Below are 141,855 nucleotides of genomic sequence, written 5' to 3' on the forward strand. Positions count from 1 at the left end.
AGCTGGGAAGGAAAATCTCATCGGGGTTGAATAAGGATTTTGGCACTGTGATTGAGTGCCAGCTGAATGGATCTGAGCAGAATAAATCTGATCTTGAAATCCAAGGGTCTGGGGCTTAAAATTCATTGGGTAGTTTCAAAAGGTGTAGCTTGGAAATACTATTGGTAGTAATTTTATCACAACCTCTTAAAAGCAATCTGCGTATAAAGGTTTCAGGTACAAGTGTTGGCCCTAAGTCAGTAACCCAGCCTTCAGAAATTGCTGGTTTTATTGCAGATTAAACTGTAGATTGGGCTGTTTAGATTTGTAATGGAAAAATATTAGCCAACGTACTTTCTTCCCCTCCACCCTCTATCATCAGGGCATATATCAAATTGCACTATCTGGCAGGGAGTTCCAAATGTTATTTGAGAAGAGAGAGGAATGCAAGCGATGTCAGCAGAAAACAGCTGAGTAGCGGTTAAATTTCTTTGGCCTGAACCTGCTCCACAGGGAAAAAGGAACGCAACAACTGGACTTGGTTCATTTCACCCCAGCACAAACCATCCTTTGGAAACAGATGATGTTTGTGAGCAACTTCTCTACAGAAGCTGGGGTTTTGTGATGGTGCTAGGTGGACAAATCCGGCTTTGCTGTGGATGTGGCAGGTCAAGCTCAATGGGGCCAGCACTGGCTGTGCTCCCTCAGTGAAGGCACTGGACCTCACGGGGCACCGGCTATTACTGTTCCCTCAGGCGGCTGGAGCCTGTTACTTTAGAGGGGCAGCTTTAGGTTGCATCTCCGAGGCCTGTTAAACTTTTCATCTACGTTGGCTTTAAAGATAAAAGTCTTAAGAGCTGGCTCAAGTGAACTTGCCCAGTGCTGCAAAAGAGCAGTGGAGGTGCGTGCAAGCATACTGTTAGCTGAGAAGCTGGACTGAGTTAAATGGTACCCTTAATCCCCTCGATACTGGCAGAGTCAAGTTAAAAGGTCTTCCCCACTTGGGGTGAAGGCTTTGCACGTGTAGATGCCAGTTCACTTAAGGGCAACACTGCCTCTGCAATGAGAGAGGCCTCTTCTCTGCTGGCATTTGCTTTATTGCTGAGGGAAGAAGTCACTTCTGCAGCGTCTCACATCACAAGCTGGGGACGTGTGTTGAATTTTTGGTCCATGGAGGCCTTTAAAATAAACAACAATGGAGCCAGCAAACGGCTAGAAACAGAATGGCTGAACAGGAGAAGAAAACTACAGTAAATATAGCCCTTGTTTTTCTTCTGCCAGTCAGTCTACAGCGTCATCTGGTTTCTTTGCCTTGCACTCCCTATTTTAGCTGGATTTTGCCTGGTTAATCACATAGCAGAGATCCACATTTGTCTTCTCATCCTCACAGCTGTTGCAAGCAACAGGAGATTGCAGTCCCCTGACATGATACTCCTTGGGATTTGGAGTTCTTCTTCATATCTTTCTTGTCTGACAGGGGTTTAGGGTTCCTTCCCTTGCTGTGTTGTTTATTTTTGCCCATCTCCTGCTTCTGGACCACTCTGATGGGACAGCTTGGTCTCCTCTAGGATGAAAACCCAAGAAAGCAAGGGAACAGGAGCTGGCTTTTCTCTGATCCCCTCCCCAGCTTTGTTATGGCTCCCGGAGGGAGATTTTCACCAACAGCTACACAACAGTCCTACTTAGATACCCGAGTCAGATTTTATTTTTCCTAGCCCCTGATCTTCAGGGTTGCCTCTAGCCTAAACCAGTGTTTGTGTTTCACAAACGTTTTGTATTGAAATATTTTCCAGGTGAAGTGCACAAAGTGCATCAGGTACTTGGGCCTAATTCCCACTGACTTCAGTAGGAGGTATGCAACTATCGTTGCAGAAAGTGTGGACAGGTGTTAAGATCACTTTTGGGAGTTTTTATAACTGGATGCAAGAGGAGCAAAACAGGCCAAAGGAAGACATGGTTCCTGCAATCCTACTTCTATTGCAGTCAAAGGAAGGTCCTCCATTAATTTCAATAGAAGAAAAAAATAAAGTATAAATATGGAAATCAGAGAAAATGAGAGAATTTGCCCATGAGTTCATTGGGGTTTTTTTGAGGGATACAGAAAAATTTCATAAACTGAGCAAATATTCCTGATAGTAGAGATCTTCATTCTACACTAGAAATAGTATGGCTGGATATTTTTGCATGTAAAATTAAATTTTTCAAAACGTTGTATGAATAGTTTTTCATAAGTGATTGCACGAATGACACTGATGTATTGAAACAGTATATTCAAGATCCTAAACAACATTCTATTTAATGCTCTGAATCTTTTGTCTTTGTATGTGTTTCCTTTCTTCCTGAAGTTGTCGATGCGCTAGTTATATTGCCTAGTACAGCCTTCTAAAACAGATATTTTTATTTGCATGTAAATTGGTAGGAGGCAGCTTGCCTGTAAATACTGTGCTAATCATTACAGGTTCCATGGTTCATCAGGACTCTGATGCCTAATTGGCTGTGGGATTGCCTATAACTCTCGGTAGCCTGATTCAGAGCAATAGGAATTGTTGAATCTACATAATAAAGCAAGTGTGATGAAAGGTGAGTGCACACCTACTTTATATGTGTGTTATCATTCTCATCAAGGTCAAGGCATTTTTTTATCCTTCTAGATATACATATTCATAGAGCCTGTGCACAACTAATGAGTCGGAAGATTAAATGGTTGTGGATTAAGAACAAACCCTACTGTTCTCCTAATTAGATTGAAAGTTACTTAGTTCATCTGATTAGAATTCTGAATTCCAACCAGCTAACGCATCGGCACAGTGCTCCTCAGCTACTTTCAAAATCTGAGTTGAAGAGTCACTGGAACAGATTAACAGTGTGTTTCATCCTTTCCCCCCAAATCTCAGAGGCCAGTGCCACCTCCAAAGGATGACTGGAATCTCCCCTGAATTTCCACAGGGGGAGATTGACCCAGGGCTGTGCTGCCAGGGTTAGCTAGCACACTAGATCTGAGGCCAGGATCAGATTTTTTTTTAATATTCTAGCAGGGACATTACTTCTTCTGGACCCTGGTAACAGGCGTATTACCTAAGATACTGAGATAAGTCCTTGCTCTTGTAACTGCCATGCAGTAAAATGTCTGCCTTTTCAACACATACTAAGGTATATAATTAGTAGCCATGACTCAGGGGAGTCCTTGCCCTAAGCTCCAAGCGTCACTGCTCTTCCCCTAAACTTGGAAGCAGTTGTACTAGTCCCAGGGCTTGGAAAGGGCTGCAGCATCACCAGGCTTAGAAAACCTTGGGAGACAAATGGCCAGGTCTGACAATAGGCGTGAGTCAGTCGCTTTGCAGTTAGGTGATTTGATTTCCTGTTGCTCTGCTGTCTGGGATGCTTGTTTAGGGGAACAAATCCTTATTAATGCTTTATCTATAACATCCTTGCTTCCACCGAAAGGATCCCTCTGTGCATTATTTTCCTGACTTGTGCTGTGTATCACTTCCTCCTGCTCCCCAGCCGCGCAGCTGCTCCTGCTCCAGCTGCCTGCGCGAGGAGGTTTGGCAGAGCTCCTTAATGAATGCCGCTCCAAGATGCTTGGCTTAACTTCATGGCACCCATGAACATTTGTCCTTTCCCTCTAATATTCTGCATTGCAGGAGTGTTCAGTATTTGGGCTTTAGATCCTTCCTGGTTTTATTCAGGTGTAGAAAAGAAGAGAAGGGAGGGTAAAAGAGGATCTATTTAAATATAATGGAAAAAGGTAATGATTTGGAGCTACGTTGTCTTTTTTTTTTTTTTTCTTTGTGCATGCATTTACTTTAGGTTTTCTGTTTGAAGAGTGGGAAGGGACCACAGGGTCTGACCTGTGTATTTAACGAAAAGAGAGCACTGAATGAGAGCATTTCAAGAAGTTTTCACAGGTGTATTACAATAGCGTAAGATTCCTGTTTCCTTAATGAAAATGGGAGCAATGTGTATCTTTCCACAACAGATATGAAACAAAGAGAACTAAGAAATGTGTTGGCATTCAAAAGAGGAGGAAAGTAACGCTGTTCCTGTCACTGTTAGAAGGTTAAAATCCTGCCTGGCAGCCTATAAACTATTTAAACGATCCTACAGAAATTCCACTTACTGAATCATCTTTGGGATTTATAGCTAAATCCTTCACCCCAATTGAAGACCCAATGTACTCGCAGCCCTGCCGGAAAATACACCTTAATGAGGGGAAATTGTAAAACTGGACTGAAAAAAAAAAAAAAGCCCTCTTCAGCGAAGAGAGGTCCTTGCTGCAGTCCTCGCCTCACATGGCCATTGAGATTATGGCAGCTGTGCTGCTGTGATCATATGTGACCTAGATTTTCCTCACAGTAGTCCTGTGCTTTCCTGATCTTGTGTAGGCCTGAATGAATTGAATAGAAACATTGAAACATTTCTGGATGCTTTCAGAGAGCAAGGATACCTTTTTCTTTTTCTCTCTCTCTTTTTCTTCAAACCACAGCATCTGTTCCCCTTGTGGTTTTCTCTCTTTGCTCTCACACAGTGGTTGTGAAACAGGACTGGGCTGGTGTAGCTTTAATTTGGGTAATGGTGGATGGGGAAATCAGGGCAGGTGTGATTCCTCCTTGGTGTACTGCGACACAGCAGAGTGTGAAACTCGAGTCCGTGGATTTTAGCACTGTGTGTGTACAAAGGAGGATGGGAGGGCTGCTGGGAAGATCGAGGGGTGAGACTTAACAGCCTCAGGAAACCCTGAGTTTCTGCACGGGTCTGTCCCTGTCTGTCCCGTGCTGTTAGGTACCATTTACATTGAGCTCTTCTGCCTGGGCTCAGAAACTACCCTAGTGCAAGCTCCCAATTCTCTGTGGGAGAAAAGTTGGAGAGACTGAGCTCCTGAGCGCATGCCCAAGCTCTTCTTAATGCTGTTTGGTTGGATTGGGTGCGGGTGGGAATAGGCTCGTTACAATACAGCACCCAGCAGAAAGTCTGAGACCATCGCTGACTGCCTTGTATGGAGGCTGCTGGTCCTTGGACCCACTCCCTTCCTGAACCTAGCTTTTACTTCTCACTTCCCAGCTATGGCACCAATTATCTGTGCACATGAACAAAAATTACTCCATTTGGAGGGTCTTGGTTAAGGTGCTTGGAGGAAACTAGACAGATCTGGTTTGATTTCCCTGGGGGGGACAGCAAGGTCTTGCAGCAAAAAAGGCTGAAGCAATGTGTAGGGCAGCCTGCTAATATTTCCTTCCTTCCTTCCATGCAGGTCCTGCCGAGTCTGTTGAAAATTCAGTTTTCTAGTACTGGATGCAAATTTTTTTAAACTTAAACCAAGTAACTAGCACGTACAGTCAGAGTCCGGTGGAGACTTTTAGATGCTGTTCTGTTAGGAACAAAAATAAAGACTTATTCTCTGCCTCAGTTCATATGTAAAATAAATTGCAATGATCCCATCATCTGCTTTGCAGAAAGCTGTGAGGATGACTTCTCTTTAGTGCTGTCTTCAGTTACAGAGCTGTTCTGACAGTGGCGAGTGAGTGTTACAGGTGGTGGGTGGGGGTTCCTTCCGAAATTTTATATAACTCCAATATTATCTGTTCTTGTGATTGACTTGACACATGAATTCAAAACAGTTGGAGCTTCTCTCCCACTCTGGTATAGCAAACTGGATGTGAAAATGACACTTCCCCCCGGGAGCTGATAGTTTGCTGTTCGGTGCATGGTGTTGTGTTCCTTTGTTCGCTGAATATGGCACTTGGCAAGTGGTTTTTGCCACTTCAAGGTTGTCAGTTCTGTCTGCTGAAGGCCAAGATAAAGCTTCACAAAAAGCCTTTCACTCCAAACAAACCTTCTCTGTAATGTACTGACTTGACGACAAAGGAACCAGGACCTTAGAGGTGGTTTGGATTTTTTTCCACCCCAAAGTGAGCGCTCTTCCCTTGGCATGCTTTTATTTTGATGTGGTATTTCCTACCCTGCTGTAAACACCAGGGTGGTTTTTGTCTTGTGACTCGGCAGTGCTTTGCCATGACATTCCTTTCATAACACGTTGCTGATAGCACTAGATGTGCTGCTGGCTGCTTCCAAGGTTTATCAGAGGGTTTGTACCAAGAGCACTAAGATAATCCCATGAGGGGATGCATTAGCAATAAGAAACCTGTATGAAGCACTGTTGTGATACATTTGTGACAAAGCAGTATAAAATACATGGAAACAAATCTGTGGTCCTCTAGAAAGCTGTGATTTTTCAAAACAGCATAATGAAGCAACGTGTAGAGAGTATCCTGGTCCATAATGGCATTGTTTCACCCGTAAAGAGACCCCAGTTACTTAGTGACAGCATAGTGCCAAGGGTGCCAAGCTGGGCAGCAGCATCTGTCCTTCTGAAGCCCAGTGTAGAATGCACATTGGTCATTGTAAGTGCAAGTAATGGAAATGTGAGAAGTGTTCATACCCATGAAACTCACTTGGCTCTTGTTTCTAGTTGAAGAACACGGACTGATTTTGTCACAGGGTTCACAAAGGTGTCTGCAGACTTCGGAGATTTTCAACAGCCGTGACCTGATCCACCTTACTGGAATTTGCAGCTTTTTCTGTTGAGGTGATGCCTCACCATTTTTCACTGAGTTTTGTTTTGTTGTATTATTCCTTACACACCAACAGCACAAGGAATTGGACATGAATTCAGAATTGCTGTGCTTTTGAATCATATGTAACTGTCTGGCTATTTGCAATTAATAAATTGATAATTTGGCTTGTTTTTACTGGTTCCTGTAATATGGAACACAAATCACAAGCCACCCAAAGATATGGGATTCTATTCTGCGCACCATGCTTTTTCCCTGTAATTTGCCAGTTGTCTGAATGCTCAGCTCCTAATGAGGGAGGGAGGATGATAATACATACAGGGACATGGCGAAAGCCATAATCCATGTACAAACAGGAATGAAAGGACACAGGAGAGGTCCCTTCAGTACAAAAGTTTCAGGACTGTTACAGCTTCCAGCTGCCAGAACAGCCTCTAGGGCAGAGGGATAAATACCTAAATGTAGGAAGACAGCAGTAGTAGGCAATGAATCTGCAAAACTGAAGATAAAATACATGCAGTCCAACTGCAGATCCAATTATACTCGATGTAGGTTGTTTTAGGGACTTTGCAGAAACGAGGGTTTGACTTCACAAGATGAAATGAGAAATTTAACAGGGATGAAGAAAGGCGTTGCCACGCTATTCATAACACTCCTTGTTAGAAGCTGCCAGCTTCTTCCTGCATAAAATGAAGGAAGCTACAGGTGATGGAAAAATAAATTGGTCCCTGTGGGCACAGTGAGTTTGACTATACGTGTGCATTAGAGATGAGGTTGATGTGCTATGAACTGCAGGTGAAATGGTAACAGTGGTACGTGGAAACTTGGTAAGTGTCAGTGATGCTGGAGAGCTGCTCAGAAATGGTCAGGGCATAATGCCACATTTTGTTCAGGCTGAGGCTAAAATAAATCCCTCCAAGAACACAGAAGTTGCTTGTTGGAAGACTAAGTGGCAGATTGTGTGAATGCTTCTGAATTTTCTGCCCCTTCTCACAGTTGTACCTTGCAATGTGGAGCTTGCCAAAGGTACAGGAGAACATTGTGGTACAATGAGGAATTGGGTGTAGCTTCCTACAGGCCAAGCCAGTTCCTCATCACTGGCTCATCTCCTTGTACGCACTTTTGAAGCACTGAGTTGTACGTGGTACTGAAAAATGTCTGCAGCTTTTATAACCCCCCATACAGCTTTGGCTTCAGTCTGAAGCACAGTTACGTGGGCAGGGAGAAAATGTTCTCTGAATGAATCCATCATAAACATAGCGCCTGTCCTGTAATAGCTGGGATTGAAGAATAACAAGCTAATAAACCACAGTCTTTTATTTCTTCCCTTCTTGTAGCTCGCATGCTGAAGGCTTCTGAAAAGTGCCTCTGTCTCTCAGCCACAAGCTAGTAGCAGAGACGACCTTACAGCCTGCATTAGTCAGATGTGCTGAAGAAGAAATATTTGCTGGGTTTGCCTGGAAGTTCACAGCTGGGCAAAATTAAATTTTAAATCTAATTGGGTAGAGCCAAAGTATTTCAGTAGCTTTGTCTTGTCTAGAATAGGACTTTCTAGACCAGGATGCCTCTGACGGTACCGCTGAGGCTCTCCAGTCTCACGAAGGCTTTCTGGTCCGTAGTTATCCCTGGATATTTAGCATCATGTAACATCACAGAGCTACTGCCATGCCCATGTGGCCATAGAGAGCAACTGTGACTGGGCTATGGGTACTGTACTTGTGTGGTTTTGTCTGGACTTGTACGAGGGGAGTGAATGGCGACAGACAGAGGGAGTACACTTGTCTGGAGGACCTAGGTTTGCCTTCCAAGATATGGAAGTCCAAGCAAAATATGAGAGATCTGAAAGCTGCTTTCATCTCTGGCTGTGCTGCCCAGAAAGAACTGAGCGTGGCCAGATGTTGTTCGCACCGCAAGTTTCCCAGCGAGCTCAAGGTGAAAGATACAGCGTTCCCCAATCCTGCCCCACCAGCAGTGTGCACGATAAGCCCAGCCCTGCATTTCATACATATATAAATATATATACATATATATATTTACATATAGAAAATAGAAAGTGGTCTTGCTATCGAAGAGAACTTAGCACCTCTGTTCTCCAGCCTTTCAGATGGTGTCTTTTTATCTTTCTTTTGGCCAGTTTTGAGTTGACAGTTTTACATCCAAAAGGTTTTTTTGTGGTCCGTGGAGAGTTTTGTGAAGCTTCTCTCAGCTCTATTACAAACGTGAAAGTTCTCTCTCACGATTCAGGTGCACAAAGCTAATGACTAAATGGCAGAGGAGAATCAGCCTTAGGGATTAATTTTGTGCCTTCTTTTGAGCTACAGCACAGGATGCTCTTCTTTAGTAACAGGACTCTAAGCTAACCTGGTGTAGTCTGTGCTCCTTCTGATGACAGTCTGAAGGCTCAAACAAGTTTAGGGAGTAAAATGTCCCCTTCCAAGGGGGCTCAAGGTATATTCATGGTGCTAGAAATCACCTAGATGCTAAAGCAGCGCTTGAATTATAACAAGAAAGACTAGAATTTTTGATCTGGGTATTCAGGTTCATATCAAAATCAAACAGGCCCCATTTCAACTGAGGAAAGAAGACTTTCCATGGCAGCCTGAAGGCTAATGAAACCACAAGAATTGCTGTCCTTTTCTCCAGACTGATTTGGTTTTGTTGTTTATTATATTAATCATGTGTTCTACACCCCTGAATTAATGCCAAATTGACTATGCAATGAATTGCTGTTCCATTCACGAGATCCATGGTTGTGTCACATTTTGGCAGTACCAGTCTCTTCTTCCTTGGCCTCTGAACTCCTGCCTGGCTTTCCCCAGTCTTTGTAAAATCATCGCTTGTCCTGCTGGCCATATCCAACAGCTTATCCGATCCCGAAGGAGATGACACATTCCCTTCAAGTTACACAGTTCTTCCATCTCTGTTCTATTCTCCTTCTCTTTTCCTCCTCGCCATCTTTGCTCTGCACAAATTATACCCAGAATTGAGCAGTAGGTGTTGCACAGAGGAGAGATCACACAGGGCATATCTACCAAGTTGTTGCTTCTCCCACAAGTTGCCTCTTTCACTGTCACTTTTCTCCCCAAGCTCTGTAGCCTAAACTCTCCCTGGCCTCCACAGACTGAGGACAGAGATAGCAGGAAAATGCTGCCTCAGATTAGTTTTTCTCTCCAGTCCTTTTCATGTGTTTCCACACTTTCTCTCTCTCGTTTATTGCATGCGGGGACAAAGATTTTTTGATACTGTGCAGATAATACGATGGTGAAATACAACATGTGGTAAGTGGACCACCTGTAATCTTGTTTTACAGCTCTTTTTCTTATGCTTACATCTTGAATGTGAGATTTGGATTTACACATTTTCCTTCCTCTGCAGCACAGCCACCTGGTACAAAGCATTGGCTTTATTGTATGTACCAAGTCCTAGAAAGTTGCTTAGATCTTTATTTCTGAGTTTGGCACAAATAATGTGGCGTGAGCATTTTCAATGCTTTTCTCATAATAAGGGTAGAACTTTTCCCTGGAACACTACAGTCATTTTTAGAAAAGAATTGAGAGCAGTGAGAGTGAGTGACAGCCCTCAAACCTTTTATATTAACTGACAAGAAAGGATGCCATTTGCTTCCTTTGCAAATAAAATGTATAAAATAGTAGTAACGATACCTGAAAATATCACACAAAATGTGGTAGTAAAAGGCAGTCCTGGTACCTGTTGAGAATGGACATTGTTCTTATTCAGTCTCAGTGATGGTGAGAAACTTACCTTCCAGACCTGACTACACATCAGGCTATTTTGAGGAGATAGTCTCTTTACATTGCTTGACTGTACAAGGCTTTAAAAAAAAAAAATATATTAAAAATAGGCAAAAAGATTACTAAAGACTGTGCACGCAAATGAAAGCTCCTCCAATCTTTGAAAAATCTTCCTTGATATTATATAAGAAATACATAACTGTGCCTATTTTTACCATAATTCACTTTCATTTGATGACATTCAATAGTAAGATTTATTATTACCCACATGGAAAATATCCTGCCTGGGGGTGGTTGAAATAGATCCTGCAGACAAGTCATCAATCAGCTCATGTTTATCTCTTCAGAGATCAGTGGTATCAGTGACAGGAACAATTTCAACCAATCCAAGAGTATTTGCTGATAATAAAAGGAAATGTTCATGTGGATTTATACTGCATTTCTCACCAGAGTTCACACAACATTTTTGCAGGAGGGCTGATTTATTGAGCCTCCTTTAAAGATGAGGCATGGAGGGCTCAGAGGTGCCCGAGCTCCCTGCTCAGGCAGGGGCAGTAGCCCTTACCCTGACCCATGCTCTGGCCATTGCTCTCATTCTGGGAGAGGGTCTAACTTCCCTTGTAGAGGGTGGCATGCAGAGGGCTTCAAGGTAATACTGCTCTCCCTGTCCCCATTGCTAACAAGTTCAGCTAAAAGGATTTAAGACTAATGCAGACAAAAAGATCTTTTACCTCAGATGAATAGCATGCAAATGATTGTTTTACATTTCCAAGAAGTGAATTGTAGCTTCTAACCTAACTCCGCTATAATTTTAAAGCAGAAGGTCGTATATTTGTGTCCCTGATAGAGATGTTTTTTCAAAATTTTATGACAACATTCAGAATATTTATAGGTATTGACTGCAGGGTTCAGGACAAAGATCTGTTGTCCTTGAGGCAAAATAACGACCCTGACTTTACCTAGTATTTGCCTCTCAGTGTAGTCAGTCTGGAACTAAGACTGCAATTGTTATTTAACCCGTGTATGACAGAAGTTTTTTCTCACTCACTTATGCTTTCTTTTCTTTGTAAAATTCAGTATTTATACTTACTGAAACAAAGAGCACTTTGAATCGCAACTTGAAGTGTATGTTTTTTAAAAAGTTATAAAGGAGTCTTTTTTTATTTGATTTTTATGTTTTTGTCTAAGGAAATTTACTGGAACATTCATTTCTGTTTGAGAGGAAGCTTGCTCTATGTGGACAATAAAGATGTTAAGATCAGGATGAATGTCTATGGGAGATAATAATAGTGAATAAAAAAATGCACCAGTCCAGTACTCATATTTTCCAAGAACTGCAAGAACTCAGTTCTGGGTTGTGTTTTAAATCTAAGCCCCATTGTTCCTGACTGGGTTCTGAGTCTGTCAGAAAGACTTCTTCTTTGTTCCTTTGAGCAGCTTCGATCTGAAGCATTTGGACCGGTTTCATATTTTAAGCAGTATTATTAAGATGTACATGCATTTTCATTATTCCAGCTTTAGAATGTAAATCAAAGCATCTTTTTACTATTTCCTGTTGAACACGAGCAGAGGAGGTTGACACCGGCAAAAGTAATTTGACCTATGAAGAGCCTGTGTGTGGGATGGCCAGCAGTTATCAATGGTACGTGATATGTGCCATTAATATATTGCTCCTCTTATGCCAGGGAACATGCCTTGTGAGGCAACACAGCACTAGCGAGAGCTTCACCTCAGGCATCCTGATAGCCTGGTGTATGTGTCGTGGCGATGCCGACTGTACGGGCTGACATGATTTGTTCTCCCCAGAGATACAAGGTGGGTGAGAACACTTTTTTTCCTGTTGACGCTGTTGCGCTGGGTAGCAATAATCACACACTTGCAGTGTCAGGACCATAATTTAGTTGTGCCCTTTTACAGGTGAATACCCTAGGTTGACGGTACAGAGTTATTTTGCTTCCTTTCTTTACTTTCTCAGTCAATATGGGTTTTTTTTAACAAAGCAAATGGTAATTCAGCCGTGAAGCACTGAGGGTGACCCACCCTCTGACGCTTTGGTATTCACCCTGGCCACTTGCAGGAGCCTGGGAAGCTGCTTCCCATTCACAGACAGGATTTTTAGTGGGTAAAGTTACTCTCCTTTGTAAGAAAAGTTATTTGGAAATGCTGTCGCTCACCCTTGTTAAACTTCTTCCCTCTCAAAATGGCCCAGCCCAGCACCCACCTTTGCCTCTGTGGCTGTACTTTTTCTCCAGTGTCACATCATGTGTGAAACAGCCTTTCATACCAAGAACTACAAGGGTCCTAGATTCCTGTGTCACACTGCATTTGTAAGCCTCACTCTGCTATTGACAGATTGCTGGTCTGTGAGACGGCTGTGACAATACAGCCTGGCAAATATTAGCCTGAAAAATACTCAGGAGCTTGTTGCCATCAGCAAACCTGGGGTCCCCAGGAGGTTATTGTCAGCAGTGTGCAGGGCAAAGCCATCCAGTACGATCGTGTTAGTGCTAGCACAGAGCATGAACTCCTGAGAAGGGACTTGGCACTGACTTATGCTCAAGGGCAATTGTTGGAGCAGCTTGTGAACAGGCAGCTTGCCAGCTAGACGGGCATAGCTGTGGACAGCTAATAGACCATGTGTGTGTGCTGGGAAGGCAAGATGCACAGCTGGGAAATGGGAAAGAGATTTCTATAAACTTCTGCTCTGAGGGGTAAGAGTACATTCAGGCGATGCCAATCCATGGAGGAGTAAAGAAATTATTTCTGGCAGCTAAGACAGGTTCTTGGTCCGGCTGAATCTGACAGAATGCTGTGGGGGAGAACTGGAGATGTCATGGTTAATGAGTACGGAAATTTTATCAGTAGCTCGGCCATCTAGGTTTTAAGTGTTGTCAATCTATAACATGCAATACTTCAGTCTAACGTTTTCTGGTTGCCTAGTTTAAGGCATAAAAGCAGGCAGCCTTTCTGTAATGAGTCAGTATCTATAGACAGCAAGCTGTTGATAGCAAAGCAGAAACCCTGGCTTCTCATCTCAACAAGTTAAGTTTAAATTAATCCAAAAAAGATGGAGGGCAGGAGAGGAAAAGGGGTTGTTTTCTTTTGTTTTCACATCTTTGACTCACCTGACAAACTGAATTCCCTGTGATTTTTCTGTCTCCCTGCTAGGCCTGCAGGAACATTGTCTTAATTCCCGTCTTCTCAGCTGTGTGCACTCCAGCTCATGAGCTATGCAGTGACCCTCTTGCCCAGCTCATCTTTGCATCCTGGAGTGTATTTAGAATCTGCACCATGAATGCTGGGATAAGGCAAAACCTAATTACTGTAAACACATTGCCACCCAGCATTTCAGTCCAGTACAGGAAAATTACCAAAACTCCAAGAGAAAGGTGTTGTGTATCTTTTTGCTGGGGTATGGAAAGGATCCTCTTCAAGTCTAATGAGTCTGTGGCTGTTGCAGACATCGAAGTGGGCCTTGCTGTCTCCAAAAGAGACAGAAAGTGACTCTGGGAAGGCAGAGTGTGGAATCTGACACTGCTGTGTAATTGAGGAAAAAGAGGCCATATGCATTATTTATGAGCAGAAGGCTGGGCTTAATGTTAACAAGTGAGAATAAAGTGGCTACAGAACACCGACTTTCTGCTCTTCCCTGTAAGAAAGGCTTTTAAATTGCTTGCATTTTAGTGCAGGAGGGAGACAGCTGTTATTTCTACTGTGCCTTATTTCGTGTGCGTGGTGGTGTACAAGATTGAGGGAGAGGCAGGGGTTGCCCCGAGGAGTGCACTCTCTGTTCACTCAAGCTATGGCAAAGAAGTGTCATGCATGCTGTCCTGTAACTAGCTAATCCCAGCCAGCTCCAGGCAAAAGATTTCACTGCAAGAGAGAAGCAAGCAGAACTGCTACCTGTTTGGCATCTCCATTGGGCAGGGGTAGTTCTAAAAAGCTGAGGAATTTTCTCTGAATCACTCTCTGCACCAGATATCCTCTCCTTGCAACCACTGTCCAGCTTTGGGGCTGGATGAGCTGATATGGTGGCTTTTGTTGTCTTATGGATCCCCCACCAGCAGGGTCTGTCCTGTCTGGTGCTGGGGTACGCACTGGAACTGGCACGTGCAGTCCAGCTCAGGCTGTTGTGAAGTCCCACTGAAAAGTTGCACAAATGTGCTGGACTTTTGTTTTTTAGATGTTTTCTGACTATTTTCTAGAGGAACCAAGCCTAGCTAGCTAACATCAAGTTTTGCTATTTAATGATTGCAACGTGTGATTATTGCCAGCAAAAGATACTGTGTTCCGAAGAGCACGGGCTGCTGAGCTGCCTCTTTTCTTGGGAAAACACAGTGTGGGCTGAGGCAGGGCAAGTCCCTCCCTGTGGAGAGATCACCTTACCTACTGAGCAAATCTTGCAGTTACTGTCTGCATGGCGGTCACACCTAGAGGCCCCAAGCAGAGCTTGAACTCTCGCTGGACCTCTTTCCAGATAAGCACTTCCATTAAAGACCCCACCACAAAGGGGTAAGGGCTTTCCCTCCCACTCCACCCAGTAGATGTAAATGATGCTGCTGGTGGCTGCAATCTGTAGCCCTGCTTGGGTTGGAGTCTGTGGTTGGCATGTTTGTGTTGCAAATCTGGCACCCTGCACTAATCCACAAGTTTGTATGTATTTCCAAAAGTTGCATCCTGTTATTTTCTGGAGGTCTCAAAAGGTAAAAAAAACACCCTCCACTTTCTTCCATTTGTAAACGCCACTGGCTTCTCCTGTTACCATTTCTGCATTACAGCTGTTTGTCCCTCCTATGGCACAAAATCCAGGTGATTTTTTGCTTCCTGTGATCCTGAGCAGCCGGAACTTTGCTTCTGGGAAGAAAACTAGCCCAGTGGGGTAAGATGAGAATAACTAGGCCTCTGTAAAAGTCAGGAAGCGAAAAGTGAACACTATTGCACTGGAACTGATGAGGGTAAAAGTACTCTGTTCCTTGATTTCTAACAGTGGCTCATTGATTCTTCTCTTGGTTCAATCAGCAGTTACAGCTTCTCCTTAATCCAGGTTTGTAACTACTTAGTGGAGTGGGTTTGTAACAGAAATACCCCTGAGAAATCATTGCAGTGGGGTGGGGGGGAGCTGAAGAACACTGTGTTCTTACCTGTGGCCCAGAACAAATGTATTAGAGAAGCTAATTTCTATTTCTAATAGGCCTCACTTGAAAGTCACTTTGCGGACAGATTTGTGGCTGCAGAGCTTGTGTGTGCGTCCAGAGGGGCCGGGAGATGTATATCTGAGTGGTGAAAACCAATAGCACTTTTTTCTGATATGAAAACAGGAGTACTGTTAAGTTTTCCGTGCCCCCCAGCTTATAGCAAAGAAAGTAATGGTAGGAAGGACTAACGAATAAGGATGATTTTTGTAAAGGTGGGATTGGAATAGGAGAGGCTGGAGGTGAGGCAGAGCAATGGGGGAGGGAGGCAGCCGTGTTGAGTCATGCATCCTCCAGCAAGCAGCACTGACTCACTGGGAAGATGATCGCCCTGCTGTTCCCTTTCTGCTAAGGCTGAGGAATAGTCAGTTGATACTCAACTTTACTCTGCAAGCTCCCCAGTTAGAGAGTGAGCTGTAAAAGGGAAGAAGCTGGAGACCATGGAAAACTGAAGTGAGAGGGAAAGGTGAACCCTGGCAAGCGCAGCCCGAGTGGCTGGTGTTTCTGCAGAGCAGAAGGAGCAGCTGCGGGGGAGAATCCCCTGGTGCATGGGCTGGATGTGGAGCAGCAGTTCAGCTCCTACAGCCAGGCTACGCACCAGAGTCTTCAATACCTGTTTGTGTTCTCTCTGCCGCAGGACCAAGGCTCTGGTGCTTTTGGCACTGCTGCTCCCGATGAGGCACAGAAACTCCTCAGAGCCAGAATTCGTAGCATGCCACCTGGGAGAGGTGCCACCCACCTCCACTGTGGATTAAAGTTAAGTACAATCAATTGAGGTGTGGTTCTGATGCTTGTTATCTCCTGTCCAGCTCGTAATGCTTAAGAAAGGAGGAGATCCATCACTTATTCTGCAGTATCTGCAGATTTCTCAAAGAAAATATATCTTTTTATTGCTTGTGTATACAGGAGAGTAATTCTGCATGGCTGGAGAAAGGGACCAGGGGGCCATGTGGGTTTTTTCTTTCTCTGACAATAGAGAAAGAAAAAGTCTAAAAAGAATCCAAAATTACCCTAAAAGCTGATTTACACTCAGATTGTTACAGTCTGAAAGAGATTTCTTATGAGTGAAGTGTAGAGAGCCCTGATACACAATGTGGTGGTGTAATTATTTTCAAAGCAGTGAATGACTCTGAGTGTGTTTGTGCAGCAAGCGTTGAGGGCAGGGGCTGCAACTGCAGAGTACAGCCGGTCCCCAACTCCGGGATCATAAAATGGGATAGCAATTGCAAGTCAGTGCTGCAATTTTCTTTCACTTTACAAGTTTTATGTTGGTAATGTGAAGTAATTAATGATCCAGAGCAGTGCTGCAGAGGGGGAATAATTTTAATGCTCTTTTTAAAGATGCCACTAAATCAATGGGGCAGTTTAAAAAAGGAATGATAGCCTGGAGATTAGGAAACTTAATATGAGAAATTAGGCAGGGTTTTGAACATGACTGAATCTCAAGTAGGCAGGTACTTCGTGATCAGCTGCGTGGGCATTTGTATGTTTGGCACACACTGACAATGGCAGAACTTGCTGACTTTTAGGCCTAAGTAGTCAGACTCTGCAATCTTGGTCAGAAGTAAAGATCCCCAGGACTTGGAAAAGGCACTGAGAGATTGTAAAGCACAACCTACGCTCCTGCTTTCCACTGTGCAGAAGCAGTATTTTTCCACTCATGTCATAGGTCTTCTGACTACCAGCTACATAAGCGATGTCTACATGGTCTTTTGAAGGCAGATACGAGCTTACTCTGGCTGCTGTCCAAGAGAACCAGAAGCCATGTAGCTGCAGCTAATGTGCTACATGCCCAAATTACTGTGGCCTGCTGAGAGGCAGGATATTAGCTTGGGATCAGGGCTCTGGACAGCTCAGACCATGAGTAAAGCAAGTTTTCATCTGTGTGCAGGAAAGCATGTAGGTAAGGCTAGCCAGCTTGCATGGGATTTGGAAAGTCATTTTTATTATCAGTTAGGGCAGGTTAGCTGACCCCATGAAGACCAGGCAGACACAACTTGCTGTGCATCCTGCCCCAAGCACAAGGAGCAACACCACGTGGTTGGCCTCGGAGCCAGCCAGCTTCTCAGTGGCCAAAGAAAACCACTTTGTGGGCTTGATCCAAATTCTGCAGGCCTCCAGCTGGCGATCCCTGTTGTAGGCATACGCAGAGTTTCTCTTCTGTTTTGGATGGCAGTGGCTCGTTATGGACAGGGAGGGTTTGAATTCGGTCTTCGCTGCCTCTGGGAGTTTCTGCAGGAGCTGTATAATTTGACATCTGATTGTCCACATTGAATTCTGAGCCGTGAAGGCATACATGCACTTATAATGTGGTTGTGCAGTCCAACTCTTAACTAAGAGGAAAGGCTGTCTCCATTTTGGATGGATATCTTTGCTGTTTTTTTCTTCCTGAAATTTTTCATTGGCTTACTTTTGAAGACGGCTTCGCTTAAGAAATTTCACCATTTAATATTAATGAAGGAAGCACTGTGTGTGTACATACATGTGCCTGTGTACACATGCTATGCATAATACAAAAAGCAAGTATGTTTATATGTAAGTACACAAAATTCAGTCTTCCTTATCATAGAATGATACATAAAGATAAGAAGGATCCCCAGCAAATACTGAGAATGCAGTGTACTGGGCAGTATCATGGTGCAGTGAATCAGGGACCTCTTTTACCTTTCACTCAAAACATGTACATCCCCCGCCCCCCTTCTGTTCACCCATCTGCAACATTTCTGGAATATTAAAGCATTTTAAAAGCAGGAATTTGAGTAACTGTCTCAGTTACTGAGGACAGAACTACAATGGAAGAAACTTTAATTAAAACACACCCATCAGGTGAAATCCTGGCCCTATTAGGATCAATGGCACAACTCTCGCTTGACCCTTCATGGAGTCAGGATTTTGCTCGTATCGTACAACACTTGCCTTTTCTGAATTTGAGGCATTAGTCTTATAGTGGAATAGATAAGCTAAAAACAGAAAACAGTCTGACCTAAAATAGTTTGACGTCCATATCATAGTGCTTATTGTCTGAGAATGCATCTAAATGATACGTTGATTAATCCTGAACTGAGGAAAATGTGATTCATTGGAAAGAACTGGGATTGTACCAATAATTCAGTACCAGAAGCTACATAGGCATTGACTTAGTATGCAATGTTTCCAGTAAAACTTTATTTGCAAGCTGTCAGATTCATCTGCCATTTTCCCAGCCTCTTTGGTTCACTTCTGAGTGGCTTGGGTGAAATTTTCGAATGCGATTCATGTGGGCTATCAGCTACTTTACTAAAGCAACTTTTTTTCCTCTGCCTTTTACTGAAAACAAAACAGTCAAATCAAGTCAGGTTGCTGTGAGCAGCTTTTAAGAGAGATGTCGGTTGCACTTAGTGCACAGCTGGGGCCAAAGTGAAGCTGTGTAAGTGCCTGAGCTGTTCAGCTGGAAATTACATCTTGTGCAGGAACCTAAATGTCAAGTTCCCCAGTCCCCCTCACAGCCAGAACTCCGACAACTCCCCTTTTCCCATGACTCTTCTTCACTTTCCTACAGACGTAACTGTGCTTTCCTTCAGATAAGATAAATCATGGGAATGCCATAGTCTAAAGCAAAGCGAGCTGACACCCAGGACTTGAGATGACACTTAGTCACATTAACGAGTAAACAGAGCCCACAGGAAAGATGCCTTTTGAAATGCACCATTTGTGTCAGCAGTGCTAAAACTAACGAACCAAAACAATGAGGGGAAAAAGAGGAATCATGAGATGCACCTAAAGCTATAGGCTATAAAGTCAGATCGGTTGAGAAAAGCTCAAATACGAGCAAATCTTTGGGACAGTACATAAATCGTATTTTCCATAAGCAATAAGACAGCATATACTCCCAGCCTTGTGATGAGTGGAAAGCATTAAAAGAAAGACTAAATGTAACCATGTGAAGAGAAGGGAGAAGGAGTGGATTGTTTCTTATTTTGGAACCTTCTCATGGCAAACAAGCAAGACTCGAGCCAAAATCTTCAGGACGCAGAAAGAAGTTGGAACCGTTACACCGCCGCATGGCTCATGAGCAAGCTGGCATGAAGAAAGGGATCAGCTATACATTGTTTAGAAGGAGCCACACAGAGCACGCAGTATAACATGCATCCCCAGGGCATTTGGAGGCAATGACTATCAACAGTCAGTGGAACTGGTCCAAATTTATAGCAATGTAACTGAATGATAATTTCACTCTTGAGGAGGAGCAAAAATGTACACCAGAAAAAAAGAAGCAACTGGTGGTAGGGTATAGAAATGGTGCTGGGGAAATGGCTTTGCTTTACTTGCTGTTGCTAGTTCCCTCAATTCTGACTCTCATAGTATACACTCTTCTGCTGAGCCACTTCTTAAATAATAATCCTCTGAAAGAACCTTTCAGATCACTAACATGATGAGGGGAAAACAGTATTAGCTACAGTACTTACATTTGTCGTTACTTCATGTTGATACAAACAAAAGTGTTTGGTCTTGAATTAACAATAGCTGTGGTTTAGGTTTTCTTCCTTCAGTGATCCCCAAACTATGCTTGCATGCAAGAGGCACAATAAACATCAACCATAATAGCTGAATTGGTAAGGTTAATATTAAGGCTACGTGAGTAACATTTATTTTCTTCTGAAAAAGCATGTATACTCTGGTTGAGGGGGAAGATGAAAACCATGTCTGTGAGAGCAATGGCTGATGGCTTAGTTCAGCATGATAAAATACATAACTTCGATTAACTTCAAGCTCCAGTACCTCAGATGTTTGTTGTCACAGAGCAGCAGCTCAGCTGATTGGCGGCTCTGGTTTAGCCGACATGTGTTAACAGAAATTGCTCAATTTACATGGAGTACTTCAATCTGCTGTTTTAGAAGTTTCTGTCCCACATAGACTAGCATTTCAGCTTTTGAATAAACGGAGGACTTGTAAGGGTCATTAAAGAAATTGCTAAAGCTTCTGCAAATGCTATAGGCCAGATTGCTGACTGAGATGCGTAGCGTGCACGTGTCACTGCAGATACTTCTCAGATAATGGTGCTGATTGAGATTTTAATCTGGACAAAGTGCTGGAGGCAACTTTATTTCCAACAGTCAATTATCCTGATAATAATACACTTATTTTTTCCTGTGTTCAAAATGTGTGGTCTGCTGCCACTGTGCAGTGTATGTACAGGGCTGTTCTGAGTGAGGTGGAAAAAAAACAGGGAACAAAAGTCATGCCACAGCAAAGGGCACTTACAGCACAAGTCCCATACTGCGGAGAACAACATATTTTTACCTTGGATGGATGAGCCAAGTACCCACTATGAGAAAGGGCTGCATTTCTTCCCACAGGCTGCAGGATGACTCCTTAGTGGTTCTCAGCAGCCACATAGGAATAAATTTGAAGCACAGCCTGCTGCTAGGACTACGTAGTATGTTGTAGGGGCAAGGCTATCATTTTGTTGTGCATAGGCATCTTGTATCCTCCCTAGTGGGATGCCGATCCATAACAGTCTTCTAAAATCTCACACAACACAAAGAATTCAGACTAGTTTCCCACGGACATTCTCCATAAAAGAATTTCTTAGAAGAGATAACTCAGCCAGGAAATGGGAACTAGGGGGCCAAATTCCTTCATTCAAGTCAACCTCCAATTGGTAAAGGATTTAAAAAATTGCCCCTATATGACTAATCCCAGCTATGCTTCCCTAATTTCAGTAAGTTTCTAGAGATGAAAGGTGAAGCCATTTGAGAAAATCAAGTTTTGTTTGCTCTTTATTCATTAGGGATTTTTCTGCTAGATTGAATTACTAATAACACTTCGCTTATTAAAATTTATGAAACCTGGATTTGCTTTTCAGTATCTATATCATCTTCTGATCCTTAATACTTTTCATCAAGCTGAAGGAATGAAAACAAACTCAGCTGTTTCATGTTTGTTCACAATCAGCTTTTATAAGGATCATGTTAGCATTGTTTCATACTTGTTATTAAATCATGCACATTTCTGAGATAACGCAGAATACCCGTTCTTACCTTCAGCAGTTTACAGCTGAAAGTGATAGTGTGTTCCAAATCTGCTAGGAGAGCCAGAGAAGGTATTGCTGCTTTCACAGCTACCTCTTCCCCTCTCTCTGCATTGTCTGCAGAGATAGCTGTGAATTTGGCTCACTTTCTTTGTTTATGTGTCCAATTGTATTTGTTGCTTGAAGTGAATTCACATGCCCTAGGCTATTCACATAAGATTTTTGGCTTTTTATGACTAGCTGAAAGTCTTTCCATTTATGTTAGATTAAGCTGTATTGGATTTAGTTAAGCTAGTGCGGGGTAGCCACTTTTATTCTGGACTAAGAGTGATTTGTGTCAATTTACCTTAAATCCATTCCTAATTGACTTGCACTGAACTGAACTAACACCTGATTTATGCCCTCAATTATCCCATTTTAACCAACAGCTTGGGCACGCTGTCCGGTTCCAGCAACTTAACAAGTTACCGCACATCAGTTGAGGCACGGTAACTGCAGCGTGCCTTTCTTTAGCCTGCAGCAAACGTGAGGTTCAATGTGTCAGCTTAACCTCAGGGCCAAGAAAAAGAAAAGTCTGAACTGGTTTCTTCCATCTGAGATCGCCACAGGCTACGAGCAAACACACATGGTCAATTACCGCGGCTCAGTTGATGCATGGTGAGTTGTCAAGCATGTCAGTACATGAATGAGATCACTCATTCATGTATTCAGACCCTGCAAGTATCATTTTAAACTGGTGTTATATAAACAAGTGTAACTATGGATATGGACACATGGACAAATTAGTGTGGGGATAACAAGTCTTTGTGTCAGCTTTTTCCATATGCATAACTGCATGAAATGCTAGGTGATTTGAGGTAGCCTTGCTTGTCCTCTTCTACCCAGGGGGAAGGTATAGCTAAGGCATGGTAAACTGAGAGCCTGGCTTCCGTTGCAGTAATGGTTTTAACCCAGTTTAGAACAGTTCAGCTTGGCTAAAATGTAATAAAACAGATTTAAACCACTTCTACACCAGTTAAACTATACCTATTGCGTATTTTACTCTTTGCTTAGGGGGTGCAGTTTTGCAGGTCTAATCTTTGAATAAGTAAGAGACTTTCCATTGACTTTATAGAGCTCTGAAAGAAAACCAACAATCCCAAACTTACAGCTTTCCTCCCAGATAACACTAGTTTTCTTACTCCACCCTGTGGGAGAGCTAAGAAGAAATTTGCTTCTCTCCAACGAGGAACACAACAGGATTTGCTAAACTGAAATTAAAGATAAAAAAGTTCCAAACCTAGGATGAGCCTGGACCCTTTCAAACAATGACTGGGGCCAATGAAACACAGGCTTACACCCCAAAACTTTTGATGCTTTTCCTTTTCATTCAATAACTTGAACGCGATCTCAGTTAATCTTTCTCTACTTCCATATAATGAAAGGAAAGACATTTGATAAGGTTATGTGAGATCACATGGACTGATTCAATACATGGCTGCAGGACCAGGCATTATTATCTTGACTAACATGGACGAATTTTGAACACTGCTTCTCACTCTGCTATCAGCCACCGCCACCTCTGCAGTAATGTGACAGCAAGAGAAAAAGGATGGGAAGGCGATAAAGTTTGCCCACGCAAGTAGAAAAGAACTTTCTGTCCAAAGCCAGCTGGCTTGGCTTGGAAATGAAATGGCATTTTAGGGCGAGGTGACCTGTTTACACATGTATCAGAGCTTTGTCTCAAAACACTTGTCCTAGATGCAACAGCAGGGTCTGTGAAGTAGTTTATCATCAAGTAACTGCAGAAAACAGGTGAGCTGTCTCAGTGCCAGTTTGTCTTCTAAACTGTTTGACAGAAAAGAAACCATCTTCAGAGATTGCAGCAAATGTGCTGCCGCATTTCATGGTTAGAACTGAGCATATTTTTAGTAAAGGGTTGAGAAAGTATGCAATAATCCTAAATCACAGCCAAGAAAACCATAAACCACTTAACAAATGCCTGCTCAGATACAGAACTCGGAAATGTGCACCAGTTGATCCACATGAACACTCTGGTTACATTTTTAAGGTTCGTTTTCCAAACTAAAGCAAACCTCCAACAGAGGATCAATGGCATTTTTGCCTTTACCTGAAAGGGCCAGAGGGAGCAGGGAAGCCGATGTCTGTGATTTCCCCTGTGGGACACAGACCAGTCATCCTACGTGTACCCTCAAAGACATCAATGGGAAATACACCAATGCCACATTTGTCCTGAGGAGTCTGGGCACCATTATAAGACCCAAAATGTACCTTGTAAACTGCCCAAGTCTAAGAAGTGAACTTTATTTTGTAAGTCAATTGCTTTAAAAGTTTCTTTGCTATGCCTCGTATGTTATAAAAGATCATGCAGAACCATGGAAGGCTCTGTATATGAAGCTTAGAAGATCGGGGCCATAAAATGTGCCTTTTTGTTTGTGCAGTTTGGCCAGTGGAGTTTACAGTGAAGCAGATAAAATGCAGGAAAAATAATGCTTAAACTTACGTTTTAAGAGCAGCGCTAGCTGATTGCGGTGGGAGCTGAGGGTGCTCTGCACAAGTCAGGAGCAACTTAGCTGGTTGTTAAAAGTTCCACAAGTCTTTTGTCACTCGAAGAGGCCCCATCAACTTCAAATCGACTTTAAAAAGTAGTTCAAAGACTTTTCAGGTATTATGGTCTCCTATATCTATTTCTGTCCCCTTTGTTTCCTAACAGCATGGGATACTGACCACACATACTGCTGTCAAATATAGAAATTAAACTTACAGAAAAAAGAAGACATTTTCTCTTTAATCTCTTGGAAAATTTTCCAGACTAAAGCGTCGTTCTTAAGTTGATAATATTCCTTAAGAATTTATTTGCCAGGTAATGTTGGAAGACAAAAGAGTTTAAGGTCAGTTTGAACATTCAAAAGACCCTCTTTTAAATCAATTTCAAATCTATGTTAGAGATAATGGTGAGCAGTGTTTGAACTGGTCTGCAAACGATAAAATATATTCGACACCTTAAAAAGGCAAATAACTTTAAAATCATTTTAAGTGATTTCTAGCTCCTTTGGAAAAAGGGCAAGATCTATTCTAAGAAATACTTTGTTGTACAAAAATAATAAAAATACTTTACTGTTGCAATATATGACAGTCATAATAGGTATAAAGCTACAAAATTATTCACAGATGAAGGCCTGCAGTTTTTGAATAATGTGGTAAATATGATTGGTTTTTTTAGAGGGGTGAAATAATACGATGCCATCAGAAGAGAAAAGTGCATTTTAATAACGAAAATATTGAACATAACTATTTTTCTTTAGATCCGCTAAGCAATCTGTGTGTTCCCTATAAGATGTCAAACTATACTGTGCATATGTACACTTTGCTCTCTCTATAAATATACATGTGCATGACACATTTCTAAAAGCAGTAAATGAGTGCTGGGGAAATACAGAAACAATGAAGTTCCTAAGAGAGGCTTATTTTTTCAAGTTATTAAAAGAAGGTGGCAAGCATTCACGAGGATATGAAAATTTAAAGCTGTCTGCAGGAAACTCTGAAAACCTCTGGTTAAGGCTGCTGCCAAAAAATCTCAGCTATGTTATGTCAGAATGTTTAATTGCAAGCTGCAATTTTAATGAATGGAAAGATATGGCAAAAGCAGGAAGTTTCTGAAGCAACATAGAGCAACCATGAAAATAAAATAGCAAAGGTTGTAATCTTGAATGCTGTTGGAAGCAGGAATTTCCATCCACACTCTGCCTCCTTCTCCTACTGTGCAGAATTTGCCAGCTGTCTGGCTGAGGGGAGAGGTAAGCTGTTCTGGTTATAATCTCCTGGGCTCAAGGCAGCACTTGTTATGTCTGTGTGAAGAAGTCAACTTCTTTGCATTTGGCGTTACTGGTGTTTACAGAAATGCAGCTTAGGAATAAGGGGAGGAAAGGCAAATGTCAGAGTGCATTAAATAACGTATTTTCTTTACTTTCCAAGAAGCTTGCTTGCAGCGTGATGTTACTATTTATATCGGATCTCTTAAACCCAGCTGTTGGTTCATGTTAACATGCAGAATGGTGAGAAAATCCCAGCAGAAGAGCGTGAATCCCAGAGCAACTTGTGTTCTGTCATTGTGAGGACCTATAAAATATCACAAGTTTTGCTGAGGTATGGATCACGCGTGCGGTCAGGAAGGTATGCCATGCAAATGCCTCCCGTGTTGATCCTCCAGTATTAGAAGGCCAACAGCAAAGCAAAACGAAAAGTGCCAAATGTTGCAACAGACAACTTCAGATAACTGAGCTCGAACCCCTGGCTGGAAAAGTTTGAAAGAGAACTTTTACCTGTAACTCAAAACTAGCAGATATACTGTACACCCACATTACAGCATTCTTAGACAAGCTGTGTCTGATCTAATCTTATGTACCTTGGCCACAAGTTCTGGAAAAACAAATATTCCCAAGGCAATCAGATTACTGAATTTACCATATAACGATGTGGAAATATTAGTGGTTTACAGAGGGCAGTTCTATGAAACGGGTTGAGTGAATTTAATTCACGCATTGTCCTGCAATTTGGACTTAACTAAAATTAGGCAATCTTTACGTGATTACATCTGTCTTTAGTGGAACACTAGAGCAAAAGAGTAGTGTAACAGCTACACTCCCGACCAGACAGGGAGGTCAGGGGAGTTTGTTCCAAGCCAGCTTTCTGAGAGCAAAAGTCTGTGTCTGTACTGAAGCGGTCGTTATGGGGTTAACAGGGTTACCCAAAGAGTTAATGGAAAGGAACCATTATCTGCTCCTCTCCGATTTCCTGCTCCCTAGGTGGGAGTCCCCCTGCTCCCATCCTTTGTTTCTAATGCAAGTTCCCATCCTGAAATGCTGCGAGTACAATTTGGTTTTGTTGCAAGAAGTAGTCCTTTACAAAATCTTCATTCATAGAGTATTTCCACCATTGTAAGTGAAACAATGTTAGGAATTAATCTGGCCTGCGATTTTAAGAAACCTTGTTCTTAAAGGCTTGTTCTTAGACCCTCCTTCCCTATGAAGGATAACTTAATTGTTTGGCGAATATGCAAAAGCTACATAACATCCCCTACTCCTCTTATCTATAACATTAGAAGTCCTGCACTTCATTTTTATAGAGAGTTCACCTTCAGAAGCATGAGATTATGGATTTTTCTCCAGGCCACAAGATGAAAAAGCTGATTTCTGGAATATAAGGAATATTTGAAAGAAGGCATGAGGGACAGCTGCAGTGCCTCTCTGGAGTGTTTTGTAAGAAGGTCCTAAGATGTAAGTTAAAAGTTAGTGGCGATATGATTTTGGTGGTAGCGCCTCCAAAATACCTTGAATGGGTGGGTGGAAATGCACTGGAACAGAGGTCCAAGGGAAAGCTTTATTGCCATAACAACTGCTGGACTCTATTCAACTGTGAGGCTATTTAGCTAAAATTAAGAATACTGGTGTCTTTTTCCCCCAATATTTTTCTTTATATTTGCTATTTCTCTGGGTTTATTTCTCCTTGGATGTCATGGAAATTACACTGCCTGTTAGTTGGACAAGGGAATAGATTTCAAGTGGTTCTTTTTAGTCTCTGGGTTGTACATAAGATGGGCAGAAATGCGTTCAGCGGTTGTTCTCATGTATCTCAAGAGCGATCCTAGCAGATGCTTGTGATAATTTTTCTCTTGTCATATTGACACTCAAGTGTGATGTTCTCAGGGGCTTTGTTGCGTTGCTGCTTCTACAGTCTTATAAGGATTGTAATTTTTTTCTCCGTAGTATGGATTTTTCTTAATCACCTACAGCTTTGCATCCTTTGGATTATCCAGGTGCATTTGGCCTTGGCAGTTGTCCTGGAAATTAAACCTAAGGCAGAGCGTGGCCATCAATTCACGTAGTGATTTTAGTCATTTTGATACGTAAATTCTTCTATGATTTTATTCATGTGACCCTAAAGGGGTGATATTTTTCATTTATGCTATTGTGACATGTGAGAACATCTGTGACCTCCCCGCCACCCATTCTTTTTCACTAGCAGTCCCAAGAGGGCTCTGCAGAAGCAGATGTAGCAGCACATCACCGTGTATGGAAAACAACATCTGTAATTTCAATTGGATGCCATATTTTGCACTTCCTTTTTTCAATTGTTACATAGGGCAGTGTTTCAATTGAGGGATGAATGCATTTCAGTGGGAAAGACGCTGCGCTATACCCCTTAACAATTGTTTGCATGGTGTATATAAAAATCCCTTGAGCAACACATGCTATGCTTGTTCTTATAGTGCCACTGAAAAGGACAGATCAGAACAAATTATTTCTCTCTTTGGCTTCCTGCTCTATTTTTGCCAGCTTAGGATAATATGATTACATTCTGAAAATAATTAATGAGTATATCCAGAAGTCCTCACTCAGGCCGTACTTCAGTGTCTTCCTCAGACTCCAACTGACTCTTGTAACTTAAATAAAGGATTCAGGATTTTATTTAACATCTTTCAGCATATTGCTGTCATGAGAGGATTGCATGGTATTAATCATTAGATTCTAGTAACAGACCTTACAGATATTACAGATGACAGGTATAGTTAGGAAGAAGAGAATAAACCATATTCATATAAAAATCAATGACATTTGGACTGTTCATGTTGAGAATTGTAAGAAAACTGTTATGTATTTAAATCTTGTCCTGATTATTATAGGTCAGTTACAATCAGCTTGGAAATACGATAGTAGATGGCAATTATTTATATTTTGTTATCTCTTTGTCTTCCACGCATCTTATTAGCTTTTTGCTAGATCCACAGTAAGAAGCGCCATACTCTTGTACTTCTGTTTTGAATGCCAGGTGGATGTTTCAGAAGTTGTTCAACATTATTTACTGGCCATATATTTAAAACCCAAGTAAACTGTGCACTATAAATCCTGAACTTCAACATTTCTGTGAGTTGTGAATTACTACTGCCATTTGAGGTACATGTTTGGAAACAGACAACAGAAATTTACATTCATTTTTTTGGAATGGTCTTGGAAGATCCACATTTTTGCTTCCAATGGCGTGGTTATCACCCTGCGAGTTGGGCGTTTCTGCCATCGTTTCTTGCATTCTGTTTTCTAACCATTTGTGGAGCTACTTTTTTTGTACTCGGTTAATGATATGTCTTCCAAATATAAAGAACATCCTCTGATTTCTGTTTTCCAGAGAAAGCACCTTTGACTCTCGTGTCCTGAAGCAGAGATGTTGCCTCTCCGTCGGTGATTTAGTGCTTTGAAATGGCTCCCATCATTTCACTCTGAGGCTGCGGGTATCTTGCAGGATAAATCTGGAGAAGCTGTAGAGCGCAGATGATTTTTGGCAAGTATCTTTTTATCATCAAAGTTTTATTTTTGGGTCATTCTTCAGCTGCTGCCTTCTGTGAAGGAGAAAGACGCCAATTTTATGCCTTTTATTATGTATTCCCAAGTAGTCTTTTCTACTTAAAGTGAAATTAATGGGAACTCTGACAGAGATAATGTGAGGTGGAGATGGATGGAGGAGGAACCAAGGTGGATTGTCACCCTTGCCTGAAAGCGAAGACGGAGCTCGTGTTCGCGTAGAGCAGCGATTTTGACAGAAAGCCAGTCAGAAGAAAAATGAAATATTTATATTGGGGAGGTGGTGGTGGTTTGTGTGAGGGTGACAGAGGTAGCTGGGCTGTGTGGGGGTGGGGACAGGCGTTGGTCTGCTGCATCCTCCAGCGATCAGGGCTTGCAGGAGGATGAGCTGCCACTTATTGTGACTAGTTTTAAGTAATTCAGGGACATGGTTCTGGACCCCAAGAGCCAAGCTTTGCCTTGCTGGAAAGGTGAGAACCGGGTGTGTGCAGCTCTGGTGGGCGGCAGGAGCGGGACTTTCCACACACACCCCCCGGTTCCTCCTCCCGCGGAGGGCGGGGGGCTGCGGGGACGAGGTGTGCGGGCAGGCCGGGCGGGACCGACAGGCCGCGGCGCCAGGAGCGCCCCGCCCCGCCGCAGCCGTTGCCCCCGGCAACCCCTCAGCACGTCGCCGCCGGGCCGGGGCGCGCGCGGCCCCGCCCTACCGGGACAGGCGCCGTAGCGCATGCGCCGCTTCCCGGTGGGGTAGGTCTGGCTACGTGCGTCACCGTCACCGGGGGGGGGCAGCGCGGGGGGAAAGGGTGGGCTTTGTGCGCATGCGTTGGCGCCGAGGCTGGGGAAGAGGGGCGTGGCCTAGGGAATTCCTTCGAAGGAGGCCCGCCCACTCTGGGCTGTGACTGGTCATCACTTCCCTCGCCGTCTCTCTGATTGAGTACCCTCCTGTCACTCAAGGCCTCCACGTTTCGTTACGCCCCGCCCACCAACTGCTCCCTGGTTGGCCGGCGCCTCCGTTCCTCACGGGCGCTGTGATTGGCGCTGCCGCCCCTTCACTCCGTTCACTCCGGCGCGCTGCCCTATCGGCTCGCGGCGCCGCAGGATTGGGTCGGCGGTGAAGAATGTAGACCCGGCCGCTCCCCATGGTAAAGCAAAATAATCCGGCGATGCTGGGTGTTCAACCCGGGGCGCTGCCAGCCCCGCCGCCGGCCGTAGCCTCGCCTCGCGTTTCCCCGCGGTGTCCGCCTCGAACCGCTCCCGCCTGGCTCGGGTGAGCGCCCTCAGCCGCCTCCGAGCTGCCAGGAGAAAAGGGCGGAAGGATACTCTCGGAAGACGGGAGAATCGCCAGAGGAGAGTGTGTGTGACAGAGGAAGTAGTTCCGGCCCCGGTTGGGCCTTGTTTCCCAAAAATAGCGCTAGCGAGTATCCGTGCGCCGGTGTCAGTGTCTCCTGAGGAGCCTCAGCGGGGAGGAGGCAGGAGCGGCGGCAGGGAGCGAGGGGGCGCGGGCGGGCGGGTGAGTGAGCGGGGCGGGGGGGACGGGTGCCCGCGTTTCGGGGCGAGCGGGAGGGTCGGGGAGCCCTCCTTGAGCGTGGGGGGTCGGAGGCGAGGAGCGGCGGGGGGGAGGCGAGGAGCGGGGCGTGAGGCAGGGGCAGCGGTGGCGGGCGGGGGCAGCCCCCGGGGGGGGGGCGGACGGGGGGAGGGGGGGGTCCCGCCGCCATCCCCTTCCCGCGGTGTCGGCCCGGCGGAGCGCAGCGGAGCGGGGGCTGCTGGCGGGGCAGTCGGAGCGGGGGGCTGGCGGGGGAGGGGCGCGGGGTCCTGCGGGTGGGCGAGTTCCCGCGGGTGGGCGAGTTCCCCGCGTCCGGGGCCTCTCCAGAACTTCCCGCACCGCTCGCTGGAGGAGGGAGGATGGACGTTCTCGGACCAGGCCAGCGGAGTCTGCCTGAGTGCTGGTGCACCGGGGAGAGAGGGTGGGGTGCGAGGCCCTGGCGCTCGGGGAGCACCGAGGTAAGGTCGCCTTCGCCCGGGTGGCCAAGTCCGGGGGCTGGGGGTGCGTGTGTGCCGGGAGCGGCGGGGAGAAGTACCTTTTGTCCTGTTTCTAGGCGGCCACGTTGGGTAAGCGACACCGCGTTTAAAAACAAACAAACAGACAAATCAACACACCCAACCCTCCTTAGAGCGCGGCCGTGGGGAGAGGGGTCGGGGGTCGGGGAGGGGGTGGCCGTTGCTAAAGGGGTGGCGCACAGCGCCGAGGTGCGTTGCGAATGGCAGGAGAAACTGTTCGCTAATGGGTAAACTAAAGGATGTTTTGTCCAGAGGAGGAAAAGATTGAAGGTGCAGCTGCGTGGTAGGGCAGTAGGGTTGTGTGTTCGGCGGTCTGCGCACCCGTCGGGAGGATGGGCAGAGAGACTGCTCTGACAGAAAGCCCCTGGAGTTTGTGGAGCTGTGTCCCCCAGTAAATTTTTACCTGCTTTTTGGGATGCTAGATGGCGAAGAGAATGGAATTGCTTAGAAAAGCTAAGCCGTAGTGACTTGTTTGACAGGTGATTAATTTCAGAGTTGAGAAACTGGAGTTTCACAGAGGGGGAAAGAAGAAAAATTTAAGAAGAGGGCTTCTTAGTGTGAAGCCGTTGTGTCCTGTAGTCACAAAAGACTAAATTTATTGTGAACGGTGAGAGAAAGGGGTTCTGGGAAGTACAAAGGACCAACAAATGTCATAATTTGTAGGTAGCAATAAGGAAAAAAATGTGGTTTGGTATGGAATTGGTAGTATAGACAGTACTTATTTTAAACCTTTTTCACAGTCTGGTAAATTTTTATGTAGCATAGGGAAGGCTATTAGCTCTTAAACTTAATTATGTTAACTGTCTACAGATAATTGCTTCTCATGCAAGTCTTTTCTGTTTTGTTTTTAGGAGCTAGATAACAAAAATATCTATCAAAATACAGTTTTCTTGTTATTGCTAGCTAGTGTTTAAACAACCTACATGAAAGATGTCAGAGCAACATTCCTATAATCTGTTCTGTTTTTAAAATTATTTAAAATGTTTATCTCTACCTCTTATATGTAAGAATGTAATCTTTAGGTTTTTTTCCTCTTCTCTTTGCATTTGGGGGAGAAGTGTGAGGTTCCTCTTTTAAACTATTCTTTTCATCTAGGTGCTAGAATATGTGCAAAATGACATGTCTTTCAATTACATAATTCAGATTAATTTTAACAAAGCATGTAATTCTAACACTTTTGGTCATTAAAGAGCATAATTACAAAATGATATTTTAAAATTCTGTACTTGTTTAGCAAAACCAAAATGAGAGAATGGAACAATTTGTCTTGGTGTTAAGGGATTATAATAGTGCTGGCCAGTTGGAGATGAGCTTTGTTCGACTGAGGGCATTGAGTTTGGAATTGCAGAAGGAAAATAACCCAGTGCCCTGGTTAGTTATTTTTCTCTTCTAAATCTGTAGTTGACGTAGCATACTGGTAGTAGGAGAGGAGTATCACCGGTAAATGAGAAGAATCCTTCAATGAGAGGAACGGGATCAACTTCAGAACAATTTTAGTGTAGATGGTTGTGTCTACCTGTGCAACTCCTCTAAACCAGTTTTAGCATTCTGGCATTTCTAATGATTTATTTGTGAGGTGTTTACAGATTGTGAGCTATGGCAGATAAATATTAGCCTTTAGCTTGTATGTATGCTCGTTTTGCTTCATTTTTTAAAGTGTGTATTTAAACCGATGTGGTTACACCTCACCTCTCTAAATGAGTAAGCCCATAGAATGCTTTGCATATGTCTGGATATCTGGATTTAGATTCCTGTAATTTCCCATAACATTAGTTTCTTTGTGTGCGAAACAAGGGATGAAGAAATAAGTGAACATTGAATTTCATGAAGCTAGGCAAATTGATCTACAGAATTGAGTCATGTTGGACTAGTAAGATGAGAAGGACTTGCCTGAATTAAAACTTGAAGTAATTCTGGAGAATAAAATGTCTTCTCACAGCAGAAGACCTGTCTTTCTTAGGAACCTTATTGGAGCTGAATCGCGTGCAGTTTATGTTAAACTGGTCAATCTGGGCAGCAGAGCTTTTACGGGGTTTATTTTAGAATGTTAGCCAACTTTCTCAGATAACTTGTTGATGTCATTCTGTGTATTCTGGGCCCAAGTGCAGCCTTGAAGGGACCAGAAGCACCATGCAAGTCTCTGTGAGCAATGCCATGCTAACAAAACACAGCTGATTAATTCTCTAACAGTAGTAAAAGTAGTGTATTATAGTGCTGTGTAATGTGGAAATCTGTATCAGTTTGGGAACCAAGTTTTTTAGCTAAATAAGAAATATCTTGAATTTGTAATAACTGTAGCTTGTTACGCCTTGCATGAGAGATGTCTGTGTTTTGGGTCAATTTTTAAAAAGTGTATTTTCTAAAATTAACATAGCAGATTTTATTCACCTCACCAAATTCTTAATTTTTATTCTTAAAGGCCACAGGATTAAATACTCGGTGTAAAAGTTGGGCTTTGGGCCTATTAAGTCACAACAGCAGTCTGATCATGTGTGCAAAACACTGGGAAATACATTTCCTTTCCTTCTCATTGAAACAAAACTCACTTTGAATTATTGTGAACATCATGTGACAACATATATGCTGCATAACTTCATGGACAAAGTGACTTTCAAATACAAGAAACATGAAAACTTAAAGATATTATTTCACACGTGTAATAATGTGTTCTTCAGTTGAACAAGTGGAACAAAAGTCAAAACCTCTGTGATTAATATGGGTGAATTTTGGTGCCGGTTGTCTCATGTTCAGATTTGATTCCTTCAGCTCTGGTAAAGTAAGCAGGGAAAATAAATGCACCATTCCTCTTTTTTCTTGTATGCTTTACTGCTAGTGTTGAAAGGCTAATGCAATAATTATTTGAATGGACTAGCCAAAGTGTCACTGAAGTGATACAGAATGTGGGTTTAGTTTAATGCTTTCTCCTAGCATGTGAAATGAATAAAGTCTCTGAAGGTGCAGTTAGATCCTGAAATACCTAAATATAGCTGGCTTTCCCCCCGAATGTTTACAAGGTGGTTTTGGTGTCTTATGAAGTCTGTAAGATTACAGCAAGACATTCTTTTGATTCCCCCCCCCTTCCCCCCAAGTTAATTTTGTTGATCTTCCACTAAAAACACTTCGGGAACTTTTTTGGGCAGCTAATCAAAATACATTTGAGGTCATTGACACAGTATCTAATAAATTATCAAAGTGGTAGTACTAAAGAGTTAAAACCAGACTTCAGCTGTGTACTATGACAGTTCCCCTCCCCTCCCCCAGCATGTGTTCTGTGGCAGAATACCAGCTAAGAAATAATGTCATGGAGGGTTAAGTTTGTAGCCCACAGTAGTGTAGTTTGATTATTTTAAAGTAAGCGTCTGATCTAAATTTCTACTCCTTACCACCCCCGTCATATGGTGCATTCTTATTCTAACACTTGCTCTTTCAAGTTATTGCTTATGGAGTTGAAGGGATTGTTTTTTTTTTTTTCCTTCCATATGAAAGAGGCGACTTATTTTTGTTTATCAACTGTATTATTTAGGCTTATGTTTACTATTTCTGTGAGAATTTTTCTAGATTTCTTTATCCTTAACTCAAATATGTTTTTCTTCAGGAATGTAAACCCTTGTACTGTATACTCTCATTTCCATTTGACACTAAAGAGGAATTAATGTCTTGCAAGACAACTCTGTTCCTGAGATCTGAATTCCTTGCCCTGCCAAAAGAGTTGCTGAGTTGGAATATTTTAAATGGTATATATGGTAATCTTCCTTTCTCCTCTGCTTCTTAATCCGAGGCTGCAGTGAAGAATTAGGCAGGAACAACTGCCGGGTAAAGACAGCTAAATTTTGTGGTCAGTCTTTTTTCAAAATTTTGATGCAGGTGAATATAGAACCTTTTCTACAGAAAGCACTATGCTTTTTGTTCCCCATGTGTTGTAACAGTATAAGCGTGCCCATATGATGAGAAGAAAGTACATTCTTCCTAAGAGTGTGATTAATTGAATTATTTTTCAGGAAATTAACTACTTTATATTCAAAATGTTAGTGATGCTTAATTAGGTAGGTCTCCCAGTTATATTTGTCTCTGTCCCTGAAGAGCTTTTGAATTCTGCTGAAGTCCTTATGGGCTGACCTGGAGACTTAAAAGTATGTTCTGTATTGCTTTGTGCTCAGCTGGATTTCCCTAGTAGTTACTAAGTATTGTTGCATGCCTATTTTAAGTATAGGGATAAAAAGTAAGTGTTAGGAATTATCAGCCAAGGATAGTTGTGGAAAGGTGCTTGCTTTGAGTTGAGTGTCTGTGTACCAGGCATTGATGACAAAGCATCTTTTTCCCGTCCTCCCCCCCCTTTTTTTCCCCAAATGAAGAGCTAAATAACTGGGAGAAAAATGTGTTTGCCTTCACCCTGGTGGTCAGAGATCACCTAAAAGGGTGGGGTGTAGAATGGATGGGTTTGTGCTCAGGATACTTTTATGATGATAATCAGGGGGGAAGGAGGATTTTTTTTTTCCATTTGCTTTAAATACCTTCAAGTGTTTTTGAAACTCAGCTTTATTTGAAAACCAGATTGCTTCCAACACTGTAATTTAGGATTGCATGGATTGGACTAATGTTATTTTTATTGTTTGAAAGCTAACCATAGACCTGTGAGAATATGTAAAGCGGATATATCGTCTTGATACTTGCAGTAATATTTGCAAGCTGTGGTGGGTATCAGTATTGAGTGCTGTACCAATGTACACAGGCCTGATCTTGTAATTTTTTGTGATCGCTTAGAACGTTTGGAAGGTCAAGGGGGATAAATTATTGAACTTTTAGCTATATAATTATCTAAGCACATCTATAACTGAGCTGTGCTGTGGCTATGCTGTTAAAACATTTCTTTCTTGAAGATGTTGGTGTACAGAGTTGGGAGAATTCAGAGGAGATGATTTTGGTATCCCTTATGATGCATAGGCATGTATTGTAAGTGTAAAAAGATGGGATGTGCAAGAATTACAGTTGTAAGAGAGGAGAGTAAGCAAATATTTGAGCCTTGAGAGACTGACATGCACACACGCATAGAAAGATGAGGGATCAAAAGGCAGAACAGACTTGCCTTGACAGTGTCCATTAAAGAAACCACTGAAAGGTGTCAGGATAAGATGACTTGAACCCTGTATCTCTCACAAAATCTGCAGTACTTGAGTCGGGGAGGCTGAGAAGGAAGGTAAAATACCTTTTTCCATCAGATATGAAAAAAGGTGATAGTGGTTTTAAGTGGGCATCTTTCTCCAGATATTTTGAATTTTATTTAATTGAATATCTTACTGTTGTAGAAAACTTGTATAGTATAGTGCAGAAACATTGTGCGGGGTTATCAACATTAAGGACATCTTGTTTTTGGTATCATTCTTTCACAGCAACTGCCCTCTTCCTGATATGACTGCATGCATCCTGTTTTAAAAACTGTAAGCTGACACGAATGACGGCTAATAAGTTGGTGCATATAGCAATTTAAAAATGTTGCTTTTTCCAGTGTGAGCTGAGTCCTCTGAGAATATTTGAGAAAATGGGATGTTCTGTTGCCACTGTGCTTGTATTACAGTGTAATGCAGTGAGGGTAATAAACTAAAATTTTTCAATAACTAAAAATTTTTGTTTTGTCTTGAAGCTGTTAAAATTGTTGTGCAATAATATGAGGTTTTAATTGCAATTCAGGTGTCTTAAACGTAAAAGACTTAAAAACCCACAAAAATGGGCTCAGAAGCCCATTGGTTTCAGGGTAAAAGAGGGAAAAGTAAAAGACATGCCGTTTCACTTGATGTGTACAGAAAGGAAAAGTGCTTTCTGCTAAAATTTTTGAACCTACATGCTGTCAAATTATGTTTGTTAGTCTGAGTTTGATAATGCACGTATTAACTTGGCTAGCTGGCTTTTGGGATTTGAAGCTTTTGAGTGCAGGAGAAGGATTTCCTCTGAGAGACTTCCTTAATATCCTCCTGTGTTTCTTTTGGAGCGCGCTTTTTTTTGTGGTTTGTGTGTTGTGCTTTTTGTTTTGTCCTCTTGTTGTTCTTATCTTTGTTCAATAACATTCCAAATGGTGGTATCTTAACTTTTTGTTACTGAAACATATATTAAGATCTTTGCTTTCAGAGATGTTGGGCTCGACCCTGGAAAAAAGTGCCAGCACTAAAAGTATTAATGGTTTCCATTAGGAAGCACTAAATTAGAACCCAGTCAGGGGAGGGGAATGAGACAAAATTCAGCATGGCAGAAGTGAGATGTGATCAGTAAGTGGAGGCAGGTATTCCCTGGATATTGGAGAGGTGGAATATGGGTATATTTGTAGAAGTTCTAGTTATTAACACAAATACTCCAAAAATTCACAAAGAGTATGTACAGCATGTCATAACATTGTGGAATATCAAATGATAATTTTCAGTTTTAAGTAGCTGCTTGTTTTCTTTGTCACAAATACAAAAATTGCTAACCTGAATAGCTGTCAAAAAAGCAATGGGAAACTTATCGACTGAATTAACCGAAATCTAAAAAATATTTTATTTTAGCAAATCTGTATTACAAAATCAGCTAGAAATACAGAACACTTGTTCTCAGTGAAAGACACAGAGAAATTCAAAGTCCCCCAGACTTTGTCGTGGGTTTAATATGAGATAATTCTTGTTTCTACCCTCCCCCCAAATTTCAAAAGATAACTGTCAAATTATTTTTCTTTAAAAAAAAGCTGTTGATCAATGTTTCTATTTATCACTGTTAATTCAGTAGCTTCAAGGAACTCGTAAAATGTGGTGTTCCAGTAATTCAAAGTTCTAGATTTTAAAATGTAAGTGATTAATGTCCCCGAATACTGGAGTCGTTTAGATGCTTCCTGCAAAATAGGAGGAAGGTACTTCAAAAGACTAATGATTTGTTCAGGAGTTGAAATAGGGTTATGGAGAGTTGAAAATTCCAGCTGCTATTACTGTCTGGGCATTCTGAAGGATGTTCCTAGTGCCTTCTGGTTGAATTTTCTTTTTTACAGGCTTATCTACCTAGGAGGCTTGGATTCACGCTAGGGTGAAATGTAACCTGGTAGCCACAATTATCGCGCTAGCTGCTTTTCAGTAAACCTTCCTGCAGATACTTTTAGCATGCCCTATATATAAGACTTCTCTAGTTCACTGGGTTGCAGTCTTTTTTCTGTTTGTAGATTCCCCATATGTTTTGCTGGGGAGATGGACTCCTGTACTGTCAAGTTAAGCCTAGTGGTGACATGCTTGTTTTTATAGTTCTCTTGAGGGTGCTCTAGAACTAGTCCAGTACACACGTGTTTGCAATGAATAGTGTGTTAGCACAAGGTGCTTCTATAAAACTTGCACCAGATTCTATCAGAAAATAAGTAGTTCACTTCAGAAGAGGTGATTGGAGAGGGGATCAAAACGACTAAGAGACCCAGGTAAAAACCTCTTTTTAAAAGCTGAGAAATGTACTTGCCCCATGTTAGAAGGCTGTGATCCAAGCCCAAATCTATTGTGTAGTCATGTTATGAGCCCCTGCAGCACCCTCTGGTGATCCAAACATGCTTATGCAGCAGTTGGGGTCCTGGCTGAGCTTGTAACCATCAGGTCTTGCTACAGGACTGAAGAGATACTTCAGAAGAAGCTGAGGCTGCAACCAACTTGATGTCACTAATGGGTGCTGTTAGGTTTTGCTGGCCCCCCCCCCTTTTTTTTTTCTTTTCACCTTCCAATTTTTGTCTAAGAGGAGATGGAAGTCATTAAAGGATCTGTAGACTGTCCTGTTAATATTAGCTCTAGGCAAGCATAAACGGTGTGATTGCATGAGATAAAAGGATTCCTGCTTTATGGCTCAGTGGCTGAGGAGCAAACGTAGCGTGGTATAGGGAAGAGGGAAGAACAAAGACAATGTGTGTATGAAAATTTTTATTGTATGTACTGTAGCCTGTTTTATTTATGATATTAAAATACGGCTTGGAGAGATGGTGGAAGTAAATTTAAAAATAGTCCTAACAGTAATAGTAAAGTAGTAGTTTTGCAAGTAATAAAACTTAGAGACCTTCCATTTCCCTTATTTTTTGAGTCTTCCATTATTCCCTGATCTTTCAGAGCTCCCCCTCTATACAGGGTATTTCTCTTAAGGTCTTTAAATATCTTCAAAGGCCCGGTAGCAGTGGCTAGTCTGGGTGCAGGTGCCTGCTGACTGCCTGAGTGATCCAACAGAACCTGCTGCTTCTCTGGTCGCTGCAGGTGAGGTGTTTTGCCCGGGGCTGTGTGCAACTGACAGGTCAAAAATTCTACAGCACTTTAAAGTCTTAAAAATAATAGATACTTTTACTGCTCCTCTTGGTTGAAACTGGCCAATTAAATCAGAAGCTGTTAATGAGAGAGAATAGACTGCGATCATGTAAACCTCATTTTATTATAAAGCTGTGGGTAATAGGCAGTTCCGTCTTCAAGATTTTAGTACCATTGTTGATAATACCCTAATCTCATATCAGTAAACAGTGTTATTTTCTTAAGTGTTTTTATTTAATTTTATGAAAATAAACTCTTAAAGGTAGGATGATTTAAAACTGCATTCAGCTTCTTAATTTGCTTTGCTTTTAATGTATTTGATTTGATCTAAATGTCATATTAGGCTGTGATTCATTCATTCAGCAGAACGAAGTTAAATCTTAAATAGATCTTTATTTCGATAATGCCTGTTTGTAAGCATATGGGAAGATAGTTGTGTAGTACATGTGCGATTTCTTCCTACCCAGAGAGTCTGGTCAGGACGCTGTTTGCAAAATTTTGTAATGGTTTGGGGATTTTGTGCAGGGGATTGACTGTGCAGCATTTGTAGTCAGGACTGGACTCTTGTGATCTAGAACAGAAGCTCAACGGGTTGAGATTGCAACTGCCTGTCCTCTGCTTTTCCCTTGCCAGACTTTGGACCATAATTGTGTATAATATCGGACAGCAGCTTGCTTCTCTTATGCATATATTCTGGAGGTGGGGGAGCAGGAGCTTACTTCCATTTAAAAAGTTGGAAGACCTGTTTGCTTAGAAACCATTTAGATTTTTCTGTTTTAACACGTTGTGTCTAATGTCCCCTGCACCCCTCTTCCCACCCTCGGAAAGGGAACAGAAGAGTGGAGGGAATACGCCTGGCCCCAACCCCCCACCATGTGAGGCTAATATCTGTTTTACTGATGATTTTCTGGATGTTATTTTTTAAAACATGGTATATTTAAGGCTGAATTGTTCAGTGATAAAACCTACCACGATATTCCTGAAGACATTGACTGACTAGTTCTCAAAAGAGGCTTCAACCTGCTTTTCCATCATGCATTCCTTTAATGAAATGTTAATGAGAAGATGGTCTGATAAACTTCTTGAAAACTTTCTGTGCAGTAAACTCACTTATCTGAGGTTCTTTCTTCACATCTATTTCTTTTAAGGCATCTATGTTTGTTTCTGTAGCTGGCTGTCTTGCATGCATGTAGATAATGCCTACGAGCAAGCCACAAAGATTTTGGTGTGTTGTTCTTCTAAAGGCTTGAATGACTAATTTTCCGAAGGTGTAAAGAGCAACAGCCCTTCATGTGAAGTTTCTTTTGTGCTTGTTCTAACTGTTAGAAGTAGGAGAAAGTAAGTACAGACTAAAATTTGGAGTTGCAATCTGACAAGGAATCCTCCAGGCTTCTTATCTTGAATAGTTGAGATCACTGTTCTTGCTTCTGTTTTATCTGTGCCTCACTGCTTTTAGTTCTTCATGGTCTCTTTTGTTTAATCTTAATGGCTTATAAGATACTTCACTAGTATAATTAGCTTATCTTAAAATAGTCTGATCTGTTAGCAATATTGGAACAGTAAAGGGACAGCCAGCCTGAGAGTCATTGGGTTCTGTGTAGTGCGGCCACAGAGGTGTGTCAGTGCTTGGGCCACAGGGGAGGAAGGAAGGAGTAGGTGAGAACTTCTCGAAGATGTAACTGGATCTTGAACATGAATGCCTCAGTCCACCTGTGTAAGGATTTACAGATGTATTCCTTCATGAGTTTGACAACAGCTGATTAAAGTAACTAGAAAGCAGCTTTTTCTTTGCTTTTTTTTTTAAAAAAACCAAGATACAAGTAAAGTAGAACGAAGAGACAAAATTCAGTTCCACAGGTGTTCCTTTGCTTAGGTTGTTTTTATATTTGTAGCTTGAGTGTGTCTGGCTTGATTGTATCAACTTTTATGCTTGAGGGAAAGTGACCTCATCTCATCTTACCTCAAACTCCTCCTTGTTTCAAACTTACAAGTATTTCTGGTCTCAGACTTTTAAGCTTTGAAGTATCCTACCATTAAGGTACCTGCTTAGTTGGGACTGTGTATCTGGGTTTGACTACTTTCTATAATTGTCTTGGATTCCTTTTCCATTTCCATCTCCCTAGACACAAATACAAATTTGGGCAAGGAAACAACTGCATGTATTGAAGATTGGCGTAGGTGTGTTAATTCTGGAGGATAAGCTCTGCATTTAAAAAGTATATTTTTGGAAGAGCTTGTGCTGCATTTGTTACTGTACTTGCTACAATATTGAAGGGATTAAATACTTTTTGTTTCTTGTTACTATACAGGAGAAGGAACTTAGTATGCAGTACATTCAGGATGCTGCCTCTGATGTGATTTATTCCATATTTTCTAGAGGATGTATTTTTGATTTCTGTAGAAAAGTACCTTTCTGAAATTCAGAAAAACCACAGCTGTGCACCAACTTGCCATGCTTTTCGTGGATTAAAAATGGGTTGGAGTGTTTAGTGTGATATACTAGCCATTTGGTGGAACGCTCAGATCCTCAGTAGCTGATGCTGGGTATACAAGTACTGGCTGCTCTTAACTAAGCAGAAAATGTAGTTCTATTATTTCAACATGTAAATTGCTTTTTAGGGAAAGTTTGTTCTGGTTTTGGGTTGATAACTGCATTCAGTCTGGAGTCTAAAAAAACCTTATACATTGGCTTTTTTAGGTCCAGCTTTTTGATTTCTCAAACCCTACAAAAAACCCTTATAAGAAATGCTTTTATTATATAGTGTTTGAGCTTGCAGATTGTCATTGAAAGGCTAACTTGGACTCTGTAAGATGTAGTTAAAAAAGAAATTCTCCTGATTAATGTCTGAGTTCTACTTCCAGGTGGGTTTTATATAGTATCTCCACACAGGAAGTAAGAAAAGTAGCTTTAACTGTATGTTAATGTCTTACATGTGCTGTGAGACTTCTTGAGCTTTCCCTGTAAATGACGGTAACTAAGCAAGACTTTATGTGTAGTTTGATGTTTAAAATAACTCTAGTTTTATTTTGCTAGTATTGCTGGTGCTCTTACGTATACAGAGTTGCAATATAACTAAAGATTGGGTGGTGGGACTTGCTTCTCTTCCTGTTAGAGCTGTGCATCTCAAAGCCTGGTATAGGCATCATTTTAGTATCGTTCACTTTGTGACAAAATTGTTCTGGTGAAACTTCTAGACCAGTTCAGATGATGCCAGCTTTCAGCTCAATTTGGTATGTTTCTTGTAATGCTTGGGGTTTTTCTGTTGTATGTGTGTTTTCTTTTTTTTCCCCTTGTTTCTCCCACATTCATTAACTGTGTTTACAATGAGTTTTCAGTGAACTAGTTTCAGTGTTCCAGATAAATCCTTGGCTGTAGTGATGGCTTAAGTGATGGAGATCTTATGCTGGTATTCTCTCTACCATGTTTCCTTGTGTCTGTTAAACCTATTTAGATGAAAATGCTGTAAGCAGAGACATTGCTTGTGCACTTGTTCCCTGTTATACTATTAATGTTTATGCTTAGAAATATTAGTAGAGAGATTATTAGTAGAGGAAGTCTAGCACAGAAAAGCTTCCTGTAGACTACTTGAAACAGTGGTAAATTCTAACGGGGTTCCCATGGTAGTGAATGTGTTTTCTTTAATACACATTACACAGATCTCACTATTGTCTTCTTAATAATACAGCATGTTGGCTGTGTTATACTCAATACACAAGTTGCCTTAGCAAAATTTTCTGAAATGCTATTTAAAAAACATACATAAAACCATGTTTGGCAAAAAATGCTAAAGGGTTCTAATGGTTCCTGAGTGTGTAGGGGACTGTATTTTTTTTTTTTTTGGCATTTGCATAAGCTTTTTAATCCAAGTCTTTGTCTCTTTCTCCTCTGCTGTATTCCCATAGTAAATTAAATTATTTAACTTTTATTTTAGCAATAGGAGACAATTTGAGCATAATTAAAGTAATGTATCTGTCTAAATGAGTGATTCCTAATTGGATTATCATTGTTTTGAGAACACATCTGCAGTCATTCATTGCGAAACTGTACATTTCTGTTTGAGAGCTACAATAAATACTGAAGCCTCACTGTTCAAACCAGTGAATGTAGATCTAGATCTGCACTTTTATTGCCACTTTTAATTTACAGGATGTACCAGTAGGTTGAGGTGTTCTTCTGGAATTCCAGGGCTCCTGTGAAGGGAGCTCTGGCTGTACTTCGGCGGCAGAGAAGGGCACATGCTGTTTGCCCCCGCAACCCAGTCAGCAGGTGACCAGCCTGTCTCTGCTGCTTTGTCTGCTGCACGGGTTACAGGAGGTTTCAGCCCTCTCGCTGCCTCAGGGTTCGTACTCAGCCCATGGGAAGAGGCGCTGGATCTAGAGATGCTCAAAGCCATGTGGATAATGAGGGAAGATAATGCCCATATTGTTTTAATAAACTTTCTTGAAAAGGTGTTTCTGAGTTGAAGTGCTGGTTTGCTAGTGTCAGGCTATTAACGCAAGAAATCTCCTAAAACCAGAACGTTCTTCTCCCAGCCCTTAGATCTGTGCATCCGATAGGTCTGCACAGTATGCTTAGACATGTTACAAGCTTATAGGCCTTACCTGTATTTCCTATACAGTAACTTCCTTGGCTTATCTTAATGCTCACATTTGTGAAAGACTTGCTGAGGTACCATACTAAACAACATATGATGGGGAAAAAAGTTACTAATTAGACCTGTTTTCCAGGTTAGAGACTATATTCAGAAAAATAGTCTTTTACTCGGCTTAGCTAGAATTCTTCAGATCCCCCCTTAGATCAAAGGTAAAGCTGTATTGTGATAAATGTGTGCAGACAGATGTATGCAGGCTACCTTTAAACTAGTTTAATGTGGCTGTGTAAGTCAGTGGCACGTTAGGATACCCGCGCAGAGGAAGCGTTTATCCCTACCACTTGAAAATCCATGGTGTCACAAAATGCTCTTTAATTGTAGTACCTAAATGGGGCAAACCTGTTTCTTAATGGAGAACCTGTCTTAAGACTCATATTTGTCATCTAGTAAGTCTTTGAGAAACTGAGTTAGTATGTTCAGTTATGACTAGTCACTAGCACGAGGTGGAGGGCAAAGCACCTGCATTTTGAGGTGGGTTTGTCTTCTCACATGGTCTCGTGGTTTGTAGCTGTGAATTCCTGTTTCAGCTTTTCTTCATATCTTTAGCAGAAGAGTACTGAAACTCTTTGACATGTTCCAGTAAAACAAATGACAGCCAGCACCCACCAGCTTTTATTCTTTTTCCATTTGTTTCTTTATTAAATGTGGTTTGGTCACTTTTTATATCTTGTGAGAACATATTAAGATTCTTTGATTTAGCAAGCCTTGCTGCATGAAATGCCTTCAAAAGTAGGCTTGAAATTCTTTGCAATTATTATGTGCCAAATTTAAATCAGGCATCCTTAAAAAAAGAACCAACCCCAAACTTATTTTGTTTACATATTTCACTTAGATGATTAAACTACAATGAAGTTTCTGGCATGTAGTAAAACTTTTAGTGCCAAATCTTGTCTGTGGTCTAGATTGATGCCTCTGTTCTAAGAAGAAAGTTTTGGCTTCGATGGCCTTCAACAAATCAGGAAAACTAGGGAGGTAAAAAATTTTGTTTCGTTTTGACCTATAGGTATGACAGCCTTCTGAACTGCCCAGCATACAGATCTTGTGGTGCTGATAATGGTTGGATGATGATGGTGGTAGTTTCTACTGTGTTGTGATTTGACCTCACCAAATGGATGCCTGACTCTGAGAAGCCTTAGCCTTAACGAAGGACTTCATTCTGCCAAATGTAACTTCCATCAGCTCTTGCTACTTACAAATATGGAATATAAAAAATGAAAAATAATTTTCTAGTGAGAGTGCTGCATTTGTGTGTTTCCAGTTTTCCAGTTGATACCTGTTGGTTAAATTCTAGCTTTAAATTGCGATCTGGAAGACTTCTGTGCCTCAAAGCTTGTCTGCTGATCTGTTGCTTTAGCTGCAAATGTTACTTCTATTGGCAAACGTTGCCTTGTTTGAGTCTTTTGCCGTTAAGGAAATTTAAGATTGGTGCCTTGCCTTGCCTTTGAAGTTGGTTTGCCTAGGTGCAACTTAACAATCTCTTGTCCTGTTCTTTGTCAGTGTGACAGGGCAGAACAGTATTTTGAAAAGGAGGCGGGGCATGCCCTGTGACTGAGCTTCAGTCATTTATATCACTTTGCTTTAGCCACGTTGCATATGTTGTTTTGGTGTGAGGATCTGGAAGAGTGAATATGTCGCATTTCAGCTGGGTGTTGTGTGTGTTTTTGTTCTATTTTTGTATGTTATTTTTTCCAAGAGAACTGCAAGTAAACAGAACTATTTCTGCTGCGCTCCGCCTCTCCATCCCTTTTGTCTTTCTCCGTTATTTTTTTGAGTTTTCATTCATTTAATTTCATTTCCCAGTGGGTAGATTATGAGTTTTCTGTTCTATTTATCTGTTAAAGTGCTAGTGTTTTTCTCCTGAGGAAGATGATGTCTTGTCAATTCTACTCTCAGTAAGTATCTTGGTTTTACTTACCTTAGTATCATCCCTTCCATTAAAAACAAAGTGTCTGCGTAGTTTTACATTTATGCAAGCTATGCTTTTATTGATAATCATGTTAGGTAGGTTTTGATTCTTGTTGTTGGGTTTTTGTTTGCTTCTGAAATAAAAGTAACGTGTAACGCATCAAACAGTTGCAGACAACTTAATTCCAAGTCCTCCACTAATGTCAGCATTTTTAAAAATGCTTTGTATAATATGGAACATTTCTTGTTCTTAGTGAAAACATATTTCACATCCTCCATGAGACTGTAAATTTTCTCTGTAGCACCCTAATATTATTTGCTTTTGCTAATTTTTTTTAGTTTTTACTGTATTGGAGAAATTTGGTAGCTACATTTTTAATGGTGCAGTCAGAAACTTGTTAATTTGAAGGATGAAAAACATGTTTCTTGTAGACAAGTTGTATTGATCCCATTTCCTAGTTTTGTCTTCATATTGAAGCTTACTGGTTATTACATTTTTACTTTTCTGTGTCTTTTTTTATAAATGTACCTCTTGTTTTTAATTACTTGGGTTTTCTTTGCGAAAAATCTAGTTCAAGACTGCTCCTAATGTGTTAACTGTTGTATACTTCTAGTGTGTTGGTATTGTTTGTGTGTCACTCTTCAATGCTGTGGTCTGCTAATAGCAGGTCAGAATGGTACGTAACTCTTAAGTCATCAAGATGGAAAAAAATTTAAATAAGAGGTAATGGAAAAATGGGTTCAAGTCTGATGCAGATAAGGAAGTGACTGCTTAAATATTTGAGCAGTAATAAGTCAAAGGCAAAATTTAGCAGAAGTCAACAATGGCAACATAATTCAGCTAGGCTCACATTTTTGACAATTATGCAGAGGTGAAGCATGGTTCTTGAGGCGGTGTGGTTTTTTTTTCTTTGCAGTGACAGCTGCTGTGCTCCCATGGGAAGGGGAGGCGGGGAATCCTTACCAGCAGCTGCATAGAAACCTGTAAGTGCAAAGATGGCCCAGATTTGATGTTAAAGCTATGAGGCAGAGCGCTGCTGTGTATTAGCACTTAGTCAATAGGATGCTGTTTTACCAGATACTCTATCTCAGTCATGTGTTTTTGTGACACAATATGAATACATATTTTGCATATAGCTAACATAAGTGTTTCTCCTGGGTCATTAAAAAACTCTTCTACATTAGAGATGATTTGGTGCCTCCAATGTGGTCCTGTAGTGCAGAACTACTAGTGTCAAAATGAAACCTGGTCAATATATCAGGACCATACTGTACACTTCAGATCGTTTGATGCTTAACCTTTGAGTGACTAAAATTGCAAGTGTTGTAATACTTTTCTTCTGTAAAGATGTGGTATTCTGTATCTTTCTGTCAGTGTATTATTTGATAAATGCTAGTATTCTCTACAGACTAATTAAGGAATAACTTTGAATGATGAGCTAGTTTAAAGTAATGTCTACTCAAAATCCAACCATTTATTACAGTGTACCTGTACCTCTGCCTCTCTTTGTTCTCTTGATATGCCCATAGCGTATCTATCTTGTGAGTAACTCAGTTACCTGTTGATAGTTCTGTCTGGTTTCCAAATGTCCCCCCATCCAGTGGAAAGGGCGGACCAGTGATGTATCAGCATTTCGAAGTTTCTACTTAAGAGGAACAGTGTTGGGATGTGCTTATAGTATGCAGCGAACATGCAGTTGAAGCTTAGGTAGGTATATGAGGTAACTTTAAATTAGCCACTCTGGGTATGGTTTCACTAGAGTAGCAACAGTCTGAGATTTTTATGTGGGCTAGCTGCCTAAATATTTACCAGAGGTCTGTGTGTTCTCCTTGCCTCCAACTTCAGTGCTGAAGCTTACTGTGATTGCACTCATACTGGTAAGCATTTGAGTTTGAGTTAGGCTTTCCTCCATGCTTATGAAAAGGATTAATGTGTATTCTTCCAGCAGAACACAGATACTTTTCTAATCTGTCCTGACCTCAGTGATCAGGTCTACTCCCCTTTTATTTTAGCATTCTCCAAGGCAGCAGTCTGAAGCCATGGAACACATTATCTGAAATGTCCCCCTGTGTTAGTCTATAGGCAGCTTTTAGAAGAGATTGCCTTCTGCTCCCCACGAGGCTGGCATTCTCTGTAGCAGTATCCTCTTTTGCAATATGACATAGGAAAGCGTTGTGACAGAGTTTGATAAAATATTTCTAGTGTGTGCTCCATTAATTTTGACAACTCAGATTTGTTTGTACTTTTTAGATGCCAGTGTGTGTATTTCTAGATATGTCAATATATAGAGAGACAATGTGGTTTTTTATGTCAGTATCATTTATAGAGAACATCTGCTATGAAATTGTTAGAACAGTATGCAATGGTAGCTGCTTAAAGTCTGTTCTAGTAGTCACTGTGCACCCACTTGGTTTAATAAACCAGTAAAACATTTCAAATGTAGTTGAATATCCTATCCAGTTAATAACATGTAATGTTCTGGATTTCTTCAGTCTTACATGTCACATGATAATCTTGTGACCTTTTCTTTATGCTTTCGTTGGTAAGACAAACCAATTAGCTTTGGAGTTTTGAATCTTAAAAATTCATAATATAGAGAACATACATGCAAGGCTTACATGTGTGTTTTAAAATAGTAAATGGGTTAAAGTAGCGCTGGCGTACTTAGTACTCTGTTGGCATAATTTTTCCCTTCAGATGGTTGTTCAGAATGTGAGGCCTCTTCCTATATTTGCTGTTAGCAAGAGCTAAACTCTAATGTCACTTATAGGAGAAATTTAATACAAGCAGCTTGTACAGAACTGACCTGCTGCCATGACAGCATGTAATATATTTAGCATGAATGTGTCTAGTAACCATGGGGTCTTATGCAAGTGAATATAACAGCAAAACTCTCAAAACTTATTTCACTGAACGTTTTCAGAGTTCTGTTCGTTAAATAAAATGTTATCAAACTATTTGAAGAGACTCAGTTTGTAACTGAGATGTAACCAAGTGCAGAATTTGGAGTGCTGCAGCATGTGTCTACATATCAGTGTAAGAGAGGACTGAGATTCAAAAGTACCTGGATTTTTTAACCCACCATAATTTTCTGTATTTTCATGTTTTAGGCTGTTATGATTCAATTTTCTGTTGCCATGATGACTAAAGATTAGTTTTTAAATGAAATCTGAAAATAGCAATCTGATCCTCGGGTACTTAATCTTTAAAGAAAAGCCACAAATGTAAATTTTGGCAATGCTGTGATATTGTCAGAGTTTCTTGGTCTCATCTGTGCTAAAGCTGACGTGTTAGTTACGTGCCTTCTGCAGATTTAATGGGTCACCATTTGGGAGATGATATGCAGGGAGGAGTGACACAGGCAAATGATCTATCAAGACAATGTTACAAGGTGGATAATCTCTTTAATGGATTATAATCTCCCTTATGCCAAATCATGATAAAGTTCAATGCCATTTTCTCTGTTGGTTTGGTGCTGAAAGTGTGATGTTGATGTTGGTTTACTGTTTAAGGTTTTTTGACTTCTTGTGCTGAGCAGAAAGGGTGAGATGGCTTGCTCATCCTCTCCTGTTTGTTGCAGGATACCATTTAGCACGTGGTAGCAGGATTCTTCTTGCACTGCAGCTATGGATCCAGATGAATAAAAAGTGATCGAAGCACCAGAGTGCAGCTTTAATACTGAATATGGGATGATCTTATTTCTAGTGACCCATTACTGAGGGATTTACTTAGTCTCAGACTTGCATGATTGCATTCCTAAAGCTTGAAGGTTCAAGTGGATTCTGAATGCTTTGGGAGTTCCTTTCTTCTTCAGGCCCAGTGGTCACACGTCATGCCAGTGAGGCTTGGCTAAAAGCAGAGGAACAAAGGGTTCCACCTCCCCTGGCTGTGATTTAACTTGTAGGTCTTTCAGCTGGTAACTTTTTCCACCTCTTCCTGTTGAGAAGACTGTCTAGGCACTTTCTTCCAGATAATGGGTTGTTGGATGTTGTTTTTTTGATGGTATTTCTCTAGACTCATTGTCATTACGGACTAGCAAGCTCCTTCAAAGATTGAAGATATTTTCTATCAAATTCTCTAGTTTTGGTAGATACTGCATTTGCAGAAAAATTTCAGGGAAGTCCAGTGGATTTTTGAGTACTTTACGGACATGCATAGTAAAGCAGCATTAAGTGGCCTTAAACATAAAAGGACTGAAATTATTCCATAAAGCATAATGATATTGTGGGCTCAGAGTTATATACCTTAGCATACATCCTGTTTCCTAGCCCTGCAGAATATAATTGTGCAGGAAGCTATGGTGGTTCTTTTTAGGTGTTTCAAAATATCAATAATCCTCTTGCCCAAGCTCTGTAATTAATAGCATATGAAAAAAACAAGGTCCCTTTAGTGTTCCCATTTTGTTTTTCTGTAGCAGCCTGGATCTGAAACACTGCAGAACCAGGAGTGAAAACTCAATCTCTAGCAAAAGCTGCGACTTGTTTGTAGTGGGTTTGTCAGTGCTATTGATAAATACTTACTAATTTCAGCTTCATGATTTAGCTTGTTCTGATGGCTCTTCTAAATAAATTTTTTGTTACAAGAACTGAGCCTTGTGTTTAATTGATTTTGCTTTCAAAAGGCCAAAGATTACCATGTGCCTCCTTGAAAGACCTTCCCTTAAGGTGAAATCCTTAAAAGTGAATGAGAACTAGTTTCTTTTCAATGTCTGAGTCTACTAAATTAAAAAAAACACGTCTGTGTCTTTTTTCCTATGCTGCGTGACATCACATTGGATAAAATGCCGCAGATAAAACTCTCTACAGATAAACTTATTGTTAATTCTTTCTGTTGCTGTCCCCAGTCATGCTTTTTCCTCTGCTTTTGGGGACTTCTCCTTTTCTTTAATGCCTGTCTTCCAGCTGTATGAGGCGAGCATCTTCCTGAAGTGAACTTGGACTCATTCCACAAAAGAATAAATGGTGAGGCCTGAGAGCTATCTCCCCTCCATATGGGAAGACTATACGGAATAATACCATCCTGCTCAGGAATATTTTGGCTTCAGTTCCACCTACTGAAAGAGTTAGGCAAGGGCACCCATTTGATTAAAATGAGATTTTGAGTCTGAGGATTCACTAGATAGACTAAGTACTTCTTCCCATGCCCAAACAGGCTTCTTGCAAACAATGCAAATGGCCTGACTTGACAGCATTAAAACGTAGGAGTAGAAATCTTAATTTACACTGTTTAAACCAAAGCTCAGTGCATTGCTGCTTTCTAGGTGCTGTACACCTAGGCAATAGGCCTGGCTCATGCACACTTGTATATTACTGAACTGTGCATTTACGGTAATCTTAAGATTTTATGTAGTACTTTTTCTGACGTGGAGTGGTAAAGGGTTTGCATTTTTTTGAGTAAGTGATGCAAGCAAAGGGGAGCGCCTGCCATCTCTAAAGGCTTGCTAGTGTTGTTAATCAGATATTGCCATCAAAATTAAATATATTCAGTGGTAGACAAAGAGGAAGGAAAATCAAGAAGGTAGAAGGAAGAATCTCTGAAAGTATTGGCTTACGTAACATGTTAAAAGCAGTGCCTGCTAGAAGTACAGGGTAAGCTTGTTTTGATTCATATCTTCGTTTTGAAAGCAGGCAAATGTTTATAGTGTGGAGGATGTCTCCACCCCTCCCCCAGTGAAGCTGCGTGCTGGGGAAAATGATGACATTGTGTGTTGGTGAATTCTTACAAATCTTAACATAGACCGTAATCCTAGGTGTGTCTGTGCAGGGGTAAAAAAAAAAGAAAAAAACTATTAGCTTCAGATGAAATCATAAAATGAAGTTTTGAGAACGAGGTCCAACTCAGTGCTTAACATTTTGGGTTATACTAAGAAGTCTTTGTTTTAAATCTCAGTTTAAAAATCTGTTTAGTTTGGCAGTAGGATGAAATCTGCTAAAAAGCAACTGTTAATCTGCAGTTCAAACTGCAGAGTAAATTGCTGGAAGGATACCTTTCTTCCAATGGGAAGACAGAATTTTGCAGTCTTTGTTTTGTTTTTAATTGTCTTCTTTTTAACGCATTCTGAATGCATTTCCTTACAGCTTCTGTAGTCCTGCCTCAAAGTAGAGTATATGAGATGAGAACCGAGAGAAAAGTGGAACTCATTCACCAACACAATTTCTTGATTAAAACCCACTTTACTAATTTTCTTGTATTTCTTATGTGCTGTTGGGAGTATCTCGTGTTTTGGCATACAGCTTTTCCCATGTTTGCTCTAAGTTGATGGTTTAGTTTTTATTAAGCGATGTGTGGTCTCATATGCAAAGCTTGCACAGCATCAGTTGGGGCAGAAGGAGCTGAGCTATGTAAGAGCATGAAAGGATGGCACTGGGTGCTGGAAGCTTTTTCCACTATGATTTGTAGCCAGAGTTAGAGCTTTGTTACTATATATCTGTATGTTGCAGTGAGATTTCATGGATAATTGAAGCTTTCAGGGTGCTATGTGAAAGCAGGTTTGTTCAAAGGTCCACCAGTCTTACTGAGGGGAAAATACGCTTTCAATACAGGCCAAAGCGGCAGTAGTACAGATGAACATATTAGGCCCTAGTTACACTGTCCCTTGTAGATCTTTGCTGATGTAGGTGAAATTGGAGTCTGAGCACTGGTGTCTCTGCTGTTTGCCAGCTAGCTGTCAATATTTATTGCTTCAGCTGCTGTAAGGCTTCCAGTCAGTGTGTAGAAGAAAATGGTTTTAATGTCCTGAAGGCCTGGAGTCCTCAATAATAATTTTTTAAGAGGAGTTAAGATTTCTTGCAGGTGCAAGAATGCATCTAGGCAGGTTCTTGAAAGTTTTGTATAAACTGCATGCGAGTTCACTGTGGTTCACTTTTTTATTCATATAACTCCATATCATATTGACAGATGATTTACTTAGCATGAGTAAAATAGATGCTATAAAATAATTAAGCTAGCATCTGATTCTAGTACACAGAATCCACTTTAATGAATACATTTAATAGATGGGATTTTTTTTTTGCTTAGGGAAATAAGTGTTTGGGGTTTTGCATGAAAACAAAATGGTTTATTGTCATACCAGAAAGAAATGGAAAAGATAGCAGATTCTTCTCATCTTCTCCAGTGATACCATTAGAATAAAAAAGTTCATTTCTATGTCTAAATAAGTCTATCACTTCACATCCAGGAATTTAACACTAACTTTAACCCACTCATTTCTCCAAGCTCAAAGATTGACTGAGGTGTTTGAACTTGCACATTGCATGCTTTCATCTACTGGGGCTACAAGCAGCATCAAAGTTTTATAGTGGGATGCAACTTCTCTTACCAAACTAAGATACTGCCGTCAACATTAAGTGCAGCAATTAGAACTAACACCTTCAAGAAGTCATTCATGTCTGACTGCTATGTATTTGCTTTACAACTGAAATATGGTTCCTAGGTCTCTTAGCTAGTTTTTTGTTGAGATGAACAAGACAGCATGGGTGGAAGGGATCCAGCAGTGTTTGAAAAGGGCGCTGGTTTGTATAATTTTTCTAGCCGGTTTAAATCACTGATGCAATAATTAAATGCTGAGATGTCCACTTTGACCATCTAGTAGTGCAAGAAACTGAGGCTGATTGTGCAGTCTTTCTCCTCTGAAGTGGTTTCAGGGCTGCTTCTTGGGGTTTCTGACAGCTTTTTTGATAGCGTGAATAATTTTTTCCTTTTCCAAAGTCAGGGTAATAAGTTGTGTGTGACTGTTTGGGTTTGGGGTTTTTTAAATGTGTAATTGCAGGTCTGCGTGGCCAGCTATAAATATAGTCTCTGATTCCTGACAGATCCTGGTTATTGTCAGGTCTAGGCAGTCATTGCATCAGATAGTACTTGGCTGACTAAGTAGTAAAGGCAGAGATGTCTACCTTACAGTTTCAAAAAGCTTGCATTTACTTCTAATGTTTCATGTCAAAGTTAAACAAACATACTTGTTTAAATGGAAGAGGTTTTCAGTGAGGGAAGTCTACAATAATCTGAGTCCATCTGGGCTTCTGCTTCAGATTCCTGGCTACTTAATGTAATTGAAAATAGGCCAGTTGCCTTTCAAATACATTAAGATTCAGCTTTTGTGATATCTTGCTTTTCTTGATATTACTTGCTCTTGAACTCTTCGGTGTAGTAGGTTACTCATGTAGTAGTTTATCAGAAGGGCTTTGTATATTTACGTATGGATCACTTAATTTATTCTTGCTTGGGAACTCAAATTTTTTTGGGCCTTCACTTAAACTTCTGTCAGCTGTATCTTCTCATTCAGACCTTTTTAGTGTCTCTGTTCATGTAGGATATTTGTCAGGGTTTGACAGGAAGAGAAATTGAGATATTTTCAAAGTTTTGAGGATTTCTGTTTTTAATACAACAATGGGAACAAATGGGTTAGACTGTCCTTTTAACTGCATATTTAACTGAGCATTTAATTCCAGAAGCTATTGAAACAGATATTTCAATACATCTTGTTATCTACTGCTTGAATCATGTAGCTTTGCTGTGGAGCAGTAATGTTAGTTAGGGTCAAAAAACTTAAGTTTTCTTTTTGCAGTAATCTGCAAGAAAGGTGAAATAATTCAGTTTTATCATCTGTTCTGCCTTGCAGGTATAACGAGTAACGGAGTTACTGTAGCATCATGAATTTCCACTTATCAGCTACACTAAATGAACTGAACGTGCGTGCTAGTTTGTTGCCATTGCTGAGGAAAAAAATAGTTTTGAAGTTAGTTTTAGGATTGGATTTCTATTCGGAGAACATTTTAGATGAAGATTTGGTGCACTATGATCAGTGTAGTTTAGGTAACACTTTTGAAGTGAATCAAAGTGGCTAGGTTAATGTTAATGATTTATGAATGGCCAGGCTATCAAACATCACTTGCCAGTAAAGGAAAATATTTATATGCAGGAGCAGGAAAGACTCTGAATAATATTCTTGCATCTTTTTCTAACTAGAAACTGGGTTTACAACAGTATGTTTTGGTGTTGGGGTATGAATCTTAATGTAGTTACCTTTTTTGTTTTTAATGGCCTGCCCCATACTTGGTTTGGATTGTCTTTGCCTGTGATTGCTTTTAAGAATACAGATATCCAAATGGAGGGTAGTAACACCAGCCTTGGGGCGGGGGGAAGGGGCAGAGCAAGAGGGTTATGAAGTACTTGGATCAGTAAAATGGTTTAGGCCATAAGGAATTTCATTCTAGGCTGCTTTTAAAAGTGGCTGCTGAAATTAGAGAGTGTGTGGGAATCAGACTGTTTCTTGACCACAGGTGCCTAGCACCATATTCCTGAGTTCATTGATGTTGCCTGTATTCTGCCTGTATTGAATATCTTTCCAGTATATCACTCCTGAGGTGTAGCTGCGTACATTCATCTGACATGTACGTTATTTTATTATTTGCCACCTGTCTGTGTCAGATCCTGAAAGCTTTAGATTATAAAGAAACAGCCTGTTCGTGTTCATAAAGGACCTGCCCTATGATCTTCTGTAGCCCCCTGCCCCCCACAGGAGTGGTGTTTTATTTTACTTAAATATGATTATTTGCTTGAAAGGATGCAGGGAAGGGAATAATTCACTGAAATTTGGTTTTAACATCTCTGAAGTACAGTGTCACTTTAAAAATTTATTTAGGAGTTTGAACTGGTGGTGTATCTGAATTTTAAGAGATTGACTTTTGAACAAAGGCTATGGGAGCTACAGAAAAAGAATCTTACCGCTAATCTTTGTTAGAAACATGTAGGCGTCTTTATGGTTTACTGAATGTCTTATTGAGGCATGCAGGCTGTTTGAAGCATTATGTTGTCGTGTCTGTCTAGTTTATAATTGTTGCACTTCAACAATATGACTGCATGCTGTCATTTAATCAGACATCGAATAAATTATCAAGAAAGCTTTCTGGATAATTGTTCAGTGATTTAAAGCTTCTTAGAGATTCTTTGATGTGTGGTATCTGTTCTATTTGTCCTCAGTTTTCTTGTCCTGTTCCCTTTAAAAAGGGTGTGTGTGTGGTGGTGTAGCAGTACCATGTGGAATCCTCTGGGAGACTGGAGTGTGTATTTGGTAAGGAAGAGAAATATGCTCAGGAGGGAAATGGTTGTGGAGACCACCTGTCATAGCAGGTTAAAAACAAAAACAAAGGAAAAAAAAAGGGAGGGGGGGGAGTCAGGCAAGAAGCTTGGAGCCTGCAGCTTGTGCAGAGCATAAAGAAAAGCTGATACATAGGATCAGTAAGAAGCAGATACTTAAGAATGAGCTAAACCTTGGGAAGAAGTTTCCCAAGTGCAAAATGGGAGCATATGGTGCTCTGTGTCACAAAGCCACTGGTGACTGAAGCCAAACTTGGAGATGACGACCCATCTTGCAAGGGCACAATGTGCGAGGAAGAATCTTGTTTATCATCCTTCTGTATTTCGGTTCTCTCATTTACTCACACTTGTCCCTTGCTAAGAACTTTAATAAAATCTGGCATTTTTTAGTTTGAAGTCTGGTTTGAGGAAGCTCGATGTAGTAGGAGAAGGTATAGGCAGAGCCATGTGAAGGCTATGGCAGCCTTTGTATCCCATTACATTCCTGAAGTCGGCTGTAAATGTTTTTGATTGTCGTAATGTTTGGTCAGTAACATGTGTGGGAGCTGCTGTCATGTGGCTTTGTTGCATTACCTCAACAGTTTGTACTTTGTAGGCAGAGTGGAGAGTTTTCCTCTTTGTAAAAAGTAAAAATGAATTACTGAAGCTTAGTCACTGAGAAGCGTTCAGAACTTCACTGAGGTATAGCAGCCTTGCTGAAGTAGCAAGCTAGTACAGTTTCCTACACCAGGTAAAACCAATGTTAAATAAGATTACCTCATAATTTATGTTCTTTGTTTTTTCCAGTAGAAGAAACTAAAAACCAGAGGCAATCAAATGCCTTTTGTAAACATACTTCCTAAGGAAAAATCTGCTACAGTTTCTACTCTTGCCTTGGGAAACTGTGCCAGTTATACACCCGTCAGTTTTAATATACTGAGAACAAACACTGTTTTACTTAACTGGAGAATTGCTTATTTGGCATTTGCTACAAGGAAACTGAAGTGCAGCCTGTGAAACTTGAATACAATTTTGAAGAGAGTATTTGAAGGATAGAAGTAATAAATCTCGTAACATTGCCCTCCAGTATGTGCTGTGTTCTGAATATCTTTTTTTCTGCCTGTCTTAATTTCAACAAATATTAAATCTTATGTTGGGATGCTGTTTGAGTTAGCTTGGTTGGCACCTTTTTTAATTTTCACCTACGTGTAACAGTAGTACACTATTTGTGTTTTTCTGATATTGCTTTCAGGTGTTTATTTTGCCAAATAATCTAGCTGTGAGATGTGGTTATGATAAATCAGAACTTAGAGGGATTTTTTTTGTCTAGTTTTAGGTTTATGAATGTTCAGTTCTTTCTATGTAGGTTTGTTGATTGTAAGATTAGCCGCCCCCCCCCCCCCCCCCCCGCACCCTCTAAAAACTTTGGTTTCCTCAGAAAAGATGGTAATCTTACATGATGTAGTTCTCAGAGACAAAAAGGGTGACAATATTCCTTATGGATAAGGATGTCCAAATAGAAATGCCAGGAACCTGAATTTTTAAACTTACTTTGACACCCTGCTGCTTATGTTTAAAGTGCTGCTCCTGCTGAATTCAGCTTGGCACGGCCATGTTAAAAAGTCAGAACAAAGCTTTCAATTTAATTATCTAGGAAATGATGAAAACAGTGAGTAACCTGATGTGCATGGGGGGAGGGGTGAAGAAAAAAGGTGATGCAGCCTGTCTAGAATTTCATAGAAATCTGACCAAATCAATTAGTACTTCAGAACAGTATTCAGCTGTTTTAACTGTGAAACCATTTTCTGTCTGCTTTCAGCCCTCAGTCTTAAACACTGTACGTACTCTGATCTGTTCTACTGATTTCCATAGAGATAAATGTAGGTGTGATGAGTGGGGCAGAGGTATTGTGAGAACTTTGAGGTAGTGAACTATACCTTTGCCAAGTAAGATTATCAATAGATTAGAAGAATACAGATAAACTTAGGTTGAGATGGGAAAAGTAATGAGCCAAGGTAGCAGTAATTAAAGCTTGAGTGTTGCTGTGGTAACTGATGAAATATGAAGACTTCTGGAAATAGATTTCCCAATGATAATATTTCTTAAAGCCATGACTTAACTAAGTGGTATGTAACATGTTTTAAGTGTTACCTGAAGATGCATCAGTGAGCCCTAGGAAGATTGAAGAAGTGTTAAGATATTGCAAAACCAGAAGAAAGCTCCATTCTGGTTGGTAAATATGTTAATTGGAAACTGAACAGTCCTGGGTATGTATTCTCTTTTATTGTAAAATGAATAAAATAATTACATTGAACCTTTTAATTGTCCACACTGAAGTGTGTGTTATTTATTTTAATTGTGAAGGTGCCTTTTCAGCTGATTCCTGCTCAATCATTAGGATAGCTTTAAAGAAAGGAAATTATTTTCCCAGCTGAGAATAGCAGCATGGTTTCAGTGATTTCCCCCCCCCCCCAGATGAATGTAAACAGTTTATGTCACACAGTTCTGTTTTGTCTTCTGTAAGAGAGGGGTGCTCTTTTGTAGCTGCTTTTTGTTGTGGGTGAAATGGTGTGTAATCTAAAGCCATCTCCAGTAGACATGTTCTTATCAGCATTTGGAATGTACATCCTGGTGGTTCCCTTTTGAGGCAGAAGGGAATTTTGGTAAGATGCTGTGCCTCTTCTTTTTTTTGTGTCTCTACATGGCATTAACTTCCACAGCCATTACAGACTGGTAATGTACTTGAGCCAGACGTTTTTGATCTTGCAGTACACTTAATATACTTTATATGTATATTTTACTTCAGGAAAAAAACCTTCCTTATGTGCCTTCTGCTGCACAAAGGCCTATCTTTAAAAGCTTTTAGTTGTGCTTTGAGCTTGGCGTTGTGAAAGTAATGAAACATGTCATGAGTTTTAAACTAATGAAATACCTGCCTACACTCCTCTGTTTTGTTAGAGCAATCAGATCTAAACTTAAGATTTCTGCATCTAGTTCATTAATTTTCCAAGAATTGTAAATGCTAAAAAAGGGAAGATTAACTGGACAAAAGGTTTAAAGTTGTGACCAAACTGACGTTCTAAAAGCTGTGGTTCATTCACTGGGAAATCAGTCCTTCTGGCCATAGCTTTTAAATACTGAATTTTGTTTTGTTAACAGTGTTCAGATTCCTCTTTCTTTGTCGCTTTTTTTATATACCATGATAAGTCACATCTTATGACAAATTATATGATAAATTGGGAAGAAGTTTCTTGAGAAACTCTCCGGAGCATGTTCTCCAGACTGCTATTCAGTAATGCAGTTATTTTCTTAATCTGTTTGTAGAAGTCTGGCAACAGCATTCTTGTGATTACTTAATATTTTAAGTTCTGCTTCTAACTAAAATTGGATTTTAATCCAGTATTGGAAGTTTAGTTTTCTTTTGGTGGTGGTCTTTCCTCCACTGTTAGCTCATCAGTTACCAGATGCTATTTTCCAACTGCATTCAAACACGTTTTTGAGAATGCAAAGATAAATTATTTTAGAAAATACCAAGACCAAATTTATGGATGCGAGTACTAAAAGAGAATTTTATGTCACTTGAAAAGATTATAAAGATGTGTCCTTTTACAGATAGCTTGATAATGGCTGTTTTGTTTCTAGAAAGTATAAATGCTCAGAATAGGATGATACATTTGTTTTTTGGAGGTAAGCAGTAGGCAAAAAAAATAACAGTGTAACAGTGTGCAAAATATTTAGGTACTGACTTTAACTGAAATGTAGTACCGGTTTAAAATAAGTGACTAGAGCAGAATTCCTGGCTGTCCCTGGTCCTGGACAAGGCCACATTTGTCATATTATCTAGGAGTGCAAGTACTGTCATTGGTGATGCTGATAGTTCTCAAACTGTTTGGTCTGTCAGCTAGGGAAAATCTCTAATTAAAAAAAAAAGTTCCTTCTAGGAGTAAAAAAACTTGTTTTAAAAACAGGCATCTGAAGCTTAGATTTCTCTAGTTCTGTTAGCAAGAAAATGTAGTTATTCAACTTAACCTTAGACAGGATTTACTGCACAGAAAAGAATGGCAGAAAAGGCCATTTTGAGCAACAGTATATTTAAATAGTGTTTGGAAGTTGCAGTTCTTCAGTAAGACCATGTTTTTTTGGAAGTACTTAGATCTTTTCTAACATGCCTTCAAAACTTAATTTGAAAAGCTGTGCAGCTTACCAATTAGAAGCTCAAAAATAGGTTTGGTTTTAATGTGGAATCTGAGGACCATGTTTAGTTGCAAAACTCCAGAAATCCACTCTTAGAAGTACAGTTTACTTAAATGGTCTGGTATCCAAGATGTATGTTGTTCTTCCAAGCTGAAAGAAACAAGTGTTTTATGATGCATAAAAAAGAGTATCAATAAAGAATTGTTTATGGCTTCCTGTTTTTTATGTTGTCCCACTTTTTTAAAAAAAAAAGTTACTTTGGCTAAGGGTTGTCTTATTGTTTTATAACAATGCTTGTGTGTATCTCGCTAGCTGAGGACCTTGGAGCTCTGAGGCCGGTCTCATGTACTGTAAGGCTCTACTTGGATATAGAAGGACGGCTTAACTGAGGATGGAAAAAAGATTTATTTCTTAAATGTGGCACAGCAAGAAGTGTGAGATAAATGACAATGTGTAGTCTTGTTTTGAAAGGGCAGGCCATGCTATTGTTTAGCACTTAGATTTGTACATTACTTAAAGCAACGTATGGTGACAGGGCTGTAGAAATGTGGCTGTAGGGAACATTTTTGTTACTGTTTTTGCACACCTCTGCAAAAACCCCAGCAAGAATCTGAGCGTTGCCTCCGTTAAGTGCAAACATAGATGGATGGGTTCCCTTTGCTTGAAATCCTAATTTTAAAATCAAGCTTCAAAGTGGTAGCAATGAATTTTGGAGCAGGGCTGGTAGAATGTCTAGAGCACAGTAATAACATGTTGAGAGCCATGGGATGTTTCAGTGCAGATCCAAATCCGCTTGAATATATTTTCTATAATTAGTTTGGGATTTAGAAAAAAAAGTGCGTCTAGAGTTGTATACTTTATATGGGTTTGTATTCTCTTTGTGGTTTTGAAGAAGAAAATGTTCTTATCTCTCATTTCTGGACAGTGAAATGGAGTCTGAGAAGCTTTTAATTAACCTTTTGATTAATTATTTTGGTGAAGACATTATTTGACTTGTAATTTTTTCTAGCTGTTTCCACTTAGAGTTATGGGGGAAGGAGGGAGGACAAGTACATGTTTACAGGTACTATGGAAAAGTGAGAGATTCTGTGTGATCTGCCTTGCTAATATAAAACAGTCAACACCTGGTGATGGGCCTTTGTCTCCATCTTGATACATATGGGCATATTTATATTCTGGTCACATCCTTGGTAAGCATGCAAAGTGTTAGAATTAGCAGCAAATGTGCAGTTCGGCTGTGATTTGGTTGTGCAGTTTATGCCGATCAGTTCATGTTTAGGGGCCAAATCTACAAAAATATCTGCACAGGCTCTTCTAAGACTGGAAAAAGACCTGTTAACCTCGATTTAGTCAAAATTATTGTCTGCTATTTAGTAAGCATTACCTAAGGCTTACTCTTGTAAGATGGCATCTATACAGATCTGTGTTTTTATGCAGCTGTGGCTTTTGAGACTTATCATGCAAATTATCTGACGTCATGACACTCATTTCTTTGTGTGCACTCTAGTAAATGAGCTGTGATGAGATGGTTACTGTCAAATGTAACCTGTAACTGTGATGGTGAAATTGAAGTTCCAAGATAAAGAGAGGCAGAGGGAAGTAAAAGGAAAATAAATGGAAGGAGTGTAATTCTGACACAGTTTTTCCTAACCTGTTTTGCCAGAAAGCTTCAAGACCTTGTGGAGCTCTGCACGGATATAATTTGTTTCCACTGAACCTTTGAAAGACTCCCTTAAAATAGGTCAAATACAGTTTCCTTGCTTTAATGTTGTATATTTCTTGGTATTTATGAAACCGTAAGAAACCTTGACAACAAATGTACTCATCTGAGTTGCTGAAAATATGCAGTCATGAGGGTATGTTTTTGCCTATGGTTCTGTTGTCTTTCAGTATGTAGTGTGGTATTTTCACATATGTGTTGGGGAAGGGAATAAATCCAGAAAATTTGTAATAAAGTTTACTTTTATACAATAGAGGTTTTTACTTGGATAGCTAAAAAGATCTTTTTTCTTGCTATTAGTGCAAGATGACATTTTCTGTCTGAAGCTCATCATGAAGCACATGGGTTTCTTCCTTTTTCTCTGCTTACGTGCCTGAAATTCTTATATTTAAAAAAAAAAATTTTTTTTTCTTGCTTCCGTGTGCCCATGCAAGTTATGTAAAGCAGTTCTGGTGGCTGTAATTTTATTCTGTGACTTAAGGAAATAGAACTCTACCTTCATCAAGGTTACATCACATTAATTTCATGTTTACTTTCAGAAGTAAATGTGCGTTTATCTTCATATGTCAGCTAATTTTCCTTCATTTGGGCAAAAGTTTAGTGATATAGATGAAATGGCTCTGTGACTTAAGAATTTTACCTAAGTGTGTTTGCAGTACGACTATGATTTAGCAAAACTAAAACTTTGCAAATTACATTGTTGATGTAACTATAGGGGGCACAGTCTTCTATCTTAGATGGTTTTGTTGCTAGTCAGGACAGAAAATAAAACTGCAACTCTGACGTGATCAAGGTTTAGAAATAGGAAAAGTCGTTGCTCCCATGAGAAATGTAATGTGTTTGTCATTGGTGGTAACTTCCCATTTGGATGCTCTGAGCACGCATGAAAAGTCGCTTTTTACTGCACAATTTGTTCTGATTTTGCAGGTTGTGTCAAGATTCTTTCTACCCTAAGCTCTTGCCAAGCTTACGTTTCAATTCTTAGGCTTGAAAATAATCTTCTGTGTGACTTCAAAACAAAAGGGATGCTGTATTTCAGAGCTGGGTTGCCTTTGGCAAATATGTTTTGAAGCCAGGTTTCTGGTGTCCATAGCAACCTGTGGAGAGGAAGGAGAGGCTGGACTCAGATGGGGACCGACATGCAAATAGGGATTTGGAATTTGCTAAGTGAGAAAAGTGCTTGAGGTTGAAGAAAGTAACAGACCTGAGATGACAGGCAACAGTGGACTGATTAGAGGGGTGAAGCAGAGGTCATAAATGGGAAATGGAATGATGCATTTATGCCTAATAGAGCGTACTAATTTTAAAAAGACCTGAAATAACACCCCAAAACTATAAGAAAATGTTGGTGAAAATTACTGTCAGTTTTCCCGTTTTCCTTTGTGTGGTGGTATGTGCAGCAGATAATAGTGTTTTCCTGCTCTTGTTTCTTCCATTAGCTCATGGGAAACATTTGTGCATCTCTCTCATTTTGTATCCTTAAGTATATACATTGTGTAATCCCATGTCATATTTCTCCTCTCCACCCTGTTCTCCCATGAGTTCCTTATTTTATTCACTGCAAAGCCTTGCTTTTGAATATCTGTTGCAGAAGGTGGAAGAGCTGAGTGAATGAGAGAGTGTATGAAGAAAGTGTGTGGTCCCACATCAGGGTTTAGAACTGTATTCTGGACCGTTAGGTCTGTTTTCCTTAAAGTTCTGAGAACTAGTAAATTTGCCTAGGTGTATGTTTAATGCAATAGAACATAAGATATTGTTATGCCTCTATAAATTTATGGTAGATTATAATAAAATTTTATACACCTCACATCTTATACTAGGCACACTGTGTGTCCTTCTGTTTCAGAACGAACAGTGCATAACTGGAAAGGGTAGAGAGGACGACTAGGTGGCTGGCCAGAGACTGGCTTTTGTGTAAGAAGTGGTCGAGTGGAGTAGGATTCCTTTAGCTGAGAGTAAAGGTAACTGAAGGAAGATACAATATAGGCATAAAAATCGGGACTGATATTAACGGTGAAGATGGCTGTGTACTGCCTCATAATTAAAAATCCATGGATATCAAATATAATTAGCAGGATCAGGTTTAAATGAAAGGATAGATCTTCCATTCTGATGCATAACTAAGCTGTGGAACTCCTTGATTCTAGGTGCTAAAAACTAAAAAAGATTCAGAAGTAATATTCATTGAAGAGTTGATGAACAGCTTTAAATCTAAGATTCCATATATGACTTCAGAAGTTCCTGATTCAGAAATAGCTGAATATCTGGAGAAAATGCTTTACAAATATTGCTTTTAAGTGAGAGATGCTCATTTTGTTCCTACATTCCTCCTTCGCCATCCTAGTGATATTTGCGAATAGCCGCAGATAAAATGCTGGACCAGATGGATCCTTGATCTTATGTGGTGGCTCTTTGTATGTACTATTTACGATGACGTGCTATGGTGAATGCTTTTAAAAATCAGAGGAAGGAATCTGGTAATTCTGTATTCAGAGAACTGTTTCAATAATGTATATTTTAAAAATGAAGCCACACATGATGGAGAAAACAAATTTTAAAAGCTGCTTATAGAGACCCTTTTATTATGTGTGTTCTAGGAATGCAACTAGACGTTTGCAGAACTAAATTTAATGTGTGGTCATAGTGTGAGCTGAGGGTGTTTTTGTTTGGTGGGTGTTTGGTTTTTTGTGGTTGGTTGGTTGTCTTTAAAATTTTTTTAGTTTAAATATATTTGTGTTAAGAGAGCAGGGCAGCTGACTTAAGACTGCATGTTTTATGAGTTGAAGCTTAGAGTCTAGTGGATATTCTTAGTGGGTGTGTTTTTTTTTTTTTAACAAAAGAGGTATAAATTTATATGCCAACTGTTGCTTTCCATGTGAAATATTTGCTGTGTACTGTTGGTTGTGTAGAGGCTTGTTCATTTGGCCTTAGCTAGCTTTTAACAGCACCTTGGAAGAATTTTTTTTTCTTGAAGAAAATAAAAGGAATGCAATGCTTGTGCATGCTTCTGAGTGTTCTGATGTATAAACAATGCCTAGTGCATATCCTTTTGACCAATGGACATATCATGATCTTAGTGTTGATTTGATCTTAAATTCCATGGAACAGTATTTCTAAATACTGTGGGGCATTTCTTGATGTTTTACCAGAGCAGTCCTTTGTCGATATCAGGTAAATACAAAATGGCATCCCTTCATTTTGTGATTGTCCTCTACCTCTTTTTTTTTTTTTTCTTCCCCCTCCCAAGCTGCATCAGAATGTCATGGTTGTTTCCTCAGTGTAAATTGAATATATTGTGAAGTGTAGCCTGTGACTAATTGCCTCTTGCTGTCTCTACTTATTAGCTGTCTGACGGTGACGTGGTTGCACCGCTTTCTACACATGGCCTCAAGGGTATGGCATTGTGACACCCATATTAAAATATGCAAGGCTTGATTTCAAAAGGCATTTTGGGTTGGAAAGTTAGAGGGGTTATAAGCTAATATTGTGGCTGGTTTTACCCCTCTTATTTTAATGACTACTAGGTGGTAATAGAATACAATGTACCTATTTCATGTTTATACATTCTAGTATAGAGTTGGTGTTCTAGAGGCTATTTCTTTTCAGTTGTTTTGCAGTGTTGTTGAATTAATGTTATCCTACAGTTCATGTTTGGAATATGGCTTAGTAATTTTTTTTACCAAAAATGCATTTAATATACTTTAAATATCAGTGTTCTACATGTCAATTTGGTGCATTAGTACCAGATTAAAATATTGTGATGGCACACAGGCTTTTCAAGTTGCATGCACCCTTACCTTCCTAAACAATTTACCAAAATTAAACAAGTGCTGGACTGATAATTGGTTATTGGCAAATGGGCAACTCACAGGTTATTGTAAAGAGAGTAACTGTGCGAATGTCTTAATTATACATTGGTGTCTTGGTAGCTGTGACATAGTTCTGTCATGAAAATATTTTCTGTGGTCTTTATCCTTTCTAAGTAAAGATATTTCCTCTTTCCTTCTCCCTCGTGCTTCCCAGTGAAACTCCAAATACTGTCTTACAAAATTAGATGTAATTTAGTTTAGGAACAGAAAATTGATATTCTCATGGCTTTGTTTTATTATCGTCATTATAATTGTACAAGACAAACAGGAAAAACAAAGCGGTTTCTCTACAAGCTTTCCAAAAATAATGGATGGAGTTTACCAAAACTTTGTGGGTAAATCTTTGAAACCTCAGACCACTCAAGGCCTAAAGCTTAGAGTGGTGAGCACCACCCCTTTTGAAAACTGTAAATTTTTAAGGCATCCTCTTGGAAGTGTATGAAACTGTTGGTCATTTTACTTACGAACTACCAATTTAGAGTCTAGAATGCTAGTTAGTTTATTTAATTGGAACAAAGTATGTAGTATAATATTTTACTAATGAAAATACTTGGTTCTTCACTGAAATTATTTTATGCATGCACATGTTTTACGGCTATGCAGGTGTTTAATGATGCTTCCTTTCTATTAATTTGTAAATTTTTCAAAATTTTTTTTTCAGGGGTTTATAAGAAGAAGTAGGAACCTTTTCTCAAGCTGAAGACTAAGTAAAAGAAAACTGTATCATGTGTTAGGATACTGAAGAGTGAAATTTCTTGGATTAGTATATTTCTGGATTGCAAAGCAAAAGAAAGAGGCTGAAAATGGGGAGAAAGAAAATACAGATCACAAGAATAATGGATGAACGGAACAGACAGGTGAGAAACGAGTCTGCGTGAAAAGGTTCCTCAGGAATCCTAAAAATTAATGGAATTAATTGGATTAATGAAATTAATGGAATTAATTTGAATACATTCACCTTAATTCACTCTGCTAAAGCAGAGCCTTGTCTTCATTTTGCTATGGATGGTGTTACTAGAATACAAATAATAAATATGTCTCAATGGTTTCAGTAATGTTTTAGGGGAAATAATTCTCTAAGTAATATCAATTACTACTTAATTCAAATTCACTGTAAAACTACTATTCCTATTTAAATGGTACCCTACTCTGTACTTCTAATACTGGAGGATCACGTTGAAACAGACACCTTACTTGATCTGGGAGCTACTAGAAACACTTAGTAATGAAGGAGGAGAAAGGATGTAGCATAAGTACTGGATCAGACCAAAGGTGCCACTAGGCCAGTATCTTGTCCAGCAATGGTCATAAGTAAATAAGTATAGGTAGAGATGCACACGTTACACTACTCTGTAATCCTCTTCCAGTGTCTAACTATTCTTAGCTCAGGGATTTCCTGAGCTGGATGTGGTTTCCGTATATTTAGTAACCATTAATGGATTTTTTGTTGTTTTCTCCGCCCCCGCCCGTGAACTTGTTCAGTTATCCTTTGAGCCCTTATAAAGTTGCAGGATTTATAACATCTTTTGGCTAGGATTTCCTGTAGGACTATTACCTGTTGTTTCAAGAAACACATTTTCATTTATGCTTAGTCATGGTTCTGCTAGTTATTTAGCTCTTGTATGAAAGAGGCAGAAGTCAGTCACACTCTAGTTTGTCCATCATGTTTGCTATTCTGTGGACCTCTGCCATGTTTTCTTATTTTCTCTTAAAATAACCTTTTTTCAGACTTACTACTACTAGCTTACTTAGTTGTTTTTGTACAGAATTTATTCCACACCTTTGACCATTGTTGCTACTTTCCCGTAAACCTTCTTGAGTATTGCTACGTTATTTTTGGTGGCAGAGACCCAGAACTCCACAGTGTTCAAGATGCCTGCAAAATATGGACTTATATAGTGGTATATTGATGTTTGTTCTCTGTTCCCTTCCTAGTATTTGATTTGCTTTTTGGACTACTTCTGAGCACCAGCTTGGTGTTGGGGTAGTGTCAGAATTCCATGACACTGTCTTGCTGCTGACACATCAGCTCAGGGCCCATTGTTTTGTTTGTGAAATCAGGATTGTTTTTCTCCCTGTATCACTTTAAAGCAGTGTAAACTCTGAGGAGACTATATATAGCAAGAAAAGTATTATTGGAATTTGGGAGAAAGCCAAGTATTGTGTTTGAACAGCTTTAATCACACAGTGACTTTATGTTTGATGTAGATAAATGTCTTAAGTACACGTAGTAAAAGTAGATGAATTAATAACTTCAGTTCTTTCAGATCTTGCTCTAGAACTTCAGAACTTCATGTTGAAGAGGTGGAAATTGATCCTCCTCCTCCATTTTCCAAATGTTTTTGGAGTAAGTTGGACAACTGATTTTGTTCTGCTTGAAATACAAGTTGGGGTGTTTTTTGTTTTGTGGTTTTTTTTTTTGAACCCCATCTCATTGTTCAGATTGGAACAATGGAGAGGAGGAGGATTTGTGCGTTTGTATCAATATTTATCCCACTTGTACCGTTGTTGTGACCGAAACAAAATATGGGTATTAAATTCTAAGTTTTGCTTCTGTTCTTTGAATAACACTCTTCTGGGCTTTTTAGTGACTAGGAAGAGGCTTTAAGCTCTAACTTAAAAATGGAATTAGGCTTGCCTTCTTTTTCTGTGGAAACTCAGTTGATTAAAGCCTTTTAACAAGATACAGTATATTAAGAGGTTAAACAGCTTATGTTGGTGGAGCCAACTTTTTTGTGTAGAGGTACTGATGGTGTTCTTTAACTCCACTGGTGTCCTGTGGACTTGGTAGCTAGCATATGAAGTGTTAACATACTAAAATGCCCCATTGCACAGGATGTTTATTAGGTATTAATTTACTTTTGAGAATTTTTTTCATTGACCCAGATAAGGAGAGCTTTTAGGGGTTGTTTTGCTGAATGGAAAGTATAATTCAGCTGTGTTCTGTCAGTTTTTCTATGGCATGCGTAGCTGGTTAGTAGGTCACTCATGAACATGTGTATGATGTCCTGTTTAAATGTTCAGTATGGTGTTCAGGTTTTTGTTTGATAATATTAGTAGAATGGGATAGAGCTTTGCCTGCAGAGCAAGTTCATATAACTTATGTGGGAAGAAAAGCTATTGTGTTCTCAGACGCATCTTATTTCTGATGGGATTATATGTGAGCTCAAAACAGAATATATAGACCGTTACTCGGAGGGATTACAATTGTCACGAGACTGTCATTGTGTTATTAATTAAACAGTCTTATCTACTTGAATGAGCTGTAGGACATTTATCTTCATTAAGCTGAATAGAATAAAGTACAGTAAATTAGATATATCAAAGGAGCTCAATCTTCCTGCCTTTGCACTCTCCTTCTTGCCCATTTTTGCTAAGCGATATTAGAATAGTGCTGAGGAAGCTGTTAGCCTGCGATAGAGATGATTTTTTTTTTTTAGTGTGGGCCTAAATGGCACAGCAAATGGCAAGGAAAAAAAGATAAATTTGCAGAACTAATATTGTGCTTTCTGGGGTCTTAAATGAAACCAGTGTTTATAGTAGTCTATATGCATTAAAGTAAGGCTTGGATTCCAGTGGTCGTGGGGTTTGTGCTAAGCACTGTCCAGACACGAAGTGAGAGAAACCAGCACTAGCTGAGAATCTCACAGGTAAAAAAACTGAAAAATTTCTCAAGTGAAATAGCCTTACAAGAGGTGAGAAAGGTAACTTTTCAGTAGAGAAGTTAAGATCCTCTGCCTGGGATCGTACAGGTCCTCAGTGGAACTAAGCCTTCAGTCTTCTCATTTGATGACTTCTCAAAGTAATACAGCACATGAACGTCTTGTCAAGAAAAAGGCATCATGAACAAAAACTGAACAGTTGTATCTGTCTATACTAGCTCATACCTGGGTAATAATCTCTTAAGTGTCTTGTAACTGAAGTATCTAGAACAACAACAGCTATTTTAAAAACCCCACAGTTTCCCCAAATCCCCAGAGGAATCCAGACAAAGTAATTCTTAATGTTCCATGCAAGACAGGATAAATAAATCCCAAGTATTTTGAAAGAAGGTATGCGTAAAGTGACAGAACTGCTAGGAGACTCTTTTTAAAAAGCAGCTACACTGTGTTATATGTGGGTAAGTAAAATTTCAACTTGCATTTGGGAAAAGTACAGCCCAGTAAAACCTACATTTGTACTTGGTCAACTCATTGAATTGGTAACTGAAAACAAAATACTAATAGAAGTTGCATTAAGGTAAAATCTGTCAGATTTTTTGGCATCTTGTCTCACTAATGTATTGTAATTATTAAACAGTAAGTAAGTAAAAAGATCTGCTTACTCTGGTTGAACCTTAAACGTGTTACAGCACACTCACATAAAATTGTTTCAGAGATAGTGCTGTATCTTAATGGAGCTTCTCACCAAATGTGCTTTAAAAGGGTTGAATAAAAAAAGTCACGGTAAGTACTCCCTTTTCATCTGAACATGGATTATTCAGTCCTCACAAAAGGATCTGTGATTAGCGGTCAACAACCCTAAGAGGTTTCTAAGTTACAAGCACTGCATAGGAACTTAGGTGGAAATATGGTTATCAAAATATGCCTGACATTCCATAATCTCATCTTTCTAAGTCTTCTGTTTATTACTTCAATTTCTACTGTAGCGAAGTGTTAACAATACAGATATTCAAAAAGCATAGCCACAGTGCATTTTTGGGAGGAGGGGTGCAGGTTAAAACAGAGTTGAATTTTTTTAAATGGATGTGGATACTGTTTTATAGCTGAAGAGGAATCTCAGGTCCATAGTACCTTTTGCAAACATTTGTGGTGGAAGAGCAAAGCATGCATATACTGTTTTAATATACAGTTATTGTCGGCATGCTATGTACTTAGTGTTAGTATATCTGTCTGCATCATTGAGAGACTATTTATGTGGTGGAAAGGATAGTATATATTATGGATGGTATTAAAGTAATATGCATGAGATACTCATCTCTGTGTATACATACCTCAAGGCGTTATTTCCAGAATTTTCCCAGCCATCTTGCAAGAACTTGATGTACACCTGGGTAATTACCATGTTAAACTATAGAAACGCATAAAACAGGTTTGATTGTTTCTTGTGTTTTACTTCAGTCCATATCTTGCAAAAGCATACTCACTACGTCACTCACCTGTCAGAGGCATGTACTTTGAATTGTAATAGGGGGTGTGAATGTGGCCATAGACAGAGGTGTTCCCTTCAACACTGAAGCTCAGATTGAAAGGCTTGTCTGAAAATCGCATCTTTATTTAAAAGGTCTCAGAACATTACCTTCTTGGTAGAAAAGGTGGGTTAAGAGGATGTTTAGTAAAAATACTTTCTGTGAAGAAAAACTGGCCTTAGCCTCAGACCTGTGTTTGATGTCGAATATGTTGATGCTCTTATATCCTTAACTAACTGAAATCTTGTGAAAGGAATACCTTTTTTAAAACTTTTCTTTTTCCATAGCTGATGGTGATTTTTATAACTGTTTCCCCCTTCCTCAATGGGAAAGGAGCAAATGCTCCTTTGTGATTATCTGTAATGGATTTATTTCCCCACAGCAGTTCTAATTGGACAGAAAGATTGTTGTATGGTGTTCCCAGGTGGCAGAAAACGGCTTAAAAGAATAAGTGAATCTGATTAGATGGTTTAATAGCAACAAAATAAGTGTATTTCTTAGCTTTGCATAATTAGAAATCATAGAATCAATAGTAACAGTTTGTTTCCATTGATATTGCTGTTTTCTTTGATTTGACTAGAATTAAGGTTGTGAGTAACTTGTAAACTAGTTACAGAATAGCTGATCATCACAGAAGAAAATATTGTGTTACCTAGAAAGTCAATGTTGGTTGAACAGAAGGAAATAAGGTTAGAGGATCCTACACACTTTAACTCTCCTTGGTAGTTATATACCCTCTCCTTGGTAGTTATATACCCTCTCCTTGGTAGTTATATACCCTCTCCTTGGTAGTTATATACCCTCTCCTTGGTAGTTATATACCCTCTCCTTGGTAGTTATATACCCTCTCCTTGGTAGTTATATACCCTCTCCTTGGTAGTTATATACCCTCTCCTTGGTAGTTATATACCCTCTCCTTGGTAGTTATATACCCTCTCCTTGGTAGTTATATACCCTCTCCTTGGTAGTTATATACCAGTAGAAGAGTGTGTGTGTGGGAGCATTGGCCCTAAAAGTGACACCCAGATATGATGGCAGTTCTTCTAAGCTTGTACACATGTTCCATTATGTCGCTTGTTAGTAGCCATAAATAGTAGGCTCAATTGGTATATTCCTTGAATGCTTGATTATAGTCCTTTAAACCCTTGTCATGTGTTAAAGAATGATTATTTTTTCCTCTTCTCTAGGTCACCTTTACAAAGAGGAAGTTTGGATTAATGAAGAAGGCATACGAGTTGAGTGTACTCTGTGACTGTGAAATAGCACTCATCATTTTTAACAGCTCTAACAAACTCTTTCAGTATGCCAGCACTGATATGGACAAAGTTCTACTTAAATACACAGAATACAACGAGCCCCATGAAAGCAGAACCAACTCAGATATCGTTGAGGTAACAATTTGAAAAGACACATTAGTTTTATTATCTCCTTATATACCTAAAATATAGAGCAATGTAGAGTATTTTAAGGTATTTTAAGCAAATGTATTTAATAACTTGAAAACCTTGTCATAAAATGTAAACTACTGCTTTTAGTCTGGTTTCTCTAAGGCAGTAAGTCATCTTTACAGCCATGTTGTTTTCCCATCTGCCCTCCACCTCCTGCCAGTTTCTGGGAAACATGTTTGATTTCAACCACATTTGGCAATGGAAATAGAGGTGTGAAAGATGGTTGTTTTTCTGGGGGAGGGAGAGGGGGAAGTGTCTGAGGTTTTCATGGGAAAAATCAGTTGGGTGGAAAATAAGGTCCAAAGAGTGCCCTCAGCCTAAAAGACAATTACGGTTGGCCCCTTTTCTCTTCTGAGGCAGTAGCCACTTTGCCAGTTGAATGTTGCACATGGATCAAATCAGCCACAGCCTGTGCTGCCCCTTGTTCAGCCAAACAAGAAGAAAAAGAAAAAGTGAATCTGGAACAAATGAACTTAATTAAATTTGTTGTCCAGTCACTCTGTATGTCAGTTAAAACATAGCAGTAGAACGACTGGAGTTTCTGCAGTAATAGAATACCATGACTGTATTTACTCAAAGGTATTGGTTTCGTCTACATTTCTTATGCTTGTGCTTTAAATAGAAACTCTTTCCAGTACATAATTTCTAAATTAGGTGCAGTAGGAATCAAGGATTTTCTTGGCAATTGGGAGCCTTTATGTACTGCAACTGCATTTCAGATAAGAGTCATGTCTCCAGTACTCCTGTAAATAGACCGAAACAGGTGGCTGACTTAAGTGTTTCATTTAAATTCTGAAGTTGTCTTCTGAACAAATGCCCTGCTTTTTAGGAATGATTTAGGAGTAGCGATTAGCCTTGTATAGCTGTAGAGTCTATTGCCAAGGGGGTCACAGAGTACAGGAAGGATACTAGCTGATCTTGTAAATAAGTTTTTGACAAAACAGAAATGGATAAATGCCTCACATTTCTTTCTGAGAAGGTTCTCTGCTAATTTGTCAACCGCCTTTTATGAGAATGAAAACCTCCCCAACCTCTGTCTTCAAAGCTTATGTTATCCCCCTCATTAGTTCTTAACGCTGAAGAGTTGGAGGAGTATTACTTTGTCACTGAACTAGTATAAATAAGGGATAGCCACTGTAAAAGAAAGGAGAACCCGATTCTTTCAAGAAGAGCTTTTGACTGTGACAAACGTGAATTTGAGATCGGGATGCAATCAAGTTGGTTAGCCAGGCTGTTTTGTTTTTTTTTCAATGTTCTGCATCTAAGGCCTCCTTGTGTTATGACTTGACATAGTGCTTCTTCACATCATGAGGACTAAGAACCTTTTCCAAAATAATTTCTACGCAAGGGAGCCTGTAGCTTTTTGGGTTTTTCTTGGTGTTTTTTTTTTTTTACCAGTGTCACAGATACGACCTCTGGCAACTACCTTAAAACGTGCAGTCAGTACCCAAGTGCAGATATGGTTTATATTCTGGGGGAATATACAAGGACTCATCTGCAGATTCCTTCTGATTTTCCTCTGTAGGCTTACTGTATTATACTCATGTGGAATTTGGGACTTTACTCTCATTTTTCAAACGTATAATTTAGGAGCGCATTTTCTAGTCTCTTCAGATTAGCCCTGGGCACTCTTTAGTCTGTTTGAAATAATTTCGGTTCAGGTTTTTTTGTTTTGTTTTGTGTGGTGGTTTTGTTTCAGGTTTTTTTTTTTTTCCTTTCTTAGTAAAAAGTTGCTTATCCAGAGAGAGGAGTTTATACCTTTTTGCAGGGGAAATATGTCTTTTAGTTTATGGCTGCATTCTGGATGGGAAAGTTTAAGTTGGTAGGATGAAATATTTACAAGCTCATTATATGTAAGTTAAGAGTGATTGTTTTCTCTCTGTTGGATTCCGGGGAAAAAAATGTGTACAGTATTTCAGAGAGATACTCTGCAGTTTCATTTTTTGCAACTGATTGCATTTCAGATTTGCTCTGCCTGTATGGTAACTTTGTAGGCTATTAGCTGTTGTTCTTCAAGCAATTAAGAGATGCCATTTGTGGTTGCATTTGGATGCTTTGCTTCCCACTGTAAATAAATTATGTCTTTAATTTAGAAAAACATTCTTTTTCAGTGGAAAACTATCTACTTTTTTGCTTTACAATGGAGCTGAACTGGTTCAGTGGAGAATATGATCTGCTTTGAAGCAGATGCAATGGCAGGTCCAGCATAGGTAGGGAGGAACGTGGGAGAAGAGATGAGATGGGGGAAGTGTAAGACTCCTGTATTTAAGCAGTAGCAAGTTGCCAGAAGCTCACTACTTCATGTAATTTCACCATTTACAGATGCTTGTGGCATGATGTTGGTGCTGTAGCTTCACCTCTATTTTGGAAATGGTCTGAAAGAACAACGAAAAATGGCTTCTCTTCATTGTGCCTATGTAGAATGACTGTTTTAATAAAGAAAAATTACCACCCTGCCCTAAAAATCTGTCAAATATATACTAAATCAATTTAGAATACGTAATTTCATTTTACAGAGCTATAGCTGAGGTACATATCTTAGCTAACATTTTAGTAATTCACTTGCCTCCTTGATTATGGCAGATGGTATTTATTGTGATGTAGGCTCACCATGAAACTAGTCTTGACCCACTGTGTTTGATATGCATGAGAGGGGGGTTTTGCTGTGCTAGAAGGGAAGCTAATTCTACATAGCTCAGGAGCTGTATAAGGGAAGAAGCGAATCTACTGTTACTTATTTTCAGTACTGGGTGGATGGTAGTGTTGTAAATGATTAAGTGAAATAGATGAGACATCTTCCCATTATAGTTGCTGCCTGTTCAATTTTGGCATAGGAATTGCTTTTATATGCCCAAAGCTTGGTATCTTCTGTTGCTGCTGGAACGTTTGTGTGAAAACATAGTAGGAGGGAGAGCACTGGCATCTTAAATGAATGCTAGAATTTTTTTTGATACATGCCCTTATGTCTTTCACTGTACATATTATTGTAGATGTGAATGCTCTGTTGCTGTCCTGTATGTATTCTTTTCTAATTATTTTGTCCCTTTTGTGTGTTTTGTTGGTCCCGTTTTTTCTATTTAGTTTCTGTTAGTATTTCCTTGTTGTCCCCCCCTTTTTTTCTCCATTCAATTTCTAAACAGTCTGTCTATCAATAAATTGTTGGCTTCATTACCTGTTTCTTACCATGGGTTTTTGTCATAATAATTTTTTTCTTTCATAGCTACATGGTAAATGGTAACTGATATGGGTGTAAGGAGCATGGTTTTTCAGCCATCTTGGCAGAATAACTGACTTCTGAATAGCTGGAATTCTAAGTTACCAAATCTCATTTTAATGTAAGCTTAGTTTTCTAACTATCAGTAGTGTTCCTGGGGATGGTCCATTCCCTGCCATTTAGTACTTGTAAAATTAGGGGAGAAGGTCTTGTAACAGATGGCCTGTAACCGTTTTAAAGGATAACTTGTGTGGTGTTTTTGAGCTGGGACTCAACTTCTGTGATGCTTATCTTCTTTGCTGTTTGAATCTGTCTTACAATATTGGAAAAGAGAGGTGAATAGGGAAACAGAATTGTTTGAAACACTCAATCTTCAGAACATACACAGGTCTGTGAAAAAGCTTCCTTGCTTATCAGGATCAGGTACAATTCATCTAATGGGTTTTTTGAGATTAATTTCTGCATCCCTCTGGAGTATGGAAGGTGAGGACAGCTGTTGTTGGTGAGGACAGTGAAATTTTGCTTATGATTGTTGATCTCCTGACCTCTAGTAAAAGGTGTTTACTCGAGAGTTGGTGAGTGTAATGTTTCTTTTAAGCCTCATGAAAGGAAAAACTGAATCTGCTGTCAAAACACCACAATAACCTTTTCACAGGATATCAGAAATACAAATTTTCATTCAGAAAAAAAAAATCTGTTTCTTGCTCTTGGAGAGTATGGTCCTTTTCACATCAGATGAGACATTTTCTCCTGACGTATGCTGTTTCATTCATCTTATTTTTTGTGGTTATTTGGGTGAAGCTAGTGCTCTTGCACTTGGACCACATAGGCATATTGAAAAAAGTGAAATTGTCATTCAGTGTGTGCTTTGAATTCTTGAAATGTTAATGTCATGTATTTAGTGTTACAAAGCTGTAATGGCACAGTTAAAGATTGTTATACCAAAGTACTGTCTATGATTTGAAGGACTTGCTGTAGGTGTTAGAGTATTTGACGCTTTAATATTCGTAGACTTTTTTTCTGTAACACATTATTCTTGGCAAGTAATTATTTCTCCTGAAGAAAGAAGTAGACTACTTTGGCAGGGTAAAATGGGAAGAATTTCAGGTTTGTCAGGATTCTGTATCCATGTGGTCAGTAGAATGTTTTAATGTATAAAAGACAATTTGAGATGTTGAGCATTCATCCTCTTTGGATCAAAAGGAAGAGCGAAATGAACAGGCACTCATACTCAATCTTCTTTAGTGTAGCGGGTGTTAGGATTATTACAGATTCCCTGCAAGCTAACACTTCCATGTGGGGTCCTTCTGTCCCTCAGGAGGGCCTCAGAAAGCAGAGGTTGTTCAGTTGTTCCTTCTCTTCCAGCCTCTCTTTTTTTTTTCTTTTTTTTCTTGTTTCTGGGAGTCAAGGGCTGAAGACTGGCTTTTCTTGGCTGTTTAGACTTTTTCTGTCTTCCACACTTTGATCTTTCTTGAATGATACAGTAAAACCAGGTTTATTTAACCTACTGTTGTCCATGGGTGGGTGGGTTGTGCACGTTCCATCATATCACCTCATCAAGCTGAGGTGACTTGATTTTTTTAGGAGCCTGTCTAAAATGTGACCTACTTTGCCAGCTGGCGTCTGTGCCCATGAGAGTTTCACATAGGTTTCAGTTAATGAGCCTCCTCTGTGCTGTGTAGTTTAAGGCTGTTTTCAGTTTAGTATAATGTGCTGTGTAAGGCTTAGGTCATACCTAACTGTCCTTGAAATATGCAATAATCTGTAATAAAAATCATAACTAAAGTGTAAAAAATTCTGTCCAATATCATGTAATTACTCTAAGGATACTCATTCTTGTGAAGACTGCTGTATTGGAATAATCATAATTGTTTCTTGGTTTAAGTTACAGCAGGTGATTCGGATGTCTGTATTAAATCCCTTAACACGGGAAATGCTGACTCTAATAGGAGGTAACATTTGTGATGGCTTGGTGTGATAGTGGTTGTGTCATAGTTTTGTCAGAAGCAAGACAAAGCAGGTAAATGTACCTGCTGCTACTTACTGTAGTGTAAGCCAGTTTAATCTTACAGAAGCTGTATTGAGTGCATCATCTTGCGTTAAAATACCAAACAGGCACTCAATTTCTCTGCCTTTTCACAAAATTCTAATGAAGAGCTGTTATAGGACCAATATGTGTTCTGTAGTCATAGTTGTGTATAGTATCAGAGATGCGGTTGTCATAGCTTTGAGTAAGCATGTAGAGCTCATCTGCACATGCAGAGCCTGCAGCATAAAGAAGCAGATGCATCTCCACAGCCAGATGGAGCATATGCCAAGAGACAAGTGTAACAGTGTGGGGAGCATAAACAGAAAAGTTGGTGTTGAAACACTGTGTTTATAAACCAAAAGCTTTTTTGTTTTGTTTTTTATCCAGTTTTCTCCACCTCTCCAGCATTGCTTCTTTTCTAGGCTGTGAATTACCAATATGTATTTTGAACTGTTGTTGGCATGTCATACAGTATAGTAGTTTGTTAACCATGGGGTGATACTGTTTTTTTGGTAGCACTTGAATTGGTTCATGGCTTCCTGTTTTTTTTTTTTTAAGTTTGGGTGAACTTCATAGGAAATTGAGGATCTGGGAATTGTAACTTGGTGTACATGGATGCATGCATACAAAATTAGATGAGAAAGACATTCAGTTAATTGATCCTATTTCCTTCCTTGGTGGATACCTGGTGTATCCAATCTAGATATGCATTTGGCGAGAAATTTGGTCTTCCATATTTTGTTCTTCAAAACTAAAAAGCAAGATGGTGGAAATTGGGTCACATCCTTCAAAAATACATTTCTCTGAGATGTTTCATAAAAGAAGTTTTGTGATGAGTTCTTAAACACATTTTTAAAAAGGAAAATGCTCTACAACCAGCTTCAGTTGAAGATGAAAACTGATCCTTAATGTAGGTGACTCAAGTCTCCAAATTTACGTGAAATAGCAATACAGCTTTAGCTAACACACACGACCGAGGTAGTGCTGAGATGCGATAAACATGAATGTTGATGGTTAGACACACACTAGAGATTGTGTAGGAAGATTGACAATGCTGGTTAGTTAACCTTGTTACACATTCCTTCATATTTGATAGATGGAGAATTGCCCCAAGTGGGCTAGACTTAGGAGGGAAAAAGGAAAGAAAAGAGCAAGAAGCTTAGGGCTGATAGAAGAATTACATATGAGTAGTATGATTAGTATTATCATGTGTTTTTGTTGTTTGGACCACTTGCTTTGGTCTCCAGATAGCAGGGACCGTGCTGTGGAAGTATTGGTATACATTTCAAAGAAGGAAGAAGCTTAAAAATTGTTTCAGTGAAGTAAGGAAGTGACTTTGTAATCTGCTCATGCATCACAAGAAAATGTAGGCATTATTGGACTTGATTTGCTAAATGATTATGTAAATGTAATTATACTGCATATAACATTTCAAATAATTTGAGATGGCACACAAATGCCTTCTGAGACGTTTTAAGGAGGTGATTGAGGGGGATTCATGTATGCCTAAGGACTAAAATTTCACTTTTACCTTACCTTTAAAAGAGAGAAAATGCATAAACTGAAGTGGTCTGGAATATGACTTGTCAAAAACATTACGTATCTAAAATGTGTGTCTGTATATAATATACTAATGTATTTTTACTAGTAGAAATGTTTACTATAAACCTGGCTTCTAAACAGGTTATGCTTTGTGGTTTTATTTCCCAGTCAGGGTTCAGGAAGAAACGGCTTCCTTTAAAGAGTTACAATGTGATCGAGGTAGCAAATATTTGTTTTGAACACAGTGACAGGAGACACCTGTGTATCTTGTGCTGAGCAGAACAATTACCACTCATAATGGTGTCTCTCTGCTTTCTCCCTTTATTTTAATTTGGGAGATTTAAGTTCAACAGTTAATCCCTAAAGTAATTTTGAGCTGTTTACTGTTAACATCAATTTGTCCATTCTTGCATTTGGTAATACTGTTCTACTTCAAAATATCCTTTTAGTTCTTTGCCTATGCTGAAATGGCTTTGTGCATACTGGTGACTATTGCTGACATGCCCTTTTTAAAAAAATTACATATTGTTTGTGACTCTAAGAAAGCTGATAGTGATAGTTTTTGTTCCTAGTTTTTTGCATTCCTTCATTTCTGATATATAAAGAACTGCCAGAAGTAGGATAGACTTAACTTTTTTTTTAATAGCTTTGGCTTGCCTGCAAATAATCTAAAGCTACACTTTCCTCATGTATAAACCATTGGTTAAATTTAGTGGTTTATGGTTAAGAACACTAGATTTCTTCTACCTTTTAAAACAGTGCTGGTGTTTTAAACTTACTGTGCTGTACTGGTATGCTGAATTTTGATTAATTTTAGCTTAGTCACTAATTAAAGCATATATATATTTATACATATATATATATATAAAGACTGCATCTTTATATATAGGTTCTGAAGTGTCATGCTAATAATGGTTGTGAATAGCTGTTGTAGGTAGTTCCAGTTCAGATTTCTCTCTGTCCTATGACAGTTATACTAGTGAGATTATCTTAAAGCTGTGAAATGAAATTAGCTGTGATGTTCTCCTTATTTTTTTAATAGATTAACAGAAAAAGCTAATCACTTAATTGATGAGCAACAGCTTACTTGGCTGTGCATCAGTAGAATCTCAAATCAAATCAGACGGCTTGTCAGGAAGCTGTGCTGCTGTGAGGGCCAGAATCATAAATCTGTGTCAAATACTAGTAGAGGATCTTTGTATGGTACCTGTCTACCGAAAACTCTGCAGAAGCAACCCTGTTGATAGGTGATGTGGATGTATTTTAAGAACCAATATAACTTTGTATTTCATCTAGGAGGCACACCAAGAGTTTGAGTTGGTCATAATAGCATGTTTTTCTTTGAGATTTTTTTTTCCTTTTTTTGTTTCTCTTTCCTTAAAAGGGAATAGATGATATCATAGGTCCAAATATAGTTAGTAAAAGGAAAACACTTAAATGTTACCTTTTCTCATTGCAAGCTATTAGCATTTTGACCTGATTGTCTTAATGAAATGGTTAATTGTCCTGTGAGCTAAATGCTTGGCCAGTGTCTTAAATTCTGTTCATGGACCAGAGATAATTTGTTCATCTATTCCTCTTCTGCCACCTTCTTACAGTTATCTGATGAGATATGCATACATAGATAACTAACACATTAAACTTTCTCCTTTCTTCTTCTTCCTGCCTGCATCAAATGCTGTTAACTTTTTTCCTGGATTTGACATGAAACCCAAAATAACAATAAATAGATGCAGCTTAATAGGTACAGTAAATGAATTGTTAACACCATTGTGGAACATAAAAGTTCGGAACAGAGCTGGAGTAGCATTAGTAGAGGCACTTAGGTAGCAATTTTTTCTAAGCACAGATAACAGTTCTCTTTAAATTGTTTTAAAAGCATGGCTTGATTCAGTTCCTGTCACTACCTGCATATGTAGCTACAAGCTACTCATAATCAGTAAAGCTCCCAGAGATTTGATCTCGGTCTTTGTCACTTTCAGAACTGTTCTGACATGACTATGGGCATGATGGTTCAGTGTCCTGCTTGTCAGGGGTATGAGCCTGTCATCATCATCCTAAAGTGTAGGTTATATCTACACAGAAAGTAGTATTACTTAAAGATTCTTTCCTCAGTTCCCAGTAGTAATGTGAGTTGTTAATATGTAAGAATTTCATAAGTATCTCATTGAACTCCAAACATATTAACCATTAAAGATAGAAATATCTACCAATGCCAAAGAATATAGTAAGTATTTTGGATTCTAATTACATAATGTTAACTACTTCTAGCTTGTGTGATTTCTGTGCTCTCCTTTGCAGTGAGCCATATCTAGATGTACCTCGAATAGATCAAAATATTCAATGGCCCAAAGCTGTAAGAGCAAAACTTGTGTTCGCGGTACCTGTGTAACTGACTGGGATGAGGTTTGAATAAATCAAGCTTCTGCTTTTGCTCATTTTACAGCAGAAAACTTAAGCTGGTGTGCTTTTGAATGATGCCTAATGATGTAAAACTTGCCATTAGGCGGACTTTTCTTTTTTTTGAGGTTATGGCTATATTAAGTGTTTCTCATGTGTTTCCTATAACTGCCTTTGATTTTGGTTTGTATGACAAGTTAGCAGAGTGCCATATTTACTCCACCCTTCCTCACAAATCTTTATTAAAATATAAACTTTGAGCTGTAGAAGCTAAAGTATGTCAGTTGTTCTACACGTTTGTAAAGTAAAGTTGCACTTTCAAGTGGAGTAACTAAGAGTGTTTTGAGAGATTCTTTAAGTATCCATCCTGCATCTGGGAGTCTTTGGCCCGTGAGGGTTTGCTGGAGTGATTCCTACATCCTCTAGCTCTTACTTGCCATGCTCCTTTAGAAGCAAAGGGTGATTAAGGCTCCATGTTTATATATTTGTTTGTAGTAGAGACATGGATAGCACATCCCAGAGAACCAAAACTTAATGAAAGCAGCTATTTTTTTTAAAAAAAAGTGCCTATAGCTTTTATTCTTGGTGAAGAACGCATATGCCTCCTTTTCCTTGGAGACTGTTTTTAGTATTTATTTAAATAGGTGCTGCTGGTCAGCTACATAAAAACAGTGGTTCTCCTCTGTTACGAAGTCCTGTATTTATTTACCAGCTGTGCAAGTGATGTTTTTCCAACTGATTCTGCAGTGTGTTTGGAGAGTGTTTATATTTTTGAGATTTATAGGGTGGACACACAAAGTCTAGCTCTCACACCCACTGCTCAGTGTGATCAAAGATCTGGTTCTGGATTTAGCTGTTATGGAGACATTGTGTTAAGCAGGATTGAAAATCGACTCCCAAGAAAAATCTGTAACAGCTCACTGCTTGTGTTAATGCTGGAGTTCATGCAGGCAGTCACACAAAGACAGAATTATTTACTTGTATTAACAAGTTCTTCAAGCTGTGCTGGTCTCGTATGCTGCAGCCCTTGTATTGCTGCAGAATGTGGTGCTTTTGAAATTCTGTATTGACAGTTAGAATAGTATCTTTTTACTTTGCAATTTCAAAGCGAGGACCGTGGCATCTGTTAATCAGGACTGAGTGACTTTATACAAGCTGTGCATGGAAAGAATAGACCCCAGAACAACGCATGTTCTGGAACTACAGAAAGAGAAATGACTCTTCTTTCTGATGATGCTTTTGATTTCAGTGGAGAGTTAATGTAACCCCAGTTTTTACCTTTCAGGCTCACAGGTTTGCTAGTATCTTCAGCTGTCAACCCCCCCAGTCTGCCAGGGATTAACCACCTTGCAGAAGGGACAGCAGAAATGCTAGCTGCTTGATCATTGCTATTCATCAGCCAGTGTTTTAGCATCAACTGTCAAAAAGGAGGAAGAGCATCATCTATAGGATGCTTCACTCTTAGTTGCCTTTTGGACCTCAGCATGTTTACAAGCTGTGTTTCTGTTGAAGTTTCTGATACTTTGTTTGAATAATGGTCATGTTTGGGCCTTACACTGATGGTGCTTCTGCAGAAGAGGGCTGGGGAACGTCTCTAGCCTCTGAGAAGAAATGGCCTAGATCTTCATACTGTCATAAAACCTCCCAGACAGGTAACAGACCTGTGGGTGTGATAACTCAGATGATATGATGGAGATTGTGGTTTGTTCTTTTGCCAGCATTTTACTGTTAGTAGTGTGGCCCATTTAGGCTGTAATATTCTCAACACTCACCTGAACAAAGGGCTTCATGTTGATCCTTTCACCTGGTATGCTTTGTATAGTATCTGTTTCATCACCCAAATAAAGTGTTAATGGTGGTAGTTCTTGTGGTACAGACAATCTCCTAACAGCTCTTATTACATCATATCATTCTTATTCTTTGTCATACTTATAAATCAATACATATACAGTGTTAATGTCTTTTTGTGACTTACCGGTGACACTTATTACATTTTGTTGAGGTTATATCAGTTGTACAATATTTTATGCAGGAGCTTACATGTCTGTAATTTATAGTATGGACTGTGGAACGTCAGTTAAATTGGCAGTAGTGTGAATTTTAACATTTAAACGGTGTCTTAGTGGAATTATTGATCAGTTACTTTCAATAGGAAGGGAATAATATATTGTTAATTACAAACTCTCAGATTCAGTGGGAATACAGCAAAGATTTGTTTAGATCAAAGCGCTCTCACGTTGTCCCACTGAAAGCTCTTCTAACCGTAACAAACCAATGCCATTTTAAAGCCCTGCTCTTTTTTGCATTCACTTACAATTCAGTACTTGCTGAGTATAGTGACTTGTGAAAAAGGAAAAAATCAAGTATGCAAGAGCCAGTCTTTACCCAATGTTGACATGGATGACACATGACAGAGTAAAGCTTACTCATATTTCACTGTCCCTGAGTGCCGCGCAGCCTTTTCTCTCTACCTCACTGGGTCCCACCTTTGTTTTCCCCCAATCTTTGATTTCCCATCCCCTCTTCAGGTTAGCTAAGGACAGCCTTCAAAGAGTTGCTTTGGCTTTTGAATAATTCACTCTAAATGAAGGTTATGCAAGGAAAAACATATTAAGCATATTCCTTTGACATGTAACTGCGAAGTTCAGTATTCAAAACATGAGTTGTGACATACGTATTACAGCTTTGTGTCTTGAAGTTCTACATTCTAATTATTTTGCTAATTATTCAGTACAAATAAAGATCTACCTGCTTGTACCCTACTTCATTTCGGGAGAGGCCTGCAGCTTCCTGTTGTATACTTATCTCAGTCAGTGTTTTCAAGTACCTGCTTTCATTTGTCTTATTCAACTTGCTCATTTTGAGGGGACTTGGGGGGGTGGTTTTTTTTGGTAAATACTCTGCAATAATGTTATGAACTGGGACAATGCTTTTATGTGTGGGTATGCACATACCACACCTGTTCAGAGTGCGCACATGTGCCTGCACATACTGCTAGCTATTTGTGTCTCCAGCTGGACATATTTTAGGTGAAACAAAATGGCTGTTCTATGCCAATATTAAAGGCAATTGAAGCTTGTTCTGGTACACATTTGTGTAGCCAGTTCCCATAATCTTACATTCGAATGGTATTTTATAAATTGGTTAAATCCTTAGAATCCACTAAATGTATTCTTTGGGAATAGTTGCTATTTGTGTAGTAATTACTGTTTTGATAATACTAAGTCACCTTGAGTACCAGGACTTTGAAATAGTTTGTTGTCCTTTCCAATTTTCAAGCTGTAAGGAGGAATTCAGGACGAGAAATGTTTGAAATAGCAATACTGCATAGGCAGGTAGACCAAAAGAAACCCATTCTTTTTATATCATTGAATTGTAATCAGCATTTAGAAAATTTTTCTTGGCGAACTTGAGTAAGAGATAATATTTTTACAGAAGAACTTCTAAAAGATTATGAAGGATATTATGCAGATGGGTTGCTACACTTGGAAACTTTTCATGTTCCATATGGCTTATCTGCAATATACTGTTGCTGAAAGGAGGCATTGAGTCGGCTTCTGCTGTTGCTGATTTGTATTTTAACCATCGCAAGTATGTGAAGAGGTCTATATGGGAGGATGTGTATGTACATATATATGTTGTCACTTGAGTAAGAATTGAAAAAAGCATTTCTGTACCACAAAATATCTCTTTGGACATTCTAACTTAAAACCAAGCAAAACACCATTCTACCATTAACTTGGCTTGTTGCAGACTGCATTCCCTGAAAATACCATAAAATATATTTAATTTATATGCTAAGGAATAATTTCTGCTTCCTGAAGAGGAATGATCTACTTTGTCTTTTGTTTTTAATAAAAAGGTTGAATAAGATTGACTTAGACTGGCAATTTAGTATTTCTTAAGGGAAGAATCTCATTGATGGTACGTTCTGTTTAAACAGGTAAAATGAAAAACTGCTTAGCGATATAAAATTCAGTAGTCTGGTAAGTTGTATAGAAAATAAAAGACAAATGCATCAAATACCAGACTTTGCAAGCTTGGCTTAGCTTTCGCTGTGGAAACAGTATTATTGATGCTAATGGGTTACTAATAATTTCAAGTCTCAAGAAGTTCATTTGGGGAATGAGCAATCCAGATTGTTTGTAGGTCAGCAACTGCAATATGAAGTCAACAATTTACAGATAATGTTTCTCTAAAATCACAAATACAAGCAAGCAGTTTCCCTTCCTATACCTTCTAGTCCAGTGCATTGTGTAACTTTTTTGGGGTGGAAAGAGAAGTGGATTTTATAGCCCATAAAATTATTGTTCTTTAGTAATTGCTTGTGGTTTATCTATTCAAAATGTTTCACAGCAAAGATGCTTCAAGCTAGAATTTAAGCTTTGTACTGTATCATGTCTAAAAACCTTTTGTATGTGTTAATTTTTATAAATAAGAGTTTGAATCCTGAGTGCCATCTTTATCATATCTTGGAGGAATTTGACAGCTAGCTTTCATGTTTGGCAAGCCAGGGATACATGTTAAAATTTGCCAGATCCTGGAAGTGCTCCAGCATTTGAAACAAGACTGTGTCTTTTCTTAGAGTGGTATATAACAGGGACACTGATAAAACTTCAAATCATGAACATTTTTCATCTGTAAATGATGAATACCTTTGTCTAAAACTGAACATAGCAGAGCATTGCTTAAAGGGCTCTTCCTTGTATCTTATGGTCTGTTGCTAGGCAGGCATATAACTTTTTTGTTTGTAAAACCCTGGAGTAAGTAATTAATCCTAAACCTCCTTTTTTTCCTAACTTACTGTAATATTTGGCCAAGAAATATAATAATTGTGGCAAACTTTGTTAAACTACTATAGTCAATTTTTTGTGTCTGGATATTTTTGCATAATACCAATTCTTTACTTTTGAAATACCACTACTAATTGAGCACAGGTATGGAAAATATTATTTAAGCAAGCTAAAAGTAGCGTGTGTCAATTCTTCAGGTTTTGCTTAGTGTACATTATTGTGGTTGGGGAGCCTACCCCCAGAAAGATTGGTGAGGCCTTGTTCTTTAAGAAGTTAAGCTCTCAGAGTTGCTTAGCTTGTGGAAACATTTGTCATAATCTAATATGACCTCCTGTGCATTTCACTGAAGTTTTGAAAGCTGGGCACCACTCTGCTTCACTGTGCTGTTCTGGGATGTATGTATTTGTGACCATAATTAGAATGCGAAATGCTAACTGGTAGCATAGCAAAATGTAATTGAAAATGTGTTGAGGGTACTGAAATGAATAGTATTAGGGCTAAACTTTAAGTAGCCTTCTAACTCAAAGGAAAGGAAAACATATTCATAATTAAATTTGCAGATGCTTCAGTGATTGAAGTTGAGAATATTAATAGAGCCTGAGGAAAGCTTACAAAATTTCTAAATATTGCATAAAATAATCCAGTACATCTAACTGTGAAGCCCTTAATGAGTTGAATTATATGGTTTTTCTCTGGCTGTTCACTTTTGGTATATACACTGGACTTAGGATTCGCTCCCGCTTGTATTTTAGGCAGCAGTACAATTCTTACACCCAGTGCTGCAGGGTCATGCTCTGACTTTGCAGAACCATGTCATTACTTTAAAGAAACAGAAATGATGTACTTCTGATGCCAAACTGACCTGCAGGAAGTTTAAAAACAGTAAATAGCTTTCAGTGGCTAAGAATACTCCTCAGATACTTTGGTATGTTTTATACATAATAAGGGAGATATGACTATATGTAAAGGATGATGCACTGTAGAAGTGTTCAGGGTGATGAAAGTGAAGTATTCCATATTACAAAAGAAGAAAAAATCTGGCCTGGTTTTAGGCTCAACTTCTTGGCAATAGTATGTAACAGGAAGCAAATAATAAAGCAATTGTCGTGCTTTCAGCATGACTTTTTGCTATATGTGAAGTCTGTAGTGATACATGTAGTTCTTGGCCGCTGAAGTCTCTCTCCACTGTGGGAAGGGAGCTGAACTGCATTAAAGGAATATGCCCTGTTTTCTCTCACTGGTGTTTCACATAATAAGAGTGAAAACTGGGTAGGAGTCTGCTGCTGTGACTACTGTATTTGTCTTTCATTTTGTGACTATCTCAGAAAAAAGGTATGGCTTTTTAAGTAGGATATGAATATCAGTGGTGGCTGAGGCAATGGTTTGCTGCTGCCAGAAAGGGCAGGCCATTCCAACTACTTCTGCCTACTTTGCATCTGTGGTGCTCAGCCCATACGTTGGAAAACCACCCTATTCCTGCTATAAATGAAAAGAAATCTAGGAAAAATAAGTTAAAGGATGGCCAAGGAGAATTTTCTGTCATTTTAGTGGAGGGAAAAAAAAAAAAATTATTGCAGGCTTGAGCAAGCTTCAGAGTTGGTGTAAGGGTGGTCTCTAGGATCCTGCACTTTCTGTGGCAGTAAGTTGTTACTGTCAGTCAGCTTGTCAAACTGCTCCCACAGATTTCAACAGTTCCCTTAAAGCATGGATCTCTAGAATCATCTGCAGAGGTGGAATGTGAGACTGATCCTGAAGGCTACCGTACGGCCAAATAGCTATCGGTTATCCTTGGATCTCTATTTTAGGAATTATTTTTCTTTTGTTCCTGAACATCGATAGGAAAAGCACTAGTGCACCTGGGCTAATGGGTAGTGGCTTTTGCATTTTATTGGTGTGACTGCAACTTCACAATCTTTTGCCTCAGAGATCTTATTGTTATTCGCATCATGGAAGAAGTGATGCTCAGTCCCGTTCTTCTTGCACAGAGCTGTGTGAGGCCTCGGTGACTGCACTTGTGGGTGAGGAGCCTTTGGAATTTGGTGCAAGTAGCAGCAGTGTCCTCTCCCTCCCCGCTATGGCATGGCAGCTCTCTAGAGCATCAGGGAACTGTTTAATTGGTTATCCTTTTGATAATCATCGTGTATGTGCCTACTGGAGCAGCAGTAATATTTGGCAGTACTAGTGGAGCCTTCACATTACTTCAGGCCTGAAGAATATTTATGCTTTCTTAGATTACAATTTTTTAAGAAGTGTTTACTCCGAGTTTGTGCTGCTTCACAGCTTTCCAATGCTCTGACTGCAACAATAGCAACAGAACTAGCCACAGGTTTTGAGTGAAAGGTTTGCCTTTTCCAAGGGAAATCACTTTTTATTTCAATCTTAGTCAAATTTTGGAAATGTTTTTCCTCATCATTTGGGATGAAACACCAACAAAAAGCCTGTTTGGCCAGCTCCAATAGTAAGTTCAAAAATAGAGCTGTTAACATGATACGTAGTAGCATTGATAGCAAAGACCATTTCCTTTTTGTGTAATATTACAAGAAACCCAACACTGAAAATGTTTTGAATGAATTGACCCTTTTTTGCACTTCATAACACTTCTTACATATGAGGTCATCCTACTTTCTTCCTTTAAGGCAGAAAAATATTATTTCCTGAGGTGACAATGAACATAATCAAGTTCTCTACAGTTTTGCCAGAGCTGGTAAGGAGCCCAGATTACAAATATCAGAAGTCTTGGCTTTTTAACCACACACACTGAATCGGAGCACAAAACATGCTGATTGTGCTCTTTTAACCATTAGCAACATGTCCTTTCAGAGTCAGATCTAAGAAATGGGATCTTTCATGGGGAGAACAGTTGGGGGTTGTCGCTTAACTTCATCTCTGGTAGCAGTAATCTGTGTTTATTAGTTCAGAGTTTCTGGTTTCCAGAACTGCTGATGACCAGTTTATTGAGCCAGTGTAAGTTTGTGTGAGAGAAGCTGTGTGCAGCTGGGCTGGAACAAGCCTTTGAGAAGGTGGTGACTTGATATCGTGCTGTGGAGACTCAGTGGGCTTAAAGCTTCTGCATTTCGTGTTTCTCTGTTGGATTTTGTGGAAGGAAGTTTATGCTAAGATAATTACACTGTGACAGTTGAATATCATCTTTGTTCCTCATGGGTCATACAATGAATAGCTTATGTTTTTGTACTCTTTGGTATGTGTTTTATCAGTCTCAGTAAAACTTACACTGAATTTTAGAGAGAAGCTAATTATTTTGTTTTTGTTTTGCAAGAAGCCCTTCTTCTGTTCCTTAAATGCTTCTTGCCAAGGCATGATTCTTTTCTTAAATTAGCAAAATGCAGTGCAGTTAAAAATTTACTTTGTACATGTATGGGGAAGTTCAGGAAAATATTTGGGCTCATGTACCATGTGCTTGAATGTATAATTTAAACCTGCCATAGCTAGTCCAGCTGTTCTCATACAATGTTTTCTAAGATCTGCCACTAATACTAGTTTATTTTATTTTTTTGTTTTAAACTAAGCTATAATATTTGCCTATTTCAGTTTTACACTGTGGAACAAAAGCAGTTTAAAACTTCGGGGTCGTTCTGCAATATCAGGATGACCACAGCTGTCTGGAACACTTGTACAGCAGCTTTGTATGTCACACAACTATATCATTGTGTTTGCTTGATTCCTTAAGGGGGGGTAAAAAAAAAAAAAACCACAAAACCAAAAAAACCCCAGAGAAACCCCACACTTTCATACCTGCCTTGGTTGCTTTGCATTATGTTCTGACAAAAGTCAGTACTTTTCTCCCATCAGTTAGTTAACGCGTATCAAAGCTGCACATTCTCAGTTACTGAAGGCACAATACGGCACGTTGGCAAACATGTTGGAAAAATTTCCAGTAATTTTGGCTAAGTCTTAGAGGAAGTGGAAAGTAACAGATTAACTCAAAAGGCTACATCTTCCCTTAGATGATCTGGAAAACAAGACTTAACACCAGAAGGTACTTGCAGTGAGCATTAAATAGCAAAACTTCAAATGTAATGTTCTTTTGCCTCTGGTTGTAGTAAGAAAGTTTGTGTTCTGTATTTATTAGCCTGAGCTGCAGAAACTCTTAATTTGATTCTAAACAAGCTTGGGTATCACAGCAGAGAAACAAAACTCTCTTCATGTTGCACAAATATATTTGGTATCACTATGGTATTCCCCCCCTTATCTTCAGAGTTAAGAAAATAGCTCAGGGAGGGTGAGTTATTTACATTAACCGGAGAAGTACCAAATTTTAGCTACAGAGAATCTTGAGGGTGGAGTCAGCACTTGTTTATGGAGTTCGGCTTTCCTGTGTCCCCACAGAGTGATTCCCAGTAGTCACAGTCCTCCTTGTTTTCCCTTGAGCAAGGGCCTGTTATCGTGTCTCACTCTGTAGCCTGTGAGAAAGCTGAAGCTGGGCTGTCTTGCGTAGGCTTCGCCTGGCCGTGTGAACAGATTACAGCATTCCACTTGTTAGTATGAGCCACGGAGCAGAAATGTTTTACTGTTATGTTACTGGGCAATGATAAAGTTGGTAGGCTTTTTATGGTTAGGTCCTCAAAGTGGCAGTTCGTGTTTTAGTGATAAGGAGACAGAGCTTTGGATATCAGACCCAGACTTACTATCTGTAACAGTGAACTGTGGCTTAAATCCTTCTACAATGACAGGAACCCCATCTGGAGTGAAGGTTTCCAGAATCTTAAACGGGAGATACTGAGGCATTTTCCTTCCTCATGAGTCAAAGCAGAGTTAACCCCATTGTTATCAAAAACAAAAATAACCAGTCACCAAGAGGAAGGATGCGTTTTTATATTTAACTGAATCTCTTCCCTTATATTAGAACTTTGAGTATAATTTTCAGACAGACCCGGGAGGATAAATTGGCAGCATTACACTTTAAAACAATCCAGTCAAAGCTTTTGAATATTGAAAGGAGCACTAATGGAACTCCCATGCTGCAATATTTAAAATTGCTCTAATATTTTTCTCAAAGGAGGTGAACTAGACAGTACGTGTATTTCTTGTAAGATCTTTCTTTATAGTATCTAAATCCAGCTTGTAGTCGTGTCTTGGGCACTGCATATGCATGTTGACGCTGAGCACCGTGTAAAGACATATTTGGATTCTATTTACAGAATTCTGTGGGTTGCAGGGGTTAAGTGTAATCCAGATTATACAGTGTTAACATTTTCCCTGCTGATATCAAAGTGTAGAAGACTGGCAGGCTGACTTGTTAGGAAGGGCTGGGAGAGGGATAACAGGCTCCGACCTTGAGAGGCCGAACAGCCGGCCCTTGTATGGCCAAGTCCATATACGTGTCCAGCTGATTGGTTAGAGGAGCAGGATCAGTGCTGTGACAGGTGTTGGAGGAAGCTACACCTGTTTTCCCCATATGCTGATTTAGTGATTACATATTTGTGGGAGTTCCAGATACTGTGTGGGATACGGGGAGCAAGCCAAGAAACTTGAGAAGGAATTACAGCTTATGGTGACCTGTGATATTAAAGAATTTCAGACGGCGTAATAGAATTTTCAAGGACTGCTTTAAAACTGAAGTAGGGATAGTCAATATTTGGCATGTATATGAACAGTGAGAAAGTCACGTGTACTTTATATTGTACTGAAAGTTGGTAGGTAGCACTTCAAGAAAAAATGCTGACAAATACTGTAGTCTAAACAAAAACAGTTGTTTTTTTAAAATCAGAAATGTGTATTATGGAAACAGTTTCTGTAGGAAAGCAAATGCTATTTTTTTGTGGTGCTGAGAGTGTCAGGGTGCGGTCTTCAAATCTTCAGGGTTTTTAGTGTAAAATTCATAGAATATAAATAATTTATCTCCAAAAGAAAAAACACAACTCCCCTCATGCATGTATAATTCTTCTGCTGTCTTATGTACTGCTAATGTGTACCTATTTAAAGATTTACATTGCTTTCCTTTTGAAACTTTTTTAAAACATTAAAGATATTTCCATAGGTAGGATCTTAATTCTTGAATTTTTATAAATGAGAACTTGCAAAGGTAAGATTTCTGATTGTGCAATAGGGTGAAAAAGAAAAACAACAAGGAATACCAGTATCTTAAAATTTGGCCACAAGACCCATAGTTTCACATCCTTTCTTTCAGCAGCTTATTTATAATGCCTAGATTGCAGACAAGTTTGGGTTCTTTTCCAGGGCATGTTGATGTGAGCTCTCCATCAGAAAATAGGAAGTAGTCCAGTAAAGCAGTTGCATCAAGTTAGTCTAAAGGAGTCTGAAAAAACTTAAATTTAGCAAATTAAGTCACTTTAGAGAGGGATTATGTAATTTCTTTTTATAATTTTTTGCAGTTCTTGTTATCGTGCGGGATGACAGAAGTGCAGGAAGAGCCTGCCTTTATAAATGGCTGAGACCAAGTGTTACATATATTGATGTACTGCATTTGTTGAATGCGATCAAAAAATCTAGTCACTGTGTTTCTCAAAGTTCAACTGTATGCTCTTTAAAATGTGAATATTAAAAGTGAGGTGCCAAAATCAATTTATTAAAAATCCAGTAAACTGGCTTTTAATTACCAACGATGACATTAACTCCTTTGCCATAGGCTTGAATGTTCCTTGTATGCCAGGCTACTTTATCAGCCAGTATCTGAAAAGGGTTTTGCATGAAACGCTGGAGAGGTGAAGTGGGTGTAGGTTAAAGTTACCCATGAGATGGCACCTGGGAGAGTTGGTGCCTCTAAATGAACCTTTTCTGTTTGTGTACTATGCCACTACTTTGAAAGAGTAAGCCTGTCTGTTGAACAGTGAGTTTTGTCTGTGAAAGTTTCATGTAGTTTCAGTGGCTCTGAATGATTCAGTAGTATTCGAAACTTCTTGGCAAGTTAGTATGATTTGTATGTGAATTTTCCAATTGTATTTCAGACCTTAAGAAAGAAAGGCCTTAATGGTTGTGAGAGCCCTGATGCTGACGATTACTTTGAGCACAGTCCACTATCGGAGGACAGATTCAGCAAACTAAATGAAGATAGTGATTTTATTTTCAAGCGAGGCCCTGTAAGTACTTTTATTTTATCTCTACTTTTTATTTGTTGATCCTTTTTATTAACTTCATTATTTAGGCTCTGAACAAGAAGGAACACAGAGGGTGCGACAGCCCGGACCCTGACACTTCATATGTGCTCACACCACATACAGAAGAAAAATATAAAAAAATTAATGAAGAGTTTGATAATATGATGCGGAATCATAAAATCGCAGTGAGTACTAAAGTATGGTTTGTGCTTCTCTTACGTGCATGAGAATTTTCACAGTGTTTGCTTACCACTGAATACCACTGCAAAGATGAGGATGTAATGGTTTGAGAAAGGAATATATATTTTTGAGGAAAAATGAGGTGCCAATACTTGATCTTGTTAAAATTAATTTTACCATAAAGAATAAGATGATTTATCTCTAGCTTCTCTTCGCACTCACAGTTTCTCATACCTTGTGAACATGCTGTAACATTTCTAAATTTCAGGAGCCTAGCTGTATTGCCTAATCCCACCTAAAATATTTCTATAAAGATAGATTTTGTTGTGGGATGTAGGATAGTTGATTTGCATCTTGTAGCGCTTTGTCTGTTGATCAAGATTTTACAGTATGTTACAAACAGGCAAATGGATTAACTTTTTCATCAAATCAGTGGAATTTATGTTGCTGAAGACTGGATGTAGAAAGGTGTTTAGATGTTTAAAGCTAAAGTCTGGTACACAATGGGGGGTCTCAAAAGATTGGTGTCTTACTCCTATTGAAATTCTAATAGATACTTCCTTGGACACTGAAAGATCTTTGAAAATGTCCCGAGTGCCTAACCCATTTGCAGCCATGGGTCGCTTAATTGCATTAGAGCGCTATGATCTACCCTATAGTGTGAACGGAGGAACATTTTTCATTTCAGTGTTATCTAATTCAAAAGTGAAATTGTCATTGTCTGAACCCCATATATTTACTGGGCAGATTATTCATGTTCTCCTCAGTTTCAAATACCCACTTCAATCTTGGGGTCTAAGGCAAAAAGGTTTAGTGGAGAAGAAATCTTCCCAGAGAATTACTGGGCTCCAGAACTCAATAAGTTTGGTGATAACACGAGTGTAAATTTTGTGTGTTTTTGACGGAGGTGTACATGGCATTTGATTTCCATCTGCAAAAAACAATTACTGTTGAGTATTACAGGGGAAGTATTTTCTAAGAAAACTAATACAGGGCTCTGCTACAGCCTTTGAATTTTTTAACATTGCAAATCTTGTAGCAATTACAGTAAATGGACTGGCGAGGTTTATCAGCACAGACCCTGGGGTAATTGAGTAGTGCGTCCCCACATGACTTGCTGATACTAGAAATTATTTCATTGTTCAGAGCAATGAGGCCATCTCTGGGGACTTAACAGCAAAGGGACGGTCATGACACCCAGCATCACTTCTTTTAGCAAGTTCTTTATACTTGAATAAATCCAATATCTTTTGTTCCTTCTTTGTTTTGAAGCTTTTGATATCCAACATTTCTGTGTTGTGAGACATCTTCAGGCCTCATCTCTCAGTATAATACAGATAAATTGCTCTCCCTTGATGTTCTGTGGTCCTCATGAACAGCCTAACTTGTCTGTGTGGACATCAGTGTAAATAAACAAGGCAACGCTGGTTTTTACCTCTATATTTCTGTATTTATAGCTTAAATTGAACCTGTTATGGTTCTATTCCCAGTACTTGTGGGTCTGTATAAGAACATAGTTTCTTTTGTTCTAGTGCACTCATTACTGTCAAAGGATAGGAATGAGGCAAAGCGTGAAGAATTCAGTCATAACTAAATGAGTACCATAGATGGGCAGAGGCAGCCTTTATTGTAAGGTGTGGGGGGAAGCTGTCATTTATTAGCGCTATATTGAGAAACCTAAAGAAAAAATGTTTCAACTGCTTCTAGCATTGTTTTAAGCATACTTTTCAGGTATTTCAAGCTTAGTTGGAGTTACTTGACAGTGTGCTGTTTAAAAACAATGGGGTTTTTTTTGTAGATACTAAATAGTTTCTTGAAGTAGTTTCCCGTGAAAACAAATTCCAGTACAGCTTGTCATTAGTTAGATACTGTGAATGATTTGCTAGCATTATGTCTCTATGCTTCATTACTTTTTCCTACCATCTGTGCCAAAAATTGATAATTATTCTTAGGAATGCTTCAGTAGGGACTTTCACTAGTAAGAGATTTTGGGGTTTTTAAGAAAATGTATTATGCTTTTTTAATATAGTTATTATTGTATTTCTAATATTATCAAAACTGTACAAGTATCATTCTAAGTAAATTTTAAGCTGCACATGACAAAAGTGCATCTTTTTAAGTATACTTGCTAGGTCTTGAATGTTTGAAATCTGATTTGACCTCTCAATCAAAACTATTACATCTCTATTTTTGTCAATAAATACTACTGCCTTTTCTACCCTTGAATTGTACCTGTTGTGGTTTTGGTTCCAGTAATTATGAGAGTTGTGAAAGAAAATAGTCCCTTTTGTTTCAGAAACTCATCACTGTCAAAGGATAGGAATGAGACAAAGGCCGAAGAAGTTAGTCATAACCAAATGAGCACCATAGATGGGCAGGCATCTAAGCTTTTGATTCAAACAGTTGTTGAATAACAAACATATATCCTGCAGAAAAATAGTTGCCTTTTAAATAATGCTATAAAATTAAAATTTAGAAAAATGGGATTTGCAAAAAAGCAAGATGAAATGGTTATTCAAGCAGGGTTTTGTGGAACACAGCTCAGAATAATGACCACTGAAATGTTTAAATTCAAATTACTGAACTTAGCGACTTCCTAAAGATATCTTTACTTTTTTTTAGTCTGAAAAAGAAAGTTTTGGAGATTAGTAGCAATATTTTGGCAAGGTTATTAACAGAAAATGTTATTACTAACTTTTTCTTTTTTGTGTAATAACTGACTATTTTGATATGCATGTTTATGCTTACGTTTTGAAGGTGCACCCGTTCATTGATTTGTAGACGTTTAGCTTGTCATTGTTTTGTAATAATCCTAATTAACTGATAAATCTGTTGTATTTCCAAGCTTGTGAATTCATATGAATATCTTCAATATTTTGTATTTGAATTGCCAGTATTTTAGATGTTTATGAGTAATTCTTTTGGAACTGTATTTATATGATGGATAAGAGTTTACCACCATACTCTGCAACAAATGGATGTTTTAAAATTGTATATTTAATAGAGTTTAAAAACTAACATAATTAACTTTTTTAAATCTGAGTAATTCTTGGCAAACTTTAATATGTATTTTTATAATGCGCTATTTCTGCAAACATAGTTAATGCTAATGTTGTTGTCTTGTGTGTATTCCTTGTTGTCTTTCCTCCAGCCTGGCTTGCCTGCTCAGAACTTCTCGATGTCGGTTACAGTTCCAGTGTCCAATCCCAACACTTTAACCTACAGTAACCCAGGGAGTTCCCTTGTATCCCCATCACTGGCAGCCAGTTCATCATTAACGGACACGACCATGCTCTCCCCACCTCAGACCACCCTTCATCGGAACGTATCGCCTGGGGCACCTCAGAGACCACCGAGTACTGGCAACGCAGGTAAGATTTCAATACTTTTGTGCTCTCCTTTTATAACCTCTTTTTTTTTTTTTTGTTAAACCCCACCCCCCTGCCCTCCCCCACCAAACAAACAAAAAAGCAACAAGTTCTTAATGGTGTTGGTGCATTTTCTTTTTTTAATGGCTTACATTTCAAAGTACAAAATGATATGATACTGTAATGACAGCAAGTTAGTTTAATGCTCTGGCTTACTTCTACTAGGTGGCATGCTGGGGACAACTGACCTCACAGTGCCAAATGGAGCTGGTACCAGTCCAGTTGGTAAGTGTAGTGTCACATCTTTGTTGAAAAAAGTATTGTGGTTTTAGTTTCACAGTTACTCAAAAGCATTTTTTTACTTGGACTCCTTTGAAAAAGTGGTTGTGGAAGAACAAAGGTCATAATTTTCTTAGAGCCTGTATAATTGTCAAGTCTTGTAAATTCTTATCAGGCATTAAACTTTTTACTGCCATGCCCTTTCCACTTCAGTAATATTAGTATTTTTCATTTTAGTGGTTTTCAGTAGCAGCACGCTGCTCTTGCTTTTGTGTTTCTCTGCAGGTGTAATTACACCACTCTAAAGAGATCTTTTGTTTGCCAAATTTCTTACTTTGTTTGAAATTCACCACACTTACTAAAGTATTGTGCTAAAGACAACTCAGTTGTGTTCTCAACTTCAGTATTCGCAAGACCTGGATGTTTGATACTGGTTGAGGTGCCAGTCAAAATGAAGAAAATACAGACTGTATTGTTTGTATTGTCATATGTGTATCTTGCTAATTATTTTCTAGCTGTTATACAAAGAAAGCAATAAATCTTGGAAGCTGATAGCTAGGTTCTGTCTTAATTTTGGAAGGTGATCAGAATTTCTTTCAAAAACAAATTAGAAATCTTGCCAAAAATCAAATTCACCATATTTTTTGGTCTTCGGTAAAAAGATGTAGAACCATTTTCGTTGGAAAAGACCCTTAAGATCATCGAGTCCAACTATAAACCTAACACTGCCAAGTCCACCCCTAAACCATATCCCTAAGCACCACATCTATGTGTCTTTTAATTACCTCCAGGGATGGTGACTCAGCCACTTCCCTGGGAAAGCATACAGCATATTGCAGGGAAAGACTAGCACTTTCCCTGCTTTTTCATTTAAATAATATTTTGTTTCCCTTAAATAAAATTTAGTACTCTTGGTAGAGGGCAGGCAGCCACTGAAATTTATCATGCTGCAGAAAGACAGAATAAACAACAGTTCACCCACTTCCTTCATGTTCCTTCCATTCCTTGAGATGTCTTGGTAACTGGAGGTCAGTTTTGGAAATACACATAACTCTCCTTGGTATGTGTTCATAGCAAGAGAAGCAACTGTTGACCTTTTAGTATTTGCCTACTGGCTACTTAGTGTGGCAACTGGGAAAAAGTTCTTTGAAGATAAAGTCAGGCAATTGAATTCATGAATAAAAAATGCTGCAACTATAAGTCTGAAAGCACAAGATTGACTTTCCACTCTTCATCCATTCTTTGGCTATGTGCAGCAAAGGTATGAAATATTGAAGTGTGGTTTCCATCAGGTAAGCAAGATTTTAAATGGAAGAAACTTCCTCAGTTGAAAAAAGCTGACTATTTTTGGAAACAGTGGAGGTCAGATGTTGATTTCCATAGTATTTCTCAAATCAAACTAAATAAGTTTATTATCAAGCCATTTCAGGCCTCTTTTCCAAAATCAGGCTTTAGTAACAGCAGCCTCAGATTTAAGGCTACATCTCTCAATAAGCAAATAAAACAGTTGTTTGCAACACTTGCTATAGAATATTAAAATGTAGAAATACCCAGTTACAGCAGCTTGGTGAACATATTTAATGCAGTAAAATGTTTTCCTTCTTGCATTTATTAATAGTTTATGTGAAAAGTCAAAATGCATCGCTTATCTCTTACTTTCCAGAACATTGCACCCAAAATGCTATACATATACCCACTCATTTCTAGAAAGACTTTTCATGCAAGTAAGAGCTGTGGCTATACAAGAACAGTGGAACATCTATAAGAAGTACCTCTAGCAAAAATCAAATACCTAGTTAACACCAGAATGCTAAGCCACAAAGTGCCCTAAGTTGTCAGAGCTGCACTTTGTCCTAGGATATGGCATGGCTTCTTTTGAATACTGTCAGGTGCACAGTAGTCTTCTCAACTGCAAACCCAAATCAAGAAACCATGCATAACCAGATGGAGTAAATCTGCTAACTTTTCAATTTGAGCCTGACAGCTGCCATTGAAGTGTGTATATTAGGTTAATTTTGTCTGCAGAGAACAATGGGTTTAGTTTCTTGCTACATTTATTGTAGAATTCAATTAAAATATTTTCTTCTTTTAGTTTTCAAGCTTTTCTTTTAAACTTCTCAGGAATGGAGGATTCTCCTATGGATATAGTTGTGAAAAGTCATGTGTCAAATTTGCAGCTCACAATTTATAGGAGAGATGTCAAAGGTAAAGATGGAGTGCTGGCATACTCATATTCCCAGATAGCCTCTTACAGACAAAGGAAAAACCCAAGTCTTACTCGACACTATGAAGTTTCGAGCATTTGAGATTTTCTTTTCATTTCATTGAAATTTACACCTTAACCTTTACTTGCTTTTTACGAAAAGATAATCTTGCATAGCTGGGACCCAGTTCAGAGAAAGATGTTGCATAAAATGGCTCATATTTAGTTCATGAATCTTCTCAAGTCCTGTGTAACTTGATTGGAATAGATGTGATTTGCTTTAGCAGTCAATCTGCCAACTTAACAGTTTTTCTGTGGAAAATAACTTCAAGTAAAAATATCTGCATGTTGTAGCAAAGATTGGTAGGTGTTTTTTTGTCTAGAACAGAAAATTTTGTGATCACTTTATAATACTGAGAGCTTATTTCACATGCAGCTGTCATAACTCTGAAAAAGCTTTTTTTATTTTGTAACATTTTAAAGATTTTACCCACCACATAAAAAACATTTGCTGAAAATTTTTACTTAGCAAGTATATCAGTTTTGAGAGGGGAAACATGTCCGGCATTATAACGGTGTTTGCTTTTGAGCTAATTTATTTCTTCTGCTAATTAGATCAAATGTTTTGGAGCTAGAATTTTCATGATACTGTTGCCCATGGTCAGTGTTAAACCCTCTTCAGTTCGTGATGGGCATCTAATAGACTTCAAGAATCTCGTATCACCAGGATGCGTACAACTCGCTGTTTGTTGGCATCATCATCATGGCTTGAACCCATGCTGCACGTCTGTGTTAACTCCTTTCCAAAGACTGTGGATTCTAATTAGGCAGAGTATAGCCTCACTTGCTCTGAGAACCCAAATACAGGGGGGTTTCTTTGACTTTGAACTGAAAGTACTTGATGGATGGATCACCTTCAAATTTGTCATGAGGTCCGCTTCACTGCGTTCCAGTAGGTTCATCCACCTTGAATCATCCAGAGGTTGCCCACGAAGTGCACTTCCAGTGAAGGTGTCCCATCTTGAGGACTCTGAGATTCAGAAGGGCTCAAAAGACGTACCACTGTTACCCAATCTCTACTTTTTCTTCCATACCTTTCATGTATGGCATTGAGCTAGAACCATGCAAAGGACCTGAGCTGGCTGTCATTGCCAAGGCTGCATGAAAACCATTAACCCTGAGACCTTTGAACTAAAATGAGTTCCCTGACTTCTTCCCAGTCCCAGGTGATTTTGAAGAAATTGTTGTAAGTGATGGCTCTTTATTATCTTCCAAGGACACAATATTATCTGTCTATACATTTCTTTGTCAGTGAAGTAGTCCTTCTGGCCGGTAATGCAGATTATGGACCCAGTTAATCTTCTGGGAAATTATCTTTCCTGTTATAATTGTATCATCGGGAGAATGGATAAGATCTAGTAGTCTAGAGTACTGAATTTCTCCTCTTTGTTCCAGAGCTGCATCTTCTCTGAATGTCCTTGCTAATATTCAGGTTCTGAGAATTTGAAGTAATTTTAAGAATACAGAATTTCTTTGGGATAGAGCTGAAGAATATCCCTGCTTGAAAAACTGTCTTGTGAGCTATTGGTGTCTATTAAGAGCCAATCTAGATCATGTGTGATCTTTTATCCTGGCCTCGGGAAGGATTAAGCAGAGGTGCAACTGACAGCTTGCACGCACCTGTAAACTGCTTGTATATTGCCAGAAAGGGATCAAGATAGACAACTGAAAGGCCCCACCTGTAAATGGTTCCCTTTGTCTTGAGGGCTCGGCTGTTTGGGAGAGCTTTTTCTGCCTGTCTGTGGATAAGAGAATCTTTCAGCTTGGTCTTTCACAAGTCTGAGTTAAGTGGTTAATATGCTGCAGTTCTTAAGAGTACACCAGAAGGCTTCAATAACAAAACAGCTTTCTGTGCATATCTTTCTATTCATATTGATTTGTTTATTAAATGACATAGCCCAACAAGAAGTATCCGACTAACTCTGGAAAAGCGTACCTCTTGCAAATTTTGCTCAAAACTGGACTGATATCAGCCTCTTCCTTAAGAAAACAGACTTTTTTGCTCTCTCCACCCTGACACTCAAACTCACCAGCCTGTATCATCTGCATCAGCTAAAAAGCATGGCACAGTTGTTGTAGACGTCCACCTTAGGAAAGCAGCCATAAACCTTGAGCATATTCCTACTTCAGGTTATGTGTTACTGGTGGCATTTCTTATCTGCTGTACTTTGTCTTCTGCATGACAGGTAGTATCTGCCTCAGGCAGTCTTTCACTAGACAGCATCTCTTCCTAGCTTCTATTGAATGTGGTTTGAGTTAAGAACATGTGTTCAGCTGGTGCTAAACGCAGCAGACAAAGGTTCTTGCTCCGTAATGTCAATGGTGTTGGCATAATGTTTTGCCTTGCTCTGATCTATAAGATTATGCAGGTAAATACAACAGTCAGTGTTTCACCCTTTTCCAAGGAAGAAAGAAGTTGAAGGATCCCTGAAGAACACTGAGAGCAGCCTATTTACTCTTGCGGTTTCCAAGTTCCACTGAAAGTGGACTGCCGACCAGCTGTTTCACAGGGTGCAAGCTCAACCCTTTTCCTTTGCTAGATGCTGTCAGCACGTAACAGTTTGATCCATCTATCATCCTCTGGTTAGATCAGCTCACAAGAAGTGACTAGCTGAAATGAGCATGGAAAACATGCTGGTAGAAGAAAGCATTTGAGGTGGTTTGTTTTAGTGGCTTTTTTTGTTTGGGGTTTTTTGGTTTTCTGTAATGGTAGCGATCTCTCCTTGGAAGCTACCCATCCACGTGTGATTAGTTCAGCCCCTGAAGTACCTTAGATTTTAGTTGAGATTTCATATATTGTTATGTGTGTTCATTATCTTACCATAATTTCTGATTTACTGAGAGGTACAAGACAGTTCTAGTTAGAATTTGCCACGTGTATAACAAATTATTAATCTTCTGGCTGGATTAAAGTATTGCAGCATATCTGTTTTGTGTGATGTTGCAAAATTCAGGTACATTCACCTTGCGCAGGATACACTACCACATTTGGTCAGATGTTCTAAACATATCACTTCTGTTGTCCTTTCTTTGCCATTCTTTACCTTGCTTTGTATACATACAGAGAAATCAACAAGTTTGGAAAGTTGAACTCTGATTTCATTAGCTATAAACTGTCTAGTTGACAAAAGACCTAAAAGGCTTCCAATTGCCACTTCTAATGTTTCACACAAAGTTTAATAACGTTCAGATACAAAAGCAGTATGCCTTTGTTTCAGGTTTGCTGCTGCATTCTGAATAACAGCTCTGGTCTTGAAGAAGGCCCATTTAAATTCTAAACATTCTTGAAAATTGTCTCTCCTTTTATGTAGCTTTAGGCAAAAAAAAAAAATTTCCAGTAACCTGGGAAATGTGTTTTTTTTTTTTAGTTTTGCAACACGAGTAAGCATTCCCTTGACACTTGGTCATGCGTGGTTTGTTGCTGTGTCTCAATATCTGAAGTACTGCCTTAGAATTATAACTCTTACATGTTAGACATGTTTCAAAATATTATAATACTGTCAAAGGTATATTTTAATTCTAATCATAGTGTTATCTGACGTATTGATTTGTAAAGGTAAGCGGAAATGCATTTTGGCTTCCTTGAGATGTTATAGTAAATTCTATCCAATGCTAGCAGAGAGACTGTAGGCATTTTTGAAAGACGGTAGAATTGGCAGCGACTTCTGTGCAAGGATGGACATGGTATGAATGGCATATGCTGTGGGTTTTTTTTTATTTCCCCTTAAAGCTCTCATTAAAAAAGTAAATAAATTGAACAACCGATGCACGTAGAAATGCTATTGTTACGTTTGCTTGCAATATGTCTGTGTCCCCTGTCCCATTCCACCCAAGGTCCTACATGAAAATGTTTTACTTCAATAGGTTTTTATCTGGTCTTCTAGATGTGTAGTGAACCGATGGCTTATTGCAAACATGATTTTCAATTTACTTCTAATTATGTGACATTTGTTGGGTTGTATGATGTAATTTGAGGCATAAATATTTCTTTACTATGGTTCTTATTTTTGCTTAATCTTAGATTGTTTAGCTGCTTGCTTACAATTATTTTCCAGAACCGTGTATAACTGTTCAGTTTCTCCAAAGGTGAACCACAAAAAAAGATTAATGGCGTCAATGACTGTAATTTATTCCTTGAGTAGCAATAAGTACACGGAGTACTTTTCAGCCACGTGTGTTCATTGTTTCAGCTGATGTGATTTATATAGTGAAATATGAGCCTGGCTCATGTAATTGAATGCTACATCTTGGGCTGCAGGGCAATAAATGAGATTAAGCTATATTATGTTTCTGAAGGCAGAATATACAGCTGTTGAAATGGATGGGTTTTAACATTTAGCTTCAGAAAAGAAGTTACTTCAAGTAAACATTTTCTGACTAAAATACAAGTAGGCTAATATACACGGGCAATGTTTGTTGTCATAAAATCTAATTAAATTATGATTCATATAATTGAGAGCTTATCTCTGCATTGGGGTCTGTTTTCCAAAGAACTGTTTCGAACATGTTTTCATAGTCTGTTTTAAAGCATTAACTAAAACTCTTCCAATGGAGGTAGAAACAGTACTCTTATTTTACACTTTTATAGGATTTTATATTCTGTTTCCATTTTTCAGTTTGATAATGTTTTTTTTTAATATAAAGTAATTGTCTTTGGGGAAGATCTATAGTGGGTGGGGTAGATAAAATTTGTGTGTCATACAAAATAGTAAATAGAGTTTATGGGGTTATTAAAGCCTCAGTTTGGCAAACTGCCGTCTGGTTGCATCATCCTGTAATCATTATCTTTTTCTGGCTCCTGACCTTACTCTAAGAAATACCGTGCTTTTAGTTATCCTTTCACTCTTAACTTGTAATTTGATTTTCTTATTAGATTATTAACAGGAATAAAGGCTTTAAGTTTCATATCAAGAATGAGTATTCTACAGTCTTATTGCAGCCCCAGCATATGATTCTTCAAATAATCAATATAGATATTCCAGCATTTACTAAATGTTCAACGCTTGCTGTGCGCAACAAAGGGCCACTATTGGATTAACACCCATAGTACTGCACACTTACGACATTTTTTTGTTTGTTTCTCCTGTTCTTAATATATTTTTTTCCAAATACTCATTTTAAGAAATGCTCAGCTTTTTGTCAGAACAAATTCTTTGACTCTGCCCTGCTGCTGAATAGATACTGCACAGAAAAGGCGATGGCAGGGAGTTTGTTGTTTTTGACAGCACCACTAAAAGCATGAAATGTTTCTGAAGGATTGGCAGAGCCTCGTAATAAGGGCTGCAGGAAATGACTGTATTGGGTGTGGAAGAAAGACACTGTCCAGATTTAACACACGAGCTACTGAAATACTTGAAAACAGAGGGCAGGAAATAGTATCATAGGATAGACTAAAATGCTATACAGAACTCCATTGTTTATACAAAGTGCTATTGTTCTGAAGTTTAAATTCATCTCAACGCCGCAGCCTTGGCATATAAGAGGTAACACTGACAGCCCAGTGAGTAATAAAATGCTCTTTATTAGTAGATTAAAGCCCAGACTTTACTTTTTAATAACAGTAAGTTCTTTAAATGTTCTGGCATTTTTGCTGAAAATGGAAGATCCTGTAACAATTTTAAAGATATAATTTGGTGAAAATTGTGCTGTATTCTAATAATTTTTCCTCACCTCTGTTTCTAAATCCACCTAATTTTTACTCTGTCCATTCTGCAAGATTTCTCTTGCTATCTCATGCTATGTAGGCTGTCTGTAACTAATGTTTACACTCATTTATAATGGATAGGTATTGATTCATAACTATTTAACAAAACCATGATTCCGTGAAAACTGTCCCACAGTTTCAGGAAACTTAGGGGTAGCATAAAACTTTATTACTCTTCTTTGGCTGGTGTTTTTTTCTGTGCCCTAACTGTGGCTAGTTTTCTCCTAACAGTTGAGTATATTTAGCTCTAGTATGTATTCTCAGCTCCAGCCCAACTTTTCAGGCACCTCAGTTAAATTTTGGCACTAACCTAGAAGCATCCCAATAAATTCTGCTGTTTTCTGATCAGGAGTGTAGATGCTGTAATAATGAAATGAGTTTTTGCTGTGGTTTTTAATACAGAAGGAGAAACACTGACATAAAAAGCTTTTTCTTCTTTCTGCTGTCTCTGTTCCTTCTTTCCCCCATAATTTCTGAGTTAAATGGTAGAATTCTCAGAAAATGTATTCCCATACCTCCCATATAAATGCTTCAGGAAAGAACTAAATTAGAAAAACTCTTCCTTGCTCTGCTAACCTTGGAAAAACTCAGGGGACATATCAGATCATCCATGTATGGTCAGGCTTTTGGCACAGCAGGAAATCCACGAAGAGAGTAAATCTAGAATTTGAAACCCTTGCTTTAAAAGTTGTGAATTCACTGCTCATCCATATATGAACAAGAATATTGTGGTTGCAAATTCCAGTAAGTTCTACCTACTTAAATTTTTTTTCTATAAAAATATTTAGCAGTAACTTTGTTTCCAAAAGGCTTTTATATAACTCGGTACGATATCTTCAGGTTAGCACAAGAGCCTGGTTAGAATTCTTACATTAATCTTTTTTTTTCCATTTCTAAATTGATAAAACAATATGACAGGTTCCATTTACAGTGGGCAGGGAGAAGGTGAGGATTGCATTTGGCAGTTCCCTCACTGTGTAACAAGGATCAGTAGCAATGGAGGAGGCTCCCTTGTTAGTGTCCTGGTGAAGTCACACCTATTTTCTCAGCGTACACTGCCTCGGTTTCTTAGCAGTACCACTCACCTTCATGAAGAAGCGTGCTGTTGCTGCTGGACGTCATTGCTCTTCATTCTTGTTAAGCATTTAAAGGCACTAAAATTTTTGCTAAAGAAGGTAGAAAGTGACACTAACAGCTTTCTTACTTTAATTGCTTTTAGATTAATATGTATTTAATGTAATAAAATTGGATTGCGCATAGGGGCCTATTCAAATTAGAATAATAATACAAAGTTCATGCCAGTATGGTGCTACAGGCTATCAGAAGAGAATTTTCCACACAATGAACTTTGTGTAATAGACTTCTCCCTGAATTGTGACTACAAAGGCTGCTTTCAGAACTGCAATGTTAGTATAAAAGTGACCTTAGTATGAATTGTATTTATTTATACAGACACACACAAGTTCTATAGTGTGAACTATAGAGTTCCCTGTTGCAAAATTCCCCCTGCTTAACTTTTTTCATTTGCAGCTGAATAAGGTGTGTGTATTTTGGGAATTGTTGCTGTAAATATGATAAAATCATTGGAATGTGGCTTTAAAATTTTTACTGAGAAATATATTTTGGTCAACACGATTGGTGCTTTTGTCAGTACAGGAAAACAGAATACTAGGCACAGAACTGTTCTACTGTTGCGTTACTTCTTTTTTCTGATCTATCTTGAGTATAAGCTGAGGCCTGTATCTTGAGCGTATTTAGCTTTTGGAGATTTCAGTGCTGAAGCCAGGACCTGTAGGCTTTGGCATATCTAAATCTACTTGGAATGAGTATCAAGAGTAAGGCAGAGCAAGACCTGTGTAAAATAAATTGATGGGCATAAATGACGTGTATCCGTGTCCAGAGCTTGGAATGAATTTAAGAGAGAGGATTTGTTCCCATTGTTGTTGCTAAATGTAATAATCAGACAGTATATATTTTTGAGACTGAAATTAATTTTATTAGAGAATAGATACTGGAGTCCCACAGATCTTGAAGACATTTAAGGAATACATTTTAGAAATGGAAACTTGAAGGGCTGATTTTTTTTTTTTTAATCCTTATAGGCAACAATGCAGTACAGGGTATGTTCTGTGGGGGTGGGGATGAAGTGGGATTGTGCAAAAGTACATGATTTTTTGCAAGCTCAGCCTGGAGGAACTTCAAAGGGCAAAATAAAAAACACAACAGATGTTATTAGGAATAGTGCTTTGGCAATATGTACTTCTCAGCGCTTAAGCTGCTGCCGTGTGCCCTTGAGGCGATATTGCCTTTACGTATTGATCTTCTGGTGAAAGTGGTTTTTGTTTGTTCGATTATTCAATACTGCACCTCTTGTGAGAAGCTTGTTATTGAAAGTTTTAAAAAAGAAGCATTTCCTAATTTGTACATGTGCACCAAAGTTTCGTATCGCGAATTCCCTTCAGTCTTATGTTTGTAACATTTGTTTTCCCTCTTTCAGGAAATGGGTTTGTGAATTCTCGAGCTTCACCAAGTCTACTCGGAACTACTGGTGGTGGGAATGGCTTGGGCAAAGTCATGCCTACAAAGTCTCCACCTCCACCTGGAGGAGGTAATCTTGGAATGAACAATCGCAAACCTGACCTCCGTGTTGTCATCCCACCCTCCAGCAAGGGTATGATGCCACCGTTGGTAAGTTAAAACATGTATTCTATGACTGGCTTTGTGAAAATGAAGCGTTATGTTCACATGCACAGGAAGAAACTATCCCATCTGCTTACCATGGGTTACAGTAGTAGAAAGGTGTTTGTATTCCAAAATTTCACTATGAAAACCTAAGCTATCAGTTGTTACCTTAGGAACAACCTTGAATTTGTAAGGATTTTTTTTAAAGTGTAAAATATCAGTCTGACCTAACTGCAATCATAGAGACATATGCGGGGTTTTGTTGTTTTGATATGACATCTCACTGACTTGGTACCGAGAACTTTGTTGGTTTGGAGGATGTGGGTTTTAAAAAGCGCCATGCATTATTCTGTGGAGGAATGGCTGATCTTACTGGTCATGTGAACTGTATTAACATGCCCTAAAGCACACTTCGTACCTGTTTTTCCTTGGTCATAATGGCTGTGGGATGTAAAATGTAGCTTCAGTGGTAATGATGGTCGGAGAGAAATGCTTGTTTGATGTGGTGTGCTGGAATGCAACCTTGTGTGACCTATGGTGGATGTCGTGCTTTCAATGAAGGCATAAAAGAGTAATGAGGATCAGGCTCAGTCCCTATTTGTGTACTTTTCAATACTACTGTGCTGTTTGGCATGTTGGTAGTAATGTTTGTCCAGCCTAGATTTGGAATAGCACACAAGTTTCGTGTCAGGCGTGAGGTAACCCACAGCATTGAGACCAGAACAGGTCTTTCAGGAAGAGTTACTCTGTTTTTCCTTTAATTTGCCTGGCCAGATCCTTTGATCTTAGTCTTTCACTGTCATGTAGCAATTTTAAACATCTATGTGTACATTTTCTGTGTTGTGTGTATGGAAGAATGAACCATAACCAAGAGGAGCGGGATATAAACAATACAAGTACTCTCTGTATAATTCTTATTTGTTTTTAAGATACCACAAGTGCTTAAATCTGTTACTGGTAGTCATGATGAATAATACAAAATTAATCCATGTAACAAAAGCTATAATTATCCTCAGAGTAGTGATTCTTGAAGTTCTAGGTTTTTCTAGGAATACTGAAGTGTAGAAGACACAGGAAATACAGTGGCTAATCTTTAAAGTGAAAATTACACTTTTAATTCAAAACAGATACAAGAAGAGGATCTTGTTAATGCAGTTGTTCTAACGTTCGTAGTGTGCAGTACCTATTACCTGTTGTGGTGTTAAGAACAACATAATACTCAATTTAGGCTTTGTCTCTTTGAGGAAATTGGGAAGAGATTTCAGAGTAGAGATGCTGGGATGGTACGATGGTTGTATGTGAAAAGTGTGTTGTTACTGAGCTGGATGTTTATTGGATCAGTCCAGCCAGAAGGTGCTGTGCTCCATATCTACACGTACCATCAATGTGTAGCTGTGTCCTCGTGTTTACTAAGCACTTTCTGCACTAATTTTGCCGAAGTGTGTCTTCTTTCAGTATGGTATTTTTTAACTGACCCAAATTACGTGAGGTATTATACTTCCTAGTAGTAGTATTTACAGAATCAGGTGGCAAATTCATATTATTAATTAAAATAAATAAAAATCCTGAAGCACAAATGTGACTTTTTCTTTCATTTTTGAAAGCAATGCTATTTTTAGTAACTGTGTTATCCCTCTTGTTTGCTGAGTACAGTCGGAGGAGGATGAATTGGAGTTGGTGAGTTCGGGCTACTGTTTGATGAGAGAGAGCAAGATGCTGAAAATGTCTTTTACTACAGTTTTTCTAACTGTAGTTTCATTACATAGTTTAAATAATTCCAGTGTTCCCTTGGTAGCAGACAAAAATACATTCGTTTTATCAAACTTAAACCCTGACCAATTCAAGTTGAAAACCCATCCAAAGTCTAGTGCTTTCCATTTGTAAACTTCTATTTTTTTTTTTTCCTGAAAATATTTCTGGTTTTGTTGGAGGGAACATTGGAAAAGAGCCTTACAGAGTAACTGTCCATGTGTATTAGGATATTTACTGTGTTTTATGTAAAACATAAATAACCACTTATCAGCCTCTAAATTATTGGAATATTTTTAGAAAGTGGCTTCACTCATGAAGTTCTTCAGCTTGTAACACAAGCCCTGCATTACTTCTCTTATTTTCAAGGAGATTACATCATTGCTGGTGAGGTCACCTTTTTGGAGCTTAGAATTATTTCATCCTGCGTGAGATTATCAAACCACAGGGGTGTTCCCTGTTTACCAAAAGGAATAGAGAATTGCAGATGAATAATTCTACCTTTTTTCCAGTGGAAAGATATTCTGCTTTTGAACGGAAACTCTTGGGATTTGTTTTCTCTATTTTTTCCAAAAGGTTTTAACATTTGGCATTCTGTCTGGAAAATAACGTAAGGCTAAAATAATTCCTAACTTATTTTTAGAGTGATTTGCAAATTTTTTAGCTGCTGTAGCACAAACCATGCAGAAGATGCTGCATCAGAGTGCAGTTGTAAAGATGCACAAAGAAGTCTGCCTATTGCATATCTTGATTTGTTTTTGAACATGGACCTGTTGCTAATATGAGGCTCTAATTGCATGTAAGCATGGAAAATGTAGTGATTTAGATAAATTTCTTGATGAATGCATGCTGTTGGTTGATTTTTTTTAACCATAAACATGAGTAATAGATTTACAAAAATAAGGGGAAATTATTTTTGAAAGGCAGTATTTCAAGTTTTTAAGGTTTATTGGAATGACTTGTCATTATAAACAGCTGTTCATGCATGTTGTTCTCGCCTTTATAGAGGAGTGTCTGGTTTCCAGTGCAAGAAGTAGAGCTTTAATTAAATGTAAAAGCACTTAATCAAAACAGCATTGCAATTGGAATAACGCAAAAGCACTTGAGTTAAGGTATTCCTACCTGCTAAAAATCGCTCTGCTCCTCACAGTGTGAAATAGTGCAACTTGCTGAAGGCGGGTTGGTTTATGGATACTGTGTGGAGCGTGGGCCCTCTAGTGGTTTTAAAAACTGGGCTTATCTGTTACGGGAAGAAAGCTCACACAAAGAAAATGCAGTAGTGTCGTCCTCAGACATAGTAAAGAAATATGAAGTGCACCTGCAATGTTACATCTCTTATTACGCTAATTTCTGATGCTAATTCCAGTGCTAGAAAACAGTTCCAAATCATGTCTGTGAACATTCATTCTGCAAAGGTTGGAACTGAGACTGAATGTGAAAAACAGGAACGGTGGCATAGCATGTAATAAAGATGTTGAATTCTTCCTCTTACTGCTACCATTTGCACCCGTTGAAAAATAATTTTAAAAATCCTGAAAGTTGTCATGAATCTTCAGCTGAATCTCCAAGTACAACAAATATTAGACACATCTAAATATTTCTTAGTGTCTTTGTATGGCTGAGTGTTCAGGAATTATATTCAGAAATAAATTACCTCAGAAAACGACCTTTATTAGCCATTCAAAAAGAAAAAAATTCCCATGGGGAAATCCTTTGGTCTGGATTGTTTCCCAGTATACTCCTCTAACTTTTCCATTATACAGTAATCCCAACTTTATAGGCTGCCGTCCAAGACAGCTCTGGAAAAAGGTCAATTCCTGACAAAACACAAATCTGCTCTAATAGTGTACCTTTATGCCAGATAAACTTGGTCTGGTGGAGATTTTCAGAAGTACCTAAGTGATTTAAAGGGATAAATGACACACAAAATCAGTGGGACTTTCTCTGTGATTTAGGGCTTTGAAATCTGGGCGCTCTGAAGCAGAGTGGGTACATCTGCTGAACAAATGCCAGAAAGCCTCCAAATTCTTCCGAGGCTCAAAGGTGGGCTTTCGACAGCAGCCAGATGAGACTGAGATCGGAAGCCGGTGGAAGACTGTAGCTGATCTTAACATGGTAGCTGTGGTGTAATTTTTTTCTCTAAATTGGGAAGTTACAAGCCAAGGATTGATAGCCCTCAATTAATCTTCGGAAGTTTAAGCTTAAAATTGGATAGAGCCGTGTTTCTGTACCTGCTCATTCCATTGTTATAAAGGGAATCATGCATTTTTAATATTGCTCACTCTCTCAAGATCAGAGTGAAGAAAAAAATCCAGTGCTGCAGATACTGAAATACTTATATACCTGTCCAAAACAAGGAAAAAGTAATAGTAGCTTCCATCTTTTAAAGCCAGGAAATGGATCTCTACCAAAGAGATAAAAACTGCTACTTTTGTAGCAAATATTTTTTCAGGCAGAGAGGGAGGCTTTCTTTAAAAACATGTTTTCACCAGTTAGAAATCCAGCTCCCTTAATTGGGAATGGTTCTGTGAGAATGTAGAAATACAGGGTATGAGACTTGTACTGCTTCGAGTATTTCTAAGCCTTCTGTAGGTAAAACTAAGTATCTCTTGTTTAAAAATAAAAAATGTAGCATTTCTTGTTCTTGACAGTATCTGGCATGGCTGAATGGTGTTGAACTACATATTTTGAAGTAAGATTCAAAGTTGCCTCCATGAAAAGTAGCACGTTCTGTGACAGAGCAGCTTTGCTGTCTGGTGGTGTTTAGCACAGTGCTTAATACAAGGTTTTCTAAACAGCAAACTTGGTTAGAGAGCTTAATTTGAGTGGTATGTTTGCTACAGATGTTCATTCCGGCATATGGGAGAAAAAGACTGTTATTAAAAAGCCACATCGTGCCTACAGTTAGATAATCTGAGATCATCTAGTTTAGCTATTTTTCCTGTCAAAAAGCACAGTTGCTCTGTGTGAACTCAAATGTCATTTGCTTTGAAACATATCTGCATTATAACAAGTACTCTCTCAGTTTCTCAGGAACCATGGGAACAGTAAGATGATTTTATCACTGAGGTCTTATCAACACAAATTTAGAAGATCTCTGTGTTCCTTTCAGGACAGGTGTAGTCAGCGTAGTGTCAGAACTGGCAGCTAAAATTTTGAAAATTGGATGAACAGCTGGGAAGTGGGAGACTCTTTCCTGGTGGAACTGCACCTCACCATCTGCACTAAAACCCCTTTAAAAAAAATAAGACTAAAAACTCTTAAATCACTTAAGAACTTCTGAGAATTGTTGTGCATATCCCTAAGAAACTGCATTCATTTTTATGTCCTACAACTCTAATGCTATTGAAATCTGCATGCACGGGAAGCGGACCAGTGAGTCTTAACTCATTTTTCATTTCAGTTTGCCAAGATCATTTTGGTTGTCTTAATGTTTTGGCTTGTCTAGAAAATCTATCCTGACAAAAAGGATGTGTTCGTAACTAAAAAATAAACCAAAGAAACGCATTTTAATTTAATGCTATTTTTATATAAGCACTTGATTTTCCGTTGTTCTAACTGATATCACAAGACATGTTGTTATTTCTAATCATTTATAGAATACCCAAAGGATAAGTAGTTCTCAGTCTACACAGCCTCTTGCTACCCCTGTGGTGTCTGTGACAACCCCAAGCTTGCCTCCGCAGGGATTGGTGTATTCGGCCATGCCTACTGCCTACAACACTGGTAAGCATTGTTTTAAATAAGTGGCTTGATCTGTCAGATGTACAAGGCTTTTGTGATTCATAAGCCCAGAAAATTTGCATTTCTGTGACACTTCACTTTATTTCCCTATTCAGTTTAAATGAAGGCTCTTACTCATCAAAAACGAGCCTTTAGCTTGCAAAATGTGTAAATGTTGAGACATCGGGAAGTAGCTCTGAGTCAGTCAGGTTGCACACAGCTGAATAGAGGGAGACACAATAAAATGCATTGCTTACAGCAGTAGGTTCAAGCTTTCCATCTGAGAAATGAAATGCCCCAGGTTTAAGCAGTAGTTGATACTTCAGAGTGTCCTGTCCCTTCCCTTCTTGCTCTGCTCGGTTCCAGCAGCAGGAGGGAATCGGTTTCTCCTGGGGTTTTCAGTTCACCACAAAGCCCTGGTAGGGCCTTCTCTTCTGCAGTAGTTTTATCGAGGGTGAGGTGGGGCTCATGGGAAGGCGTCAGCGTTTCACCATTGTGAGTCTCTGTTGTCTGAAGGACCTTAAAACTACTTTTTATCCAAGATGGGTGTGGTGCAAGGAATTTGGTAATACAAGTGATAATTGGGTTGCTGGTTTGGAAAGTAGTTCATGATGTGGCACCTCCTATTTTGTCTCCGTACTGATAGAGATAATTTTGACTTCAGTCTCCAGGTTCTCTATCTGTTACGGACCCTGTGTGTAATCAATAAAGGAATTTTTGTAACCATTTCCTTGAAAGGCTGCGCCTTGGTGGTGTCAGGTTGATTACCATTGATCTGTGATGCATAGTTTAATTTTCAAATGCAACTGCAGAGAAGTGACATTGCAGATAAGTGTCAATAAATTTTGTGAGTCAGAGTTAAAATAGCTATTGGTTAGAACTAAAAAAGAAACAGAAGGAAATAATTCCCCAGTTTGCTGTTCTTTTTCGATGAAGTCTAGTTAAGACATTCAAATGTTTGTTAAAACAGGAATTTCTGAAGTGGGGACTGCTGTGTTTGCCATGTTTGTCTTATTTGGTAGACTTTCAAATTCTAATAAAACAAAAAAAATCTTGCTTCTCTCTGCTGCAATGATAGCTCTTCAGAACTGAGCTACACAGAGAGCTTCCCTTATAGCTGGTCAGCTCTGGCTCTCTGGCTAGACGGAAGGGCTTGAGGCTATTACTGCCTTCTTTCTGTGGATCTAGGAAGATCCACGCCTCCAGCAGAGGAGATTCCCCAGTAGCGTCTCTTTCCTCGACCTGTATTGTCTCTGATGGCTGTGCACAAGTGGCTGGCTGGTGTGGGATGCTCCAAGGCAGCAGAGGGCATAGTAGGAAGGAACCAAATGGCTTTTCCTTGAGGACCCACTATGTTGAGCTTACGTGGCAAGGCTTTGGTGGGTGGGGAGTGGGGACAAGGACACATGCGCTGCAGGAGCAGCTTCTCTGGGAACAGATCCGGAGCTCCCCAGTGTCAAACAGCGAGTGTTTCAGCTGGCTCCAAAATGTACCTGCTGCTGCCCAAAGCTGAGCCCGTCAGCAATGTTGGTGGCACCTCTGCAAAAATATATTTAAGAAAGGGTAAAAAACGCTGCGCTGGTCTGTTGCCAGTGACCTGATGTTCTTACTCTTGTGCAAGGGTCAGGACAAATCCAAACAAACCTTCAAGGTGTGTAGAAAACGGCCAAAACCCACGTGATTTAGGGGCTCTGTAGTTGTCTTCATTTTCTGCAAGGAGGGGTGTCATCAGGAGTCTGTAATGTTGAAAGATGGAATCGATACAGCAGCTATCCTTTCATAATAGTTTCCCCCAAAAAAGATGGGATTTTTGTATACTTTCTCCGTGCTTTTTTTAGCTTTGAAAAGTCTTTACTACAGTTTTTAGTTTAGACTTGTAGCCATCTTCCAGCCAAACAAATCGCATCTTTTAATATTTATATCTTTTTGTATTAATGTGCTCCTTAAGTGACATTTACTACCCTCCAGCCACCCTCTGCCCCAGTTTGCCTTGGGACGCTGCCCTGGGCAGTTGCTGCCATGCAGGAGGTTTGTGTTTTGAAAGGGGTTGTTTAGTCATCAGCAACAGTAAATATTTATACTGTGGTAGCACCCAACTAAGCTGCTGAGCATTTATGCAAATAATCGCTGCCCTGAGGGGGGTTAAAGGCTAAACAAACGAGTGAGGGAGACGATGGGGTTGCAATAAACGTATAATGAGCAAAGAATTGTGCTTGGTGACTTGTTTTGGATTATAAGCTTAAGTATGAATTAGCTGGACACACAGATCTTTGGTTTGATACTTGCCACAAAGATTGTTTATATGTTGCATTTAATGGCTGTTTAAAGTAAACAAATAGTTCTGGTCCCTGCGCAGGAGACCCATGTTGAGCTTTACCTGTCCCCTAACAAATCCCTGCAGGCTGACGTAGTTTTGGGTGCGCAGTGTGGTGTGTGGCCCTTGTCCAGAGTACAAGCTGATGGCTAAGCCAGGCCTTTTGGGGGACAGGGGCTGTAGTCTGGACCTCAGGAAGCAGCAAAGACAACTGAAACTGGGGTCCTACGCAATGGCCAAGTGCTGTTATCACTGGGATAGGGTTTTAAAAATCAGCCCATTTCCTTTGATAATGCAATAATTTGTGAAAAGCTTTTAGCCTCTAGTGTTTTTCAGACACTTGGAAATTGTTTCTATTAGATTGAGCCTTTCAGGGGATTTGCAAAAAGAAATGTGATGTTGAAACCTAATTGTCGCCTGGGTATTCTCAGAGTAGTCACCGCTGCGGCAATTTCAGTTTTGCAGTTCAAGGACTAAGGTTAAAATTTAGTTACCTGAATTGTTTTTCTGGATTGATAGAGGTTTGGGTTTGTTTTTTTTTTTCAGGGCTGGAAAGGATAGATTCACCTCTTAGATACTTAATAAAAATGTGGGATATCAGTTCTGCACAAATTCGATATAACTTGTTTTGCTGGAGGTAGGGCCAGAAGGAGCTCAGTTACTTGTTCTAGAACAGCCTGGGCATTTTTAAAAATTATTCAGAAACCATAGAGATGAGCTAAATAGTGACTTACACTTGACAGAGCGTATCTAGCCAGGAGTGGTATCGCTGCCTTTAGGTCAGAAATGTTGCAAAGGCACAAACTTCAAAGGTTCCTTGTTGTTAGGGGCACAGCAGTGATGGTTTCCGTCACATAGAAGGCACCCTTTTGTCTGAACGGCTTTTCCATCTTGCATCAAGCTACTGGCGTAGAAATCGGTGTCCTGCTTTTACTGCTAGCAGACACACGATTATTTAGGGAGATGATAATGCAGCTAATTGTGTAGTGGCATATGTATTCTTTGGAAAAGTATCTCCTCAAACCCCTGTCGTCAGACACATTCTGTCTGAAGTACCAGAGGCTAATTGTCCATTATCATAAAAGCTATAATTGCAAAGCAAAAACAAGTTGAAACTGAATTCCTATAAACATTTTCTTCAGGTCTGCTCTTACAGAAACCCCTCTGGCACCGAAGCACATCCATCTCCAGTGTTCACGTTTTTTTACGCTTCGTCGTTGCCACAGGTCCGGCTGTTTTGAAGGTTGAGTGTGTGCCCTAAGTCATCAGAGGGCTGGATTTGTTTGGGCTTGGTTTTTCTTTTTTATTTTTTTTTAGTCTTGCAAGAGGGCTTTGCATTGATCAGCTCAGGAAAAATATTTCTGAATCTGTGCAGAAATACTCGTGAGGGTTTTTCAGAGTTCCAATAAAAATGTCCACTGAGAAGAAATGAAGCAAAAAGAAAAAGGCAGCTCAAGTGGCTTGACCTGCTGGGGTGCAGCTGGGCTTCCCCAGGTCTGCGGGCAGATCCTGGCCAGGATGCACCTGCGTCTCTGAGGGAGACAACACCCCGCCGGCACCGGGCTCTGCTGCCTTGGCAGGCTGCAAAAAGGGAAACCCAGAAGTTCTCCGCAGTGAACCAGCTGGTGGGTGGGAATGGGGAACTTGTTCAAGAAAGCTTATCTCCAGAGGTAAATCATAGTGGTGGTGTCATATGAGGACAATACTGAAAAAAGAAAACCAACCCCAAAACCCAGAAACCAAACCCAAAAGACCTAAAAGCAAACACCACAAACCCTCCTTCAGCAGAATTTTTGGTTCATCTGCTGGCAGTATAAAGTCAGTTTGGCTGCTAGCATTCTGTTGCGTTCTCAGGAGGCTAGAAATTATTTTAAGGAAGCTATATGAAAAATAATTTAAAGCAGAGAAGTGTTTGCAGCTTTGTTTTAAAACCTGAAAGAAAAGCTTGAGTGATAATGAGAAAGTGAAAATAACTTCCCCTGTGTGAATGCAGTGAGAGCCGCCTAAGCGTTGCAGCCCAGGCAAGACTAGCAGCCGGTCACAGTGTGTTGACTGGGAATACGTTGTGTTTCCTCTTACCCGCCAAAGCTGTGGATGATAATTCTTTATTCCAAATAATTTTTGTTCTAAATTAAGAGGTTTCATTTGATATAGAGACAGCAGTTTGATCAGACATAAATTGATGAGTGAAGCCCTGGTGGGGAGAGGGGGAACGCTCTGTGTTAGGGCAGGACCGCACTTGTGGAGCAGAGCGGACGGAGGGGTCACAAAGGCTCCCAGCTGCCACCCCGCATGGCCCGAGCCTCCCCGCCCCACTGCGGCTTTGGGTATAGGTTGTAGGGCTGAGAACTGCTGCGTAACACGAGCCAGCCAAAGGTATCGGGCTAACTGCTGCCTCCCATCGGGGAGCCGAGCCACAGCCGGGATTTCTTTAGTAAGTTCAGTGCAAGAAACACCATTCCTTTCTAGGGACTGGGATTAATTCCTCCCTTTGTTTCACTTTGAAATTTCCATGCAGACTAAAATCTTCAAAAATGCAGAAGTTGTCTTACCGTGAGCTGCACACATATATACAAAAATGCATAAATACGTTGTACCTGTGGGTTTAGAAGAAGCTCTGTGAGACAGCAACGTGCAGGAATCGAAAGCAGAATGCAAAACAGTTGTCCTTTGGAAGCTTATGTCCTGTTAAGCTCCTGGGTAGTTAGGAGGACTGCTTCCAGGCCTCAGTTCTCATGTCTCGACTCATTCGGGTCACTCACCTATCCCTGTTTTGGGCAGAAAGCCTTTATATTTGTGCGCGTCACATTCTCACTTTTTATATATGTGTATATATAAAAAATAAATCTGTAAACTACTTTCTTGTTTTTCTCCTCTTAGATTACTCCTTGACTAGCGCAGACCTGTCTGCCTTGCAGGGATTTAACTCCCCGGGAATGCTGTCTTTGGGGCAGGTATCCGCCTGGCAGCAGCACCACCTCGGTCCAGCAGCCCTCAGCTCTCTCGTGTAAGTACACCCGGTACCCTCACGGTGCCACCGTGCCCGGCCGGGAGCTTCTGCCGCCTCAAGCCGGATGCTCTGCTCTGGGGACCATCTTAATTTCTTGTCTGCTGGTGACGGTGCGGTGCCTTTCGAGCTTGCTCCTCGGCCACGGAAGCGTTCCGGTTCCTGTTGTTTGTCCCTTTTGCAGTTTGTTCGGTGCTCAGGCTGACAGGCTGCATCCCTGCGGGCCCAGCCCCGGATGGAGGAGTCACCTGCATGACGAACTTACACGTTGGGAAACATTTCTGTTTTGGTTTTAACACTTACGAATGCGCTCGGAGCTTTAATTAATGCTTTTTTTGAAGGTTGTTTCTCCAGTAATCACGTTTATTGACCCACCCATTTTGAGGGCGTTGAACGACAAGACCCCGCCGTCACCCAGACGCGTGAACTGTCGCTTTCTTTTCCCTTTTTGTGTTTTCTCATTTCTGCCTTTTGGTTTTCTCTTTCCCAGTACTGGCAGCCAGCTATCTCAGGGTTCAAATTTATCCATAAATACCAACCAAAACATCAACATAAAATCCGAACCGATTTCACCTCCCCGGGACCGTGTAACTCCCTCTGGGTTCCCGCAGCAGCAGCCGCAACCGCAGCAGCAGCCGCCGCAGCCGCCGCCGCCGCCGCAGCAGCAGTCGCGGCAGGAGATGGGCCGCTCTCCTGTTGACAGCCTCAGCAGCTCCAGCAGCTCCTACGACGGCAGCGATCGGGAAGACCCGCGAAGCGACTTCCACTCGCCCGTCGTGCTGGGCAGGCCGCCCAATTCGGAAGACAGAGAGAGCCCCTCGGTAAAACGGATGAGGATGGACACGTGGGTGACATAAACGCGCAGCGCTGCCGCCTCAGTTCTGTGTTCTCAAAATGAACTGTCCTGACATATCTAAATTTATAAATAAGGACATGAAATAAGTATATTTATATGTATATACATACGTGCATATATATATCTTCACATGCATATATATGTGCTAGTGTGTGTAGCATACACAAAATCATCGGGCACTTACGACAAACTTCTTGTATAGCCGCAGATGTCCCATGGTAACATGTAACAGAACAATCCCGTAGGTATTGATCTAGCCTGGCACTTACCCGGACTTGTCGTTTTAATAATATAACCTGTTTTGCAGAGAACCGTTGTACCCGCATTATAATCCTACCACACTAGATCGCAGAAACCGAGAGGGCTCGCCTGTAGTAACGTCCCTGTGTGTTTTATTCAAGCTGTATGGTTACTCGTAGTTAAGAAATAATGCTTTGTAGCAGCAGAGCAGTAGAAAAGCAGGAAGAAGAAAGCAATACTGTACATAAAATGACCTTTATACTACCCAACGTGGCATGGGTCTCTATTGCAGAGCGTGCATGGAGAAGGGCTGATGCTATAAGAAATAAAAAAATACAAAAAAAAAAAAAACACAAAAAAACAAAAACCCTGTTTTGCACGTGCAAAAAAAATAGCATATTGGGTCAAAGAAGTGACTTTTTTAATGAGTGAAAGAGAGACATAGAGAACTCGCATGAAATATTCAGAAAATATTAGCCTAGAAAATAGAACGTTAACAAAATAAAAGTAATATATTAAGTTATAATTGGAATATGTTTGACAAATTTGTTTTTACCTTCCTACCTTTGAAAAATATAGAAACGGATTTTAGCTCATGTATATTTTATATTAAAGAAAACAATACCCTAATGAATTGAAGACTATATATAAAGTTATATACAGTACTTTTGAACACATTCTGCTATGAATTATTTATATAAGCCAAAGCTGTATGTTGTAGCTTTTTTGTAGAGTATAGTTTTATCTTATTTTGACTTTGTAGTTTTTGCTTTCAAAGATGAAAAGGAAAAACTTGCAGGCGGAACCTTGGGGGAAAAATAAGCCATGAACACTTATATGTAAATTTAAATTTGAGCCAAACTCTTTGTGTATATAGCATCCTAAATATATTATCACCTTTGGTGTAAGTACCTATGTATTGTACGTTCACCAGATTAAAAAGTATATTTTTGTGGATTGACGCCGACTTGAAAAAAGGCGAGGTCCTTATTAAGTAGAGTATTCACTGTTTAATATTTACTATTTTGTTAAATATACTGTACTTTCTTTGGATTTTAATTATTATTAATATTATTATCCAGATTTTTCAGAGGGTGTATAAAGGGGTCGTCCCCCTCACTGGTGGTGAATGTGTGCTGTTAAATTGTAATCTCTGTGCTGTATGGTTAAGCTTCATTATACATTTTATATATATGTATATAAATAGCAAAGTGGCAAAAAAAAAAATCCGGTGTTAAGTTCATCCTGCATAAATAGATATATATAAAAAAAAAAAAATCTGTTACAACACATTTTAAGGCATCGTTTTAAAACTGCCTCTCCTAAGGAGGAGGGGGGGAAAAAACAGTGGAAAAAACTTGACCTAATTTCTCGTGGTAGGGAAATAACACATATCAGCTGAGCCCAAAAGGTTTTTTAAGTTGGTAAGTGGTTTGGGATAAATTTGCTGTTCCTCTCTGCTGCCTCTGTGGAACAGAGCGCGCACGCCGGAGGTGGGTCGTGCCCGCAGCTGCCTCCGAGAGGGTTTGGGTCCGTACCCTGATTCGCAAGCCCCGGCGGGGGGGTGACCGGGAGGGCGCAGGCCCTGGTGTCCCTCCCGGGAGCTGCTGGGCCCCGCTCGGACCCGAAGCCGCGCCTGAGCAGCAAGAGCCGCGGGAGCTGAGAGCGGGTGCAGCGGCTTGTTGGGCCGGCTCTGGGGAGCTGGGGGTGCTGTCCCTGGGCCCCGTCCCTGCCTGGCCCTGGCTGGGTCTGGGCTCTGCCCGCGCCTTCCGGCAGGCGTGAGGCGCCCGCTTCTGCTGGGAGCCAAACCCAGGTTTGCAAGTAGCTGTTAGTGCCAGCAGTTCTAGTTCTGGGGAAGGAACTACAGGGCCATTCTATTATCCCAACCCCTTGGAAGTTCCCCTGGTAGCTATTAAATTTTTGCTTGGGCTTTAATTTTCTGTAATTAAAAAAAAAAAAAAATATCCCTCCCTGGACACTGCAAGGCAGAAGTGTGAGACACGGCCGCCCGAGGGGGGCGGCTCGGCTGCTCGCTTTAGTGTGCGATTGAAGGACAAAGTCAGCGTGTGCAGCTTCCAAACCCTGTCTCCCATCACCACGGTAACTTTAAAAACCGTAGGGGCGTCAGTCCCTGTAGCCCCTCACCTTGGGCCCTCGCTCCCCGGCCATCGTAGCTAGTTACGGGCTTGCGGGGCCTCGGCCGAAGGGCGCCTCCCTTTCGGCAGCGACTGAACTCACTTACCACCTCCGAGAACCTTCTCGTGCTCTGAAAAGTTACGCGTTTTTTTTTCATTATTTATGCACGTGTATGAACTTTGCTGTACATCCGAGTGGGAGTTCTGCATTCACATTTACTGTCTATTTTCTTGTGTGCCTTATAAGATGGCTTTGCTGACTGTATCTCAATCGTCTTTATTTCTATGCAGGTTTTTAAACAGTACTCTTACTGTTTTCTTAAGAAAAAAAAGCTGCGTAAGGGTTAGAGTTTGTATTGAAATTGCACCAATGAATTTAAAAAAAAAACCACAAAACCAGGCAGTTCTTAGGAGCTGCTGACGGGACTGCTCACGTTGCCCCCCGCCCTCCACCAGACTCAGCAGAACCAGTCGTCTCACAGACCTCCCGCGCCGGGGGAGAATCTCGTGCCGATGAATAAATGGGAGTCCTGGTTTTTAATAACAACTCACTTTGGAACGTGCTTTTTTTTAAGAATTGTAAAAAGTTTTATAAAAAAGAGAAAAAAAAAGACATAGCACAGGTATTTCAACAGGTTTAAAAAAAAAATGATACTTTTTTTAATTACCTAGACTGAAGTTGCGAGGGGAGCCGCCCCAGGCCGAGCCCGTTCCTCTGAACGATTTAAGATTTTTATCTGCTGTTGTGACAAATCAGGTCGGCTCCGAGCTCTCGCCCGTGTTTAACAATGCACGTTATCAGGGATTCGTCAGAGAAAAATGCTTTAGCTTTTCCTTTCACCTAAAGGACACTAACGCATCAGAAACTTGCGAATTACTGTGCGCACAAGAAATACATAGTAAATAAGGAACAAAACAACTCCTAACAATCGATCATGGGTAGAAGTGAAATTAGAATGTGAACGAAAGACTTAACCAATGTAAACGTTTAAATCTTAGTAGAAACTTTCTTCACTTTGCTGTGCAAGAGAACACTGCTTTGCTATATTTAAAATGGCTTTTTTAAAAGAGATTTATGTATTTGGTAAATGTTTGTAGTCAACAGTTCACAAAGAAGCTGTTCACGGTTTAATGCTGATAAGCCGTTTGGCGGCACAAGCTGGACTTTGTTGCCATCCTTGAGACAAATCTTTTAAGAAAAAAAATAAGTTAATCTCAATTTTTTCCCTGAATGTGTTGTTTTTTCTTCAATATATAATAAATATTCTAGTGAACTTTTTATCAAATGGTTAAGAAAATGCTAGAGGTTGTTGTAAAATATTTGTATCCTGCATTCACTAAAGTAAAGATACTGGCTTTTACTGTGTACTCCGGCCTCTCTCGTGTTTGCAGAGCACGGGTTGCTTTAGCGCATCTCTGCCCCTCCCCAGGTGGCTGCGGGACCGACAGGTTCCGGCTTCAAGTACGGGTTTTAACGGCAGCAATGGTTCGGTCAGTGGGCACGTGTTCTGGGGGTGCAGATACTTGGTTAATATTGTATTCGAATCAGGAGCTGCTGCTCGGTAAGAGCTGCATTACAAAACTGCTCACAAAACCCTGTGGAACCCCCCGACTGGGCTCAGGCTGGTGCCCCCGTGGCTGCAGGGAGTGGCGACCCCCCACCCCTCGCTCCCGTGTCTTGCTCCAAGTGCTGTTGTGAGCAGGGCAGACGGACGGACAGCCGATGGGGTGCTGGGGTGCGGCTGCGGGCAGCGTTGTGCCACACCACACAGCCCCGCTCCCATCCCAGTGCCGCTCTGCGGCACGGGTCTGCATTTTTGAAACCAGTGATGAGGCAGCGGCGCCGCCCCGTCCCGCTCCCCGTGGTGACACAAACACATCTTGCGTGCGTGAAACCCTGGCAGGGATGGGGGTGCTGCGCTCGCACCCCGCCGTGGCGGGTGGCGGCGCTGCCAGGCACCGCGGTGAGCGCGCGGCTGCGCGACGGCCTCGTCCCGTCATGGCGCCCAAACACCAAACGCAGGAGCCGCCGGGGGGGGGGGGTGGGTGGTGCCATTTGTGCTTTATTGAAACCATGTATTAAACCCCCACAACATTTCCTTCACAGAAGAAAAATACAAGGTGGGGTTTCCCCCCCAGTATAAGATACTTTAGTGTCCTCGTTTACACAATTAGGTTCCCTCAGGCCTTCCTGAGCGCTTTTTTGTTTTGACAGTTGCAGGACCCACAGGTTACGGCCGTAACACCGTGCAGTGCCGCTGGCCGGGGCGGCGTGCCGCCCCTTGCCGGGAAGCCTCGCTCCATCGCCTCCCCGCACTGACACGGTGCTGCGGCGCCCCAGGCCAGGGAGCGCTCGCACCTGTACAACGTGCGCCTGCGCCGCAGCCGGCGCGCGCCCAGCTTCGGCCTCGCGCATGGGGCTGTGAGCAGCAACAACAAAAACAAACCCATAAACCCCCGACCCCCAGAAGCCAAACCAGTGCCTCACTGTGCTGAGCTGCTGAAAGATGCGGCTGCTGTTCACGGTCAGCTGGCCATCGCTTACCCCTGGCATCGTCCCCTCCCCGGGCAGGTTTCGCGCAACCGTGCAGCAAATACCTTCGTGTCCGAGTCTAGGAGGGAGTTTACGGCTGCCCGCTATCCCTGAATTAAATCTTTAAGGCCAAGTCTTCCCTGCAGCACCACTCCCCCAAGCCGCCTTTCCCACTCATGCCTAGCCTGGAGTGTTCTCCGGCCCAGCCCAATGAGCACCGCCGTCAGGCTGGCCGACGCCTCGGGCCCCAGCGGCCACCAAAGCGCTGCTGGGCTTTCCTACACAGCTCAGCAGCTTCTCAAGGCAAACCGAAACCTTGACCATGCAGCAGCTGCCCAGCCCCAGCCTAAACAGGGTTTACACTTCCTTCCATGACTGCCTAAGGTAATGCAGGGGTTATTTCCTGGACCTTGCACATTAAACGCAGCTCAGCAATGTGCGCTCACGTGACGACTACAAATCAGTGGCTATTTGAGATGCACCATTATGGAGCCCCCCCCCACCACCACCCCCAAAAACATAACCCTGCCTGGACCTGCCCCCTCAAAGGAGCCTTTGAGACACACACACGATGTACCCGCAGGCCTAATGCTACTCTCACCTCCTCCAGTGCTCACTGGCCCTCTGGGTCATGCTGAAGCCTTGGCGCTGGACGAGCGCTACCCTGGCAAAAGCACGATTCTGCCATGGGCTCTGCCTGCAGAGACACCAAGAGAAGTCTCTCAAGGATTTCATCGAGGGGAAGAGGTCTGGGCTCACCCTTCCCAGTTAAACACAGCTTAAACCTTTGCTCAAAAGGCTGGAAAGGTGAGGCACACCTAGCTTAACACACCAGAAGCCATCATTTTAGGGTTAAGTAAGTATGCTAACATTGCCATGGTCTGCAAGAGCTAAAAATGCCACTGCAGAGAAAATGAAGAGCCCCTGATTCTACTCTAAGTAAAAAGTGTTTTCTTAAAACACAAACAGCCCCCAAACCTCCCCGACACATTAATACTGCACTCTATCCCAGCAGCAAAGGCTTTGCCTCTTGGACACGGCCTTAAGGAATACCTGAAGCAACCAGGATGTGTAAATTGCTACAAAGTACTTCCCCGCAGCAGCGGTCACGAACGTTAAGCCCGCTGCCTGAAGGCTTTGCCTTTATAAGCAAAGCATCCTTATTCTTCCATAAAATATCGCATCACCTCACTTTCAGTCCCATTCAGGATTACAACATCAGCTACTTACAAAAATAAAACCAATCTGTAGTGTGATCCCCCCGAACACGCTCCAGCCGGAGTCACCGGCGTACGGGCTTCAGTGGCGGGAGGAGGGGCTGTGCCTGGCGGCCTCTCCCCCCCCTTAGGATATTTTTTTCTAGAACTGAGCTTTGTGGTAAATTCCCTTCCAATCCATCTGTTGAAATATTTGAGGTTGGTGGTGTGTTGGAGGTATGGGCCACCAGGCCTTGTGTTTTAAAGTAGATGATATAAAATACTGGCAGGACAATTCCTATCAGGAGCATAATAAAAACGGCGTTCCACCACTGGATGCCACAGTCCGCACCACTGCCGGTCTCCCCCTTCCCCGACTCAGGCGGCGGCCTCTCCAGCGCGTCCGTGCAATACTCTGCGTTCAGCTGGACCTCCGCCTGCACCGCGTCCTGAATGCTCTCATCAATCTCCCTGAAGTAGTCGCTCAGGTGCCTGCCGTCAGCAGGGCCGCTCGCGCCGTCATCGGGCTCCGGCAAGGCCACGAGCGTCAGGCCGGCCTGGGAGGGCGCAGGCGGGAGCGGTCTTAGTTCTCCGCCATCCTCTGTTAGCAGCCCGTGGGTCTTCACCGGGATCTTAATGGACTTCAGCGCGTACAAGTCCTGCTCCCGGATGAAGTTGTTGACGCGTTTGATATCCGCGACCTACAGAATCCAAAAAGGACACGAATGTTAGCGCAGGGCAACCCAGCCTTTCACCAGTACCGAGGCAGGAAGTAGCTACAAAACCAGCGTACAAGCAGCAGCCGGAAAATAAAAGCAAGTCCTGGCTGCAAGCGGCTTAGTGATCTGTAGAGATTTCCCAGCCGTTCCAGGGATGCTCCAGGTCCTGCAGGATAGAGGCGGTCCCCTGCTAAACCCGTCTGTCACCTCCTCTAGTGCTCCTGTATCCTCTCACAGGCTGTATTTTCCTTAATACTGCTTTTCCTTCCTTTGGCTTTCTTTACTCTCTCCCACTTACTTTCTAATCCAAGTGAAGGCAAGAAGAGTCTTTATTACAGATCCTTTTAAAAACAGTTTTCATACGTTAAGCACCGCATGAGTGTTTAAGGTGAGAAGACAACGTCTATATGAGCAGGGAAAACCCTCCCCCGCTCGGAAAGTGATTTCAGAATGAACAGAGCTCCGTCTTTGGAGCGTACCACGGTTCTGAAAGGAAGATCCCAGCCCAGCAGAGAGCAGGGGAGCCTCTCTCCTGCACAGGCATGAGCAGCCTTTGCTCACGTTCCCAAGCACCACCCTCTTCCGCACGAGAGCTGCTCCGTGCGGCTCATTTCTCCACAGCTGGTAAATGCTCCCACTGAAGGAACGCTTACAGCAATGATCTCTGTGCATCCGTGATCATCTTCGCTTGTGTGTGTGCAGGGTCTCCATGTGGGCCCAGTGTTCCCACCCAGCTCGGCGATGCAAACAGCAGTAGGAAGAGCAATACAGAACCATACACACAGCGTAAGTCACAAGGACAGCTGGTATCAAAGACGAGACAAAGGCAAGCAGCGTTTCTTTATTTAATGTTAAATAAAGAGAAGACAGCTTAATACAGCATGCATTGACAACGACCTAGTAAGTAAGTACGTGAACTTCTCGGTTGCCCTAAGTCCTCTGTCAAAGGAAACAAACAGGGCTGTCACTGTGTGCAAGGAGCTCTCCAAAGCAGCAAGGAGACAGGAAAGAACCTCACGGGAAAGGCTGGAGGATGCAAAACAAAGTAGACAGCAGGACCCCACACCAAAGAGAAAGGCAACGCGAACAGGTTAACCACCTCCGGTGTATTGTACAGAAGAGACACAGTATGAGGACAGCGCTTTCGGAGAAAGTTTGCTTTGCTCTTTTCGAAATCCCATGCATTACTGTATGAGCCGCACTCACAAGCTCGAGGCTACCAACGAAACTGGGGAACTAAACCCAAGAAACTGGTTTACTGCTCAAGCAAATGTGCAAGTGCCATCAGCAGCAAGATCGTTGATGGCTCATGGCAAAGATCTCCATTTAAAAGAGGGCACATGAATAGACCAGAAGGGAGCCTGAGCATCTCCCTCTGCCACTGCAACAAACACCTGGGGCAACTTGCAGCCGTGTGGCTGCCGCAGGGCATGGGGGGCACCAGGGGACGGCAGCCCTCCCTTCCCTGCACGGAGCTCCCACAGGCTGGGGACCCTGCCTGGGGCGCAGGAGCAGGGAGCTGGGGGGCCCTGCCACCGCCCCACCCCCAGCCCGCCAGGGAACCATGCACCAAGCTCATCTATGGTGCAGTCCCTGACAGGCGGCGAGTCTGCTATGTCACAGCCAGGAAGCATCGCTCTGCTGGAGCGCAGGACCAGATGAATGCCTGAATCTCACGTGTACTCTGCAAAGCTTGAGAAATCTGAAAATGGGACATTTAATCTAGATCCTAATCTGGTGCCCCTGAGGCGAAGGGAATCCTCAGTCACCAGTTCAGACTCCTCACAGCTTGCCCCAGCGTAACATCAGGCCTTAAACCCCGCAAAATTATTTAGTTATGAAATAACAATCTCACCCAAAGCCTCCTAACTGAGGTGGTACTTCGATTTTTTGTTCTGTTCCAATGAAAGCAAGTTATTGGGACAGTAAATATCCCCTGCAGCGTCTGCAGTCAAACACTGCGATGTTGTGCTAAGGCTCCAGAAAGAGAAAGTGGGGCAACACTCAGGCAGAAACAACAAACAAAGCTGATGGGAAGCATGCAGGAGCCCTCGGCTGCACAAGCCATTTAGGCTTCTTTACTGTACTTGTTTTTTTGGCTGCAGTGAGATCCTCTTGTCCCAGCTAAGAACAATGCCAAAAGCAGGCCAGGACTATAAATGGCCAAGAGTAAAAATGAGAATTTTGAAGTGCTTTGCATCTCTGCCAAGTTATCTGTGGCACGCACAAAGCTACTTGTTGCACTGTCTTAATTCTCCCACCCCAAGTAGGCCCCGGTAACTCCAAAACCAATGACAAGTTCTCACTGATTTCAAGGAGAAGCTCATCCTGGGTTTTTTAAACACAATCGCATATATTTGGGGCTACAAATCTTCCTCACTGATGCCCTGGTAGTCTTTCAGGAGCTGCTTAATTCTGCAAGTAAAACAAAAGACATCAAAACTGACCAGTGCCAGACTGTAAACAGACAAATACAGAGATCTCCAATAATAAGGATTTCTGTACCTCTTCAATTTAACTGGAGCAAGTCAGAAGTGCCCTTTCTGGAAGGGAGGCAGGCAGTAAAACAGGTTTTTTTTTCTGTGGGAGGAGAACACTGACTACCTGGTCCATCAGCTTGCCTTCCCTGTGGGCCAAGCCCAGCAGCCTTCAGCCAGACAGGCAGGGCAGATCTACCTGCGCCCGCTGGGGCTGAAAGGCTGCAGGAGCAGGGCAGTAGAGGTGGCCGGCAAACTGGCGCGTCAGGGACGGGCTGAGCCCTCCTGCGTTACAGCACAGGGGGCACAGCAGGCCTCTCCATGCCATAAACCAAGAGAGTTGTTCAGAATCTTGCTTTGAGATCACCAAACTGCTGCAATTTGGTGTAAGTGGCAACAACATCGCAATTGCTACTGCCTAGAGACGAGCACAGAGTCGTGACTACAAAGTCAACCGTGGTAGCTCTGAGTTCTTGTGCTCTCCCGGTGCCAATCAAGGCCTATTCAAGTCCTACCAGACTCGCTGCTTCACATGCATCGGGCTCGTCAGCAGAACCTAGAAGGGTTTCTTTTTTGTTTTGTTTTTGTTTCTAAGGGAATGGGAGGGGAGGAATTGTCGCAATTGCTCTAAGCCCTCTTGCCTCAGCTGCACCACACAGCTGTGTTGTTAAGCAAGACAGACTGCAACAGCATTGCAGCATCGAGCCAGTACTGTGTCATTATCCCCATGCAGGTCACTGTCCAATTGTTTGCATCATGGAACTTTTTAATCACAGTCTAGCTCGCAGATATAGGAGGCTCTAAAAATACAACTTTAACTGCTAAACAACGGGGCATTTCTAACATTCCGATCAGGTAATTAAACTTTTCAACAGTTTTTCTATAAAGCGCTCTGCTTTGGAACAAAGAAAATGTATTTTGTAGTATGTTCCAACTCCAGAGAAAATTCACCGTGCACACACAGTCCCTTCTGCCTGCAGATGGATGAACCACACACTCGTCTGGGTACGACAGCAATCGAAACCCACATGCACAGACATCACCTGGACTCTGTGACCTGGACTTTGGCATCCGTCCTTCCGCAAGTCCACCCCTGCTAGACCTAGACCTTCCTTGCAATATGTAAGCTCACACCTTTCAAAAAATAAACACAAAACCTACTCAAACCAAACAACATCGGACTGGCATTTCTTTGTACTGTTAGGTTTGCTTCAAAAACCGTATGCTCGAAAGCAGAGCTCTTACCTGCACTTCTGTACTCTGCTTCCTACTTTTTGTCCTCACTTAAATAACTAAGTACAAATCCCGACTGCTACACTGCACTTAGTCACCCAAATTAAACAGGAACGCAGGTCACAGCAGGGTGTGGGGTTGATAACATCTTCCCAGGCTGTTAGCTGAAGAACTCTTGTTTGGTTGGTTGGTTTTGCCCCTCTCATTTTTACCCAGATAGTGACCATTCATGAAATACACAGGGCAAACACTTTTCAGCGTCAAAACTCTTAGGCAACAGCTCACCTTCCTGTAATTCTGGAAACTAAACTACACTTAAAATACCTCTAAAGTAATTAAAACCAAATAGAGATAGCTCTTACTTTACAACCATACTGCAGAGCTAGCTTGTTAAGATTATCATCCTCTGTAATCTCTCGTTCCAGAAGTACCACATCCCCGACTCTGTCCCGAGAGATGCATCGCTGCTGCTCCTTGCCCCTCGGCCGCAATTCCGTAACGTTGAGTTCCTCCTCTGATGACTCTTCTGACTCAGACTGGCCACGGGGAAACACGTACACCTGCCTGCCCGGGTAATTATGGACGGTGACAGGAGCCTGGAAGGATCTTGTCCGGCTCTCATTCAGCCTCATCTTTTATACCAGCACCTGGAACAAAAAAACCAGACATTTTTAATTTCTTCCATACCCGTGTTTATTTCTTAGCACGTGAGACACGGGAGAATGGACAAAAAGCACAGTAGTTGCACACGTGCGCACACATGCAAAGCTTTATCTTTTGGAGCAAACCCAAAGACGCCGCTCTAACACCAATGACAGAAATACTAGAAACCTGACGTCTGCAAACTTCAGCAATGGGCACTTTATTTTCAACCCCTTTTTTTTTGTCTACCTGTGGACAAAGTACTACGTAACACCACTTGGCTACATAAATACTATTTTCTATAATTTAATTAAAAAAACAGCAGTCACTTGAGGCAAGTATCTTTAATTACAGTAAAAAAAATCCAGGGAACCGCCATATCAGATCTCCTACCAATACACGTTAAACACTGATCAAAATTACCCTTTATGTCACCTTTCCAGACATCCTTAGCCCTCTACACTTTAAGAACCCACATTTTAACTTCGTGGAAGTGCACTTTTTTTTTTTTTTTTTAAAATAGGGACAGCTCAAGCCACAGTTAACTTCAACCTGAATGGCAAGGTCGTTTTGTTGTATAAAGACAAGAACCTGCCGCAGCACTTTGATTATTGCTAGGCTTACAGCTGCGAGTTATTAGGAAGCTACTTGTTTTTTTTTTCTCTTCAATCCTCAGCTCCACAGCTTGTTGTCAGGGTCAGGTATAGGGGCCCGATCCCTCCGGCGCCTTCAGGGGGGTCCCGATCCACCCAGCTCCTCGGAGGGAGCCGATTCCCTCAACGCCTCGAGGGGGGCCCCTATTCCCCATCTCCTCAGGGGGCCCCCGATCCACCCAGCTCCTAAGGGGGCCTGATCCCCCCAGCGCCTCAGGGGGTCCCGATCCCCTCAGGGTGGCCCCGATCCCCTCAGGGTGGCCCCGATCCCCCCAGCGCCTCAGGGGGTCCCGATCCCCTCAGGGTGGCCCCAATCCCCTCAGCGCCTCAGGGGGGCCCCGCTCCTTTCAGCACCGGAGGGGCCCGGGCCCCTGGACCGCTGTCCGGCGGGCCCTGCCCCTCTCCCCTCAGCCCCGCGCCCCGTGGGGCGGCAGGCCGGGCCCTGTCCCGGGCCCTGTCCCCGTCCCCGTCCCCCGCGGCGGGCCCTGCCCCGAACCCCCCGCACTGACCCGCCACTCGCCGGCCATCGGCCACACGCACCAACCTAGCCCCGGCTCTCGCCCAGCTCTCCTCCCATTGGCTAGAAGCGCCGGAAGGCGGGACTCTCAGCGCCGCCTGGCCAATGGGCGGCGGCGAAGGGCGGTGGAGCGAGGTTGGCTGAGCGGTCAGCGCGGACGGAGGGCCGCGCTTAAAGGGCCCGCGCCCCGCGTCCGGCCGGGGGTAGACCTGTGCCCGAAGCACTCCGGAGAGCGGGGACACAATACACATTTGTACAACCCTACGGATGGTATCGGTGTAATAATAGACATTAAACTGGCTATACATACAGCTACAATAAAATTTCAGTTATTACATTGCCAATATCTTGATCACACACACACATCTCCCATCTATAGTAAACCTGGCCTAATTTTGGCAATGGCGAGGCACTGCTGGCAGGGTGGAGCAGCCAGTCCGAGCCTTGGACAGCCCTCCCTTGCTCGGCAGGGCCGGCAAGGCCACATGGGCACCATTCCCGTGCCCGCACCGTACCGCATCCCCTGCCAGCCAGCCAGGCCCACACGCCAGCTTACCTCCAGATGTGTGCCGCTGGCGTTTTATGATTTCCAAGATGATCAGCCTTTTTCCTCTCATGTTGTGCCTCGCTGTGACCCAGGTATGGCCGCAGCTCCTGGTGCCGAGCCACCCTCCAGCCATGCCGCCCGAAGGACTCACCTCTCGCGTTCGGCTCCAGCCGGGGCAAAGCCAGTGCCTGCAGAGCCCTTGGTGGAGCTGATGAGGTGTATTTGGCACTGGCATGTTTTCCTTGGCCCATCCTGACGTGTGGCTTATGTTTAAAAAACAAGCTCAGGACAAACCTTTAAGAAGTTGCACAGGCAAAGCTTTTTTGGGGTGGGAGGGAGAGGAGAAATATGTCCTTGTAGCTGGCTGCAGGACTTGACCAGGCAGCAGTCGCCCCAAGGCGAGCATGAAGATGTCTTGTGAGGGACTGCCTTGGGGCTTTGCTCAGGAGCTGAAGGGCTGCTGGACGCTCTTTGCCCTAAAGGAGGTGGACAAAGCAGTTAAATTAAAGCTGAGTGCAGTTGCCCGCTATCCCTTTGCCTTCTTTCGTGCAATCCAGGTGCCAGAGGCAGGGAAGGCACGAGGGGAGAGTGTTTCCTTTCTAGCTCTTGCTACCACTAGGTTAGGTGCAACATCCGCTGACGAATGTCGCATGCTGGAGAGGAAGGAAGGCTCCCCAAGCACCAATGTTATTTTTTTTAAGCAAGAGCCATTGCTTCCTCATGGTTCTTGCTTGCCCACACATCTTTGTGGGGCTGAGTGATTTTGGCAGGGCTGGAAGGGCAGTGGGAGAGTGGCCAGGCAGGACTGTGGCTGAGCCCAGCTCCTCCAAGAAGCCGGCCAGCACCCCATCTCCAAGCAGGTGTTATGATTTTCCTTCCCTCCATGCCTGGGCCAGCTTCTCTCATGAGCAGACAATTTTGGGGCTCAGACAGCCTACGTACTTTTCTGACACAACAGACGATGGATTTAGTGTGCTGGAACGGGCTCTGCAAGCGTGGGGGCTAGATGAGGTGTGCCAAAATGCCTTCCCTGAGCCACTTATAATCTCTCTGTGACTACTGAGGTTTAAAAGTTATGAGTAATAGTCACACTTTGTCAAACAAATACAGGTTACTCAGGGTAACCTGCTCAAACCTGGAAAATACAACTGCTAAGGTGATCTGGAAATGCGGGGGAAACAACCAGACTTTGCTGACAGAGCTAAGTCTGGGTTGGCTTACTTGTCCTTAACTGTCATTTACTGCTTATTATTTTTCTAACTTCTAAAATATCAGGAAAGGTTATTAATTGATCTCATGGAAAGACCCCAGGAAATGTAGATGGGAAATTGCTTCATCTTCCAGCTGAAAGATTCTTACAGAATCCTTACGAAAAGGCAGTTTTCTCCCAACTGTTGGGATGAAACAGCTGTTAAGAAAATCAAGCAAAAAAGCTTTTAATAGTCAGACTCCAAATCACTTCGCTTCTCAGATTTTGTCTACACAAATCGTAAACATGGAAACACAGAAGTGCTCAACTGGCGCCAGTCGATGGCAAATAATTCAAGCTCAGTCGTGCATTTTACAGGCTGAGCTGGACATTTGCTTGCAGTCCTGTCCAGGAAGAAATGTGTGCAGTGTCCAGGCTACCACGTGCAAGCGTGCCCTATAACACATGTATTGGGTACTCTGTCGCCGAGCTATAAACATCCCTACGCAGACAAATCTGCAGGCTTCTCTACTGCCTCTGACTGATACATATTGACCTCTTTTCAGTCTGTCCAGAAAGTCTTCCAGCAGCCCTAATGGAGAAGGAATTGAAGCCTTATGACAAAACCTGCCAATTTAGAGCCTTTCAGGCCTTCATTATCAAGTGGGAAGGACGGAAGAAAGGCCCGTTTCAGTTCTTTTTTTGCCTTCATAGGCACTTACACTGCCAATTTGCTTCCTGCCTTTTATGGGAAATTAAAACAGCTCAGGATTTTTTTCTAACTGTCTGTGGAAGATTCTGCAGGGACCAACTCTGCATGTTCATGGAAAGGTCCCTCACCTTTCTTACTTCCAGGAACCCTTCATACAATTCTAATGGTACCTAAATGGATCTTGGCAAATTCACTTCAAGCAAGACATGGAGAAGCTCCCAGTTCATTTTCTGGTGGATTCTAGACCTAGAGGCATTACACGGACATAAGCCACCCCAGCACTGCGGCAGCAGTTTGCGTGTAGGAGCAGGACCCCAGGTACCTGCTGCTGTTGTGGTCCATGGAATGACTCTGCTCTCCCTCCCAGCAGTCTGTCTGCAATAAATCTATGCGGCAAAAGGATCACAGTCCCTGCGGAAATTTACTGCTTTAAATGTGTAGCGTTCTTGAGCTATGGGGCTTTACAAGATTCCTTTTATCTTGGCCTAAAATTCAAATGGCAGATGTGATATGTTTTACCAGGCCGGAATAGGGAAATGACAGGGAATTATTGTCCGTTCGCTGAGTGCATCCCTGCCCCTTCTGCCATCTGGGACCTTCAAATTATCGTATTTTACCTTAAAATACTACAATTGTTCTCATTTCAGCAAGAAATCTGCCTCTAGCAGAGTGGGATAATTTCACTAATGGGTAGTTAATCCAACAAGGATTTATTACACAGAAAAAAGCATCACAACAGGAGGCTTTTCAAAATGTTTTAGATACCTGTCTGCTTTTTCTAGGCTTTTTCAGTGTGAGCACCCTCCGCCGATCTTTCCATTTACAACAGCTTTAGTTCAGCCACGTGTCATTTCCCAGCAGCTTTTGCTGTCCCCCTGGCCTTTCCTGAGCCACTACACTTCACAGCAGAACAGCTCAACTCTGCACCTCAGAACAGCTTATCCTTCCTGGTCCTCCAAGCTCGACTGCTCCCCACCGCATTTTGTGTAAGCCACGTTTGTTCAAACCAAACAAGAGAGGTGCGGTGGCATGTGAGCAATCAGCAGATGCATCATTTCAGACCCAGCTGCCAAGTGAACTGAGGGATGCATCTGCTCAGCGGATTTGTTACTGCAAATGCTGCTGCTTCCCAGTGGCCTCACTGGGCTGAAGCTCAATTGGTACAAACTGTGGTCAGTATGAAGAATATGATAATTCTTAACAAGAAATAACCGTCTGTTTTGCAGGAAAGCTGATGTTGGCTCTGGGCCAGCTGCATGGATGATGTCATCGTTCCAAATAATTGGAATATTTTTGTTGTTGGCAGATTGTGAGAGCTGCAAAGCCCCAAAGAGCTGAAGAATGGTTCAGTCATTGTACACGTTCAATCAGCATAAGGGCCACATCCCCTGAATCTCAGGAGGAAATCCTCCTACCCCTGGTTATGTCAATGAAGAGGTCAACAGAACTGAGAAAGTCTGTTCATTTTCGCTTAATCCAAAGCAGCAATGTGTCCATGATGCTGGGCATCATTCACCTTGATGCACGCTCCTTCCCAGGGAGCATCAGAGTTAATCACTTTGTGATAAAGAATCGGAACTTTAATGAAGGTCTTGGTTGGGGCTTTCCAAAGAGAGTGTAATCTAGAATAGGGCTCTCCTCTTTTGTCCCTGCGATTCCTGTAAACTCTGGCTCAGATCCAGGATTGCTGTTGTCTTCATCACTTTGGTTTTGTCCCTCTATTTTCAGGCTCACTTCAGAAGTGTCAGAAGAGTCAGACACATCTTCCTTGTGCTTTTCTTTGCTTTTCTTTAAGCAGCCTTCTAAACTCTGCAACCAAATCTATTACTTGGATTTCAGATCACTCTGTGATAGTCTGCTTTCTACCCTTGGGAAACTAATAATGTGCCACTCGCAGAAAGCAGCTCCAGTCCCTCTTGCACTGGTATTCAATTAACTCGCCTGCCCAGCGATGGGCCGTTTCACACATTCATGCACATGTTGCTCATCAGTGCTAACTGATGCTCAGGCTACAGCTGCTCAGGCTGGCATCTGAGGGTTTCCAGCCGTCCAGGGCTAGTAGGAGTAAAAATTGCAATTCATAAATCACCAGGGCCATCATTAATTGTGACTTGATCCATAATTTGAGATTAATAAAAGCAAGACAGAGTGAAATAATTCACCCGTTGTCTTCACTATATGGACTATTAACAATAAAAATGTAGAAAGTACAGCCAATAAAAGATGGAGGGGACCCTCACAAGTAGCGAACTACCATCCTGACACTATGTACAGCACAAGTTAAAGAAATATTTGAGCGTCTGCTCCTTAATATCAATCAATTATTCCTGTTTAGTTTAGCATATACAGGGGAAGGCTCGTACAGAGCACCGTGGGGCAAGAGGAATCTGCTCAGATCTCTGATATTGCTGAATTATCAAAAAAAAGAAAAGAAAAAGAAAAAGAGAAGAGTATTCCTTTCTATCTTTGTTTCATTCTTTTCCTAGTGGGAGACTGGAAAGGCAGCTGCAGCAAACCACAGCCATGTTCAGGACATGGCATTATAGAAATTTTGATGCCTCTGCTGCAAATAATTTATAAATGCTGGGCTTTGCTCTGGTTTTCGACTAATGTAGCATAACTGATTTCGGTGAAGTTACCCCCTGTGTTAAGGCAGGAGTATGAGCCAAATACATCAAAATAACGCTCTCCCTGGTGTCTGGAGTGACTGAGTTTATGTGGGTACTGTATGTACATTTGATTGAATTATATACACAGCAATAACTTTAAGAGGTTGGTATAGTAGGCATACAACACAGGGAAGAAAACCTCAGTTAAATTAAATTAATTATAGGTATGCACTTAATATAGTTAATTGAGCTATGGAGGTTACTCTGAGTGCATGTTTGGTAGCGTTGGGGTACACCTTGCCTCATTTAATGGTTTCTCCTGTTGGAAGCACTTGTCTAGCTCAGCAGGTTCCAAAATTAGCCATGGGCAACTCCACACAGCAGCACTACTCCTGTTGTTGGCTGCCCTGGAAGGGTCTTGGGCTGAAACTTAACGCTCTCAGGAACAAGCTGACGGTTTAGGTGGTCGCATCCGGGGAGAAGCACAAAGCCTGTGTCTGTGCTGCTGCACAGAAGCGCCCCAAGGCCTGGCTGGCACCCAGCTTCTCACCTGGCCTGCAGGGCATCCCCGGCTCAGGGGCCACCCACCCCGGATACGGCCTACGCCTTCCTTACTCCGGGGTACATCCAGCAGCACTGTGGCACCCAGCCCAGCAGCCCCCGCCTAGCCCAGCCCTCCGAATGGCCGCAGCCTGTGGCCGACACGGTGGCCTGTGGCCCTCCCCAGGCAGGCCCCTGCTGTTGCCGGCAATGAGAAGAGGGATTTGTCTTCCCTCTGAGCCAGGGTATGAGGTGCTGGGTACTCTGTACCTCTGCCTTCTTCCAGGGCGGAAGCACAGCTCTTGCCTCCAACCTCACAAGCTTTTTCTCCTGTCTGCAATGTAGCAGGTGTTATAATAAAGACCCAGCTTCATCATTCATCTCCAGCTCAGACATCAAATTACTCCCACCTACGAGGACGATGTTTGCAACTCTCTCATGTATGCTGTGACTCTTAGGAATGAGACTTTTATCTCGGGAACCAAAATGCAGATCTAAACAGCACTGCCGTCTCCCGGAGGAGATAACATGTCTTTCCTCAGAGACCTAGTTCTGTGCTTGCCTTCTATCACGCAGCACCATTTGGCAGGGGCTGCCTGGTTTATGTGATAGCAGGCGCTGAATTACTTCAGAAAAACAGAGACTTATTCTTGATATAAAAACAAATGACTAATCAAAAGTGGTTTTAATTTTGCAGTTCATATTTTCTTGGGGTTGTGCCAAATTCTGGAGTCCATATTCCACACCCTGTCCTTCTGGAGGAATTTGGCTAGGGAGAGCACTGTAAGATTTGTTCCCTTTCCTCTCCCTTACTCTTAAAATCCTTCCTCCCCCCGCCTTCTCCTTTCCTGCAACTGGTAAATTGTGAAGATCAAGAACGTTTCTGGGAAGAAACCCAGGCAGAATCACATTCAGAACAAGTCAAAGATTTCTTGCATAGCTAAAGCATGTGTTTGCAATCCCCAATCGCCAGAGCACATAAGCCCTGCCAGCGCATGTTTTTTCCCTTCAGATGTTCTCGGAGAGCTCTAGGCAGTGCCCAGGGCACTCTGTGGACAATGTTTTGGTGAGGCCTTGCTCCTTGGCCCATCTGCTAACGGTGCAAGGGCCAGAAAGGCTCTCGCTGAAAGGACAGCAAACAGCCAACCCTACCCTTCCAAGAAGCTGTGTTAGTGATGGTCAGTGCCATTGGTCTGCAGGGCCCTCCTCAGCCACAAACTGGCTCCATTTGGGCCAGCGAGAGTTTGGCTGCTGCTACCAAACTATCCCCCCAGGCTTCAGGCAGCTTCCAGGATTGATGACCTCCAGAATACTTAGCGTGCGCGGCCCCAACAGAGGACAAAACCATGAGATCCCTAACGGATGTCCAGAACGCAAATTATAACTCTCAGCAAGCAGCAGGTAGATAGTACCTACAGCCTGTTCTCCCGTTTGCCTGAGAGGTGCCACTGATCCCGAGGGAGTGTAACTCTTCCAAGAGGTGCCATTTAATGGTTCAAAACAGGAACCTGACAGGGCCAAGAAGGATAGGAGTAGGGAGCTGAGATGCTGCTTGGAAGAACACAGCTTCAATGTATTTGTGAGGAAGCTTTTGTCCTTGGCACCATGCAGAGCACAGTACATTACCGGAGCACAAAGTGAGTCCTTGCTCAAACTGGTGCTGATGCCGGGGCAAGGCAGGCTGATGAAAGCATCAGTTGTCTTTCCAACGACCTTATCATGTGAGCTCAGCCTGCCACGAGCTGCCTCTTGCGTTGTGCTCCTCGTGGTCTGAGCCAACAAGCCTGAACACGCTGTGCTGATATCTGATATGGTTTGGCATTGCATGGCAGTCTCTGAGTGTTGCACATGCATCCTTTCAGAATGGGACGATGATGCCTCTGTGCTTTGCTGCGTATCATGTGCCTCCATGCCGTCTCCAGCTCATCTCACTTCCAAACATGTCAGCTCTGACTTTGCAATTTTTTTTTTTAATATAAGGTCCCCCAGGGAAGGCCCTGAGCTTGTGGGGGGAACGGAAGAGCCAGAAGGGTCTTCCAATGCAAGACCTTTGACCTCAGTAGCTGAGCGGCTGTGCTGTGCTTAGCCTGGCTCTCCTTCACTCCCAAACAGGGTTCCCACACCTCTACTGGTGCGTGGTGACAATAATGAGGAAGTAACACATGGGGGCAGCAGCAGGCTTTCCTTTCTTGTCCATCTGGGAGTCTGTGGTTGTAGCATCCTTGCAAGGGTCTTGCAGAGCTGAGGTGCTCCAAGATTTGCAGGTCACTGTGCTGGGCCCAAGCCCAGAGTGACAGCTACAGCTGGCTGAACTAGGGGAAAAGCACGTCGTAGGAGAGAGGGGCTTTGTAGTCTCACGGGACAGGATGTCAGCACTGAAACCTGTGCTTTTGTCATCGCACCTGGTCCTTCTCCAGTTCCTGCAGTCCCAGCCTAGGCAGTGCTGTGCTCATGTTACAAAGAACATTAAACCGGCAGACAGTCGCAGCATTGTCTGCAATGGCAAATACGGCTGGAGTGAAAATCCCAGGCTTCACTTCAGATTCCACTGCAGCCCGCCGGAGAAGCCTTGCAGAGCTTGCTGCACTACAGGCAGGATGGTGCCCAGCGTGTCCCTTTCAGTGAGGTGAAATGAAAAAAGATGCTCTTATCTGACTGCACCATGAAGAAAGATGCAGGATTCATCTGATAACATTTATTGTCTTGGAGACTCTGAATGTCCAGGTAATAGGGAAAAGCCTTGATCTTGGCTGTGAAGGTCTTAAAAGCCAAGTTTTCAGAGTAAGAACATTTCAGTCAGGGAAGTGGCCATAATTTATATAGCAATGCTCTGGGATTTTCTGGCAGGACTATTCCAGAACAGGGTGGTTTTTTTCCTGCTCTGGGTGAGCAGAATTTCAGGAGTTGCTTGTGCACCTGATATTTGTCTGGCCCCTCACATCAGTGCTCCCCATTGTGTGAGTAATATGGTGTCTGAGTGGTATTGGCCCAAGCTGATGCTGGAAATGGCAAGAAATAAAAAAAAAAAACCACACCAAAAGCCAGCCCAGTCACCAGAAACGATGATAGATTAATTATAATAAGAGATGGGAAACAGAACAGACCCATGCTCCATGGGTAATAAAAAAAAAATCAGATAAATGCCCAGATAGGAAAAGCTTTTTCTGTAATTGAGGCTGCTGCTTTAATTGGGAAGCGCTGTTAACACAACTGCCTGACCAAGGCGAGTGCAATAGCACAGCAGTGCTGTTGCAGCTCTGCAAGTAAACAGCCAAATTGCATCTCTCAGCTTCAATCTGCGAATTTCTGAAGCCAAAAGAACAGCTTTAAATTTAAAACTTCTGTTGGAGCTCATGCTTCAATTGGGCTGTGCGCCAGGACATGCAAAGACTTAGGGCATTAAGAGTCTCATGTAGATGAAAAGACAGTGGGGAGTCATTTGACTTGGCTAGTAATGTACTAAGCTATAGCAGGATCTGCTTTCATTCCCTTTAAACCAACTTGTGGGGAGGAAAACTGGGAAAACTGACATTTTATCACTTTCAATTGTTACAGTGAAAGCTAAGGCTAAGCATGGCCCTAATACACATCCTGTGTCCTGCACACAGCCCAACAGAGGGGTCCCAGCCCCAACCTGGCTCTGCCCTTTCAGTAACTGGGCTGTGAAAACAGCCCCTGAAAATGCCCCAAACTGACCACCATCAAGGACATCCAGGCTACTCTGTTGGCCGTTGTTTTCTATTTCATTCAAACCATAATCTCAGGCAACATTTAACCACGGAATAACAGGACAGTTTTGCACTTAACCTTGTTCTTCTAAGGAGCTCAAAGTGCTTTGTAAAGCTGCAGCCAAGCAATGCTATAATGGTGCCTCTGGTATTGCACTGTGGTTCCCTGAGATACAGGGAAGTGAACTGATTCACCCAAGGCTGCACAACATGTTGGCATGTCAGCACAGCGCAGATCCCAGCTTTCTGGGGAGCTGGGGTGAGCATGCATTAAGCGATGAAAGCTGTGTCTGGCTGTCAATAAAGCCTTAGAAAAGCTGCAAGTGCAAACTGTGAACAGTAGCAAAGCGACACAAACACTAGCAGCATGATCACCAGGTACCAAACAAAGCACACTAGCCAAATCAGTTTCTTCTAAGGAAAAGGAAGAAGAGCAGAACAATGTCTTTTACTCTGTGGACTGTGTCCCTGCTGGTTAATGCTGCAGCTCCTGCACAGACCTTAGATGGACAGGCTGAGAATAATTACCAGGAGTCTATGCAATCCTTTGCTGGGACTCCTCACTGCCAGAAGCTGCTTTACAATATTCCCAGCCGTTTCCCTAAGTATCCAACATATTGGACAAAATTAAAGAAACGTGGGCCTTGGGCTTCAAGACCACTGGGAAGTCACTAATCAGGCTCCCAGCTGAACCGAACACAAGGAAGAACATTGTTAGCAATAAACACAGACAAATCTTCTCTAACTGGAGCTATGGAATG

General features: G+C 40.9%; 2 protein-coding genes across 21 annotated transcripts; one reads left to right on the plus strand and one right to left on the minus strand.

Annotated features, from left to right (window-relative positions):
- The first annotated feature begins 29,876 nt into the window (after positions 1-29,876).
- MEF2A (myocyte enhancer factor 2A) lies at positions 29,877-120,625 on the plus strand. Of its 19 annotated transcripts, none has more exons than XM_075100656.1 (12): positions 29,877-29,999; positions 66,271-66,466; positions 71,985-72,188; positions 93,150-93,281; positions 93,347-93,496; positions 96,631-96,850; positions 97,073-97,132; positions 107,591-107,781; positions 109,429-109,452; positions 113,124-113,250; positions 118,442-118,568; positions 119,059-120,625. In XM_075100656.1, the coding sequence occupies exons 2-12, from the start codon at positions 66,413-66,415 to the stop codon at positions 119,423-119,425; spliced, it is 1,656 nt and encodes a 551-aa protein (XP_074956757.1). In that variant the 5' UTR covers positions 29,877-29,999; positions 66,271-66,412; the 3' UTR covers positions 119,426-120,625. The 19 variants fall into 19 exon arrangements, with proteins under 19 accessions (XP_074956757.1, XP_074956759.1, XP_074956760.1 ...); XM_075100658.1 differs by having other exon boundaries at positions 93,347-93,484; XM_075100657.1 differs by lacking the exon at positions 29,877-29,999 and adding an exon at positions 30,303-30,367.
- Positions 120,626-123,842: 3,217 nt separating this feature from the next.
- LYSMD4 (LysM domain containing 4) lies at positions 123,843-131,858 on the minus strand. 2 transcript variants are annotated; one of them, XM_075100678.1, is made up of 3 exons: positions 131,797-131,858; positions 130,320-130,604; positions 123,843-126,229 (listed from the first exon to the last, which is right to left on the minus strand). In XM_075100678.1, the coding sequence occupies exons 2-3, from the start codon at positions 130,587-130,589 to the stop codon at positions 125,615-125,617; spliced, it is 885 nt and encodes a 294-aa protein (XP_074956779.1). In that variant the 5' UTR covers positions 130,590-130,604; positions 131,797-131,858; the 3' UTR covers positions 123,843-125,614. The 2 variants fall into 2 exon arrangements, with proteins under 2 accessions (XP_074956779.1, XP_074956777.1); XM_075100676.1 differs by having other exon boundaries at positions 131,762-131,820.
- Positions 131,859-141,855: the final 9,997 nt, after the last annotated feature.

The sequence above is a fragment of the Phalacrocorax aristotelis genome, chromosome 7 (assembly GCF_949628215.1).
Source record: "Phalacrocorax aristotelis chromosome 7, bGulAri2.1, whole genome shotgun sequence".
Classification (NCBI taxonomy): Eukaryota; Metazoa; Chordata; class Aves; order Suliformes; family Phalacrocoracidae; genus Phalacrocorax; species Phalacrocorax aristotelis.

Coding starts and splice junctions, on each gene's coding strand:
- MEF2A (XM_075100656.1), top strand. CDS start 66,413: ATGGGGAGAAAGAAAATACAGATCACAAGAATAATGGATGAACGGAAC. Junction 66,467..71,984: donor TGGATGAACGGAACAGACAG/GTGAGAAACGAG, acceptor CCTCTTCTCTAG/GTCACCTTTACAAAGAGGAA. Junction 113,251..118,441: donor GCCTACTGCCTACAACACTG/GTAAGCATTGTT, acceptor TTCTCCTCTTAG/ATTACTCCTTGACTAGCGCA.
- LYSMD4 (XM_075100678.1), bottom strand. CDS start 130,589: ATGAGGCTGAATGAGAGCCGGACAAGATCCTTCCAGGCTCCTGTCACC. Junction 126,230..130,319: donor CTCTGCAGTATGGTTGTAAA/GTAAGAGCTATC, acceptor TGGATTCTGTAG/GTCGCGGATATCAAACGCGT.